This window comes from Scyliorhinus torazame, chromosome 7 (assembly GCF_047496885.1).
Source record: "Scyliorhinus torazame isolate Kashiwa2021f chromosome 7, sScyTor2.1, whole genome shotgun sequence".
Taxonomy (NCBI): domain Eukaryota; kingdom Metazoa; phylum Chordata; class Chondrichthyes; order Carcharhiniformes; family Scyliorhinidae; genus Scyliorhinus; species Scyliorhinus torazame.
In genome coordinates, this window is record NC_092713.1 from 48246816 (window position 1) to 48390994 (window position 144179).

Consider the following 144179-nt stretch of genomic DNA (forward strand, 5'->3'; position numbering starts at 1 on the left):
CTCTCTCTGCAATGATTCGACAAGTCAGGATCGGTACACCTATCTACCCAAGAGAAGGGCCCAATAATACATATTCTAATAGTCGGTAGCTTTCTTACCCGGGTCTGGAGGACCTTGTTGAGTTTTGGAAATTACAGATGTCTCCAGATCGGAGAGGCGCGTTTATTCTGAATGCAGGTGCTCGGTTCTGACCAGATCCAGATTCACTGTTCATGAACCAACGCTGAGAATGTGTTCAGACTGGTTTTAATGCTATTTGAGAAAGTGGGCCGCCAATGTGCTACAATATGTAGGAGGAGGCCCGTGTGAATGGGGGGATTTGGGTTGATGAACCGGAGATTGTTGGTCAATGTCTGGAAGCTCAGCCCTCTCCAGAGAGGGAACAGCCTGCAGTTTGGGAGAATAAAAATATCCTTGTACAACCTTCGAGGCAGACCAGTTATTTTGGTTGAATGTTCGCAAAATGTGGAATTAATCGGAAGTCGCGTTCAATTCACTGGGGCTAAACGGGACCTGTATATTTTTGCTTTTGCTCCGATTAACTTTAGGGTCACGGAGTTAATAATTGTAACTTTGTCCAGCTGCAATCTGGAAATATAAAATGAGTTTTAAAACTCTAGGCGCTGAGATTTCATAAGAACACGAGAGAAGGAGCAGAAATCGCCATTCGATCCCTGGAAGTCTTATAGTTCTGTCAATCTTTCAATCCATTTTCCTCGTCCTGTTTGTATCCAGTATTTCACCATATTTTAGTTTCTGTAGGATTCCCGACATGTTTGTCAAAATCTGACTGAAAGTCCAAATAAATGGAAACACTCTTCACCCGAGCTCCTCAAAGGGAGTTTGTCCCAATTTACTGACCGACGTTGACATTAACTGGACAGACTAGTTCTCTGTGTTACCCACACCGAAATGTTAAGCTGAAGTGAATGAATTAAAATGATTAAAAAGCCATCTCCCTTGTAGTTGGTAATTGTCATTCTTCATGAAATTCTTTTTATAGAAAAACAAGGTATAGACATTTTGCAGAGAAATTTGTGTCTTTCAGTAATTGACAGAATAAGAAATTAACGTTTCGGGACATCACAGCGTTTAACCACATGGGTGTTTCTGAAATGTGATGGTTTTTGGTTTGCACAGATACCTGGCAACTCAAATGCGCACAGTAAGATCCCACCCCGACAAATGAGCTAAATGATTAGTCGTTCTGATTGTAATACAAGTGTCTGATAGGTTGTTGGAAACCCCTTCTTCAAATCGGGACTTGTTTAAGCGTCTTAAACCAAAGACAGCGCCCCTGCCGCAGTCCCTTGCTCACTGTGTGAAGAGTGGGGCTTGGACCTTTTTAACCGTTTGCAAAGCCAGATTGCGCCGACCTGCCCTCTTTTAGACCTGGTCGCTTTGGCATATGGTACCATATCTGCACACAGCTACAGGAGATCCGGGCCGCCGAAGGAAACAGTAGCTTCTTAATTAGTGAGTCAGCACGTTTCAAATGGTGGGAGAGATCGGTTCCAAATGAATGGGTGACATTATCCCACAAGGAACCTGGTATCTGAATGGAAGAATATTCTGGTCATAGCTGACAGGGTGCCTGCATTCCCAAGCTCATTCACCGATCGAATAAGGATAATAACCTTGATATTTTTAAAATCTGCGACAAAATAATTAAATTATCTTGAGCGGCTGAAAAACAAGCTACAACTTCCAGTGTATGAATGATAATTATAGACAATTCTGAATGGACTGTTAATTCTGAATGGACTCTGTTCCATATAAAGGAATACCTGGGACCAGACAGGCGAACTAACCAGGTTTCGGGTGAACTGCTAGCTGATTCAGAAGGGTCTGGTCTGTGTTGAAGATGGATGGGGCATGTGTGTGCCTGGATTCTGCACTGCAGGGTTTGGTGGACCTATGTACACTGGTAAAAACCAAGGTTTGGATGAAAGAATGATGGTTTTAGATGAGCCGATGTTGATTCTGGACAATGAAGTGATTGTGGTTTATGATTATTTGAGTTCAGTATGGGAAGCAGTCTCGAATCGGTCTGTACTGAGTGGGATTGTGTGTGTGTGTGTGTGTGTGGAGAAGGGGGGGGGAGTCTAGATATCAAACCTTGGGGCTGTCAATCGATACGCCCTTGGTTTCTGAGCTTTGGGAAAAATGAATTGAACTGCATATCCACACAAGAAATGAGTTAAGGATTGATATCGATATTATTCGGGTTATTGGTGACTTCGATCCTGTGCGTGGGGATTTTGGATTCTGGATAGTGTGCAAAGATTGTCCCAAATCTGGACAGACGACTAATTCCAGTGTTCTCTCGATAAACGGAAGACCAAGTTTTGGAGCAAAACAATTCGCCCTCTGATTGGAGCATTGTCCGAATAAAAACCTCTTCATCTTCTGGATTCTCACTCCTTGTTCTGAATTCCTGTTGCCATTCCCGTGCGGGCTGTTGGGTGATAGTCTGAGCATTCTGTGTACGTATGGCTATTTTTGGTTTTGCGTCGAGGAAAGGTTCTTCACGAAATGATTAGCCGGCCTCTGGGGCAATGGGAATCCGGATTTTTCTGGATAGCTGCCTACGTTGTGTGTGAGTGCAGGGGTACTTACCCGGAAGAGGCTTGGTGTGGGGGACTTGAAGAGGTTTACATTTTAGGCTCTGGGTTGAAGAAGTTCCAGGTGCTGTGGGGATGTTGCCCGGTTTCACTCTATCGCAGGGAAAGATTTGTTAGGTTTCGGTGAGTTGGGGTGGGAGAGGGTGTGTGTGGGGGTGGGGGGGGGGGGGGGGTGGATTCAGGGTGACCAGGTTCTGGGCAGGTGTGGAAACTGCCAGAAAGCCGGCTTCCATCATGTGATCCAATGAGTGGAACCTGACACCGAGCAGGGGGGAGGGAAAGGGTTCACGATCAGCAGCTCAGGGATGGAGAGAATCAGAGTCACCAAGTCCCAGACTGACCTCCCATCCCCGTCTAGCCCCCCACCATAAAAATCCACTTTCTCATTCCTTGCCACGATGTGCGGGAGTGCTGATTATCTCGGGCGGGATGCGCTGAATGCTTGAGTCGGTAAGTGAGCAGTGTTCACCCCGCTTGACCATGTCCCACTCCATGTTGACCAGCTCCTTTTTTTTTTCATTTTACCCTCGCTCTCTCATTAGCCCCAAACATCATCGATTCATCTATTCGGAGTGTTTCAAAACACACGTTTAAAACCGGGACTGTCGATGCTGGCTGGATCAGCCGAGGAAGTACCTGGTGCTAGAATTGGAGCCAGGGAATTGGAATAAGAATTGAGTTCGGTTGGAGTGGAGTTAAATGAATTGTAATGCACGTTGGATATACTATTGCAATGCTTCAAGTCCCACCTCGGTACAGCTTGCATCTTGTTTAGCCATTGCATCCTCAGCCACAGAGAACAGCGCCAACTTGTTACACTTACCATTTCAATCATTCTCTAAACAATGCCTGGCCCACCTTAACCGAGCACTGATTATTACATCTCTATTTCAAAGTAGTTGGATTGGGGTTTTTTTGTGAGGGGGGGGGGGGGGGGGGGGGCGGGGGGTTGAATTTGGTCTTGGTACAAATTGTCCCGGAAACGTATCAATATCACATTTACTCCTTCAAATTAAATTAGCCCGGACGAAGTAAGCGCAAACTAACTGAAACCCAAGCTGTCGACGGCTGGAGGTGCCCGATTACCAGGGGTTGTGTTTGTGTCTGCTGCAGACAGAGACAATCTTTCTCTCCACTTACACACTCAATCTCTCCCAGTCTCCCTCACACTCACATACTTCGTTCGAAACGGGTTGAACTGGGGGGTCTGTGGGAGAGAGGGGGGAAATAAGCCACTGCGTCCACTTGGGACAATTGCTGCCCACCTTTTGCAGGAGAAATCGAGGCGACCGGCAAGGTGGTGGGAGGAAGCGGGGGGGGGGGGGGGGGGGGTCGTCTATCAGCTTTCAGTGTCAACCTTGTTGGGGGAAATCCCTCTGAGTTACTTCTGGGTGTTTTCGTCCTTCCATGTGGTGGGTGTTATTGCCGAAATCGCGCGTTTGGGACTGATGTGTATCTTGGTGTTCCTCATTGAAAGGAGAGCGCTCTGGTGGTTCGAGCAGGACGGAGAGGCTGCTCCAGGAAGTGGAGACTTTGGGGCAAAGGAGCCTCCAGCCGGCAGCATGTTACAGAGAGCGGGGGCTGCCGCTTCCCCAGGAACACCAAATCCCAAATGAGCATGGAATCTGCCCCCTGAGAGCTGCCCCGGGAGATTTCACCCCCTCGCCGCTGAAACCGATCAAGAAATGTCCGACTCGATGTCAATTTCAACCCGAAACAACATCAGCATGCGTTGCAAGAGGCGAGGAGTTGTAGCAGCGCGCAGGAGAAGTGCCTGCAGCCGGCCCACAGCGCAAGCAGCTCGGTTTGGGAGGCAGGCAGCGGGCGGTAAGTTTAACCATCCGGCCACTGTGCATTATTCTGATCTAGAAACATCTGTCTTTATTGCGTGCCCGCGCCTTTGGCCCACATATTTATGCATTATCACGCAGAGATCTGCTTCATGGACAGTCTCTTTGGAATGCATGTGAAGTGAGACTGACTCTTTCCAAAAGTGACTATTCAGGGATATCAGCGCCGATCTAATGGGTGCTCCGGGGGGTTGCTGGCACTTTGCGGTCAGTAGTGGGCGACAAACTGTCTCTGTCACTCAAAGTGAAGGTCTGGACGGGGCTCAGACAGGACCCCATGGAATGTCATTCCCCACATCATTCTGGTAACAACTTGCGCTCAATTCTCCATGGATGGGTGCCATTAGTTTGATCGTAGCTTCAATAATGGCTAATGTGCATTTGAGTGTGTGTATGTTTCATCATCTGCAATTGTCCTTTTAATGCACTGTTTCCCTTTTGACCTGGGGGCGGCCCGCTAAAGGGACAGTGCTACGCTTTTAGGGGCATGGGAGAAAGTGCCCACTTTCTGGGCCATCTGTCAGAGAGCTGGGTGACGTTGGTCAGAGATACTCGCTGGTGCAAATTTGTTCATCCGCTCTCTTCCACATGTGTTCTCTTAAGTAATAAAACTGTACTGATGATCACTTCACCCTAGCAAGACTTTTTTTTAAAATCGGGGTCCTTTTTGACTTTGTATTGAAGCTGCCGCCCCGCTAATTGTGTGTTTGGGTTGGGTGCATCCCTGCCTCCTCCCCCCGTAACATACGTGTGGAGCACCATTAACGCCAGGGGCATGAGAAAGGTCTCTCATGCGTGAGAGAGTGCATGTTAAATGGTCTGGTGGGCAGAGGGCTGCATTTATTCTGAAGGCCAGCGTTCCAGGTATACTTTGTGAATCTGAAGGACAACGTCAATTGTGTGGAGTTAGATACAAGAACACAGATACACAGGGAGAACTCAGTTTGTACATCTCTAATAATATATATAGTGGGCACATTTCTAGGCAAGCTGAGGAAATCGGAAGATGAGAATGAGAGCATTTGGTTCTGTACATTGAGTCATCTGCGTAACAGCAAATTCTATAGGTGCATGAGGTGTTCTGAAGCAATGCGCTGATGTCTGATGTATTAGTTGGAGAGCAGGCCGGTGTTTCTTGCCTAAACATACGCTCTGTCAGTCTTTTGTGCTGCATAACACTGAAATAAATGTTAAAATTAAAACAATAAAAGACAAAATATAAGTGGTGGGGAGGCGGTAGCATTGTCACTGGGCCAGTGATCCAGAATAATGCTCTGGGGACCCAGGTTAAAATCCCGCCATGGCAGATGGTGAAATTTGAATTCAATAATAAGCTGGAATAAAAATCTAATGATTGCCATGAAACCATTGTCATTGTTGTTTAAAAAAAACTGTGTCACTAATATCCTTTAGGGAAGGAAATCTGTCATCCTTACCTGGTCTGGCCGACATGTGACTCCAGACCCACAACAATGTGATTGACTCTTAACTGCCCCTTGAAAGGGCAATTAGGGATGGGCAATAAATGCTGGCACAGCCAGCAACACAAATCTATACATGAAGTAAAATTATATTGTCAAGAATGTGATTGTGTTCAACAAACGATTCAAATGAAAAATTGATCATTGTATTTTCTGTCAGAACAATTAATCAGACATTAGGTCCCATGAATTGAGAACTTTCCAGCCTGCCATGAGGTATGACGAAGGCATGGCTGCAATGTTATTTGTACAACAAGTGTTGGGTGTACAGATTATGTGGTAACAAAAAATGTAACTCACATTCCATTGCATCAATAATGGATTGAACATTTAATTTGAGATGAAACATGAAAACAGATGTTGAATATGAATGCTCATCAAACAGGTAGCAACATGGAAAAGGCTGTTCATTGTTCTAATTGTTGTATAAAGTGTACATATCTTTCACAATTTCCTTCTGACGCAACACTCAACCCAATGCTTTTAATTTCCTCATAACACGCGACTGCTGAGTGCCTCAATCTGTTCCACAAGTTAAAAGCATTAACACATTGCTTCAAATTGAATGTTTCTAAGATTGTGGGGCAGTGCTTTTGTTGCTAACAAACCGTTATAAAGATTTCCTCGAACCACAGGTTGTCAAGGATGACAATTTGCAACCTGTCCCCCCTCCTGTCACAGTGATTCGGAGTTCTACATATTGTAGTGTACAACTAGAAATGTTCTCCTGCAGAACACCCATCTTGCAATTTTGAGAAAAGTCTTTATCTGATTCTCACAATTTCCTCCATCTTTGGATACACTAACCTGCCTGACCTCACTGTCCCCACTGAGCACACCATCCCCCCCCCCCCCCCCGCCTTTCCCCCAACACACCCCGTTTTAAAAGAAGTCGCTTATTGCCTGTGTTCTATTTTGGAATCGAGAGATTACTTGTGAGGAGCGCATTTTAGATCTTCACAGCTGACACCAACAATTGTATTCGTATTACTCCTGACCAGTACCAGTAAATATCAAACATGTGAACATCCTATCACAGTCAGCCTGGCCGTTTTCGGATGCTGGGATAAATGGCTGGGATGAAGTTTACAGTGACTCAATTGTGAAGGAACAGAAAATAACAGCTTGATTCATAATACTACTCTGTCCCTGGGCTGTGTTAGCGTGTCCTTAATCGCCGCCAACAACGGAGCTGCACATATATATATTCAGTTTGGAAGATATAGACTATTATGTGCTACCCTTGAGAAACTGTCTTTCTTAACATGAGTAAATTGGAGACACAAGACTTGTCTTCATTGTGCAATAGTATCACAAGGAGGCCCTTGAGTAGCTCTGCCTCTCCGTACGGACCGACAACCTTGAACTTAACCTCATACAGTATTCAGGTAGCATCTATTCAGAACAAAAGCTATTCTAATCACAATACTTTTCACATTTCATTTCACTGTAGATTACCGAGTATGTTAACAGGGATGAGGGGCATATCGATAAATTGGGCGCATTTTCATTAGAATTTAGAAAGGTTGAAGGCGGGGAGAGGGGGTGGGAGGACCTGCCTGAGGTCCTGACAGGATTGTGACGCATTCTGATACGATAAATAGTGTCATTTCCACTGGTCAATGAAGTACAAAGAGAGAACACGGACAAGTAGACGATCACAGAAGGAATTAAAAAGAAGCTTAAGCAAATATCCTTTGCAGGGCATCTTAGAATATATAGTTTCTAAGAGTTCTTAAACTGAGAGTTCAATAGTTCCATGACATAAAGAACAGGGTGGCGGAGTAATATTAGACTGGAGTGAAAGCATTGGCTCAACGTGATGGTCGAATAGCCTGTCCCGCTATGATTTATATCTTGCATCACACACACAGCAAATACTCTGCAGGCATGATGATGCAAAATAATAAAAGGGAATTTTAAAAAAGGGGGAAGAAGGCTATTATTTCACTTTGGGGTCTTCTCATATGGTGCCAGAAATGCAAACGCTTTAAATTAACCTAGGGCGTTTAAATGTAGCGACAATTATCTGCAATACAACACAAACAGAACACACTGGACAACCCCAGCAGGTCTGGCAGCATCTGTGGAGAAAGGAGCTAATGTTTCGAGTCTGGCTGACTTTTTGTCAAAGCCTCTTTGCAATACACAACCCTGCTGAGGCAGGGGGATAAAACACCGGCACGGAGACCGGCTAGCCCTTTTTTAAAGTTTGCTTTTCCCCCAGTAAATCAGAATTAGACAAATCGTAATATTAATCCAAACCCAACTCTTAAATCCAAGAATTTCACAAAAACAAAAAAATAATTTCATCTGCACTCCTCAATGAGCGGGGCCGAGAGCAGATTGCCAAGGTCCCAGGTTCAGTCCCTGCCTGGTGCTGAGGTTGTTCATTTGAGCCCAGGCTGAGTGGTACAGAGGCTTCAACCGACCTCCAGCGCCCCTGAACCATGTTGGGCGAGAATTGGTCATGGGGTCTGCAGCCCCCTCCAATATACTGGAAACGTGCATGTGGATTTTTGGCTGGGCTGGAGTTTTCCTCCTTCTGTCTTGAATAGCAATTCTGACCCCCGGCGTACGAGTCATGTCCACTCGGTTCACAACATTGACGAGATGCGCCGAAAAAGACGCAGTATTGGTGACCTTGAATGAAGAGTCTCCAGAGCAAAGGACCACTGCGCCATTCACCGAGAGTCTGCACCATTCACAAGTCCGCTGTCAGCCTCGAGAGTTTAACAGAGACAAATCTACACCTCCACGGTCCGGTCAAGTTGAAGCAGATCACAGCTAATCGCGAGAATGCTTAGTCATGGTGGGCAATTTGTAGAAGCATCTCCCCAGTTTGACAGCATCTATTCCAGGCGGTGACGCCCCAGCAGCACCTTTTTTGTGGGGGGGGGGGGGGGAGAACATTCAAGTTATTACAGCTAGAGCAACAGAAAGAAAAAAGATTCAAATTTTAAGGGTCCCAGGTTTGATTCCCGGCTTGGGTCACTGTGCGGAGCCTGCACGTTCGCCCCGTGTCTGCGTGGGTTTCCCTCCGGGTGCTCCGGTTTCCTCCCACAAGTCCCGAAAGACAAGCATGTTAGGTAATTTGGACATTCTGAATTTTCCCTCGGTGTACCCGAACAGGCGCCAGGGTGTGGCGACTGGGGGATTTTCACAGTAACTTCATTTCAGTGTTAATGTAAGCCTACTTGTGACAATAATAAAAGATTATTATCATTGATCAATCAGATTATTTAAACTAGAGAGGATGGAATCCCAGGAGTAGGATCAGATAGGCTAAATTCAGATCAGGAAAATGGAAGTAGAGCATTAGCTAGCTTTGTAGAAGATGTAGTGATAGGTTTGGAATTACAGGAGAAGCAAGGATTAAAAAGGTTCCAGCAAGGGAAAACGGTGGGATTGAACTGTTTATACGTCAATGCAAGGAGTATTACAAACAAGGTAGATGAGTTAAGGGCACAGGTAGACTGCACCCTGGAGCTGTGAAGCAACAGTGCTAACCACATGGCAGCAGGATCATAGAATCATAGAATCCCAACAGTGCAGAAGCAGGCCATTTGGCCCTTTGTGTCTGCACCGACCCTCTGAAAGAGGGATATCCTCATAATCACACCTAGGGGCAATTTTGCTTTGCCAGTCCATCTAATCTACACATCCTTGGACTGTGGGAGGAAACTGGAGCACCCAGAGGAAACACATGCAGACATGGGAAGAATGCGCAAACTCTACATAGGCAGTTACCCAAGGTCGGAATCAAACCTGGGTGTCTGGCACTGTAAGGCAGCAATGCTAACCACTGTGCCACCATGCCGCCCATAATGTTGTTTCTATAACGGAAACCTAGCTATAGGAGCAGCAAAATTGGCAGCTCAATATCCCTGGATACCGAGTTTTCAGGCAGCACAGAGTGGGAGATAAAGAAGGAGGGGAAGTAGCTAATGGTTAAAGAATCAATTCCAGTTGTGAGAAGGGATGATATACTAAATGGGTCAACAAATGAGGCTCTATGGGTTGATCTTAGAAATAAGAAAGGGGCAGTGACACTACTGGGAGTAATCCACAGCCACCCACATAGTGAAAGGGAGATATAAGATTAAATATGTAGGCAAATATCTGCCTGTAAGAACAAGAGGGCAATAATAGTAGAAGACATTAACTATCCCAATATCAAGTTGGATTCAAATAATATGAGGGGAACTGAAGGAGAAAAATTTGTGCATTGTGACCAAGAAATATTTTTCAACCAATTAGTGACAAGCCAAAGTCAACAAGAGGAGCTGCAATGCTAGATCTAGTCTTGGGGGAACGAAAAGGGCAAGTGGGTGAAGTGAAAGTTGGTGACCATATCAGGGATAGTGATCACAATTCAGTTAGATTCAGTATTACGATGGAAAAGGACAAAGATAAAGCTGGAGTAAAAAAATTGACTTTTGAGCTTTGACAAAGGGTCATCTGGATTTGAAACGTTAGCTCTTTTCGCTCCCTACAGATGCTGCCAGACCTGCTGAGATTTTCCAGCATTTTCTTTTTGGTAAAAATTTTGAACTGGGGGAAAGCAAATTTAACCGAAATTAGAAGGAATTTGGTTTAGGTGAAATGGCCAGCACTGCTAGAGGATAAATCAGTGGAAAACCAGTGGAAAAAGCAAGAATTTAAATGCACAAAGCAGACATGTCCCCTCCGAAAATAAGAACATAAGAACTAGGAACAGGAGTAGGCCATCTGGCCCCTCGAGCCTGCTCCGCCATTTAATGAGATCATGGCTGATCTTTGTGGACTCAGCTCCACAATAAGAGTGGCCCTGCCAAATCTAGACTCCTCTGGTTGTTTAGAAGAATATAGGGGAAGATCAAACAAAGAACTAAGCACTGCAGATAGCCTAGATGAGTATAGGAAGTGCGGCGATGAAGTCAAGCGGGAAATCAAAGAGAGGGCATGAAAAAGATTAGCAAGTGAAGTTAAAGAAACCCCCGAAGATGTTTTACTAATATATTAATGGTAAAAGGTTAGTTAAGGAAAAAGTGTGTTAGTGAGGCCACACCTGGAGTATTGTGTTCAGTTTTGGTCTCCTTACTTGAGAAAGGACATAAGAACATAAGAACCAGGAGTAGGCCATCTGGCCCCTTGAGCCTGCTCCACCATTCAATGAGATCATGGCTGATCTTTTGTGGACTCAGCTCCACTTTCCGGCCCGAACACCATAACCCTTAATCCCTTTATTCTTCAAAAAACTATCTATCTTTATCTTAAAAACATTTAATGAATGAGCCTCTACTGCTTCACTGGGCAAGGAATTCCATAGATTCACAACCCTTTGGGTGAAGAAGTTCCTCCTAAACTCAGTCCTAAATCTACTTCCCCTTATTTTGAGGCTATGCCCCCTAGTTCTGCTTTCACCCGCCAGTGGAAACAACCTGCCCGCATCTATCCTATCTATTCCCTGCATAATCTTATTTGTTTCTATAAGATCCCCCCTCATCCTTCTAAATTCCAACGAGTACAGTCCCAGTCTACTCAATCTCTCCTCGTAATCCAACCCCTTCAACTCTGGGATTAACCTAGTGAATCTCCTCTGCACACCCGCCAGTGCCAGTACTCCAGGACGTACTGGCACTGGCGGGTGTGCAGAGGAGATTCACTAGGTTAATCCCAGACCTGAAGGAGTTGGATTACGAGGAGAGGTTGAGTAGACTGAGACTGTACTCGTTGGAATTTAGAAGGATGAGGGGGGATCTTATAGAAACATATAAAATTATGAAGGGAATATATAGGATAGATGCAGGCAGGTGGTTTCCACTGGCAGGTGAAAGCAGAACTAGGGGGCATAGCCTCAAAATAAGGGGAAATAGATTTAGGACTGAGTTTAGGAGGAACTTCTTCATCCAAAGGGATGTGAATTCATAGAATTTACAGTGCAGAAGTAGGCCATTTGGCCCATCGAGTCTGCACCGGCTCTTGGAAAGAGCACCCTACCCAAGGTCCACACCTCCACCCTATCCCCATAACCCAGTAACCCCACCCAACACTAAGTGCAATTTTGGACACTATGGGCAATTTATCATGACCAATCCACCTAACCTGCACATCTTTGGACTGTGGGAGGAAACCGGAGCACCTGGAGGAATCCCACAAACACACGGGGAGAATGTGCAGACTCCGCACAGACAGTGACCCAAGCCAGGAATTAAACCTGGGACCCTGGAGCTGTGAAGCAATTGTGCTATCCACAATGCTACCGTGCTGCCCTATCTATGGAATTCCTTGCCCAGTGAAGCAGTAGAGGCTCCTTCATTAAATGTTTTTAAGATAAAGATAGATAGTTTTTTGGAGAATAAAGGGATTAAGGGTTATGGTGTTCGGGCCGTAAAATGGAGCTGAGTCCACAAAAGATCAGCAATGATCTCATTGAATGGTGGAGCAGGCATGAGGGGCCAGATGGCCTACTCCTGCTCCTAGTTCTTATGTTCTTATCAGAGATGAAGAAGAGAACTTGTGTGTAGATGTAGAGGCTGTGGGAAGGGTTTTAAATGAATATTTTGTCTCCGTGTTTACAAAGGAAATGGATGTTGCAGATATAGTAGTGCAGGAGGAACACTGAGATATTGGATGGGATAATCATAAAGAGAGAGAAAGTACTCGATGGGTTGAAATCCTTGAAAGTTGATAAGTCACCAGGGCCAGATGGATCGTTTCCGGGGCCAATGAAGGAGGTAGGGACGAGATAGCAAATTCTCTGAGGATGATTTTCCAACACTGACTAGGTACAGGGGAGGTACCGGAGGACTGAAGAAATGCTAACGTGGTTCTACTGTTTAAAAAGGGATCGAAGGAAATGGCACACAATTATAGGCCAGTTAGTCTTGGTGGTGGGCAAATTAGTAGAATTAATCCTGAGAGATAGGATTAACTGTCACATAGAAAGGCATAGACTAGTCAGGGATAGTCAGCATGGATTTGTTAAAGGAAGGTCTTGCCTCACAAATTTGATTGAATTCTTTGAGGAAGTGACAAGAAGGGTTGGTGAAGGTCGTGCAGCGGATGTTGTGCACGCAAGGCGTTTGACAAAGTACCACATGACAGATTGGTCAAGAAAGTGAAAACCCGTGGGCTACAGGGATAAAATGTTGCCTTAGTATCAGGAAACAAAGGGTAATGGTTGATGGCTGTCCTTGCAATTGGAAAGTTGTTACATGTGGTGTTCCACAAGGCTCGGTGTTGGGACCCTTACAGTTGGTGTTATATATTAATGATTTGGACTTGCACGTGGGGAGCACGGTTGGGATATTTGCAGACAACACAAAGATTTTCCAAGTGGTGGACAGTGTAGAGGATAGTTATAATCTCCAAAATGATATAGATGGGTTGGTGGAGTGCGTGGTAAAGTGGCAGATGAAATTTAACATAGAAGTGCTCTTCAGAGGGTCGGTGCAGACTCGATGGGCCAAACGGCCTCCTTCTGCACTGTTGTGATTTTATGATTCTAATTGGTAAGGTTGAATACATAATGTGCACACAGCAATGTCTCTCACAATCAGCAGTGTGATAGTGACTAGACAATTAATGACCCAGATGTTGTGGTAGTAGCAATGACGGAGAGGCAGCAATCATGACTCCTTTGAAACTAACAACAATTTGGGGAAAGCAATATTGCAGATGGTAGAAATCTGAAATAAAAACAGAAAATGCTGGATAAACTCAGCAGGTCTGGCAGCATCTGTGGAGAGGGAAAACAGAGTTAATGTTTCAAGTCGCAATGACCCCTCTACAGAACAACTTCGGGAGTTTGTACATGCACAGTTAGACATGAGAATCCAGAAATTGCTGTCAGGAATTCAGAGGGCAGCACGGTGGCGCAGTGGTTAGCATTCCGGCCTCACGGCGCCGAGGTCCCAGGTTCGATCCCGGTTCTGGGTCACTATCCGTGTGGAGTTTGCACATTCTCCCCATGTTTGCGTGGGTTTCGCCCCCACAACTCAAAGATGTGCAGGCGAGGTGGATTGGCCACGGTAAATTGCCCCTTAATTGGAAAAAATGAATTGGGTACACTAAATTTATATATTAATAAAAAGGAATTCTGTGCATCTCCTGGGGGTGGAAGTGGGGGGTGGTACATTAGGTAGAATGCCCTTTCAGAGAGCAGTGCAGACTCAATAGGCCTAATGGCCTCCTTTCTGCACTGTAAAGAGTAAGTTATTCTAATTTCATACTGAACAGTCTCACTGTGCCTGAAATATGATTTATATTTGTGGAATGTAAATTTTCCTGCTTTGATAAACATCACAATTTAATATTTTATAAATTTCCTTTAAGATATTTCAGCTTCTATCTTTATCCAATGTATATGTTTAGTCATTTAGTTTGTTCTCACACATTATGATTAGAAGTGTAACATTCAGAGCATTTTAGTTCCTGATTTTCTGTCCATAAGACTACTTCAAGGTGATTTGGCTGCTTATTCTGTTGCCTGGAGATGCCCTTGATTAGGTGCTAGACTCAAACTGGTGTTGGTAAAACTAATATCTATGCTACAGCTCACCTAGGTCTTCATAGACAACTTTAATCATGGTCAGCAGTATTACTGCTACTCCTGGGGCAATATGTTTTAATGATGTTTCATAGAATTTACAGTGCAGAAGGAGGCCATTCGGCCCATCGAGTCTGCACCGGCTCTTGGAAAGAGCACCTACCCAAGGTCAACACCTCCCCCCTATCCCCATAACCCAGTAACCCCACCCAACACTAAGGACAATTTTGGACACTAAGGACAATTTGTCATGACCAATCCACCCAACCAGCACATCTTTGGACTGTGGGAGGAAACCGGAGCACCCGGAGGAAACCCACGCACACACGGGGAGGATGTGCAGACTCCGCACAGACAGTGATCCAAGCCGGAATCGAACCTGGGACCCTGGAGCTGTGAAGCAATTGTGCTATCCACAATGCTACCGTGCTGCCCACATGTTGATTTGAGGAATAAAGTTTGACCAGGATACCAGAGATAATTCAACCCCTCCACGACCCACCCTTCTCTTCTTCAAAATAGTGCCTTTAGATCTGTTATGCCAGCTGAGAGAGCTGACAGAGCCTTGGTGTAATGTCGCATTGTAAAGAACACATAAACAAATAGGGAAAGTTTTGCCACTAATAGTTGCAAACAACATGGCGGATTCTCCGACCCGCCGCACCCGTGTTTTGGTGTGGCGCACCCCCGCCAGCAGCCCTGGGCAATGGGGTTTCCCCATTGTGGATACCCCCATGCCATCGGGGAATCCGCGGGCTGAGAGCGCTGCCAGTGAAACGGAGGATCCCGCCGACGGAGAATCCAGCCCCATATCTTTTCATATAATTTATAATTGCCTCCACAACAATTTTGCTTAACTGTTATTGCCCGGCCAGCTGACGAGGCAGAGACTGGGAGAAGCATGAGGGGAGGGAGGGAGGAATGGAAAAAGCATTAGGTATTTCAGCGTGTAAGCTTTGTATTGCACAGAATCTTCTATCTGCCTTGCCTTCTTGTTGTCTGAAATCTGTTCCATTTATGTTGTACAGCGTCATTATCAACAATCACCAACTGGTATTTATACAAGTGCATTTAACATAGTAACGGATCAGATAAACAATTCTCTACATGCAGTCTTATGCTCCCACAGTTGTTAAAAGGTCTGCATCATGACTTTCATTTCGGCTGGCTTCCATCTAGGCCAGGATTATAAAAAGGTATTGCTGACCTGCGCAGATTAGCTTAGCCCTCAAACTCCCCATGGCAAGAAAATTGATTGCCACTGCTGGCTAACATTGACTATAACAACAATTTATCTGGCAGGCTGAGTTCTTTACTCTTGCTGGTGCAGAGAATAAAACTTCTTTGATGGTGCCGCATGCAACTACTTGAACACACAATCTGGGATCACACTTCAGTGTAGTACTAAGTGAATCTTGCATTGTTGGGGGTGTTGTTTTTTGCGATAAGACACAAAACCAGGATCCTAACAGATCCTGAGGTTCTATTCGAAGAACAGTAGAGTATTCACATGTGCAAGTCAACTTTTCTCTTCAAGCAACACCACCAAAACAGATTGACTGATGATTTGTTTTCTTGCTCATTGTGGGTCGTGGCTATGTAAAAATTGACTGCCGTGCTTGCTGACATAACATCAATTAATGCATTTCATAAATGATCCGATGGCTGCAAAATGATGCGAAGATACTATATAAATGCACTTTCAATTTTCCTTCTTTCTAGCTGACTAATGTATAGGAGAATTACTTCATTTGGGGCTGCTACTTGTATCTGTCTGTTGCACCAACATTGGATTAAATACTTGGTCAGAATATCCTCAATAAATGAAAGGTTTTAAAATACTGTGGATAGTGAATAGAATATAATCTAATCCCAATGGTGCAGAAGGAGGCTATTCGGCCCATCAAATCTGCATGGATCTTCCGAAAGAGGACTTTACCTAGGTCCACTCCTCCAGCCACCCCGCCCTATCCCGTAACCCCGCAACTTAACCTGCACATCCCTTGGAACTAAGGGGCAATTTAGCATGGCAAATCCACCTAACCTGCCATCATTGGACTGTGGGAGGAAAGCAGAGCACCCGGAGGAAACCCACGCAGACACGAGGAGAACATGCAAACTCCACACAGTCACCGAAGGTCGGAATTTAACTCAGGTCCCTGGTGCTGTGAGCCAGCAGTGCTAACCACTGTGCCACCATGCCGCCCAACACTATACACGGAATATTGATCAGGGATTTCCTTGAAGATGCTCCCACTCTGCTGCTGACATAACTGCTGGAGGTGGGGTGGAAACCTCATTAATGTGTACAAATTTGTTTTTTAGCGAAGTTATGGTGGCAACAGAGGAGATTGGCAACCATTGTGCATTATTTGAGGCACCTTGGGCTGGATTCTCCATTGGCGTGGTGCTCCGTTTCGCCGGCAGTGCACTCACACCTGTGGATTTCCTGACGGCGTGGGGATGCGCACAATGGGAAATCCCATTGACCGGCTGGTGGGGTGGAGTATCCCGGAGGTGCACCGCACCAGAAAGTGGGTGCAGCGGGATGGATCTTCAAAGCACATTTGTGTGTTTGAAATTTTTTTCATATTCTGAATTAAAGTTACGAGTTATCCGTGAAAAGAAACTTGTTTTCACTGCAGCTATTCCATTTCTTTAAATATTAAAAAAAGCATAGACATTGCATGTGCAAGTAGGTTATTGCTTTGGACTATAAACCTGGAGCTAAAGGATACTGGTTTAAAATGAGCAGACCTAAATTGTGAGACTAAAGATTATAAAAAAAGCTTTTAACCAATCTGTGGATATCATGAGCAAACAATAAATAATAGTTGAAGCACATCGATTAACTGTTTTATTATTGGAGTAAGATAAATCTGGTTGGAAATGTAACCAGAGGACATAGAGATAGATGCACTGAGATGCAGGATACAGTGGTTCCTGTGATTCTGGTGGTTGTGTTGTTTATTGGTTGGTCTGTGGAAATCTTGGGATGAATGAAGTATCTACAGCATGAATAAAAAATACAATAGTGCTGATGCTAGAAATCTGAAACACAAATAGAAAACACAGGAAACATTCAGTAGCTCAGACAGCATCCGGAGAGAACAGATAAGACATTTTGGGTACGGATTCTTCCTTGGTGTTGAAAGATTTTGCAGGATCAACAGTAAAAATGGGACAGAATCATGGGGAGGGGGAAAACACACCCATTTACTTGCCCAGGCAAATAAATATCTGTGAGGAACATAGTGGAGAACAGCAGATGGTTAAATGGAAAAAGTAACATTGCCATAGGTTTTGTTTGATTTGAAGAGAAAATTGTTCGAAGTAACTAGCACAGATTTCAAATTGGACGCTGTTTGACAAACCCCCAGATTTCTTTGAGGATCTTACAGGCATTGCCAATGAAGGGAATGTAGGATACATGGTCTTGGGCCAAAAGCCCTTTGACAAGGTACCAGATGGAAAAATATTAGAGGTGAAATGGTTATGGAGCTAGAAGAAGATAGTGAACCAGATTAAAAACCGGGTAGGAGTTAAATGGTAGGAGTTAACGGGATTTTCTTGAGTGGCGGGTTGTGAATAGAGGTGTCTTGAAGGGTTCAGTTCTAAGTTACCTCTGTGTATCAAAGGTTCAGATATGGGCTTGGAAAAGGTGGTGTTGAAATTTGGAGATGATACCAAAACAGGAAGTGCAGTTAATTTTTGAGAAAATTAAGAGAAGTTGCAAAGGAATATTGAATAATATGGCTAAAAAGTGGAAGGTGCATTTCAGTATCATTCAGAGTGAAGTGATGTATTTTATATTCTGGAGTAAAATTGTTGCCGAAAAAGAGCATAGGATTTTGGGGGTACGGATTCAGAAAATATATAGACAGCTCTGCAGATGGATAATGCTATAAAGAAAAAACACCAGCACATTCAAGCTCCCCTCCATGCCACACACCATCCTGACCTGCCAACGATACTGCCGTCCCATCAATGTTGTAGGACCAAAACCCTGGAACACGCTTTCCAATAGCACTGTAGATGTACCTACATCAAGTGGCCTGCAGAAGTTTAAGAAGATGGCTCGACCACCATCTTCTCAAGGGGAATTAGAGATGGATAACAATTGCTGACGTCACATCCGTTATATAATTTTTTAAAAATCTAGGTTTTATATCAAGAATAGAATACAAAAGTCAAGAGACGTTGCTGAACCAATCTTAATGTTTCCGTAATCTGTGCAGTATTGAACTCAGGCTATAAGGAGTATATTGAAGTTGAAACACAGGTTCATTTTCATGACACCTAGTATGAGGAAATTAAAACATGAAGGAAGACTTTATTGGACCTTGTCTATAAACCTCGGACACACCAGCGAGCCAATGTGCACTATTTTCATACCAACAAAATTGGTAAGAAGTTATGTCCCAACTTAACCACTGCTCACCTCGTATTCTTACCTAGAATGTAAAAATGATGAAAAGTGAAAATTATACTATTCCACTGAGACCCTTGGTGTCTTGGATTCTGAGCTATGAGTCTTCACATTACAAGAAGGAAGATAAAAGGGAGATGTTCATAATTCACCTTCGAAAATAACTAAAAACAGCAACTAAAACTCAGGCTTATCAAATAAGGAAACCGGTTAAATACTTCTCCACAGGAAGAGAAGCCTTGCTCACTTTTCAGCTCCTCTTAGTGGCTGGTGACAGAGCAAAGAGAGAGATAGGGAACCTGAAGGTGAGTTGCTTAGCTTCTCATCGGTCACCACAGAATTGCAAGAAGTCACTAATTTTCAGAATTCTTAGATAAGTTGGGACTGTTATTTTTCTATCAAATATATAGTAAGTTAACATAAGAAACACTGTACCTCCTTCACAACCGATTAGTAGAAAATTTGTGTTGGCATTAATACTGGCACTCTGCAGGAGTTCAGAATTGAGAATGTGGTCAACCAGTTTGCTCCCCAGCCTCTTCCATTCCAGTGCTAACAGGCACAAAGTGTACGGGAGCATTTTAAGTTGATTTATCTTTTGAGTTTCTACCATTTTCCTGGTAATAAAGTCTGTAAACCCTGCTGGATTAAAAACATATGTCATTCTGTCAGATTTCAGGCATCACACTTTTTCAGACATACAAATTTTCCGTCACACGTTCAAGAGAGAGACTGTTTCCCGATGATTTCATAAAATAACATAAAATGCCCTTTAATTAACCTCAGCATCTTCTGATCTACACCAATGGGACTTGTTTTAAATGGACAGGTTGGGTAACACACAGCAGCAGAATAATACATTGTGCATTTCATGATATAATATTGTCCTTTTTTAAATGCACAATAACATTATGCAGTTGAAGTTGTATTGTAGGAAAGGCCAACTAATCTTTTGGCCCATACATTTGATGCATGTCTTGTATAGTTCAATGGACTGGACTGAATTTGATCCTTTAATTTCTTTCTCGTATTGATACCAAACCATTATCCATTTAGTATTGTGAATTTTCCATTCCTTCTCTGAATCTTTCAGCTAAGTATATATTTGTTTTTCAAAGTGGCAATTTATTTCACCGGTTAATTTTTACATTTATATATTAGGTCTGCTGATCTATAAAACCTGTTTTCTTTCTGATTCAGATCATATACCTATTCATTCATTCATTTCATTTTGATTTTAAGAGCTTCTGAGCTGGACTTAACATATTTGCGAACAAAGCTAGGAATATAATGGAAAGGGAATGTATGAATAAAATATTTTAGTTTGTTTTAAGAGTTTAGTTTCCCTTTTCATGTTTTTATTAAAGCTATGGAAAGTTCATCTGGGGAGAATGCACATCTAATTCAGCTATGATTTTATAAGAACTTTGTAAACGTAAAAAGAATGAAGTTGAATGCCTGGTTTGATTAATTCAAATTCATAAATAAAGACATGGTTACATTCATAAAAGTCAAGGTAAAATCCTGGGTTGCTCATTACTGTAAGACCAAAAACAATCATGGCTGCACCCTTCCTTGGCAACTGCTGGGGAAGGTCTTCTATACACTCATAATGTAAACACATTTATAAAGGAAGAGTTTACAGTCTCTTTCACCTAGCATAGAACCATAGAATTCCTTCTGTGCAGAAGGAGGCCATTCGGCCCATCGAGTCTGCACCAACACTCTGAAAGAGCACCCTTCCTATGCCCACTCCCCCACCCTATTCCTGCAACCCCATCTAACCTGCACATCTTTGGACACTAAGTGGCAATTTAGCATGGCCAATCCACCTAACCTGCCCATCTTTGGACTGTGGGAGGAAGCCGGAGCACCCGGAGGAAACCCACGCAGAAATGGGGAGAATGTATCCACAAAGTCAGCCAAGGCCGGAATTGACCCCGGGGCCCCGGCACTGTGAGGCAACAGTGCTAACCACTGTGCCACCGTGCCGCCCTATCTAAAAGTAATTTTGTCTGTATGCTAAATGAGGCACTTGAGCAAGGAGAACTTTTCAAAAGCCAGTTGTGTATTATTTTACTGTTGAAGCAACCCCTTCTTGACAATTAAACTTGAAAGCGAAGGTTCGCAAATCTCAAAAAGGCAGACCGTCCCTTTGATAGCGAATAAAAATAGCTGAGGCTGTGCTCAAACTGGAATGAGCTCTCTGGGTTCAGACAACATTGATAAATCTCTTGATCCTTTGCGATCCATCGTGTGATCTGAACTCCTTGTGTGATATGAGGCACTCTTAGGCATCCACTATTCTCTGTCCAATGCTTAATATAAATGTTTAGGCCTGGAACAAGTTCTCAAACATTTTTATTTGATTGCAATGTTACAACTGTAGGTCCCTGTTCTTACCCCGGTGTTGATAGTGTCGTCTCTCACTCCAACTATAGAATTGGCCAGCTGATGCCTCATGGTTCATTAGTGTGGTGTGGGAGAAAGTCTTCCAAGAGATGATCGGAGCAGAGGTAAGCACCTGCAGCTCCCCTTAGAAACATTGAAAATAATGTCCTTCATACAGAAACAGTTTTCAAGGATACATTTATAGAACACTGGGTTTGGATACCTTCAGGACCTGGGTATGAATCCATCTAAAACTTACAGCGGCTGTCTCTACTATAATGGTCTAAAATGAACTTTTTGGCATTTGGAGCCTGAGTTTTTTAGTCAGCGTGAACTCATAGCAAAACTGCTCATAACTTGGCAGCAATAGACATGAAATTAATAGTCTTGCTTTGACAAGTCACAACATTTCTTGTGTGAGAAATGGGAATATCAGACTGACTGTATTAAGAGGCAGTCTTCAGCTGTGATTAAGGTATGTTGTTGGGACTGAGTCCAGGGATTGATACTTTGTGTGTACCCCTGGTAAGCCTGACACAAAAGCACCTGATATTGATTTGATATAGTTTTGAGCACAGGATGTAGAATGAAGATTATTACTGTACTGTAAAGGAGCAATAGTTTTAAATTGTAACAAGTAACTTCCAAATGTTCAAAGTACTTTTGTTTTCATACGCCAAGATGTAAGCAGAGCAGTACATTAAATTGTTACTCTGACAGGCCTGACACTAGAAAGAGCAGGAATGAAAGATTCTTAGAGTAAAGAAGTCCACACCTAACTATAAATGAATAAGAAAGGGATGCATGCATTTAAATGATGACACATCGCAGAAACAACTCAAAGCATTCCCCACACAATGAATTACTTTGAAGTGACCTTTCCTTTGTAGGTAAACATGCCAGCCATTTAGCATACAAGTTCTCACAAACACTAATGAGATGAATGTATTCCATTTCTGGTGACTGTTGTTCAGGAGATTAATATTGGCTGAGGTACTGAGGAGTTTCCTGCTCCTCTTCAAATATGGAATCTCTAATGCCCATATAAACTGCTGAGAGCATGCAGAAGGAGCCTCGGTTTAATACTTTATTCAAATAATGGCACTTCCTCAGTACAGCATTCGAGTTTCAGTCCTGATTAAATGCTTGGGTCCCAGAGTGGAGCTCAGTCATCTGACATGAAAAGGTCATCAGATTGACATTTTTCTACATTAGATGTTGTTCTCTTGTGTTTATATAATGAGGTTATCCGTTCCGTGGGTTATTCTGTAAGATTTCCACCCTGCGCTTTACTGACTATTACTCGTGTTCTTTTCAGGTCAGATTTACATTTTAGATAAAATGGAGGGAAGGGGTATCTGTACCAAAATTGGAATGAATCCAAATAATCTTCACTAATTTACCCTTACTCATGTATAAATGTTGACACTGGGTTGAACGGCAATTTATAAGCTATGAGGGGAAACTTTGTCTGTTCATGATTTGTTGTGAAATCCGAAATGTTCATTATGCCAAAGTTTATGATTTCAATTGGAGTCGAGAGGAAACTTAATCCAATGTCTGTTGCTGGTCTTTTTATAAAGAATGATGTATATTAGATGTTTTAAATAGTTGTGTATACTTAGGTGAAGCTGGGAAATGTCACTGCTGAGGAATGGAACATTTCCTCTCTTTCTCAAACTCCCAGAGTCAGGCATAGCATGAATTTGATGCAACTTGGGGCTCTCCTTTCACTGCTTCAACCTAATCAGGGTACATTTCTGACTTAGTGCTGCTCGTGAGAAGTCAGGTACCATTCATTAATGGTCAGAAAGCCATGTGCAATTGCATCAGATTTGCTTCCCTTGTTGCCATCCACTGTTGCTGTGATAGTTTCATTTCATTGTCAATCAGGACGTCCAGGTATCTTTCATTTTCCCTGTGCTTTATTGTCTTTCCATTTAGGTAATAACCCCTTCGTGACTTTTGTTCCTCTCAATTTGGCGGCACGTAGCACAGTGGTTAGCGCTGTTGCTTCACAGCAACCAGGGTCCCAGGTTCGATTCCCGGCTTGGGTCACTGTCTGTGCAGAGTCTGCACGTTCTCCCCATGTCTGCGTGGGTTTCCTCAGGGTGCTCCGGTTTCCTCCCACAAGTCCCAAAAGACGTGCTGTTAGATAATTTGGACATTCTGAATTCTCCCTCCGTGTACCCGAACAGACGCCGTAATGTGGCGACTTGGGGCTTTTCACGGTAACTTCATTGCAGTGTTAATGTACGTCTACTTGTGACAATAAAGATGATTATATTATAAGTACTTAACCTTTCGCTAGCTCGAGTTTCATCTGTCAGCTGTTGCCCATTTCCCAGGTACATTTAAATGCTCTTGAAACTCATTTTCCTCAACTTTTGGAGTCTACCACTCTTCAGTAGCTTTGTATCATTTGGTAATTTAACCATTTATGAACTCCAGACAATTTATGAAGATATTATGTAAAAGAAGCCCCAACACAGATCTTCCAGGCTCTCACTGTTAACATTTTCTGCGACTGATGATAATCCCTGTACCACTTTGTCAACCAATTATGTATTCATTCGAAAATAGTCCTACTGGCTCATACTTTCTTTACCCTCAGTAGCAGCTTTGCCAGAGGATCAGGATCAAAGGCCTCATTGAAATATAAGTACACTACATTCAATGCCTTACCCAATCAAACTCCTATGTCAATCCCTCAAAGAAATCCAGCGAGTTACATTCCCTTCATGAATCCATATTGATTATTGCTTTTAAAGAGGTTCGATTTACATATGGATGTTCCATGATCTTATCTTGAGTAAGGGTCTCCATAACTTAACTCACACGAGGTGTCAAATTCATTGGTCTGCAGTTTCCTGGGTCATCTTTGATACTTTTTTTTAATAAATAGGAGTAACATCTGTCTTCCCTTCATCCCAAGGCACCTTGCCAGTACTCAATGCTTTCTGGAAGATTTGTGCCAAGTTCCTGCAATTTCCTTCCTTATTTCCTTAGGGATCCTCGGATGCATTTTATTTGGCCCCTGAGGGTTATTTAACTTGCATTTGAACAGCTGTTTGGCAACCAATTGTTTTTCCTATTGAGGTGTGCTTAACCAAACTGCTGTCAGTCTCGGTGCACCCACGTTTTCCTAGACCACCATCTCATCTTCATTTTTCGGAAGATAGGATGACCTTTCCAATGGGCGCACCAACGTTCTTGGGGGGGGGAGGAGAGTCTTGTATTTATTTCATTCCTTTCACAATTTCAGGGGGCAGTTAAGAGTCAACCCATTCCTGTGGCCTGGAATCACATATTGACCAAACCGAGTAAGGATTGCAGATTTCCTTCCCTAAAAGATGTTTGTGAATTCTTTTGGTTTTCACAACAATCTGGTAGTCACATTACTGATACTAGATTATTACCCTTGGCCACATAGGATTATGTTATTGGACTAGCAATCCAGAGGCCATTATCAGGGGATATGAGGTCAAATGCCCCCACTGCAGCTAAAGACTCAAAATTAAATTAATTAGATAAAATCTGCAATCAGATGTCAGCATCAACAACCATGAAACTACCAGATTATCGTAAAACTCTTTTGGGGAAGGAAATTTGCTTGCTTGGTGTAGCCTTGTTCCATGTGATTCTAGACTTTTGCTTTTAAATGCCCCCTGGAATGGTCCAGCAATCCCCTCAGTTGTGTTCAAAAAGGCAGCCCATTTTCTCAGGGATTTTAGGTTCGGACTAAAATATGCTGGCCTTACTAGCGACATCTGCATGTGTGAATGAATCATTTTCATAAATTGCATTCATGCACATCTAGATCCGCGGTTGAAAATAATATTTTAAACAGAATGGAAAATGAGGAGTAGCCCTAATAGTGAAGGATGGCATACTGACAGTAGTGAGAAAGGATCTTGGCTCAGAAGATCACAAAGTAGAATCATAGAAATAACAAAAGCCAGAAAACACCACTGTACACTGGTGGTACTAATTTATAGTCCCCCCCCCCCACAGTAATTAGGTAATTAGACAGAGCATTAGGCGAGGCATGATGGAGCTTGTAGCAAAGATAGTGTAATAATTGTGAGGTGTGTTAATCTTCATAGAGACTGGACAAATGAAACTGGCAAAGATAATACAAGAGATGCCTTTGTAGAACACTTTCTTGGAGCAATGCTTACTGAAAACAACACCAAATAAAGCTATTTTAGGTTGAGTATTGTGCAATAAGTAAGTTTTAATTAGTAATCGCAGATAAAAGATCCTCTGGGAAAAAGTGATCATGATGCAATTGAATTCAAAGTTAAGTTTGAAAGCACCGTACTCCAGTGCCAAACAAAAATGTTCAACTTCAAGAAGCACAATTTCAGTGGGAGAAAGCTGGCTAAGGTTAAATTAGATAGATAGGCTAAAATATATAGTGGGAAATTAACAATGGGGATAGTGTAAAGAAACAATTCCAAGTGTACAACAAACATATATTCCATTGAAAAACAAAACCTCCGTGGGAAAGATCCATCCATGGCCGACAAAAGAAGTTAAAGATAGTGTTAGGTCACATGAAAGGGCTTATAATGTTGCAAAGATTAGGAATACGCCTAAGATTTTAGTAATCAACAAAGTGTGAACAAAATGCTGATACAAAGGGAAAAAGAGATCATGAGAACAAACTAGCCAGGGATATAAAAACAGAATATAAGGGTTTTAGAAGTATTAAAAAAGGAGATTTGTTATAGTATGTTGGTCGCTTGGAAGTAGAGACAGAAGAAATTATTATGGGGAATGAGGAAATTGCAGAAATGTTGATGGACAACCATCCCCCACCTTTACATTCACTCCCTCCACCACAGGTGCACAGCAGTGTGTACCCTATACAAGATGCAGTGCAGCAACTTCTCAAACTGCCTTTGACAGAACCATTCAGATTGAATAGTGGATCAAGCTCGATGGGCAGCATGGGTATTCTATTTAAAGCAGGCATTTGCTTATTTATTTTAAATGAGATCATGTCCCACTAAAGTTACAGTCAGAAGAATAATATATGAATGCATTAAATGTTTGTCCACTGGTGTTGAGAACAGTAATTTCTTAATTATGGTGGGTGCGATCTACTGGCCACGTTACACCCAAATAGGACGCGATGCGGCCGTTGGATGCTGGAGAATCTCTCCCCCCCCCCCCCCCCCCCCGGCCTTCCCATCAGCTTTTGTGCCTCGCAAGATCTAACTAGATCTTGCAAGACGTCGAGATCTGGATCCTTTCCATTGGCCATCCTGGTAGTGCCACCCAGGTGCAAGCCTGGCACTTCCAGGGTGCCCATGTGTCACTGCCAGGCTGGCAGGGGCATTTCCAGACTGCTAGGCTGACAGTGCCAAGGTGCTGAGCTGGCATCCTGCCCTCAGCAGGGATCAGGCCCGGGGTTGCCCTGCCTGCATGTTGTGGGTTCAGGGGGCCAAAGGACCCTCCAACAATTGAGTTGGAGTATTGGGGGGGGGGGGTTGCGGAGGTCAGGAAATTGTATCAAGGGGTCTTGAGATCAGGATGCCATTTAAAAATGGCATCCCGATCTCATCCTGCACTGAGGGGCTCCACTGGCTGGAGCCGCTCAGTGCAGGAAATGAGGCTAAGTGCGGCCTCGGCGGGGAATTCCCTGCTGGAACACTAAAGCAAGGCAGAGTGCCGTTAGATAGCAAGATTGTTCCCAGTGCTTGACCCCACTAATCTCGCCCAGAGTAGCACTCTATTTCTTTTGATTAGATCGCACCCACTATGTTCAGCAGAGAGTAGGAATTTATTTTTGTCAAATCTCGCAATTTCTTTCGATATAACTCTTGCTTACTTGCATGTCTATCATGGAGCCAAGGAATGAAGATCTCTAAGTGGACATCTTTCAAATATTACTCAATCTTTATTAACAAATTTGTGCATTTAAAAAAAAAGGTAGATAATTAAGTCCTTGGTTGAATTGATAACTTCCTTTCAGAATGTTTGGTTTGCGTTCGACAGCTAACACTAAAATCCAGCATGAGCAATAACTCCCTCGTCCTCCTCAGAAGTCCGCTAATACTTATTCTAAACACCTCTGGACCCACTTCCCTTTGGAATGTCTTTGAAGTTTAAACTTTCCCTCCCTTGCTGGCCTCCCCTGTAAGCCTCCTTTGTGGATCTAAGCCATAAAGCCAGGCATTTTTCAGGATTACTGCAGCTTGCTGAGTCTCTTGGCTACACTTCTAATTGGTGGTTAGATTGTCAAAATGCTTCCATTTGCCACAAACATTGACTAAATTGAGGTTCTGTAATGGCCCATCCCGTTAGAAAAGCCTGAAATGTTGATCCAGGAATAAACTGTTGGCATTGAGATAAAACCAGAAATGGTGCAAGTGCCATGGAATTCAATCGTCATTCTTCTTATTAATTATTCGTTCAATTAATTGCTGAACTGTTTTGGAAAAGCATAGGCTGAAGATTAGTGATACTGTATGTGTGAATCCTGATTTATCCATCCCCACCAAAGAAATCATTCCATGAGGTATGAAGTATGTTTGGATTTTCAACCTCCAGCCGCACCCCTCCCAGTCAAATTTGTTTGACCGCACTATAAAAATTGTTTAACTGTGGACATTACAGTTCAGTGGTAAATGTTCTGTCCTCTGCATTTAGTCCTGTTTATACTTCAGCAAAGGTTTTATACAGGACCCATAGCTGTAACATTGTTGCAATGTCAATTGTTCCAATATGGAGTACAGCAACTTTAAGTTTTAAAAAAAAGTTTACATTAACCAGCATCAATGGATGGTACAAGGGAATTGTTACTTGACTTATTCAACAGTTGCTAGTCGGCCCAATGACTTGTACTTATACAGAAGCTATTGTTTTACGTTTAAATGTGGTGCTAAAGTTTACTGCATTCTCTGTTAACTAAACTTTGGTTCAAAATTAAAAGGCTCCTGATGGGACATAGCATAAAGAAGAAAATGTTTGCTATTCCCCTTCATCTGGCAGTGAGTCAAACAGTTGACATTTAGACATTGAGGGGGAAAAAAACAAAATTACTCCCTCCTCAAACCTGAGTGGATTTCAATGTATCTGGAAACTGCTTTATATTAGAAAGTACTGGCATACTGCCATGGGAAATCAGAAGTGTTTATGAATAAATGGCAACCTCTGTAAATATTTTCACAACTGATATGCAGATGCACATTATCGTACTGGTTTAAATTCTCTATTGACTAATGTATCAACAGAACACAAATACACAAAGAATGAATCAAAGGCCTCATTGAATCAAAGGCCTCATACTTTAAGCTGTGGTTGACCTGTGGATCTGTGGCATGCTTGGAGATGAGATTCCCCAATGCAATGTCACGCTTCAACAACATACCTCAGAAACATTGAAAGGATAATGGCCTTGGTTGAGTTACCGGCATCTTGTGATGAGTTTTGAGATAGAGCTACAAATAATGAATATTGTCAATCTGTAATTTGCAAATAAATAAATATAATTGCATTTTTATTTCTTTACCTTGCTTCTTCCCTGTCCTGAATACTACAGGCTGTCATAGTGCTCAATTCTCAAGAGCAACAAGCTGTTACTGATTTCTGAATCCAATCCTTGTTCGGAAGATTGGAATTGGAACTTCAATTGAAAACTCCAGCAGCAGTGTTGGAAAGGTTTATGCATCAATGCTCTTTCTGCACAGAAGAATACACAAACTTAGCTGTAAAATTACATCAAAAATAATTGTGGAAAAATACTATCTTGTAAATTAGATGGACAGTGATGGAGAGAATATGGTGGAAGGACCTCAGAGCAGGTCGATTTGGGGAAGTCAGCATGTTTCAGGAGGCCATGGTGAGACGTTGAGGCACAAATCAGAGGTTTCAGACTGAATTTGGTGTGACCTAGTAGCACATCAGGTGGGTTTCACTGAAATTATCAGGGGAATTTTTAAATCTAAGTTCTTTGAGAAGGTGACTGAACAGGTAGACGAGGGTAGAGCAGTTGATGTGGTGTATATGGATTTCAGCAAAGCGTTTGATAAGGTTCCCCACGGTAGGCTATTGCAAAAAATACGGAGGCTGGGGATTGAGGGTGATTTAGAGATGTGGATCAGAAATTGGCTAGCTGAAAGAAGACAGAGGGTGGTGGTTGATGGGAAATGTTCAGAATGGAGTACAGTCACAAGTGGAGTACCACAAGGATCTGTTCTGGGGCCGTTGCTGTTTGTCATTTTTATCAATGACCTAGAGGAAGGCGCAGAAGGGTGGGTGAGTAAATTTGCAGACGATACTAAAGTCGGTGGTGTTGTCGATAGTGTGGAAGGATGTAGCAGATTACAGAGGGATATAGATAAGCTGCAGAGCTGGGCCGAGAGGTGGCAAATGGAGTTTAATGTAGAGAAGTGTGAGGTGATTCACTTTGGAAGGAATAACAGGAATGCGGAATATTTGGCTAATGGTAAAGTTCTTGAAAGTGTGGATGAGCAGAGGGATCTAGGTGTCCATGTACATAGATCCCTGAAAGTTGCCACCCAGGTTGATAGGGTTGTGAAGAAGGCCTATGGAGTGTTGGCCTTTATTGGTAGAGGGATTGAGTTCCGGAGTCGGGAGGTCATGTCGCAGCTGTACAGAACTCTGGTACGGCCGCATTTGGAGTATTGCGTACAGTTCTGGTCACCGCATTATAGGAAGGACGTGGAGGCTTTGGAGCGGGTGCAGAGGAGATTTACCAGGATGTTGCCTGGTATGGAGGGAAAATCTTATGAGGAAAGGCTGATGGACTTGAGGTTGTTTTCGTTGGAGAGAAGAAGGTTAAGAGGAGACTTAATAGAGGCATACAAAATGATCAGGGGGTTGGATAGGGTGGACAGTGAGAGCCTTCTCCCGCGGATGGATATGGCTGGCACGAGGGGACATAACTTTAAACTGAGGGGTAATAGATATAGGACAGAGGTCAGAGGTAGGTTCTTTACGCAAAGAGTAGTGAGGCCGTGGAATGCCCTACCTGCTACAGTGGTGAACTCGCCAACATTGAGGGCATTTAAAAGTTTATTGGATAAACATATGGATGATAATGGCATAGTGTAGGTTGGATGGCTTTTGTTTCGGTGCAACATCGTGGGCCGAAGGGCCTGTACTGCGCTGTATTGTTCTATGTTCTATGTTCTAAAAGATTCCTATGGACCAGTTTGTCACCCACAGTTAGTTGTAACCTTTTATTGTTATAAGAAACATAGTTAAGGGAGGTGGCTGGTTTTAGGGCACTTATCTACTAGCTCTCTGCAATATAGTGAGGTCAGGGGCGACATTCTCCGACCCCCCGCCGGGTCGGAGAATCGCCGGGGGCTGGCGTGAATCCCGCCCCCGCCGGTTGCCGAAGTCTCCGGCACCGGATATTCGGCGGGGGCGGGAATCGCGCCGCGCCGGTTGGCGGGCCCCCTCGCTCGATTCTCCGGCCCAGATGGGCCGAAGTCCATCCGATAAACTGCCTGTCCTGCCGGCGTAAATTAAATCACCTACCTTACCGGCGGGACAAGGCGGCGTGGGCGGGCTCCGGGGTCCTGGGGGGGGCGCGGGGCGATCTGACCCCAGGGGGTGCCCCCACGGTGGCCTGGCCCGCGATCGGGGCCCACCGATCCGCGGGCGGGCCTGTGCCGTGGGGGCACTCTTTCCCTTCCGCCTCCGCCACGGTCTCCACCATGGCGGAGGTGGAAGAGACTCCCTCCACTGCGCATGTGCGGGAAACTGTCAGCGGCCACTGACGCTCCCGCGCATGCGCCGCCCGGAGATGTCATTTCCCCGCCAGCTGGCGGGGCGGAAATTCCTCCGGCGTCGGCCAAGCCCCTCAATGTTGGGGCTCGGCCCCCAAAGATACGGAGCTTTCCGCACCTTTGGGGCGGCGCGATGCCCGTCTGATTGGCGCCGTTTTGGGCGCCAGTCGGCGGACATCAAGCCGTTTCCGGAGAAGTTCGCTCCGGTTGTCGGCTCATAGAGGATCGGTGTGAATTCCTGGTCTTAGTTGACATCTGGTGGTTTCACCAAGAGGAATCTATGGCAATCGGCTCAGTAGGTTTACTATGATACTCCTTCCAATACAAATAGTAACTAAAGCATTGTGGCTCCCTGATGCCTAAGTGGATAAATGCTTCATGAGTCATACAAGCCAACAGTTTTCTGATTTTAACTGAGATGGTGTCAAGGCACTGCAATTGGCTTCAGTGCACTCAAGCTGTTTAGCACAGGGCTAAATCGCTGGCTTTGAAAGCAGACCAAGGCAGGCCAGCAGCACGGTTCAATTCCCGTAACAGCCTCCCCAAACAGGCGCCGGAATGTGGCGACTAGGGGCTTTTCGCAGTAACTTCATTTGAAGCCTACTTGTGACAATAAGCGATTTTCATTTAATTTTCAAGCAACAGAATGAAAAAGGAGGCGAAAATGATTAGATAACTTCTTCTGGAAAATGTGATGTCACATCACCAGATAATATTTACCATAGTTACTCGAAAAATGACTACTTTGGGCAAGGGGTGAGTGGGCTGTCAACCTATAGAGTCAATTACAGCACAAAAGGGGGGCGTCCGGCCCATTATGTCCATGCTGATTCCCCACAGAGTAACCCAGTCCACCTCATTCCCCTGCTTGCCCCCCCCCCCCCCCCCAGCCCAAGTTTATTTCCTTCAAATGTTCATCCAATTTTCTTTTGAAATCATCAATTGTTTCTGCTTTATTCAGCCTTGCGAGCAGTAAGTTCTAGGTGTGTCAAACAATATGGCAACCCTACTTTCAGGAGAGACGAAGAGAAAGGGAGGTGGCCCATTGAGATATCACATATTGGATACAGAGTGCACCAGAAGAGAAGTTATGGGTTGACAGTCGCGTTGTGCTACCATGAGGAAGTACTGGCAGAACCGGCATGACTGCCCAAAGATCCATGGTACTGCTGTTGAGCTGTATAGGTAACCTTCCAGTCATGGCGAAATTTCAAACCAGAGGGTGTTCTATTTTACAAGGCAGTTGTTTCTCAATGTGCATCAGCTTCCCTTAATTGGAAAAGCCTATTTAAGTTCTTGGCCTCATGTTCATTATAATGTGGTAGGAAAGTGTCCTCTTTTATCTCAAATGATACTCAGCAAAGTCACTGGTGGAAGAGAGAGATCACCAAAATAAAATGGAAATACACTTTATATATGATGAGAAATGGTTAAATTGTGGCCAGTTCTAACCATTTGACTGCTTGCTTGATGATTGGCAGTGTGCCTTCTTTTGCTGCGGCCCCTTATGCAGTGCAAATATTTTAAAAACTATATCATACAAATAGGTCCGCCAATATACTAACCTTTATACAGAAAACATGAGTGCGCAAACTCTTAATATATACACAGTTCTAGTAAAATTAATGACAAAATATCATCGTTACCAACATTACTCACTAATTAAGAACAATTGGCTCTCGGTTAAAGGATACCTGATCCACATTTTGGAATTCTATGCTTGGATCAGAACAATGGTGTAAATAACTTCCTGTTCACTATTTATCCCAACAAATTTTAGATTAAAAAATCTTGATATAAGCATATAATTTTTCGTAATTCTGTTCATACCTAGTACATAAACTATCACCAAATTAATGCCTAATTTCACCTCTAGGTTACAGCAAGTGGTAGAAATATAATCAGCATTCTGTCGCATGTTGATTGATTTTTTGCTTCATGCTGTTTTGGTTAAATCAGTAAATCAATTATTCAATCCAAGCAGAAGATTTTTTAATGCAGCAGTACATTAATATCTGGACAAGTCAAAGTTAAATTTCAGAACTGTTCCAGAATAATGTGGCACCAAGTAGATTATTTCATATCCATGTTTATATGATGAAGGCTGAACTGAACAAGGAAATTTGAAGGAATGGTTGTGCTCATGTACATATCCTAGTGACCGGAGGCTGAACAGATTTGACATAGCTCTAGAAAGAGGTTGGACCGGATTCTTCCACCCTGCCCACTGCAAATCACCACGGGCGCAAACACTGGAGAAGTCCATTGACCTCAGGCGGGATTCCCCAGTCGCCGGACGGGCGCGGTCGGAGAATCCCGTCCAAGTTATCTTTTCAGTCCCTTCGCTAGGTGTGAAGACATAAGTAAATTGTGAAAGGCCATTTAATCTTGTTATGTTCTGTGTTGTTGATGTGGTAAAGATGCACACAGAACATCTAATTCTTTAACTAGTAAGATAGTTTATTAACAAAATGAACATGTGGAAAGGTAACTAACAAACTATAATACAAACGGTAACAAAATGTGAATTCTCCTGGAGCTACTTCTAATGCGACTGTCCTCTAGTACGACTTACTACCAATTGCCTGATCTTTGGAGTCATATGGTGGATCTCTGTCCCCACCGGTTGGTCAGAGGTCGTATATCTAATTATATACATTACTATGCATATACATATTGTTCTGGGCCAGGTTTTAGAAAACTCCAAAGTATATCATGGAGTTCACCTGACCTATAACTGTTTATTGATTTTGGTTACAATGAGCACAAGAGCCTGCCTTTCAGGTATTATTCAACAGAGTTCTTCGGTGCTTTTAATCAAAAAAAGCAAGCTTTATTCTACGAATTTAGTTATATTTGTATAATACATACAGTAAGAATTTTTATCAACTACAATCATAAAGACCACACACAGCTGCAGTAATCTATGTATAACCCTTACTGAAATCCCCCTTAACTGTTCCAATTCAATGACAAAATCCAAGTAAAACCAGAATACCTTTTAAAAGGTGGGGCCAGCACACAGCATTCTTACTAGTATAAGACTTATTAGTGATACTCTGTTTCGCTTTTCAATGGAATTCAAGTTTGAATTCCTTCCAGAAAGCAATTATCTATTTTAAGTTACCAAGTTAAGTGAGGAAACAGCTTTTGAAATGAAGATAAACACTTCTTTCAACCTGTGCGGCTCAAACCCAGTCCAAACTCAAAGCAAAAGTAAAACTCACAGCCACAGCTCAGCTCCACCCACACTGAAGTCATGGGATAAGACAAAAACATTTCTTAAAGGGACACTCACATGACAATATCACCACAAGTCCATCAACCCGAGTAATTCTGCGGCCCATGTGTAATATCCCACATCTTGGACCTAATTATTCTCGAAAGAATGTTTTTTTGCGACTTGGTCCCTGACTCAACCAAAACTGCAGATATATAATGGCACAACTACATTATTCAACTGATCCACTGTCCTCTAGACTGTAATTCCATTTTAATAAAAAAGCAAAAAACTGAGGATGCTGGAAATCTGAAATAAAATCAGAAAAACACAGCAGGTCTGGCAGCATCTGTGGAGAGAGGAGTTAACATTTTGAGTCCGTATGAGCTCTGAAGAAGTGTTAACTCTGTTTCACTCTCCACTGATGCTGATAGACCTGCTAAGTTTGTCCAGCATTTTCTGTTGGAATTCTGTACTGTTTTAGCAGGACAAGAGCTATTAAGACCTGGGGAGTATTTCATCATTTTAGTCCATCACCGTCTATTTTAAGAATGATAATTTCCAGGAGAATCCTGCCTCTAGTGAACAGCGTGCCGCTGAAAAACACGCAGCTGGGGGATAGAGAATCCCGCCCTTAATTTTCAGGCTCTGAAGAAAAGTCTTGTGGACGTTAGCTCTGGGCAGGATTCTCCGTCAGTTCACGTCAATGGGAATTGGAGGTTTGGCTGAGCGACAAATTCTCCGTCCTCAGCGTTAGGGGAGCGGACTCACAACGGAGAATCCCAGCCTCTGTTTCTCTCTCCGCAGATGCTGCCGGACCTGCTGGAGGTTTCCCAACATTATCTGTTTTTATTTCAGATTTGCAGCATCCGCAGTAGTTTTCTGATATATTCTAGTTGCCTGTCTATTTTTATAACTCTCTATCCCACTCCCACTCTCATCTCAGCCTCCCAGACTGTGCCAATGAAGCCCATCAGGGTTTGAGGAATAGCATCTCACCTTTTGATGAGGCACTTTATAGAATTCTGGACTTAACATTGATTTTAATAACTTCATGTCATAACCAGTGTGCCTGTACTTTCAGACAGAAGTCACAGACCTTCCTCTCTCAGTCTTTCCTCCCCACCCCCTTTTCCTACCTCTGTGCTAATTTGAAAACTGTTAACCTTTTCATTTTCAAGTCCAAATGAAATGTTAACAATCTGAAATGTTAGCAACTCTACACAGACTTTGTCAGAATTTCTAAGTGCTCCCAGCATGTTTTGCCTTTATTCCACAGTATTTTTTCTTTATTTCTGGGCATTTTATATGTTAACTTTACTCAGGTATAGAAACAGACCATTTGCAATGTTAATGCTTGCAGATTGACAGAATAGAGGCATTTCATTTCTCTAATGCTGAATTATTGAAGACTTTGAAAGCACAGTATAAGATAATGCATCGGCACCAATAAGCTCTTAATGCCTAAGATTATCCTCAAATAAGAGGTCTCGGCCTCAGGTCAGTGACAGCCGTCTCCAAGTTTAGAAGGATCTGAGCACATAATTTTAGCTGACATTTCGGTGCAGTTACTGAGAGAACCCTGCACTTTTGGAGGTGTTATTTTTGGATGAGAATTAAAGCCAAGATCCATTTGTCCTCTCAGATGGTCATAGAGATTCTATGACATTGTTTCTGAAGAATAAAGTCGGACACTTTTTGTGTAACCAACATCAATAAAATGGTTAATGGTCATTTATCTCATTGCCATTTGTGGGACGTTGCTATACACAGGTCCAGTGCCATGTTTTCCTCATGTTTCCAAAAGTACTTCATTGACCAGGGTGGACCTCAGTGAAAGGTGGTGCATAGATGTAACTTATTTCCTTCTTTGTTCCATGTGAGGGCTGACTTCAAAATAACAGCCATGCATTAAAATAATTTGCACCTTACAAGTAACAATACAGGGTGTTCATATCTGCAGATATGATGCAGATCAGAATTCCATTGAAACATTAGAAATTTGCATCACCCACATACATTGAGCAGCATATTCCCTCCCCCCAACCCCCCCACCCTTCCACGGAAACTGAGTTGGTTCACTCCATGCCAGGTCGCCCCACAGCAAAGCATGCTGTGTGCGGGCTAAATTGGTGCAATGTGGACCTTCTGCCCCTCGCTGGGGAAGAGGTCCCGCCCAAATGAGCTGCTGGTCAATCCGATTGGCCAATAGCTCCAGCAGTCCTGGCAGTGCCAAGAGAACATTAGTGGGCACTGCTCGAACTGCAAGAAGGCCCAAGAAGAAGGCCCAAGGATTCCCAGAACAGAGGCTATATCTGGATTATTGTGTGGTGGGGTTGGGGACAGGGTGGGGCAGGTGCAGATGGATAGTTTCAAGAGGGGGTGTGGTGTGCTGGGGTTTACAGACAAGGGCAGTGGGAAGTAAGGGGAGTACTATTTTCGGGAGGTTGCCACCATTGTACAAAGGTCACCCCCTGAAGATAGTGCTCTATCTTCCTTCCTGCCCACTCTTGCCTGACTGCCCATGCCAACTATATTTTGGGGGTGAGCCTGGTTTTGTTTGTACCTGCCCAATTTAACCCGCCATCCTCACTGAAAACACATCTGGCGGGCATGTAAAATCCAGCCCATTACCTTGTTGTGAGGATCGACAGTAATGCTTTTTTATTCACTTACCATACTTTCAAAAATATACTCTGAAATAGGGTTTTTGGACCTCTGTGAATTGATTCTATCCTTTTGCATTTTATTGGTTTATTTTTGCATTTTATTGGTTTATTTTGGCATATTTTTGCATTAAAATATGGCGAGCTGTTCAAAAGTCCATTGACATTGGCTGCTGGCAGGAGGGAGTGAAAGCGTTCCACTCAGTACCTCATTGGGTTTTGCTGCCTCACGAAACCATAAATAAACATGACTAAACGCAAAATACCACAGCTACCAGAAACCTGAAATAAAAACAGAGTGCCGGAAACACTCAACAGGTTTGTCAACATTTGTGGAGAGGAAAACAGAGTCAGCATTTTGTGTCAAATATGACTCTTCAGCACAGAAGTATCTCTCCACAGACACTATCAGACCTGATCAGCACTTCCATCAATTTCTGTTTGTATTTTATATTAAATAAATCTGACCATTAATTTTAACATGCATACATTCTGATGGGATGGCATGGCATTTTCTTTTAACGGATGAAGGCAAACACGGCGGGTATCTCATGATCTTTGTTCTGCTGCACATGGCAATAATACAAGGGCATTTTTTTTATTTTGCAGCTCCTTATATGGGACTTACGAGAGTACGGGTTTCAGATTCTAGCTCCTAATGGAAAGCACTGTTTCAGAAAGAAGAACCATTAAAAGGAAACTCGCATGGCAGTATTACTGTAAATAGCGTCCTCACAACTTACATCATTTGTGTCTCTCTATATTTTGATGACCTGATTCAGGTTGTTGTTCATTCATCATGTTTGAACTGAAATTAAGTTCAACCTGATGGGTGGTCTATCCTCATAAGTTAACATTTTAATTTGAGGAATTATTGTTTTCATGTTTCTAGAGAACGTGGAGAAGGGTAGGAGGGAAAATGAAAAACGTTGTCAAAAAATAAAGAGCCTGTATCACGGGTCACTATGACACGTGTGTTCAGCAGTTTTTAGATGTATTGAGAAGAATCTGCTGGCAAAGGTACAGCAACTCTAATGATCATGTCATTATTAATGCATAAATTGTTTGGCAATTTGCGGCTGAGTAAGTGAATGGCTGTGAATTATAGATTGCCACAAGTTACGAGGTGATTTGTGCTTTCTGCCATTACAGCCTTGCAAAAAACGACAGCTTGTCCTCAACTTGAAATGAAATGAAAATCACTTCTTGTCACAAGTAGGCTTCAAATGAAATTAGTGTGAAAAGCCCCTAGTCGCTGCCTATGTATGCACATGAATTACCAGTTAAATTCACTGCAAAAAGTTAGATCTGGCACCTTACATGAGATTAGTGTTTTTGCAATGCCACGCGTTTTCGCCAGACTAAAAAGGGATCACTAGAATCTATGGACAAGCACTAAATTACTGTTAAAAGATTCGTAAATGGAAGATTTTTCTTATCATCACTTTCCTTTCCCCTCTCCCTGAATCCCATCTTTCTTTTGGATAGTCAGAGGCTTTTTCCCAGGGTAGAGGTGTCAATTACTAGGGGGCATAGGTTTAAGGTGCGAGGGGCAATGTTTAGAGGAGATGTACAAGGCAAGCTTTTTTAAACAGAGGGTAGTGGGTGCCTGGAACTTGCTGCCGGAGGAGGTGGTGGAAGCAGGGACAATAGTGACATTTAAGGGGCATCTTGACAAATACTTGAATAGGATGGGAATAGAGGGATACGGACCCAGGAAGTGTAGAAGATTTTAGTTTAGACAGGCAACATGGTCAGCACGGGCTTGGAGGGCCGAAGGGCCTGTTCCTGTGCTGTACTTTTCTTTGTTCTTTTCCTTCCCATTATTTATTTTTCTATATCATTTGGCTCTAATTGGGTTCTTCCCTTTCACTGTCGTTCCTTTGTTGCCTGTGCAATCCTAAAATTTTAGTTAAGGAAATGGATTTATTGGCTCCATCATTCACCGAGGTCCCAGAAGCCCTTGCCATGCCACAAACGCTTGCACACCCACCCCCAAAAATATCAAGCTAAATAGTAAGGAAACCAGTCCAACTAATGGGATGTGGTGCACGATGCCCCACCACATCAGCAAATTCTGAATGAGTATTTGAGATGCTTTGCACGGACCACACGTGAGTTTGGTCCTAATCATATCGGGCAAACATGGCATGTCTGGTAGTTCACATGCTCAGTACTTAGGTGAGAAGGTATTGAGTTGATTAGTTAAGAACTGGGTCAGAGACTGTGTTATACTGTTTACTCTTTTCTTTAAGAAATACAGGGACATATGTCAGAAGAGACTGACAATTTAAACTTTGGGCTTCCAATTCTTCTGACCCATAGCTACAAAGTTTGAATGCTACCACTAAATTAACTGCTTTAACATTATCAAAAGGAGCATCGGGGCATAATGCAATTCCAATAGCAGGGGTCATTTTTCACTGGCAGAAATTGCAGATGACACTGGACCCTTCAAACCACTCTGTGTGAAGAAATGGTCAAGAGATTGCAATCAAAATGATCTAACAAAAGAACCAGTGTCTCATAATGGCAATTCATTCATGTCATACGCTATTACACATTACAACAGGCCATCAACTAATAGCTGTGTCCTGGTTTGTTCCACTCAACCTTATTTTGAGCCCACTTTTATTTATGCCAAGTAATACTGTAGTTAACAAATGGGTGGGAATTGTTAAAATATGACCATTATGAACCATATTTTGTGGGAATGAGTAACTTGGTCAAACTTTTTGGAATATTACACTATTCAGAATGTCATGGAGAGCTCCGACAACAGAGAAGGATTTCAACCAGTGAGAGGCATTTTTAGTAACCAATGTGGTCGAATGCGGCATGCATTAGTCACAGCCAAAGAGGTCCTGGTGGGTTTCAGATACAAAGATAAGCAAAACAATTAAGTAATGTGCCAAAGGCTATATCTAGAACAGTCTTCTGCTGAACCTCAAAAGGATTCCACAAAACAAAATAATAGAACAGACTGGAAAAAGACAGTGGACCCAAGTCTGACCCAGACGGGGGAAATGATTCATAAGTTTCTTGTTAAATGGTGATTGAGTCATTTGATACAATATGGGCTTATTAAAAACATGAAATGGGAATATGTTCCAAAAGATCATATGAAATCAGAAATCAGAAAATGATCAATTAAAAATTGGCGATAGAAAGATAAGCATAATGATATTTACTTGAAAACTGGCTTTCTTTCTCATTAAAGGTGGAAAGTAACTCATTTTTGCAGAATAGTCGAAGAGTTGAATTTCCCATGCCTGGTCAAACAAGCTTTCCTGTCATCCAACATACTTTCTTACTTGTGAAATAAGTGTGTCATGTGGATGTATACTCAACTCTGTTTTTAAATACATTCCCTGCTACCCACTATTGTTTAAGATTCTTGGCATTTCCTGTGCTTTTTAGGTACCGATTAGCTTTGTATTGTGCATATCCCAAGTACCCTTTTCTATTCTCATAAGCAACTGTGCATGGTTAACACAATACTTCATAGAATGTACTTAGAATGTTTGTTTGGGTGTACACAGTAGGTTTTTAAAAAAAAACTTGTAAATCTACATGAAATGAAAATGAAATGAAAATCACTTATTGTCACAAGTAGGCTTCAAATGAAGTTACTGTGAAAAGCCCCTAGTCACCACATTCCAGCGCCTGTTCGGGGAGGCTGGTATGGGAATTGAACCGTGCTGCTGGCTTGCCTTGGTCTGCTTTCAAAGCCAGCTCTTTAGCCCTGTGCTAAACAGCCCCAAACAGTTTTGTATGTGAACATGGTGGATGATTGAAAACCCAGATAGACAAATCGGTTTTGCACAATTACATAAATTGATATAGAACACATGAGAGCCACAAAGGTATTTATTTCAAGATTTAAAATACATTAAACCTATTTACCTGTTACACAGCACCATTCTTCAGGAAGAGCATTTTCTGAACTGCGTTGCCTATGTCTCCATTCACTTTAATGTACAGTTGGTTGGATAGAAAGAGTTTTATTTAATACCACATTTCCCATCTTAAGATCTTCCCAAAATGCTTCAATCAATTGCATTTGAAGAGTAATGACTGGCGATTTGTAGATAATTGCAGCAGCCAATTTTCACAGAGCACATGAGTAAGTGACCTATCTTTTTATTAAAACAGTAAAAAATATATACAAGGCCAAACTGTACAAACACTAATTTTGTGTTGGAGAAACAGGGTACCCTACCCTCAGTACCAATGTATGGGGATTGGGGGGTCGATACTCTGATTATTAAAACAGTTCACAACACATTTCTACAAACAACAAATGGTACAGGCACTAAATTTTGCGCTGGAGAGACCAGATACCCTCGCCTCTGTACCAACAGAAGGGAAAATAAGTGTGTGTGTGTTTGGGGGGTGGGCGGGGGGGGGGGGGGGGGGAGGAGGGTGGTGGGGAGGGAGGGAGATGGGGCGTTGGTGGAGGAGGGCCCAATAGGGCACTGCCTGAACTATCTATGGAGGCAGAAAAACAAAAGAACCTTCAATTATGATGTACCAGATTCTAGGAATCCCCAGAGGGGGTGAGGGGCGACACAGTGTCAGGCATGAGTGAGCCCTGCACCACTGCAGAGAGCCTCATGTGCACCCTCCGCCCCCGACACTGGGTGGCTGACAGCCTTCGGACAGTCACCCTCCGGGCCCGAATCCTCCACCACACTGAGTGCGGCGGGCGACACGGGCCCACCAACCAACTCAGGAGCTGCCTTGATCCCGCCCCGGGATCATCGACAGACGGGATCTCCTCAGGCTCCTCCCTGGGCCCCATTCCAGCGGGAGGTGGTGGTGCAGATAAGAACCTGAGTGCCAATTACAGGTCATTGTGACATTTAATTATTGGATTTCACAATTGCCAATTTGCAATTGCAATTGAAATTTTTGCAAAAGAAAAATGATGACGAGCATTTCTCTGGTGGTTAACTTTGTGTACAATGCTACACTTTCATTTCAATTGACTGAAATTGAATTTAATCTAGACTAATTAGCTGAAGATCTCCTTTCATTGTAAGAGTCCTAATTGAAATAACTTTAGAGCAGCCTGAACCAGTTTTAATGGGTTCAAATTCACACCACAAAACTGCTGCAACCTTCAAGCAAAAAAGAGACATGCATGTAATATAGGGTTCACCGCGACCACTACATGCCTCAAAGTGCTTTACAGCCAATTAAGTACTTTTTAAGTGTAGCCATTGTTATAATGTAAGAAATGAGTCTTTAATTCATTCATGGGATGTGGACGTCCCAGGCTGAACCAACATGTATTGCCCATTCCTAATTGCCCTTGAGAAGATGGTGGTGAACTGCCTACTTGAACCGCTGTAGCCCATGTACACAGCAAGCTCCCATAGACAGCAAAATGCTGATGACCGGATAATTTGTTTTATTTTAATGACAAATTCAGCAGTAAACTGTGATTTCTGCTCCTATAAACCTTAAAGATGAGCGGTGTAGGGTTAGGCACAAGAAAATTCACACTTGAGATGCTTACCTATAGTTGAGGTTAAGCTATATTATTGATACACAACGAAGGGAACATTATTCTACACTTGGATTATTCACAACTCAGTGGTACTTGATCGTCCAAATTAGAAAGATGTTCCATTCCTGAGAACTGACATCCTTCATTTCATGAGCAAAACATAAGTTTAAATAACGTTTTTAGAAGGAACATTGGGCCACAGAAAGCCTATTAAAATAATGATCTGAGTTTCATTTACATAGTGTACAGCAGGACCCTGAAGGCAGCCTCGTGATAGTGTTGCTGTTCCTTGTTTATTCCTGCTGGAGACAGTGCCCTAAGTGACAGACTTGATTGTATTATAGTCCAATCATTTCAACAATGAAAGGAACTAAACCTCTTGTAATTTTTTATTTATGTGCAAAGCAAAACAAAACCAATAGTTACAATTTAAACAAATGTGTAAGGCTTGACAGGTCTGTACCAGTGAGTTAGGAGTTCATTCTTGGACATGGAATGAACTCCCTCTGCCTATTTCATCTTGTGTTTATACCATGTTAGATGTAGTCCAGATATGAAATAAAATTGTCCTCAGCGCATCAAAAAGTAAAATAAAGAACTTGAATTTAGACAGAATCTTTCACAACCTCAGGATGTGCTAAACTATGCCACAATCAGTTAAGTATTTTTTTAAATGTGGTCACAGTTGTAACTTAGGAAACACAACAACTAATTTTCACATTGTAAGATCCCATAAATAGTCATGCCCCAGAACATCTGGTCTCAGGATTGTCGGGGACTGGATGTACCCCCATTACAGGCCCCTTCAGAAGCCTCGAGCCAATTCTCCATGGGAAATTTCCTGGGATGTTTGAACGTTCGACTGGCAACTCCCCTGCTTCCTGGGACCCTCCCTTGAACGGTTCCAACTTATCTTACCTGGATAGTTACCCAGGAAATGCGAGATAGAAAAATTTGAGTCTCATTCCTGGACAACTAGGCAACTGGTCCTCCAATCACTCACACTGACCTCTGTGAATCTCTACCCCCCCAAAACAAACCTCACCACCAGATTATCCCCAACCCGATTGACTTAATCTCACCAATTGACTCCCTCCCAATCTGACCTGACCCTACCTCCCTACCCACCTACCTCTCTACTTAGACAGATTGAGAGTTAATCAGGAAGGGAATCAAGGGTTATGGGGATAAGACGGGAAAGTGAAGATGAGATTACAATGTCAGATCAGTCATGATCTCATTGAATGGTGGAACAGACTCGATGAGCCAAAAGGCCTACTTTTGCTCCTATGTCTTATGATCTTACTAGTCACCCTACCCAACTGACACCCTAACCCCTTAACTGCTTACCTCAGTCACCCCAGCTACTTACCTCAGCCACTCACGTATACACTGATGCACTAACACACTGAAAAGCTATCTAAATGTCCCGGCTGTTCAGTGTGTAAATAAACATACACCAGAATATGGCAGCTGGTGCTGTAAAAAGGGGGCGTGGCTTATCCTCCCCTGACAATTCAGAGCTACAAAAATTTCAGGTACGCTCCCCGCATTTCCGGAGAAGCCGGGATTGGAAGTCCCAACCAAAAATGCAGATCTCTGGCATTCAACAAAAGTGTAGCAGCGGCGTGACAATCTAGCAACGAAGATTTGGACCTATCTATTTTAGTCATGCTGGTTGAGGGATAAAATATTATGTTTAAAAAAGGGCACCTCAAACAGTGCACCACTCCTTCAGTATGACAGTAGATTGTCAGCTTGGATTCGCACAGCAGCCTGTAGGATCTGCCTGTAAGCGATTCCCAAACCATCGTCCGAAGACTGTTAGGTAACGACTTCTCCATGCAAAAGACATTTATTTTCTAAAACTCATTTGTAACTTAGTCACTTCAATTTAAAAAAGAAGTTATGCATTTTGAGCATATTTTAAAATATATATTCAAAGCGATTTGGATCAATTAAACAGGCTAATGAGTGACAAGTAGAACATAAAATGAACAAATATCAGATTATGGATTTCTGGAATGGAAATTCGGAGAAAAGCGATGACCACCAGCACAGATGGAACTATATCGCTCTTATTAAATCTTCAGCACACTAAGGGTTTTCACTACTAGCTCAGTTGGCTGGATGGCTGGTTCGTGATGTGGGGTAACTATCTGTGCGGAGTCTACACGTTCTCCCCATGTCTGCGTGGGTTTCCTCCGGGTGCTCCGGTTTCCTCCCAAAAGTTCCGAAAGACATGCTTGTTCGGTGAATTGGACATTCTGAATTCTCCTGCTGTGTGCCTGAACAGGTGCCGTAGTGTGGCGACTAGGGGATTTTCACAGTAACTTCATTGCAGTGTTAATGTATGCTGGTACATCTTCTGTGCACTCTATCTAAAGCTTTGACATGCTACTTAAATTGTGGTGTCCAAGATTGCCAGATGAGATGGGGTTTCTAAAGCTATAGTGTAGCTACTTTTGCACTTTCTGCCACTGTTTATAAAGCCAAGAATTCTGCATGCTACATTGGTGTTTCGAGTAATGTTATCATGAGTAAACATCATTCTTCCATTTAATGGCTGCTTACATTGTATGCATGGAGCATTCTGTCATGTAATGATTGCTGTACATCATGCATGAAACATTCATTTTCAAATGCCTGAAAAAATTGAATGAATAATAGAAGAGGAAGCGTAGAGAAATTGGATAGGGTAAAAATAGATGAAGAGGAGGTACTTAAAAGGTTGGCAGTGCTCCCAAGTAGAAGTCACCGGGTTTGGATGGGATGCATCCTAGGTTACTGAGGGAGATAAGATTGAAGCTTGCAAAGGCTCTGACCACAACTTTCCAATTGTTTTTAGGCGTGGAGTGGGGCCAGATAACGTAAGGATTGTAAATGTTACATCCCTGTTCAAAAGAGATGAGAGGGCTCAACCCATTATCCACAAATCAGTCACCTGAATGTTCATAGAATCTCTACAGTGCTGAAGGCAGCCATTCGGCCTATCGAGTCTGCACCGACCCTCTGAAAGAGCACCCCACCATGCCCGCTCCGCTGCACTGTTCCCGTAACCCCACCTAACCTGCACATCCCTGGACACTAAGGGGTAATTTATTAGCATGGCTGATCCACCTAACCTGCACACCTTTGGACTGTGGGAGGAAACCAGAGCACCCGGAGGAAACCCGCACAGACAGGGGAGAACGTGCAAACTCCACACTGTCACCCCAGGCTGGTATTGAACCCGGGTCCCTGGTGCTATGAGGCAGCAGTGCTAACCACTGTGCCACCGTGCCGCTCCATTGTGGATGAGCTTTTAAAGACAATAATGCAAGATGAAATTAGTGGCATGTGTAAAGGAAAAATGGTTCACTGTGGGCCAGGTTTTCCAGTCAACAATGAACAAATGGTGCCAGCTGTTCGTTACGAGTTTCCTTGCCCATGGGCATTTAGTGAGATTTTGCATTGGAAGTCCCTATCCGCTAATTATCCAAAGAACAGTAAGTCCTTTACATTACATCTGGAACCTGTGTGAACAGCACAGTAACAGACTGAACAATCCTTTGTACAGAATCTGAACTAGGAAGTGCAACTTAGAACAGAAAATTCAGTGTCAAATCATATACAAAAAGTGAGATAAAGAGAGGGAAAGAAAGATCAAATTAAGAGAGAAAAACAAAATAATTTAATTTTTGTAAGAAATGGGTGTTTATTACTGCAGTGATGTCAGAGAGTGGGTGGAGCTGGGCTGTCTGTCAGCTTTTTACTTTCATTTTAGGCTGTTTGCTGCAGGATGTGTTTTAGTTTCGTTTTCAGAGCTGGATAGCTGCAGCCACAGCCAGAAGGTGTATTAGAGTCTTTCTCTGTAACCTAAAGATTGTAAATCGATCCTGGTGATTTAAAACTAATAACAGTAGTGACTTTAACCTGATGGGCTTCTGGTAGAAGGTGTTTTAAGTCTTATGGATGTTAAAAAGAAAGCTTAAAGGATTACTTAGTGTTGTATTCTTTGGGGTTGTATTTGAATTTATGGTTGCTAAGATGTTCACTGTATGTTTTAAAAGGTTAACTTGAGTCATAGAATAAACATTGTTTTGCTTTAAAAAATACTTTTACATTTCTGCTGTACCTCACCTGTAGAGTGGGCCGTGTTCTCCCCATACCGCAATCTATTAAAAGTTGTGGGTCAGGTGAACTCCATGATACACTTGGGGTTCTCTAAACCCTGGCCCATAACAAATTGGGGGCTCGCCTGGGATAAAAGTCTATCTATTGGATTGGTTTAGTGAACTTAAAGACAGTGAGGGGTGAGCATATTGTGGTTGCTTTTCAGGTGAGGTATTCTAGTTGAAGTAGGGAGTGTGTTGTGGACAATGGCTCTTTCAGAGGCTCTGAAGTTTTTGGGGGTGGAGACGGTCACACGCTGTACCTTACGGACAGAGACTAAAAGCAGACTGTTAGATTTGGCAAAAATTTGCAGTTAACATTACCTGACAAAATGCGAAAAGCTGAGGTAATTATGGTGGTGGCTAAGCATTTAAAGTTGCCTGAGATACAGTTTGACTCATTGGAAATGGCAAAAATTCAGTTACAAATTAAACAAATGGACCATGAGAAATAATTAAAGCAGCTTGAATACGAAAGAGGGAGAGAGGAAAAAGAAAGAGAACGAGAGAGAGAGTGGAAAAAGAGAGAGAAGAAAGGAGAAAAGAAAGAATAGCCCTAGCAGAACAAATAGAAAGAGAAAGGTAGATACAGATCAGGGAAAAAGATAAAGAGAGAGAGTTTGAACTTCAGAAAATGGCCATGAAACATGACAGTCAGTTAAAATTGGCAGACGTAAAGGGAAATGTACAATTGGTTGATAGTGATGAGGATAGTGAGAAAGAGCGTCATAGTCGAAGGCTTGGTGGGGATCTATTTAAATATGTCCAAGCACTGCCAAGGTTTGACGAGAAGGAGGTAGAAGCCTTTTTCATTTCATTTGAGAAGGTGGCTAAACAAATGAAATGGCCACAGGACATGTGGGTACTACTGATTCAAACAAAGCTGGTAGGTAGAGCTAGTGAAGTGTTTGCATCACTACAGGAGGAGGTATCTGGGACGTGTATGAGGAGGTGAAAAAATCCATCTTAGGTGCATGTGAACTAGTGCCTGAAGCCTACAGACAAAGGTTTAGAAATTTAAGGAAAGAATTTGGTCAAACATACATGGAGTTTGAAAGGATCAAACAGAGTAATTTTGATAGGTGGATAAGGGCTTTGAAAATAGACCAAACGTATGAAGCTCTCAGAGAAATTATACTTTTGGAGGAGTTTAAAAATTCAATTCCTGATGTAGTGAGAACACATGTGGAAGAGCAGAGAGTTAAAACTGCAGGATTAGCAGCAGAAATGGCAGATGATTATGAATTAGTTCATAAATCAAAGCTCGGTCTCCGACATCAGTTTCAGCCTGTGGGGGACAGAAACTGGGGACATGAGAAATACTCAAGTGGTAAAGGTAAAGGTGATCTGATGGGAGATAATAAGGAGAGTGTACCTCAGAATAAAAGAGAAATCCAGGAGGGTGGAAAATAAATGAAAAGTTTCAAATGTTTTCACTGCAATAAACTAGGCCATGTAAAGTCACAGTGTTGGTGGTTGAAGAAAAGCACTGGGAAGGCTGATGTGGTAAAACAGGATAAGACAGTGGGGTTTGTTAAAGTGGTAAAGGAAAGCCCAAGTGAAGCGAAGGAGGTGGAAAAGATTGTACAACCTGATCAAGAGGTGATTGATAAGAAGGTGCCAGAGCTCTTTAAAGAATTTACTTGTGTGGGTAAAGTTTACTCATGTGTATCAGGAGGAGCAGGTAAAGAAGTCACAATTTTAAGAGATACGGGAGCTAGTCAATCTTTAATGGTAAGAGATGAGGAGTTATGTCGTTTGGGAAAAATATTGCCAGAAAAGGTGGTCATATGTGGAATTCAGGGTGAGAGGAGTAGTGTTCCATTATATAAGGTAAGGTTTGAAAGTCCAGTGAACAGTAGTGAAGTGGTAGTAGGAGTAATAGGGAAACTATCTTGTCCAGGAATACAGTTTATCTTGGGTAATGAAATAGCTGGATCACGGGTGGGAGTGATGCCAGTGGAAAATCAGACAACTGAAGTGTTGAAGGACGAATATCCTGGGATTTTTCCGGATTGTGTAGTAACAAGGTCGCAAAGTCACAGGTTAAGACAAGAGGAGAAATCAAAGAGTGAAGATGACGTTGAAGTGCAATTATCAGAAACGATTTTTGATCAGATGGTTGAAAAAGAACAAGAACAGGTGGAGAATGAGGCAGATATTTTTAGTTCAGGAAAATTGGCGGAGTTACAACAAAAAGATGTAGAAATAAAACAGATGTATCAGAAAGCATACACGGAAGAGGAATCTGCGTGTATACCAGAGTGTTATTACGGTAAAAGTGATGTCTTGATGAGAAAATGGAGACCTTTACAGATGCAGGCGGATGAAAAGTGGGCAGAAGTTCATCAAGTAGTATTGCCGGTAGGGTATAGAAAGGAGGTGTTGTGAGTTGCACATGAGGTACCAGTGGGAGGTCATTTGGGAATAAGGTAAACTCAAGCTAAAATCCAAAAATACTTTTATTGGCCTGGACTACATAAAGATGTAGTTAAATTTTGTCAATCATGTCACACATGTCAAGTGATAGGGAAACCTCAAGCAGTGATAAAACCAGCACCCTTAATACCCATTCCAGCATTTGAGGAACCCTTTACAAGGGTCCTAATTGATTGCGTTTGACCGGTTCCTAAAACAAAAAGTGGGAATCAATATCTTTTGACGATAATGGATGTGTCTACTAGGTTTCCAGATGCCATTCCAGTACGTAATATTACAGCTAAAAGGATTGTGGAGGAATTACTTAAATTATTTACTAGATATGGACTATCCACAGAAATACAATCGGATCAAGGATCAAATTTTCCCTCAAGGTTACTCAAAGAAGTTATGGATAGTTTAGGAATAAAACAATTTAAATTAATTGTGTACCATCCAGAATCGCAGGGAGCATTAGAAAGGTGGCATCAGACATTAAAGACAATGTTGAGGGCTTATTGTCAAGATTATCCAGAGGATTGGGCTAAAGGAATTCCATTCGTACTGTTTGCAATTAGGGATGCACCTAATGAGTCAACCAAATTCAGTCCTTTTGAACTAATTTTTGGTCATGAGGTAAGAGGACCACTTAAATTGATTAAGGAAAAATTGGTGAGTGAGAAATCGGAAATTACATTATTGGATTACATGTCAAATTTTAGGGAACGATTAAATAGAGCAGGTGAATTGGCTAGACAACATTTAAAAATTGCACAAAATGTGATGAAATGGGTAGCGGACAAGAAATCCAAACTTCATAATTTTGATAGTGGAGATAAAATTTTAGTATTGTTACCAGTGGTAGGAGAACCTTTAAAAGCTAGGTTTTGTGGACCTTATCAGATTGAAAGGAACTTAAGTGTGGTAAAAACGCCAGATAGAGGGAAAACTCACCGAGTGTGTCATGTGAATATGCTGAAAAGGTACTTTGAAAGGGAAGGAGAGAAAAATAAGGTTTTAATGATTCTAACTCCAAGTGACAAATGAAATCCAGATGACTGAATTTGACATACCTCAAATTAAATTGGAAACAAGGATGTTCTTAAAAATTGGGATAAATTGTTGACTTACCTTCCAGAGGAAAAACAAACTGACCTGAAAGTGTTATTGATATCACATGGGCAAGTTTGTAGAGATAAATTGGGAAGTACTAAAATGGCTATACATGATGTAGATGTGGGAAATGCTGTTCCAATCAAACAACATCCGCACAGACTTAACCCTTTAAGAGGTATGCTTAAAAATGGCATAATTGAAGTGGGTTGCAGCCAATGGAGCTCGCCCATAGTGATGGTACCAAAATCAGACGGTACCCAACGGTTGTGTGTGGAGTGTGGAAAGGTTAATGCAGTTACAAGAATGGACTTTTATCCTATCCCACATTTGGAGGATTGCATTGAGAAAGTGGGACAACCAGCTTTTATTTCCGAACGGGATTTACTTAAAGGTTACTGGCAGGTACCTATATCCGAAAGGGCGAAGGAGATTTCAGCTTGTGTGATTCCAGATGGTATATACCAATTCAAAGTTATGCCATTTGGCATGAAAAGCGCCCCAGCCACATTTTAACGGTTAACTAACAAAGTTGTTTCAGGATTACCCAATTGTGAGGTAAACATCGCCGATCTGGTAATTATCAGCCAGACATGGAAATATGTGATGGAGTTATTCGATCGACTTCAGGGGCGAAATTCTCCAGAAACGGCACGATGTCCGCCGACTGGCGCCCAAAACGGCGCAAATCAGTCTGGCATCGCGCCGCCCCAAAGGTGCGGAATGCTCCGCATCTTTGGGGGCCGAGCCCCAACCCTAAGGGGCTAGGTCGGCGCCGGACGAATTTCTGCCCCGCCAGCTGGCGGAAAGGCCTTTGGTGCCCCGCCAGCTGGCGCGGAAATGACATCTCCGGGCGGCGCATGCGCGGGAGCGTTAGCGGCCGCTGACGGCATTCCCGCGCATGCGCATTGGAGGGAGTCTCTTCTGCCTCCACCATGGTGGAGACCGTGGCGGAGGCGGAAGGGAAAGAGTGCCCCAACGGCACAGGCCCGCCCGCGGGCCCCGATCGCAGGCCAGGCCACAGTGGGAGCACCCCCCAGGGCCAGATCGCCCCGCGCCCCCCCCAGGACCCCGGAGCCCGCCTGCGCCGCCTTGTCCCGCCGGTAAGGTAGGTGGTTTAATCTACGCCGGCGGGACAGGCATTTTAGCGGCGGGACTTCGGCCCATCCGAGCCGGAGAATCGCGCGGGGGGAGCCGCCAACTGGCGCGGCGTGATTCCCGCCCCCGCCGAATATCCGGTGCCAGAGACTTCGGCAACCGGCGGGGGCGGGATTCACGCCAGTCCCCGGCGATTCTCCGACCCGGCGGGGGGTCGGAGAATCTCGCCCCTGGAGACGAGTTTGGTGATAAACCTAGCCAAAAGTGAATTTGGAAAAGCCCAAGCCACTTTCCTTGGCCATACAATCGGACAGGGTTGAATGGTCACACAGGATGTGAAACCAACAGTTAATATCCGCTAATTATCCAAAGAACAGTAAGTCCTTTACATTACATCTGGAACCTGTGTGAACAGCACAGTCAACACTTATTTTCCTAACCAAACAGACTGAAAATCCATTGTACAGAATCTGAACTAGGAAGTGCAACTTTGAACAGAAAATTCAGTGTCAAATCATATACAAAAATTGAGATAAAGAGAGGGAAAGAAAGATCAAATTAAGAGAGAAAAACAAAATAATTAAATTTTTGTTTTTTAGATCATGTCATGTGAGAGTACCTTTAAGAAATGGGTGTTTATAAATGGGTGTGTATATAAGTATCTGTAGTGAGAGTACCTTTAAGAAATGGGTGTTTATTACTGCAGTGATGTCAGGGAGTGGGTGGAGCTGGGCTGTTTGTCAGCTTTTTACTTTCGTTTTAGGCTGTTTGCTGCAGGGTGTATTTAAGTTTTGTTTTCAAAGCTGGATAAGGGCATTCAAATGGTCATTGGATAGACATATGGACGATAAGGGAATAGTGTAGATGGGCTTTAGAGTGGTTTCACAGGTCGGCACAACATCGAGGGCCGAAGGGCCTGTACTGCGCTGTAATGTTCTATGTTCTAAAGACTGTAAATCGATCCTGGTGATTTAAAATTAATAACAGTACTGACTTTAACCTGATGGGCTTCTGGTAAAAGGTGTTTTAAGTCTTATGATATTAAAAGGATTACTCAGTGTTGTATTCTTTGTGGGTTGTATTTGAATTAATGGTTGCTAAGATGTTCACTATGTTTTAAAAAGGTTAACGTGAGTTCATAAACATTGTTTTGCATTAAAAAATACTTTTCCATTTCTGCTGTACCACACCTGTAGAGTGGGCCGTGTTCTCCCCATACCACAATCTGTTAAAAGTTGTGGGTCAGGTGAACTCCATGATACACTTTGGGGTTCTCTAAACCCTGGGCCATAACAATCACCAACAGTTAAAATCTGAAGGAATGAACCTCCATACTGTTTATAAAGTTAATTTTCAATGTTGGTGTGGTTTTGCAGAAATTAAGTGTTATCTCATTGTTAAAATCTTACTTGCACTCTAATGGTCAAGTCCACATTTTACTGGTGAGTTAGTGCATTACTGCATTAGTACACTGCCTTTGCACCATATATTCCAGTGCAGAGCCTTTCAATGAGACAGCACAATTGTGCTATTTTATTAGGAGCTGAGCATCTTGGACAGCAACTTCCTGATTTCTGCATTTAATTGCGCATGTGCGGGTGACTGAAGTTGCTGTCTGATTTGCACATTATCATAGAATCATAGAATTTACAGTGCAGAAGGTGGTCATTCGGCCCATCGAGTCTGCACCGGCCCTTGGAAAGAGCACCCTACTTAGCCTACACCTCCACCCTATCCCCGTAACCCAGTAACCCCACACAACTTTCTTTGGACACTAAGGGCAATTTAACATAGTCAATCCACCTAACCTGCACATCTTTGGACTGCGGGAAGAAACCGGAGCACCCGGAGGGAACCCACGCGGACACAGGGAGAAGGTGCAGACTTCGCACAGACAGTGACCCAAGCCGGGAATCGAACCCGTGACCCTGGAGCTGTGAAGCAACAGTGCTAACCACTGTTCTGACCCCAATTAATACCGCAAATCCTGTTTGGCATCACAGTTATTTTTATCACAAAATCCAACCAATTGTGTTGTAATGTACTGGGAAAGGACAATGTTCTCCAGCATGCTGTGAAATCACAAAGAAGGATTCAGTGCAGTAATATTTGTGAGTGTTGAAGAATCAAACCCTGTTGAGTACACCTCATGGCCTAGATCCATTTATTTGGTAGGTGTTTACCATCTCCCAGGTTCTGGGAGAAGCAACAGTGGCCCTGAAAAAAAAGCGTTTGGAGTTTTGGAATAAAACCGACTGTTCTCAAAGTTAGGGACAGAAATAGCCATGCCAGGTATGCTTTCAGGGTCTAAACAGTCAGGCAGTTAAATCCTAACAAATGACAAGAATGTTATACTTGAATCAGGATTTCCAGACACTTCAAATAAAAAAGTCGATTTGTAAATTTTTCTACTGTAGCACATTCAATCATTCGTGCATGAATTCTGTTTAAACAAAACCAGTAGACAACATTGAACAAGTGAATATTTTTCATTAAAGAGGCTGGTGGGTCTGAAATGCGTGGCTGCCTATGACACGCAGCCATGGATTAGAGAAATTTAGGAATGGAAAAAAGTTAATTGAGGAACATGTTGTTCTTGCATAAGGATTTAATTGGTAAATGTTATGCTTGGATCAGAAAACTTGTAAAATAGGACTGAATTAAAATGATTTGATCCTTAAAAGTTGAAGAACCCTAAATGGTTCGAAGAAAATTTCTCAACATGCAGTCCAAAGCAACTTTTGCATCCCATACATTTGTAGCATCAAATATGCTCAGAAATATCAAACTGCTTTCTTAATATACTAACCCATCACATGCACAAGAAGGAGAATTACTAGCAACTAAAATACAATCAGAAGAGAGACTACTCTCTGTTAAACTGGAAGATGCTCCATTTTCCTCCTCGATTTAAAAATAAAATGTATAAAATATCTGCAGTGACTCACATCAAAACCTGCTAATTCCATTTTGGCCCATTGAACTCCTGAAGCACAGTGGACATAATCTTTGTTTCTTCAGCCTTAAAAACACCAATCCAGCCCTCCATCCTACCACTCAGAATGCAGAATTTAATGATATGAAAGTTCAGAAAGCAAAGCTGGAGAAATGTAAACGCCTAGGCCAAATGTAGTGCAAATCAAGGAGAATATTGATGGAAATGGGTGAATTTAGATTCTGTTTCCTCACATGTGTTGGGGTGTATTTATTGTTCTGTACTGTATCTTTTGTAGTGTTATAGACTGTTGTTTGTGATCGATAGATGTACAAGAAGTAGGGATAGATTACATGCTAGGCTCGATTTTCCAAATGTGCAGTCCTGTTGCAAAGCCCCAGCGCTGACATGATTATTCCTGGTCGGTAAGGTTTGGTGTAAGGAGCATGCGTGTCAAATGTATAACATTTATATATAAAAGCGGTAAGGTTGGACAACACCAGGCTACCAATGTGTTAATACTATAGGGCAGGATTGCTGAGTTGCAATGGTGGCCTGAGGTCTGATTGAAATTGGGCCTGGCATGCGGGGAAACATTTCAATGCGACGAGCAGCAGATACTGAAATGAAATGAAATGAAAATGAAAATTAAAATTAAAAATGAAATGAAAATCGCTTATTGTCACAAGTAGGCTTCAAATGAAGTTACTGTGGAAAGCCCCCAGTCGCCACATTCCGGCACCTGTTCGGGGAGGCTGGTATGGAAATTGAACCGTGCTGCTGGCCTGCCTTGGTCTGCTTTCAAAGCCAGCGATTTAGCCCAGTGTGCTAAATCAGCCCCTACTTGCTCCATATTCCCAGGCAGTTCGTGAGAGAAACTAAATATTGGGCCAGTGCATCTCCGGAAGAGGCTGTCAGGTAGGTTTCGAGAAAGAGGGTGGAGAGAGGGGCCATTGGATGGCAGGCAAAATGATTGGCAAGTGGGTGATGGAGTACCGGCAATGTTTTTGGGAAATTTAATTATAATAATTTTTATTAGTGTCTCAAGTAAGCTTACATTAACACTGTTCGGGTACACTGAGGGAGAATTCAGAATGTCCAATTTACCTCGCAAGCACGTCTTTCGGAACTTGTGGGAGGAAACTGGAGCTCCCGGAGGAAACCCACGCAGACACGGGGAGAACGTGCAGACTCCACACAGACAGTGACCCAAGGCGGGAATCAAACCCGTGTCCCTGATGCTGTGAAGCCACAGTGCTAACCACTGTGGTACTGTGCCGCCCCATCGGAGTATGCCTGCGCCTTCTGGCTCCCTATATGTGCAAACAAAAAATTGAAAGATCGTATTGATGGATTTCCTGCTAGGCTGCAATACAGACAGCCGAGCTGTGCTCAGGACAGTTTAATTTCAGATCCTGAAACCGGAGGTGCACCTCCTTTTCTACTTGGGTCCTGCGGCCTGTAATTCAGCCTTTACCAACATGATGCGCAATGCCTTTCTTGCACAGAACATGCCTGAGCACACTGCCTGTCATTTTAAATGCAGAGATACTTGTTTTAAAACTGGAAAATAAGAATGGCCTCAGCAGATTTCTAGGCCAAATTGTTGTCGTGAACTTGAAAGGAAGGATTGATCTTTTGAGTTTTATAGGAGCAGAATTTTATGCTCCGCTCTCCAGGCAGGTCCTGAGGTCGGGGGGGGGGGGGGGGGGGGGGGGCTGTGGGGAGTGTAAAATGACATGTATGGAATTCCCTCTGGGATCCTGGCTGCCTGACCCAGATGCAATTTCACGGTTGGGTGGGAAACTGGTCATTTCACCTATTAAGGCCCTTAAATGGCCTCAGTCTGAAGGCCCCTGCAGCATTGTGCCTGGACGTGTTGGGGAGCGGTCGGTCAATCTGATTGGCTGGCAGCTCTCACGGGCAGGACTTGCTCCCAAGGCAGACTCAAGCGTTGAATGTCAGTGTGCTTCCGAGAGTTGGCGGTCACGTGCTATGTGCTACCCAAAGATTTACTTTAGAAACTTCGGAACAGGAGTAGGACATCCAGCCTCTTGAATGCAAGAGGGACAAAACAATCTTATCTCCTTAAAGGGGCACAAAAACAAAGATCAATAGAAACTTAGAAACATCAAATTAAAGGTGATTAAGGGGCAATAAAGTACCCCAGACCCTGAGGTGCCCACTGGGCATGGATGGCCTTGATGGTGGCATTCGGCACCGCATGCTGCCTCCCCGGAGACTGCTGGCCGCAAATGGAGCTGTGTAAGAGGGGCAGAGAGCCGGTTGGATGACCCCCTTGATTGGGGGGACCTGTTAATGGCAAGTTTCGCCAGGCCCAGGAGGTTCTCCTCCTTCCTTCTCCACACTGGGTACTCATAGATCAGGAGCGTGGGACTGAAGTGCAAACAAAACTTTAATAAAAGGTTTGATAAGAAACTAAAAAGGGGGTGCAGCCTAATTTAACGTAGACGGACTCCACACTGCCGGAAAAGAAGCAGACATTTTGTGAGTGCGTGAACCAGGGCAGGCGATGGATGCATACCACTGCTGCGGCAACACCCTGCACCCCAGGTCCCCAAGATTGAGGGGGAGGACTCCTCCGTAGAGGGACCTCCATTGCCGGACAAGGAGGAGGAGGGTGTGTGTAGCAGCACATACAGGGCAAAAGGGCACGGAGGGCATTTCCACGAGGTGGTTAGGGTTGTGGGGCTCCAGCTCCCGTGGGATGTTTCTGGGCTTGGGGTCAGACTGGAGTCCACAGCACACCTGCACGTCCACAAAATCCCGAGTGCCATTGGGTCCAAGCATGATCGTTTTGAGATCACGGATGGCATTGGTCATGAGCTGGACGCCCACCGCCACTTGGTGTGCCAATTGGCGGGTGTCGTCCAGCCCACTCCTCCACCACCCAGAACGTCCCTGACCCTGGTCACCCCGGCAGCCACAGCCCTCCTCTCCACTAGCCACTCAAAATGGTAACGGGGGAGGTACAGATTCTTGAGTAGAGGCTCCCTAATGACAGCCACTACTCCTGTTGGGCAAGAGCAGCGGCGCGAGGAGACCATGTTCCAGACTTTCTGAAGGTCCTGGGAAAAGATGGGCAGCAACTGCAAGGAGTGACAAAGACGTCTCAGGTTTATAAACAGAAGCTGCACGTCATTGTTCAAGTTATGCACCTGGCGGAAGAAATCCGTCGCCAGGGAACATCATTGATTTGATTTGATTTATTGTCACATGTACCGAAGTACAGTGAAAAGTATTTTTCTGCGGCCGAGGAACGTACACAGTACGTACATAGTAGACACAAGAATAATCAACAGGGAACATTGACAAATGGTACATCGACAACCAGTGATTGGTTACAGTGTGGAACAAGGGGCCAAACAAAGCGAATACATGAGCAAGAGCAGCATAGGGCGTCGCGAATAGTGTTCTTACAGGGAACAGATCAGTCCGAGGGGGAGTGGTTGAGGAGTCTTGTTGCTGTGGGGAAGAACCTGTTCCTATGTCTGGATGTGCGAGTCTTCAGACTTCTGTACCTTCCGCCAGATGGAAGGCTCTGGAAGAAGGCAATGCCTGGGTGGGAGGGGTCTCTGATAATGCTGTCTGCCTTCTTGAGGCAGCGAGAGGCATCGTGGAGGAGGCTCAATGTAGAGGTATCGCTGCAGGGTCTGAAGATTGAAGGTCGCCACCTGTGTGTGAAGGCACACCAGCGCTTGACTGCCCTCCCTAAGCAGGAGATTCAGAACCTCAGCAGCGGCCCAGTTCAGTCTTTTGCCCCAGAAGAAATGTACGAGCATTCTCTGGGATTTTGAGGGGGAGGGGGGGGGGCAAAGTGACCAGCCGGTACCACAATCAGAACTCGACCCATGTAAGACAGCATTCAGAGTCATTTACATGCTTCCGCTGACGTGCAGCATGGACCTCATTCCCTCCGCCAGCAGGGATCGGAGCATCGCGACCGGGTCAGCACCCGGCGACGATCCCGATTTCGCCCCAACGGACGATTTTCCGTCCCATCAGGAATCCGGGCATCCTGGGATGGAGAATCTCGCCCCATATCACAGGGGCCTGAAGTCAAGGAACCTGAACAACCGTCTGCCACATGGGCCCAACCGTATCAATTCTGAAAATAAATAAAACCGTTTCTATGTATAGTTGCGATGTGTTTTCTTCTAAATTGCATCTTGCTGATAAATTGAAGCTCCTCCAACATTTTGGCAATAATTTCGAAATAATGTGAAGTATTTTGTAAATTTTCAGTGAACAGCAACTGAAGCCCACAGGCTCGGTTCAGCGGATTGTAGTTAAATTCAGCTGAACGGCACATTTAGCAGTGTTTCTCGGTAGCTGCAGTGCCAAGAAACATCCCATTATCCAACATCACTTTGCCATTGGAGATTCTCCCACCAAGGCCACACTTAAAGGCTCCTTGCAGATCGAGGTGCCATTTTGTCTGGCAGCCCTGATTTTCACCCCCCAACCTTCAGACCCACCACATTTTTGACCCACCCCGCAGATTTGGGGAGACCCCTGAAAACACCTCCTCACCCTCCCTCTACTTGGAAAGGCCCACCCCTGACAGTGCCAACCTGCCACACTGGCACTGCCAGCGGGCATCCTGGCAGTGCCACCTCAGCACTCTGGTAATGTCAGGGTGCCCAGGTGGCACTACTAGGTTATCCAGCTGAAGGTGCCAAGGTGCCCAGGGAGAGTGCCAGAGTGCCACTACGCCCTGTCTCCAACCACCGGGAGATCTCCAATGGCCTGGGAGACATCCCAAGGAGCCGTTATGACTGGTTCGCATTTGTGTGAAGCAGCACTGAACGGCCAAGGCGCATTGGGTGCCGGGTAAATCCTGTGTCTGGGTATTTAAATAAGCAACTACGCTAATTTAAATATTCAGATCTGGATCTTGCCCAGCGAGGGTGAGATCCAGATCGCACTGGGTGGAGTGACCTGCCTGGTGCCCGGCCTGATTTGGGGCTAGCGCGAGTCATTTGTTGCATCCGGATCTGCGGCGGGCGCTGTGCAGTTGGGTTGCTGAATCGCGCCCCACAGTTCTTTTCAATAGAATTTCACGTGATTTGAATTGTCTTATTCGTTCAGCTATTTTTTCCATGTGCCTGCGTACAATCATAAAACACAAGTGATAATGCTTGATCAATTACTATTATATTTCTCTCCTTCAGCCCAAATTTTCAACAGTTAGAAAGCCTGATGGGCAACAGGTCAGAGATCGCAAAATTGGATAAAAGTGATCATGTACATTTACACATTACAACCCGAGTTTGAGATAACCAAAATGAACTATTCTAATGTCACGTATTGCAGCGGTGGAGGCAACCTGTCATTGGCTGGCGGTGGGATCTTCCAGTCCCGCTGCCGTCAACCAGGTTTTCCCTTTGCTTGCACCCTCCGCCATCAGGGAACCCTTGGGACCAGACAATCCCGCTGGCGGAGGGGCCAATGAACCTGCCCAATTAATTCAGAAGCAAAACTTTGCTGCAACCGCATAAATTGTGTTTCAAATGTTTAAAGGTTTGGATCATACCCCCTTGTCAAATGGAACAAGTTCAGTGCTGTTAGCTGGTCCTCATAGCCTAACAGATGCTGAAAGTTGCTCAAAGTACACAAATCTATTTTTATGAAGGAAGATGAAATTTTAATTGTCCATGCCAATTTACAATTTGATCTCTCGAGTTACAAAGGATCTGAAAGTCTTGACCAATTGTTATTGAAGTGCTGCCCTGATATGGAGCACAGATTGTTTGCGAATTATAGTCTCAAAGTTACTACTTGCAGCTAACGTACAAATGCGCAACAAATTCATTTGGCCGTCCATCATCCACTATTTTAACAGACACATGAGCCCAAGGCTGACATTCAAGTAATGAATAGAGGAATGTCAGAAGAATGTGTTTATTGTTCATGCACTACTGGGTTAAAAATTCGGATGTGCTTGCCAAGGAGAGGTTTATTCCTCACTATTGCAAACAGTAATTTTCAGGCTTGTGTGGTGAAGCAATAACTAAAGCTGCAAGAGCTATGTCCCCTAGAATGAATGAAGAATAAGCATATGCCTGAGATATATTCCTCTTGGAAAATTTTATTTAGTTAACTTTGACACCATTGTAAATTAGGTCTTTTTTTATCATACTATTTTCTGTCTTATGAGAGCTAGTATTTTAAAGTTACATTAATTTTCCAACAAATTCTATGAATACTTACACATGTTTAACAAGATACTAAACATACCCACTAGCCGATAGATAAAAACTGTCTGCGAATCTACTTTAGAAAAAGGAATTACATTGGCGGAGTGCAATTATTTTTTTATTAAGTAGAGTTTTGGCACATGTAGCACACCCTAAGATAGACTCTTTCCCAAATATGGACATGACTGTGTTTACATAATTCCATGTGGTGACTGCGATGCACCCACGTAGGAGAGTCAAAGAAGGAATTCCACAAAAAGCGATTCCAACATAGTGTCGGAATTAAAGAAGATACTACAGAATCTCAACTGGTGAAGTGCAGACTTCATAAAAAGAGACACGAGTAAGAGGGGGAGGGTATGATACAGAAGCATGACGACGACCCAAATCAAATACAGTAACAGCAGACTGTAATCCGAAGGGAAACTGTACAAAATAACACTCATTGCCTAACTTACGTCACATACATATGCACTAAAGAATGGGGTGCCAAACCAAAATGCTAATAGAAAGTTGATGATGGGAAGCCAGCAGTTTCCTCGAAATCCACCAGAAAGCTAAAGTCAACTTGAATCAGTGAGCCGAAACAATCTGCAAGAACCTTCACACGGTACTGAAGGTAGTAAAGTGGAAACCTATTTTCTCCTGTACAAAGTGCATTTGGAATGACCACGTTCATGTGACAGTTGTAAGATTCTGAGTGTTAAGCCAGCTGAAGTGCATGATGTGCTCTTTCCTTGAAAATCAGTTATGGAGACTTGAGTCCTACAATGCACTCAAAGTGCTCAGTGTCTCAATGCGGTCAGCAGGAGCAAAGAGGACTGGGAGCATAAGGTATGCACTAGGTTGATTAGGCACCTGATTTGAATGCAAATGAGGTGGCCACTAATAATATCGTCCATTGCGTCACGGACACCCTTGTAGTGTCAGTACTACCTGAGTAGTACCCGGTGTGCCCTGTGGTTTCCCATTGCACAGTGACCCCCCCCCTCCACCACTGCCTCCTACACCAGGAAAGTGGGCAGTGCGTATGTGACACTCAGTGGACCTTTACTAATTGCCAGCACCTGACATTACAGCGCTGAAACTACCAATGTGCTGTGAGAAAGCTTTATCTGGCAAATAAAGTAAAGATGTATGGTAACTGAACTGGATTTTGCTGCTGGCTGCACAATGAAATCCTAAAAGGAAGAGGAAAGAAAAACTTGCATTTATATAGCACCTTTCATGATCACCAGATGTCTCAAAACACTTTACAGCCAATTAATTAATGTTGAAGTGTAGTCGCCTCTCTGTATTTGAGCCAGCCAATTTACACACGGCATCCACCACAAAAAGCAAAGGAATAGCCAGAGAATGTGTTGCGATGTTGATTTAGGGACAAATCTTGGCTGGGAAGCGAGAGATAATTCCCTTACACTACTTTGAAGTACTGCCATGGATTCTTTTACACCCCTCTCTGCAGGTACATGGGGCCTCAGTTTAATGTCTCATTCGAAAGATGGCACTTCTTTTTAAAAAAATTTTATTCTCCTTTTTCACATTTTCTCCCACATTTACATCCATCAACAATAAACAATAATCAGCAAGATATGTCAGTCCCCATAATAACAACGATCCCATCTACCCACCAACCCCCAAACCTCAACCCGCATGTTTACATAAACAAATGACAAAAAGGAATCAGGGATTACCCGTAGTCACCCTTAATCTTACACAGCTCCCCACCCCCATCCCCCCCCCCCCCCCCACCCCAGGTCTCCAGCTCCTCCCGTCCACTGCCTCTTGTAAAACTCCTCCTCCCAACCTCGGTTCCTTCCCCCCAACTTTCCATCCCGGCTAGACCACTCGGACCCTGTTCTGCCAGGCTCCGGTGGCCGCAGCCCCTCCCCCCACCTCACTCCCGTTCACTGGCCGGCTTAAACCGGCCAGTGTGGAGGCCCCCACCCGGGTCCCTTTCCCACTTGCCCGGCCCTAGGAAAGCCCAAAGATCCCCTTTTAGCACACAAACCCCGCATATCCACCTGCACCCCAAAGAACCCTCATTTCGAGTGAAAGTCCCATCCATTCCCTTGTCCAAATATATACCACATTGGCTCCTTTAGTCTCTACACCCGCGGCAGTGATACAAAAAAGAAGAAAATACAGTCATGAGGTTACATCGGCACATGGCCATTCCTCAATTTGTCAGTTCTGCCACAGTCCTTCTGCTTTCGCAAACTCCTCCGCTGCTTCCGCCATTCCAAAATAAAAGTACCTGAGCTTGTAAGTCACCCTCAGCTTCGCTGGATATACAATGCCGCACCGCACCTTGCTAATGTACAGTGCCCTCTTCACCCAGTTGAAGGCAGCCCGCCTCCTTGCCAGTTCCACTGTAAAGTCCTGGTATACACGTATACCAGCTCCAGCCCACTGCACCACCCGCTTCTGCTTGGCCCAGCTCAGGACCTTCTCCTTCACCCTGTACCTACGGAAGCACAGAGTCACTGCCCTTGGCGGCTCTCTCGCCTTTGGCATAGGCCTCCACGACCGATGATCCCGATCCAGTTCATATCGGGAGGGATCCGCCCCCTCCCCCAATAGTTTTGCCAACATCGCGGCAAAATACTCAGTCGGCTTCGGTCCTTCAACTCCTTCGGGCAGCCCCACAATCCTCAAATTCTGTCGCCTGGATCTGTTTTCCAGGTCTTCCATTTTTCCTCGCAGATCCTTATTAGTATCCAGCACCTTCCACATCTCTTTCCCCATCGAGGCAAGTTGATCACCGTGCTGCAATAACGTCTCCTCCACTTCCTTCAGCGCCTCCCCTTGCTCTTGCACCTCCGCCACTGCGCTCGCCACCTCCGTCCTCACCGGGGAAACCGCCTCCTCCACCAGCACACTCAAAGCCTCCCTGATCTCCTTCCTCACCGTCTCCATGCATTTCGCAATCTGCGCCAACTGCTTTACAAATTCCGCAGCCATCACCTTAGTTATTTCTTCAGCCATAAGCAGTGCGGCCTTCCCTGGTGCTCCAGCCTCCATTTTCCTTGGTGACCCCGCGGTGACCTTTCCACTCCCCGACGGACCGTCAGCTGTTTTTTTTCCGGCCGTTTTCTTGCTCACCCTTGACATTTTTTTTTTGTTCTTTTTTTCCTCCTGTGTCTTCACTGTGCCTCCTCTGTGCCTTCTCCCTGCTTCTGCCGCCTCCGTGGACCCTGGGACCGGGCTCAAAGCCCCGAAAATGCCGTTGCCGAACGGGAGCCCTCCATTGTGCGGCCGCCTCCCGCCCGCCGTCACCGGAAGTCCTAATCGAAAGATGGCACTTCTGACAGTGTAGCACGTCCTCAGTACGGCACTGGAATGTCAGTCTTGATTTCTGTGCTCAAGCCCTGAAGTGGGACTTGAATCTGGAACCTTGTGATTCAGAGGCTAGGGTGTGACCAACTGAGCCACAGCAGACACACTGGGTAGAATTTAATCCGGGTGGCCTGCAGTGCACTCACCAGAAGCCCAGGATCAACAAGAGGCTCAGGCTACAGATGAGTGTGGAGGGATGAGGGTTCTGGGGTTGGTTGCTGACTATGTGAGTTGGATAAAAAAACAGGAGGTGACTCTTAGTAGACTCTTTCCCTTCATGATGCTGGATCCCTCAATCTGGCTTTTCAGGGTTTTGCTTTGCAGGCTCCCTGCATCGCAACTGCAACAGCTGCCGTTGGTTCAATGGAAGTGATAGCAGGAGGCGACATTAATTGATCTCTTAAGGGCCTCAATTGGCATTGGCGAAGAAGTACTAATGATTCCTCAATGACTCCCTCAGACTGATCTGTTCGCTATAAAGACACTATTCACAACGCTATATGCTGATCTTGGTTATGTTGTATTTGCTTTGTTATTTTGTCCTTGTTCCATACTGTAACTAATTATTTATTTGTCAATGTACTGAGTACTTTTTCATATTCACTATAACTATCTACTTTTTTTTGTCTACTATGTATGTACATGTACGTTTCCTTGGCTGCAGAAAAATACTTTTCACTGTACTTCGGTACATGTGACAATAAATAAATCAAATCAAATTAGGTGCAGGACTTGTAAAATTGCCCTGTAACTTAATTTCATTTGATAAGTGTATTTGCAATCTATACTACCTCCCTCTCACCCTCCCTAAACATTTCAGAGTAAGACACTCATTATTCTCCTATTGACTTCCTCAAGTCGACACTGACTGTAGATGTTGAGAAGAATAACATAATGCCAGACCTTAACTTGCTGCATTGAGTTTCAAAAGTATGGTGAAGGTGATTTTTTCCCTTTGTTTTATCCCATGGGGAAGTGACTGCTTTCTAAATGGTGGTTTATCGGCAGTGATGTGGCTGAGATTAGCATCTATTCACAGCCCACTACTGTCATGTGTATGCTGGAGCTCTCAATGAATTGTTGACTTTTATTTGTATTTGTCTCTGTGGTGCTTACCCCTTTGAGCAGAAGAACATGAAAGTGACTGCTGTGAATGTCACTTTTGATTCACTGACAGGAAGAGTGCTTAAAGTTCAGGACTATTTCTGGTGACCACACCCCTTCCTCAAACTCTAGCAAGCCTTGCAGTCTAGTGTTTTTGTGAGACTTAAATATAAAAGCAAATCACTGTGGATGTTGAAATCTGAAACAAAAACAGAAAATACTGGACAATCTCAGCAGGTCTGACAGGATCTGTGGAGAGAGAAGGGAGCTAACGTTTCGAGTCTGGCTTTTGTGAGTCAACAGCCTTACTGCACGATAATTGGGAGGGAGAGAAATACTGGAAACGTCAGCAACAAGAGAATCTCAATCTCATTGGACCTACTTACCCTTTGTCAGAGCCATATCCAGCCGTTACTCTCACCCTGTACCTCAACGTCTGGTACTTAATTTGACAAGTTAGGTCATAGCAACCCGCTGATTGTAGTGTCCTCTGGGAGTTGTGGTCAGTTTGTTGCCCAGTTCCCCAGTCTCTGGGATAGAGAGGTTGCATATCTCAGCCAGAGCACGTGGGGACTCTCCTTCCTGGTTTGGGTGGGGTGGGGGGGGTGCAAGGATGATGATATTTGAGGAGTAAAGTGGCTTAACAGTGGCATCAATGTAAAATATTGTTTTCAAATCTCCCGGAAGACTTTCTTTGGCCACCAGGAGATTGATGCTGATCCCAGGAGGCTCCTGACCATTCCGGGAGGGTTGGCAACCCTACTTCCCAGATACCAATTGAGTCACTTAAGCGGCCAATTAAGGGACTCTTCTTGCTGCCACTGGCATTTTACCAGTGGTAATAGTGGGGAAGGTTGCTGTCTGCCACATGGTGAGATCATCAGGTAAACTCTAATGATCTTCCTTTGGACTTAGAGGGGACGGTGCCCTCCTATTCGGGCATTCTTTTTCTCACAGAGAATGTTCCCTGAAGCAGTGACCAGTCCCATGGCAACAAACACTATGCCCTCACTAACCTTTCCTTCGGCTTGATGTGACCCCTCTGACTGACTGGCTGGCCCCAGTGACCCCAGGCACGAGTTATCTTGTTGGGAGTCTGATGACCTTTCATGGAGTCCTCTCTTTCCAGACACAGTCCTAGCAGCAGCCACTGCTCCCAGTGATGCTAACTGTGCTGCTGTAATGTCTGGGGCTGTGCCAACAGCCCTGACAGCAGCCAATTAGCTGCGTGCCACTGATGAAATACAGCCCTGTGTCCCACAGACCACTGAAGTGGGATCGCCTGCCCCACCCCTCCACCTTTTTGGGCCTAACGGTGGGACCCCACCTCAAGATCAAAATCCAGTCTGACGTTTCATTATTCCCAGACTATATTCTTCTCCCTTTTGTACTACCAAGTTTCTAATTGACCATTTTCCCATGGATGATGTACAAGGGCAGCACGGTAACACAGTGGGTAGCACAGTTGCTTCACAGCTCCAGGGTCCCAGCTTCGAATCACCGGCTTGGGTCACTGAATGTGCAAAGTCTCCCCGTGTCTGTGTGGGTTTTCTCCGGGTGCTCCGGTTTCCTCCCACAGTCCAAAGATGTGCAGGTCAGGTGGATTGGCCATGCTAAATTGCCCTCAGTGTCCAAAAAGGTTGGGTCGGGTTACTGGGTTACGGGGATAGTGTTGAGGCATGGGGATAGGGTGGAGGCGTGGGCTTGGGCAGGGTGCTCTTTCCAAGGGCCGATGCCGACTCGATGCGCTGAATGGCCTCCTTCTGCACTGTAAATTCTATGATTCAATGAAAGCAAAGATGTAGTACCTTTCACAACCTCAGGATGTCCCAAGCACCTTTATGGTAATGCACTCATCCTATAAGACCTCAGTTTTAAAAATGAGAAAATGTATTGCAATTCATTTTCTCTCTCTCGTCTCTCTCTCTCTATTTTCTCCTTCTTATATTGGAAATATATTTTTCAAAGCTACAGGGGCTACTATTCCTATTGAAATTGGGCAGTTTTTTCCTTCTTGAATGCTTTAACTGATTGCAACTTTGCTGTGTTTTTGTAACACTTTATTACATTGCTTTGATTTTGAGAGGCCTCATTTGGGATGAGTGCAAGTCATGTAACTGATAGGCAAGGCAGTGCTCTTGATTTCCAACGCCGAGCATTTTGTGGTTAAGAAAAATGTCTGGATTTTGGAGGTTGCACCAAAGGCCAGCACATGCCTTAGTACATTGACGCATTGGTCGTTCACTGCCCCTTTGCTGCTTGTGCATTTTAAACGCACAGTTTAACACGTGGAGGTCATCCTGCTGATGCACTGCTGTTAGACAACGCTGGGTTCATGTGTCCTTCAGCTAAACTGTCGACAATGAGCCAAATCCTAGATGCAGGATTTCCAGTTGTGAAAAGCAGCACATTGCACCAAAAATGTAAGTTATTATCACTGAATATTACCGCAACCTAAGTAACTACAGGCGGCTCGCAATCTTACAACGTTCACGTTACGACGAATGGCACTTACAATATTTAGAAATTGACACCCTGTTTCGAATTTACAAAGTGGGTTTTGACTTTACGACGCCACCAGCAAACAAGTTCAAATACCCAAATGTGCGCATTGACGTTCTGTTCCACACGTCTCCCTGATTCAAGGTGCTCAGTTACTGCAGTTGCTATTCTGATGCATTTTTACTTGGTGAATCTTTATGTTTCCAAAGTTTTTCTTAACCATTACATTTTATAATAATTTCTTGCTATATTATTTTTTTTCGATTGTGTGCAAAATTCTAGGTTATTTTGCTGAAAATAGGATATCGGGACTTGATTGAGGAACCAATCCCTGACTTATAACATAGTTCTTATGGGAAATTCGATTCTGGCTTACAATGGTCTGGCTCATACGGATTTTCCAGGAACCAATAGTGTTGTAATGCCGAGGACTGCTGGTACAGGAAGCATCTCCTTCAGTCACCTCGGAAATCACCTGGACAAAGGAATCGCACATGCTCATTTTCACCTCACACTTCAGCACCAGGTTCCTTATAGAAGGAGGCCATTTGGCCCATCGAGTCTGCACCGGCTCTTGGAAAGAGCACCCTACCCAAGCCCTTACCTCCACCCTATCCCCATAACCCAGTAACCCCACCCAACACTAAGGGCAATTTTCGACACTAAGGACAATTTATCATGGCCAATCCACATAACCCGCACATCTTTGGACTGTGGGGGGAAAACGGAGCACCCGGAGGAAACCCACGCACACACGGGGAGAGCGTGCCAACTCCGTACAGACAGTGACCCAAGCTGGGAATTGAACCTGGGACCCTGGAGCTGTGAAGCAATTGTGCTAACCACAATGCTACCGTGCTTGCACTGTTTCATGCTGGAAGTATGAGTCTATAACAGGGCATCTGTTCAAGGCAATGTTTGTTTTGTATCTTCACACATACTATTTTCCCCTTTGAGGATTAGTGCAAGGAGTGTTGTAATGATTAGCAGGCTGGTTGTCAACCTGTTGAACCACGTCAAGAATACTGCTTCCGTGACCAACAAGTGCTGGAGTGGGACTTGAACCAGGGGCTCCTGGCTTAGAGGCAAGGGCATCACCTATGGGCCACCAAATTTACTCCTCTAACAACAAGATCTCAGGGTGGGATTCTCTGGCCTCCCCACAGTGTGTTTCTCAGCGGCTGGAGACAGTCTGCTATTGGCTGGCAGTGGACTCACCTGGTCCTGCCACTAACAATGGGATTTCCCATTAATTCCACCCCACGCCACGAGGAAGCCCATGGCAGGGGTGCACCACTGGCAGGGCCGGAAGAACCTGCCGGTGAGAACAGCCGGAATATCTCACACTCTAGGTTTGAAACTGAAACAGGAATGATTGAAAAGAGGGTGAATTATAATCAAATCGCATATAGAAAATGAAATAGGGAGGGAAAGAAAGATTGGAATAGGTATGCAGGAAAGGGACTTAAATGTTTCAATTGTTCTCATTCTGGACTGGGGTGATTGTTATTGCTATGCCTAATCAATCGTTGTCTATTTAGTAGCTAAAAGGGTACTTATGTTGGCGGGATTTAACTAAATGGGAACAAATTCCCATCGTGAGCACGTTTAGCCGTGTGTTTCCCGGCACTCGTAGTGCAGAGAAACACAACGTTATAAAACATCACTCATGTTAGATAGGGAGACTCAGCGGGGAATGCTGGCAGTGCCACCTGGGCACCTTGGCAGTGGCAGGTTGGCAGTGCCAGGATGCCCAGTAGCACCAGCAGTGCCAGGGTACCAGCCTGCCCAAAAGGCATGCAGTTGGGGGCCTCTGATCGCCTGGGAGATCCTCACGAGTGCCGTTCCACCTGGTCCCTGTTTGTGGAGACCAGCACAGAACGGCACTCACCCGAAATCTCTGAGGCGAAGGCGATAGCTCTCACGCTTCGGGACCTCAGGAATCTGCACATTAAACTGAGACTAGTTGTTTTGCTTTAATATGCAGATTTGCAAAAACGTGATCCCGTCCACAATGGGTGGGATTTACATCACAAAGTCTCGCGGGATTGCGTTAGATCTCATGAGGTGCTGTGAGCTGGGTAGATCTCAGGAGCAGGGTCTCCCTGTTTCTATCTGCCACGCTGTGCCGTGGCGGGCTGCTTTTCAGATGCAGTGTGGGCGTAAAATTGGGCCCCGTTATTAATGATGAGTCGTAACTTTCTATTGTGCAAATCCAACAAATTCTTAACAGTGATAGGACGTTACGGTGGCAAAATTGGTTAGCACTGCTGCCTCACAGCGCCAGGGACCCAGGTTCAATTCCAGCCTCGGGTGACTGCCTGTGTGGAGTTCGCACTTTCTCCCTGTGTCTGCATGGGTTTCCTCCGGGTGCTCCGGTTTCCTCCCACAGTCCAAAGATGTGCAGGTTAGTTGGATTGGCCATGCTAAATTGTCCCCCAGTGTACAAAGATGTACAGGTTAGATGGGGTTACAGGGATAGATGCGGGCCTATGTAAGGTGCTCTTTCAGAGGGTCGGCGCAGACTTGATGGGCCAAATGGCCTCCTTCTACACTGTAGAGATTCTATGGTCTATAGACAGAGTGACTGACCAGCAAGCTCTGAGGATTTTGAACCCAGCACGTCTCCTCTTCTCCTGAACCCGCTGGCTAATTTACACATTGATAATGCACCATTATTTTTCCAACATTTTGGCTCAATGTGAAAAGGTAGTGAAACAAAACTCTCATTTACATCGCTGTGCCAATTGAACCATTGTAAGTAGGAGTTAACACATTTGTCTTATTTTATTGCTCTTTACCTCTTTTTCTATTTTTCCTCTCCTCGCTCTTTATTTTTGCTCCTGATTTTCTGTCTCCACGACTGCCTGGTTGTGGTTTTCAGCTGCCACCAGCTGTCTGCCTGCTGAGGTGGAAAACTGCACAGTTTTGTCCTATCTACAAAAAAAGAGGACAAATCTAATTTGGCCAATTACTATCTCATCAGCCTCCTCTAGATCATCAGCAAAGTAATGGATGATGTCGACAGTGCCATCAATCGGCAGTTACACAGCAATAACTGATTCACAGTTTAGGTTCACCAGGACCCCTCAGCTCCTCACCTCATGACAATCTTGGTCCAAACATGGATAAAAGAGTTGAACTCAAGACGAGAGGTGAGAATCAAGGCAGTATTTGACTGCGTGTGACACAATTTAAATCAATGGTTGTGGTGGTTGGTTGCCAATCATCTCAGTTCCAGGACATCACTGCAGGCGTTCCTCAGGGTCATGTCCTAGGCCCAACCATCTTCAGGTGCTTCATCAATGACCTTCCTTCCATCATAAAGTCTGAATTGGGGATGTTCTCTGATGAATGTTCAGTACCATTCGTGTCTCCTCAGATACAAAAGTTATCTATGTCCATCTGCAACATTCAGGCTTGGGCTGATAACACTTGTGCTACCCAATTGCATGGCAATGAGCATCTCCAACAAGAGAAATGTAACCACCTCCTCTTGACATGCAATGGCACTATTAACATCCTGTGGATTACCAGAAATAATCAACTGAACTAGCCATATAAATACTATGGCTTCAGAGCACATCAGAGACTAGGAATTGTGAGATGAGTAACTCACCTCCTGACTCCCCAAAGCCTGTCCACCATCCACAGGACAGAATTCAGGGGTATACTGAAATACCCTCCACATGCCTGGATGAGTGCAGCTCCAAAAACACTCAAGAAGCTCAACGCTATCCAGGACAAAGCATCCACTTGACTGGCACCCCATTCACCCCCTTAAACCGTCACTCCCAGCACCACTGATGTACAGTGACAGCAGTATGCACCACCTATAAGATGCACTGCAGCACGTTACCGAGGCTCCTTCAATAGCACCTTCCCAACTCGTGGCCTCTCCCACCTGCAAGGGCAGGGGCCGCAGACACAACTGAACACCACTACCTGCAAGTTCCCCTCCAAGTCGCACACCATCCTGACTTGGAACTATATCATCATTCCTTCAGTGTCATTGGGTCAAAACTCTGCAACTCCATAACAGCACTGTGGGAGTACCTGCACCAGTTGGACTGCAGCGGTTCAAGAAGGCAGCTCACCATCACCTTCTCAAAGGCAATTAGGGATGGGCAACGAATGCTGGGCTAACCAGCGATGACCACATTCCATGAAAGGGACAAAAAAGGGACAGAACGTGGAAGATCACCAAAGGGCGCCATTGAGAGTCCTTTATTAAATCAGGGCTTCCCGCCAGACGCCAGAGAAAGCAAACAAGACCAGCAAAGTCAGGCATTACCAGAATAGTGCAAGCAGGAGAATGCACTCCTCAATCAGGAGGACCTAATTTAACTGAGACTCCTGCTGAACGTGGGAAAGTTCATAGGCCTGATTCAGTTATGGAATGGAATTTAAGATTGCTAGCGGACTTTACTCTGTAGCTCTGGGTTCTTTAACTACAGCCCTGTTTTTGATGCTTCATATTTTAGTGCGTGATTCACCAAGAGTCAAGTTTCAAACAAGTGCAGTTTCAGAGCTTTTGCAAAGATGTTTTTGGGGCAAAAGCTGAGTTTCTTAAATTGTGATTGATGTTTATAAGCGAGTCTGGTGACTGTTTTCCTCTAACTTCCTAACTTTGGGTGGGATTATCCAGTCCCCCAACCTTGTGTTTCCCAGAGGTGCACCATTCACTGGCGGCGGGATTCTCTGTTCCCGCCGCTTGTCAATGGGATTTCCCATTGAAACCACCTCACTCCGCCGGGAAACCCATTGTTGGGGGTGAGCCGCACTGGAAAAAGTGAATGGCAACGCCGGGAAAATTCCGATCGTTGTCATCGTCGGGAACTAAGGTGAAGGGTAGAAATTAGATATTGTTCCAGATTTCCCTTGAAAAAATGTGAAAAATATTATGAAACTGACCATGTTTTAAGTTTGACATTTAATCTGTAACAGATTATATATATTACATTTGTGTAACTCAGATATATGCTGGCTTGTTATCTGAAGATCTTGCCCCACCTGCTGGAATAAAGTATTAATTCACTTTAGTCGAAGCATTGTGTACCATGATGCAATTTTCATGAAATACGATAAATAAAAGTGGCCAGAATTTTATCTAAATAAATATTATAGTTCACAGAGCTGGCATTGTAATATCACATTGCAAATATATGTCTTTTACTTGGAAACAAAATTAAACATTTTCAAAATGGACAGAGAACAGTAATTTACTGAGCACTCACACAGGGTCTGGAACAGAAGTGGACTATGTATCACATCATTAAGTTCACTTTCTTTTCAGAACTTTCCTTACACACTACTTCACCACATGGAATTTGAGTACCTGGTAACAAAAAGCCTTGTTGTTAAGAACTGTGAATTTATTGCATGTGGAATAATTGGGCCACCCCATTCTATGATGCCAATTGGATCCAGCCAGTTTCCATAAATTAAACCATACCTGATGTCTGTTTTGCATTTCAAGGAGCTGCACACACAATTCAGAACATATGGCATTATTAAGTGAAGTTTCACTGCAATGCCACAAGCCAGCCTGCAATCAACCCCGATAAAATTCCCACAGCGATTAAAATTTGCATCTACCTATAGTTTTGATTTTACTTTAATAAATTAGAGATACTAATTTATTTATCTGTGATGTAGTATAAGTGATATGCACAGTGAACATTGAACCTGGAATCCATGAGCCGCTTCCCTGCCAGTGTGTAGGGAGTGCTCTTGTACAGGTCTCTACCACACATTCACATCTCATCCATTAATGCGACTAAATGAGTGAGACTGTAATTTTGCTGTCTTGTCACGTTGCAGGTGGAACTTGCAGTCTGCCCTTTAAGTGCGACATTAACCCAAGGTCCTGCTCCGGTTGTGCATCAAAGGTCACATGTCAGGATTCAATGAAAAGTATTCACCTGGTTTCCTGACCAGCATGCTTCCTTCATTCACGATCACTAGAAACACGTTTAATCTGAGCCGTCATCTCATTGCTGTTTGTGGGTCCTTACTAAGTGCAAAATGACTATTGGATTTGCCTACACAAGGGTGGCACCGTGGCACAGTGGTTAGCACTGCTGCCTCATGGTGCCGAGGACCGGGGTTTGATCCCGGCCCCAGGTCACTGTCCGTGTGAAGTTTTCATATCCTCCCCGTGTGTCACCCCCACAACCCAAAGAAGTGAGGATAGGTGGATTGGCCAAGTTAAATTGCCCCTTAATTGGAATTTAAAAAAAAAAATTTTAAACAGAAAAAAAGGAAGGATTTGCCTAAACAATGGCAGTAACTGCACTGAAAAATAGTAAAGTGGCTGTGAAGTATTCCAATCCTGAGGAATGTGATACAACGCTATGTGGTTGCAATCTTGCTTTTTAATCTTGGCTATTTTAAAACAAAGCTAAAGGCCACTGATAAGTCAGGCAGACACCTCATTCAGCAGGACCAGCACCAATCACCAACTTTCCTAGTGAATGACAACTAGCAATATGATAATAATAAAAGAGTGACAATTAGTGTGAAACGCTTTGCGGTGGACACTCGTGGTACAGCTACTTGACATAGGGAACAGTTTGATTCCCTTACTTTAGAATTTCCCTTCAGACCAGCCACCTTCTTGTGCGATGGAACTTTCTTTTTCAAATCTTGGTGACGGCATTCACACATTCTGTTCGGATTCTGCCCGCACTTACTTAATTTTTCCGCACTTACTGCAGATTAAACTTTATGCAGGATGAGTGAATCTTGTGGTGTTGTGTCTAAGAATTTTGCGAGGAAGAATGCGCTATTTACATTGCTGCTGAAGCTTTTCGGAATCCATGTTGTCGACCTCAAACGGGCAAATGGTGTAATAGGCAGTCTGTGTGGCTGATACCTCATTCTATGTAGACAGAATTTGCTAATCACAAATATTGTCAAAATACAGCCATCCATGATGCTCATTTGGAGGGACGGTACAGATATGATGGACCAAATGACCTCCTTTGCGTTGTAACAATTCTGTAATTCTGAGTGTATTCACAGACAACACTTCTATTGCAGGGGCTACCGTTGTTCATTAGTGCTTAGCTCTCCAGCTACGCGATGACAATCTGTGGCATTGTCCGAATACCAATTGTGGAATGATCTTGAGCTTATTAGCAATCGAAAAAATTAAAATTTTCAATACCCGGGAAAAGCATGCTAAGGACAATTTTATGGTTTTGTGCTCCCAGTAGCAAAAATCTCCTTGTCAGGAATACAAGTTACCATTCCTGTGAGCTCCTTTTTGTGCCTGTTCCCTCTTTCTGAGCCCATGTTGAGATATGATTCTATGAATGCTGATGGCCCTTCAGTAAACCACCCAAGTGACTCTTTCTCATGGACGAGGTCAGACAGTTAAAGGCCAGCCTTGCCAGGCCTTGCATTGTTGGTGGGAGCACAGCAACAGCTGGCGCATACTGGTATCAGATAATTGCTAAGAGGCGCTGTACAGATCCAGGATATGTGCTGACTGATAGAAGTCTCTTGTGACAATGAAACACCTCATCACTTTCACCATCAATCTCTCCTGATCAAACTGTCCGTGTGGAGTTTGCACATTCTCCCCGTGTCTGCATAGCTCTCACCTCCACAACCCAAAAGATGTGCAGAGTAGTTGGATTGGCCACACCAAATTGCCCCTTAATTGGGTAAAAAAAAGTCTATCCTAATCAGTAATTATCCCTCAAACAACATCAGCAAAAACAGATTATCCAATCAGATTCTTATTGCTGTTTGTGGGATTATACTGTGTGCACAATGACTTCCCATGTTTCCTACATTCCGAACAGTGACTACGGGCGTGATTCAACTAGACAAAAACAGAGTCCATTTCAGGTGGGTTTAGCAGAGTGTGTGCCTAGAAAGATACCACCATTGCCAGGTTTTTTTGGCCTTGGTGTGGAACATTCCGACGAGCTCAGCTGACCAGTGCATGAAGAGTACTCAATGATCGGGGCGCCATTTTTAAAGCCCGCCTGATCTTTAAACCTCCCTCATCGACCCCACCTGGGCCACAGCATCCTACGTACCTTTTATGGGGTCCTCAATTCCCCCACTCACCCCACCTCTTATGCGCAAGGCACCCCGGGCCTGGCACCGGGCAACCTGGCATGCGGGCACCTTGGAACTACCAGCCTGCACCCTGGCAGTGCCACCTTGGCACCCTGGAAGTGCTAGGGTGGCACTGTCAGGGTGCCTGTGTAACAGTGCCAAGGTGCCAGGCAGGCAATGCCAGCAAGAGTGCCAGGGTACCACCATTCTCAGGGCCGACCACCCAGGGGTCTCTAATGGCCTGGGAACTCCCCTCTCCCCCCTGGTGGTGTTATGCCTGGTCTACGTTTGTGTGGACCGGTGCTAAATGGTGACATGGCGAGGTCTCCCGGGCGTGGCTGGAGAATAAGGCGCAGACATATTTGATGAGCTCACTTAAATGTGCTAATCTGGATCTCGCCCAGCAGGGGCGTTTGGAGAATCGCAATCTCGTGAGAGACCTCCCGTCACCAAGCCGTGCTCGACGAGGCTGGTAAATCGTGCCCAACAATTCAGATATATCCATGTAAGGTTGATTTTATCTAAAACTCAACCCATGGGGCGGGATTTTGTACCCCGCGTTGTGAGTTTGCGGTGACGGAAGCAGCCCGCCATTGGCCGGATCATCCAGATCTTCCCACTGTCAATGGGGTTTCCTGTCGCTCGCACTCTCTGCTTCTGCTGTGGGAAACCTGCAGCGGGGGCAGTGTGGGGGACTGGGGCTCGCTGGCAGCGGGACCGAATAACCTCTTTATCCCTGCCTCATCCTAATTCCAAGCATAATATTTCTTTCCATACTGTGTAGATCCAACACTAGCTGAAATGAAATATTATAGGAGTGACAAAATCAGCCACTCCCCTTTTTATATCTGGTGGGAACGGCCAGAAAATCCCGTCCATGATTTTTGGTTTAAAATGTCAGAATTTTTCAAATATATCATTGCATATCTCATGTAAAAGCTGATTGTAGGTTTGCAGGAATCAAACCTCCCGGTTGCCCGGCTCCCGTCCACTTCCCTGCGAACTCTTTACACACTCACTGCAAAAGGTGGCAGGTAGGAAACACTGTCCGGGGAAGCACTGGTTTTGATCAGCTTGTCTGCCGAGACCTGCTTGAACTGATACTCTGCTAATATCACCATTGCGGACCACCCAAATCACAGCGCCCTCTGAGGAGGGACAGCAACCAAACAATTTGCTGCACTGGGACTTGGAACTAAACAGCGCAAACAGTGCGACAATGGAAGACCGGACCTCCCCCAGGGTACACCCATATCTGTCACAAGCCAGGGGCTGCTGCCCAATCAGTGCACTCACCTAGCCAATCCGTGTACAAAATGCTGGTGTGGCCACAAATCAAACATGCAAATAAACCCCTCGAAATTATCCTTTGGTGTGGCAAGGTGGCACAGTGGTTAGCACTGCTGTCTCACAACGCCAATGACCTGTGTTCAATTCTGACCTTGAGTGACTGTGTGGAGTTTGCATTTCCCCCCACTGTCTGCGTGGGTTTCATCCGGGTGCTCCGGTTTACTCCCACAGTCCAAAGATGAGCAAGTTGGGCGGATTGGCCATGCTAAATTGTTACTTAGTGTCCAAAACATTAGATTGGGTTACGGGGATAGGACGGGGTGTGGGCCTAGGTAGGGTGCTCTTTCAGAGGGTCGGTGTAGACTCTTCTGCACTGTAGGGATTCTATGATGATTATTGGTGTAAAGGTCGACCTTGATGGGAACATATGGGGCGAAATTCTCCCGAAACGGCGCGATGTCCGCCGACTGGCGCCCAAAACGGCGCCAATCAGATGGGCATCGCGCCGCCCCAAAGGTGTGGAATGCTCCGCATCTTTGGGGGCGAGCCCCAACATTGAGGGGCTAGGCCGACGCTGGAGGAATTTCCGCCCCGCCAGCTGGCGGAAACGGCCTTTGTTGCCCCGCCAGCTGGCGCGGAAATGACATCTCGGGGCGGCGCATGCGCGGGAGCGTCAGCGGCCGCTGACAGTTTCCCACGCATGCGCAGTGGAGGGAGTCTCTTCTGCCTCCGCCATGGTGGAGACCGTGGCGGAGGCGGAAGGGAAAGAGTGCCCCCACGGCACAGGCCCGCCCGCGGATCGGTGGGCCCCGATTGCGGGCCAGGCCACCGTGGGGGCACCCCCCGGGGCCAGATCGCCCCGCGCCCCCCCCCCCCCCAGGACCCCGGAGCCCGCCCGCGCCGCCATGTCCCACCGGTAAGGTAGGTGATTTAATTTACGCCGGCGGGACAGGCAATTTATCGGCGGGACTTTGGCCCGTCCGGGCCGCAGAATCGAGCGGGCGGGGGGGGGGGGGGGGGCGCCAACCGGCGCGGGGCAATTCCCGCCCCCGCCGAATATCCGGTGCCGGAGATTTCGGCAACCGGTGGGGGCGGGATTCACACCAGCCCCCGGCGATTCTCCGACCCGGCGGGGGGTCGGAGAATGTCGCCCATGGTTCCCAAATGGATGTAATGTGCTTTGGGGGGGGGGGCAAGATTATTTAATTAATTAATTCTAGTTTGTACTTTCCCACTCTTCCCCCCCCTCTTCCCCTGGCCCCCACCTTCTCTATCAGAAGGTGAGGATCAGTGAAGAGCAGCGGGAATGCCTGATCTTTGGATGTCGGGAGAAAACGTAAGCAGCCAGGAGTGGCAAACCTGACTGATTTTCCTGCGGCTTAGCTGAACAGGGCTGAGCTCAGCTAAATTAGCAGAGATCCTAAAAGAATCCAGGATCCTCAGGCCTATGTGTTTACCTGAAATGGTGCCTTTCCCTCAAGGTCCCCCACATCACGGCATATTTTAATTTTACCTCTGACCAAGTGTGACTTTTTTGATTATTGCCCTGTGAAGTGCGGGATGATTTACAAGTTAAAGGTGCTGAATAAATGCCAAATTGCTGCTGTTTTATTTTGGCATGAAGTCCAAGAAAAGAATCAAGTCTTTCCTTATTTATACTTATTTCCCCCCCCCTTTGATCATTGTTGAGATTTTCCAGAATCAGTAAACAGTCAGTGGTGAAGTGAAATGATAAATTATTGAATAATAATGTTCAGTGTTCAAACTTGATCTTCAGTTAAAAAAAAGCTAAACCTGCTTTAATTTAATGTCTGCGTTACCTTACGTCAGTGGAAAGTCAACGGTGCTCATAAAGCTGTATTTAAATAAAACTAATTATTCTCTATTTAAGCTAGTGCGTGCTTAGAGAGGGTAAGTAGCAAATTGGATTTTAGGTAAGAACTGGAGTCGTGGTAACAAAATAATTGACAGACTCAAGCAAAGTGATGGGAATGGGGAAACACATCCCCAGGGGGTATGGGAGTTGGGGGGGGGGGGCGCAGGGGGGTTGATGGGGTGGAGATATGTCACTTTTAGAGGCAGGTAGTACAGACAGATCAGTGAGAGAAAAAGAACAATGAGAAAAAAAACAATCTGAAAGAGGACACCAAGCTGGCTGTTCAAGGGCAGGGCATTAAATGGAACAGCAGTAATTGTTGGAATGAATTGCAGTTTGCAAAACATTAGTGTATTTTTTAATTATGCAATCTTGCATTGCTTTGGTCACTCTCTTCATCACCCACCTCCCAACCCCGACTCCTGAACGTTCAAGATTAGTGCGCTGTCATTAGCTATTAACTGTCCCACCCACTAAATGTCAATTCTCCATTTGTGACCCCCCCCTAGACTGTGAACATTGGAGGTTATGCAATTTTAACTATAATTTTAACAGGAATCACTGGATAGTATTCACTGCCGTTACCATTGTAACGTAAATGCAGGCTGAAATTCCAGTGGGGCAAACCCAAAGTCTAAGATCTCAGTGGTTCAAGTTATTTAGTGTTACCTTCTATTCCGAAGAACTCTTCATCCTGACCTTAGATACAAGCAAGCGCCTGATTGATGCATGAACGCTTGCCCAGTGATTTCTCAAACAATTTCATTCCGCCTCCCTTGTCCAACCTGTTCTTCTTCAATATTTGTTACTGTTGAGGTTTCATTGCTGAATGAATGGTTTAATGGGCTTTGAGTCAGCCATCTGCAAAATTGCCTGTTTTTCTTCAGTTTATGGAGCCTCCTAATCCCCCGGTAATCCTAATCCAAGCATATTGTTTCTTTCCGTACTGCAAAGATCCAACACCAGTTGAAATGAAATGATAGAGAAGTGATCAAAAGCAGTCGCTCCCCCCCCTTTTTATATGTAGCGGTGTTTGATTTAGCAATCGTTACCTGGGTAGACTGGATTACTTTAGGCCCAGGGCCCATTCTTTGTGTGTTTTTAAGTGTTACATTTAAAGAAGGGACTGGCAGCGTTGCTCAGTGATTTGATAACTAGCTGTTACACGGACCTTTGCCTGAACCCATTTAAATGATCATCTGTCTGCTCCAGTTTAATAACCTTTGCTTTGTTTATAAGTGATGTTAAACCTTGTTTTAGTTACTTGTCATCATATAATCTGACACCTCATCTATCTGTACTGGAGATTAGTGCTCATAAAGTAATAAACCGTGCTCATCGGTTATCCACTGTATGAACATAAGGCACGGTTTAATGGTTCTGCGGACCTCACTCATTCTTATGGACGATGGTGTCTTGAGCAGCTTTTTTTTTCAACTTAAATTTTATCCATTTTAGACGGGTGCAAGCAAGTGTGCGGAGGTGTCAATCTGATAGATTCAGGACGTCTGGCTGATTTATCCTTAAAGCCCCTGAGAAGATGGAAGGTAGGACATTTATCTAGAAAATTTTTTTTTTTTTAAATCCCAACTCTTTGGGGCTAATAATTTGTAATAATGTGCTGTACAATCCTGAATGTTTCAAATCTCTTGTACTGTCCACCTTCCCCCTCCCCTGGAGATGAGTGATTCACAATCTATTGCATTTCGAGTAGCTGCTGTAGACTTTAAACTATCAGCCTTGGGCACTTTCACGCATGAACCGGCCTTGTGCCTAACTACTGTGCAGTAAGAAATTGGTTACCTGGCACTTTCAGACAGATTGTGAATCTCCTCTGATGAAAGTGCTTAATGCAGCGAATATGTCAGTACGATAATACAGCCCAAACCTACTGTAAAATTCCAAAGGATTTTGTTTGTTGCTGATGGTTTGCTTTGAAGGGGAGGTCGGCTGAGTTTCTTTGATGCGTTTCCAAACCTTCTTGAATTTGGCCTTTAGAAATAAACCTCACTGTGTCAAAGTCCTGAAAACTGTCATATGAGAGCAAAGGAGAAATGTTTCTATCTGATTTTGTCTTTGAAATGTTATTTGTTATGGCTCTTGTCTTGAAGGCTACTTACTGGACCCTGGCCATCTTTCTGGCCCTGATTGTCAGTACAATTGCTTCATCCCAAGAGGAGACCTGGTTTCCAGTAAATAACCCACAATCCAGAGAGACGCTAGCACAGGAGAAGAAAGTTCCCTTCAAGAGAATTTCAATGGAGGGCCAAGGACTTTTGGAGAGTCAAGAACCCCTGGAGCATAAGACCGATGAGAACAGGGAACTGCCAACACAATCTGTCTGGGGTGCTGCCTATTGTAAGTATAGAATATATCATAAAACAATAATGAATGAATATTTGATCAAATGGAAGTAGGTTTAGCTTGAAAAAACAACTTTAATTTATTTAATTTTCTCTGAAGGGAAAGCATTTTCAAGGCTAAGGGCTGTGATGGTTTATCATGGACTCTGGGCATGGTATTTGATTACAGATAGACTCTGGTATCTGCTTAACACTTGTTATTAATACTACAGCTAAACAGTTTACAGAGGAGGCATATTGCTCATAGATGTGTTATTCCAACTTCTCTCTCAAGAATCGAACACCGACTAATGTCAGTAGTACATCATACCCTCCTGTTAACCCTTTAAACTATAATGGGGAAAAGGTAGAGGGGTTGAATAGCTCTTATAGAGAGCTAGAATGGACATAACGTGCTGAATGACCTTCTGTAACCATTCTATGATTGTATGATGATTTTTGAACCTCTTTCATTACAGGCAGCATGGTAGCACAATGGTTAGTACTATTGCTTCACAGCTCCAGGGTCCCAGGTTCGATTCCGGCTTGGATCACTGCCTGTGCGGAGTCTGCACATTCTCCCCGTGTCTGCATGGGTTTCCTCTGGGTGCTCCGGTTTCCTCCCACAGTCCAAAGACGTGCAGATTAGGGGGATTGGCCATGCTAAGTTGCCCTTAGTGTTCAAAAAGGTTAGGTGGCCTTATTGGGTTATGGGGATAGGATGGGGTAAGGTGCTCTTTCCAAGGGCCAGTGTAGACTCGCTGGGCCGAATGGCCTCCTCCTGCACTGTAAATTCTATACCATTTCCTCGAAGAAAAGACAATCAACTTGAACTCAAACTATCATCGGCACATCTCTGTAATTACCTGCTGGACGATGCACAAAAATTGATTTGACTTCTGGCTAACTTTCCTTTATATGTAGAAGATGCTTTCCCTTCACTGGTCATAGCCTTTTCCTCTGCCAGATAGATTGTCTTGAATTGAGAACCAACCATCTGAAGAATCATGAGGGCGAACATTTACTCAGCAAGGTGGCGTATCAAGTACTCCTATACAGAGGTCAAAAGATATATTTTAGGGCTCTTAAAGATAGTTTTAAGGGCTATCTTTTGATTTTCAGGGGCACCTTTTTAGTCACCAACTTCTTTGCAGGGTGACGTAGGTGATGATTTGGTATTCACTTTCGCCGTCAACGAGAATGCAGGTGCAAAATCTCATGAGAATCGGGAAACTCAATTCTCTCCAGCGAGATCATGTCTCCCATTTTTCCCTTCCCTCGCCGATGACGTAACAAAGTTCCTGCCCAGAAAGAATGGGTACCTCATTTAAATACATTTACAGCTGAGGTGATCCCACCAGGGGTGTCAGGGTACGTTTCGCCCCCGGTGGGAAATGGACTTTCCTGGGCAGTGCCCTGACACTGCCCCATGGCACAGTTGGTAGTGTCAACCTATGCCAGGGCATTGCCAGGGTGTGTCCAGGGGGCAGCCCCATGGAATGGGCTCCCCTTACGTGTGTTGGGAAGGGCTGATGCCTGTGAGGGGGGAAGAGTGTCCCCAAGATTGCAGTTGTGGTGGAGAGGGGGGGATTGCTCCTGAGATTGCAGTAGTGGGGAGAGCCCCGATGCTTGAGAAGGGAGGGGGTGGGGCCCGATGTCAGCATTGGGGGTGGGGGTGGGGGAGGTGTCCCGATGTTGGCGTTTGCAGAGGGAGGGTGAGCCACCATGCTTGGGTTATGGTGGGAGTTCCTGATGCTTGTGAAGGGAGTCAGCTGTAACTGTGGGGGTTGGGAGTGTGTGCTGGGAGACATTTACTTTCTGTGCTGATCAGGGGCCCTTTTTTCCCCCAAAAATATACTTTATTTATAAAAGCTATCATAAACATTACAGAACATTTCGAATTGTCTTGACTGTACATTTCCATCAGAGTTACACATTCCCTTGACTTTCTTCCATTCAATTTTGATAACCTTACACACATATCGCTCTTTACGTTACAATTCCTTCTTAAACATTTACATTGTCATGTTTCTTTTATACATTGGAGTGTTAATGACCCAGACCGAGGGGGGTTTACACTGTTACCCGCCCCTCGGTGTACATTTGCTGGTAAGATCTTACATAGTGGTCTTTCCCCATTGCGCCTTGGCGGGAGCTACCCCGAGCTTGAGTGCGTCCCTCAGCACGTAGTCCTGGACCTTGGAATGTGCCAGTCTGCAACACTCGGTCGAGGACAGCTCTTTGCACTGGAAGATCAGCAAGTTTCGGGCAGACCAAAGAGCGTCTTTCACCGAGTTGATGACCTTCCAGCAGCAGTTGATGTTTGTCTCGGTGTGTGTCCCTGGAAACAGTCCATAGAGCACAGAGTCCTGTGTCACAGAGCTGCTCGGGATGAACCTTGACAAATACCACTGCATCTCTCTCCAGACCTTCTTTGCAAAGGCACATTCCACAAGGAGTTGGCTGACCGTCTTATTTCCCCCACAGCCACACCGAGGGCAGCGTGCAACGGCGCTGAGCCTTTGGGTGTACATGAAGACTCTGATGGGGAGGGCCCTTCTCACCACCAGCCAAGCCAGGACTTGGTGCTTGTTTGTAAGTTCTGGTGAGACGTTCTGCCAGATGACTCTGACAGTCTGCTCAGGGAACCGTCCAACGTCCTCCACAATCTGCTTTTCCCTGAGGGCCCTTTAATGATGGAACCCCGATCTCTGTGGAGACGGCCTTGCTGGCTCTATCAGGCCTCACCCTGTCAGACTGATGGCATAAACCCCACCAGCTCTTTTTTTCTTTGTGCCTGAGAGAGATTTGCCCTCTCAGCAAGAGAGAAATTCAAAAGAGCCTCCTTCAGCTCTGAGTCCAAAACAAAACTAAAACCTGGAAACAGTCTCACAGAGGCATGAACATTCCAGAACGGCCGCCACCAATCAGCATACAGTCCGACAAATTAATAGTTAATTGGCTGACAGCCGAGTGCATCAAGATGAGTCATCACCAATGTCAGCACATCCTGCTGGACTCCTTTTTAAAAAAAATTAAAGGTGACGTCCATCTTAAAGGCATTGGTCCTATTAATTGTGCAGGTACAAAAATTATAAAAGCCAAAACAAAAGCTAATAAAGGAAATAAACAGGGTTTCAACAGACGATCTTTACAAGATCTACAAGCTGGTGTGCAATCAGAGTCTGGCACTCTGAAAAAATATGGGAAAATTCTGCCCGCTGTAACATTACTGGCTTGGGTCACTGTCTTTGCGGAGTCTGCACGTTCTCCCCGCGTCTGCGTGGGTTTTCACCGGGTGCTCCGGTTTCTGATGTGTTGGGTATGCCGGGTCTGCAAGGACTGCGTTTACTGCAGCAGTGAGAGAGACAGGCTTCCAACACTTGAAGAAATGCAACTCGATTTTATTGAACTCTTAACTATCATACATACTTTAACTGTGGGTTGACACTATGCTGACTTGACTGGAGACCTGAGGCTAACCTGACCAGACTATCTTACTACCACATGGTGCATGTTCTAGTTGCAGCTCATGGGCTCTGACTGTCTGAGGCTGGATCCCAAGAGAGTGGGAAAACTAGTGTCCTCTGGCTTTATAGTAGTCGTGTCCTGTCTGGTGATTGGCTGCTGTGTTCTGTGTGTTCACTGGTCATCCTGTGTGTCAATTACTGCCTGTCTGTGCACCATCATATACCTGTGAGTATATTATGACAGTTTCCTCCCACAAGTCCCGAAAGACATGCTGTTAGGTGAATTGGATAGTCTAAATTCTCCCTCTGTGTACCCAAACAGGCACCGGGGCTGTTTAGCACAGGGCTAAATCGCTGGCTTTGAAAGCAGACCAAGGTAGGCCAGCAGCACGGTTCAATTCCCATACCAGCCTCCCCAAACAGGCGCCAGAATGTGGCGACTCGGGGCTTTTCACAGTAACTTCATTTGAAGCCTACTTGTGACAGTAAGCGATTTTCATTTCATTCATTTATGTGACCGCGAGGGGATTTTCACAGTGACATCATTGCAGTGTTAATGTAAGGCTACTTGTGACAATAGAGATTATTATTATTATTACATATATGTTGAATTTTTTTCAAGGTTTCCTTCATGTTAGTGTGACACTAGGAAGCTTGAAGAAACAAAGGGGCGTTAGTGGGTCTGTCCAGAGATCTCTGAAGGCGGAAGGGCAGGTTAATTGGGTGCTGAAAAAGGCACAGGGGATACTTGCCTTCATCAATCGAGATATAGATTACAAAAGCAGGGAGATCATGTTGGAGTTGTATAGAACTTGGGTGAGGCCACAGTTGGAGTACTGTGTGCAGTTCTGGTCACATTATAGGAAGGATGTGATTGCACTGGAGGGGGTGCAGAGGTGATTCACCAGGATGTTGCCTGGGATGAAACACTTGAGAGGTTGGATAGGCTTGGGCTGTTTCCGTTGGAGCAGAGAAGACTGAGGGGCGACCTGATTGAGGTGAACAAAATTATGAGGGTGGATTGGGTGTAGCTGTTCCCCTGAATTGAAGGGTCAGTCACGAGGAACACAAGTTTACGGTGAGGGACAGGAGGTTTAGAGGGGGGGGGGGTGAGAGGAAAAACTTTTTTACCCAGGGGGTGGTGATGGGTGTGGAATGCACTGCCTGGGAGGGTGGTTCGAGGCGGGTTGCCTCATATCCTTTAAAAATGCCTGGATGAGGACTTTGCACATCATAACACTCAAGGCTATGGGCCAAGTGCTAGTGAATGTGATTAGGTAAGTAGGCCAGCTGTTTTTCACGTGTCAGTGTAGACTCAATGGGCCGAAGGGCCTCTTCTGCTCTGTGGGATTCTGTAGACTAGAAAGCACAAATACCAAATGAAAATAGCAGCTCATCCAACATTGAGCCAAGGATTACTCAGGTCAAATCGTATGTTAACCATGATGCTAGATTTAAAAACTTATTTTGCAAAATAACACCTTTATTTGACAACACATAGATTGTGAAACAGTTGTTCAAAACCAGTACAGAGAAAATAATGTGAGGTGGGTAACTGCAGTTTTGTTTGAAATTAAAGTTTTCATTAATACCAAAAGTATCAAATACTTATCCAGTGAGACTATTATTAAACCTTTTACTCCTCATGAAAATTCAAGTTGTTCACAATAATGGCACAATTTTTTCCAAGATAAAAAGAAACTTGAGCTTTTGTCTGTCAATCATTTTTTCAGCATCCATCATTACATCTCTTCTTGTTCCTCAACTTCCATGTCATTTTTAAATTCATGTTTTAGAACATAAGGACTAGGAGCAGGAGTAGGCCATTTGGACCTTTGAGTCTGCTCTGCCATTCAATGAGAATCATGGCTGATCTTTTGTGGACTCAGCTCCACTTTCCAGCCCGAACACCCCTTAATCCCTTTATTCTTCAAAAAACTATCTATCTTTATCTTGAAAACATTTAATGAAGGAGCCTCAACTGCTTCACTGGGCAGGGAATTCCATAGATTCCATGAAGAAGTTCCTCCTAAGCTCAGTCCTAAATCTACTTCCCCTTATTTTGAGGCTATGCCCCCTAGTTTTCCTTTTTGTTTACCTTCTGTTACCATCAGAATTGTGGACCAATAGAATCTTATAAAATCAGAAAAGTGATCTCAGCATTTCAGATTGTCAGGCAGTTAATGACAGTAACAAATCCGCACTAACCACAGAACATGACCGTGACCGTGATCAGTATGCCTACAGTGCAGAAGGAGACCATTCGGCCCATCGAGTCCACACCAATCCTTTGAAAGTGCATCCTACCTAGACCCACTTCCCGCCCTTTACTCATAACCCACCTAACCTTTGGACACTAGGGGGCAATTTAACATGGCCAATCCACCTAACTTGTACATCTTTGGACTGTGGAAGGAAACTGGAGCACCCAGAGCAAATCCACGCAGACACGGGGAAAATGCGCAAACTCCGCACAGCCACCCAAGGTTGGAATTGAACCTGGGCCCCTGGCGCTGTGAGGAAGCAATGCCAACCACTGTGCCACCATGCCGCCATTTTAGTGAAGCATGTACATCATGCTTCACTAAAAAAAAGGAAAGGGTCACTGCCCATGGACTACTATTGCCTGCTTTATTATCATCACCTAAATGCGATTCCCCACCCACCAGCACCATCAATTGGTATTGAAATGTGACGGCCCTCCTCTCCACTGGTTGCTGCCCTTGTTCTCGATACTGTCTGCTCCTCCATGACTCCTCCTGGTCTTGTTTCTGGTTTTCCAGCCGCCTCTGTTCTTTTGTTTGTTTTTTCTCCCAGGGCTCAAGCCAGTCCCGGAGCGTGTTGAAAGTTCCAATTGATCGTCTTGGATAATTGATCCAGCTCTGTCGGTGATGTATTCCCTATCTCTTGCCTTTGCTGCTCCTTCAATCGCAGCTTCATCTCTGGAGGAGCAGTAAAAGTGGGAATGAGGGAATCTGCCATGAGATGAGCTGGAGCAGCAGCATGGGAGAGCCAGGGCCTGTGCATCTAGCCCTAACCCTAATATGGTCAGCCTCGATTGGTCAGGCGATTTTAAAACATTGCTGACTGTTCACAATCTTACCTCTGCCTTCAAGTTATTCAGACATGATATCCTACAATATAGTCTGGAGTGGACCCAATGCTCGATGCCAATGAGGAGAGGAGGGATACCCTCTTCCTTAGGTTGGGCTGCAGACTCAAGCCCACCCTCTTGAGCAGCGCCTGAGGGGGAGGTGGCTTAAATCCGTGCAAATCACAGTTTTCCATGGACCCGAAGGCGCGGAGCACGAACTTCACTACCGCCGCCAGTGGGGGGCTGGAGCATGGCATTGTACTTGGTGCCGAGCAACTTTTGCATTACCCGCTATTCTCCACCAATCGAAATTCTAGCTGCTGGAGACGGGAGGTTGAGAATTCAGTCCATTCTTACCATAGGATTCTTTGGTCCTGTACATAGCGTATACTGGGTGAATGGGCATTGAAAATCCACGGGTTGGCATGGGGGTTATAAGGAGCCAAGGGGTAGGTGGTGGCCATGAGTTAGTATGGAAGTTTTTTGAAGTTACCTTTCAAAAGGTTCCTGAATCCAGATTATGGTTCTCAACGAGTCTGAGATCGGTGAACTTTGAGTCATGGAGAAGCTGGCCCGACTCCATCAACATTGCAGGAGGCTAGGAAATGTCTACAACTGCTAGGAGCTGGTTGGGTCAGGAGTGCAGAGTGTGGCCTTGCTATTCGCACCCTTATCCCATGCCAGTGAAAATTGGGGATGCTGGGAAGGGGGCCGAGAGTCCCAGGATCTGGTCCTGCCCACCATTTTTAAATTGCTCTGGAGACCTTCCAAATCTGCTGCAAATTTGGACCCTTCTCCCTGTTTCTCTCTCCACAAATATACCAGCCCTCCTGAGTATTTCCGACATTTTCTATTTTTATTTTTTATGTACGTGACCCTGGTGAGACCACATTTGGAGTATTGTGTAGAGTTCTGGTCACCTCATTATAGGAAGGATGTGGAAGCATTGGAAAGGGTGCAAAGGAGATTTACCAGGATGCTGCCTGGTTTGCAGGATAGGTCTTATGAGGAAAGGTTGAGGGAGCTAGGGCTTTTCTCTTTGGAGCGGAGGAGGGTGAGAGGTGACTTAACAGAGGTTTATAAGATGATGAGGGGGATAGATAGAGTGGACGTTCAGAGACTATTTCATCGGGTGGATGTAGCTGTTACAAGGGGGCATAACTATAAGATTCAGGGTGGGAGATATCGGAGGGATGTCCGAGGTAGGTTCTTTACTCAGTGAGTGGTTAGGCTGTGGAATGGACTGCCTGCTGTGATCGTGGAGTTGGACACGTTAGGAACTTTCAAGCGGTTATTGGATAGGCACATGGAGCACACCAGAATGACAGGGAGTGGGATAGCTTGATCTTGGTTTCGAACAAGGCTCTGCACAACATCGAGGGCCGAAGGGCCTGTTCTGTGCTGTACTGTTCTATGTTCTATGTTCCAGCATCTGCAATATTTAACTTTTGTACAATTCTGTGTTAATTATTGTTACAAAGCAGCTGAATCATCTGATCAAACTTAGCTATGTAAGGAATACCCATGCTGCAAATGAAGAGAAGCCAAAGTTCTGTACTAATTTAATATTCCACCTTCCACAGATGAGAATGTAACTTCAGTTCGTCCTGAAGAGCTTGCGGAGGATCTGCGAAGCCGCTATGAGCGATCCCCAGGAAGTTCACATCAAGGCGGAAAACCATCAAATGGCTCACGCAGAAATAGGCAGAGAGGCAGGAAAGCCAGAAGGGGTAATCAAGGATGTCATATCAACAGCTTGAAGGTCAAAGTTGGAGACCTGGGGCTTGGGTATAAATCAGATGAGATCGTACTTTTCAAATACTGCAGTGGAAACTGTCCACGCTCCCGGTCAAACTACGACCTAACATTGTCTAAACTGCTAAAAAAAAATGGGATCCTTTCTGGTAGTAACGCGAAGGTGATCAGCCACCCATGCTGCAGACCAAGCAAATATGAAGATGTAACCTTTCTGGATGTGCAAAACCAGTGGCAGAGAGTCAAAAGGCTCTCTGCAGCTGAATGCATGTGTGTGGGATGATGGACTACGTCACAAGGAACTATTCAATTACTTTGAGGAACAATGTACCAGGCAAGGTACCAAGGCTGTACAACACTCTCTTTTGGAGATCACAAGCTGGTGCTTAACATTTGAGCACTAGGAGGATATGGGGGGGGGGGGGGGGGGGGGGGGGCCTGTACTTCAATTTGTGTGAGTCAGAGGGGTAACTGATTTGAATCAGTTGGATCATGAACCAGACTTAGTTCTGGTCTGTGCTGCTCCTTTGTTGAAAGTTGCAAATCAACCAAAAGGAATCTGCTATTGAACCTGTTTTTTGGTCGAAAGATAAACAGTGACTTCAGGCTTTTAACAGTTCAGGAGTACATGACATCCCTCAGGTTAAAATACTGCCAAGAGTTCACCATGTTGGAAAGAGAGAAACGGACCTGACTTTGTTCTGTTCAGTGGAATACAATAAGTTTTATATTGTGTGGACTTATTATGAACAAAAAACAACAACTTTCTGCTAAGCATTTTTGTTGGAAGACGACATGGAACTTTTCAAAAATAAACATATCACTGTACAGCTTTCCAAAAGGAATATGCAAAGTTACACTAAAGATACGTGGAGGTTGTAAAGCATTCTGTAAAAGAAATGATGCGGAATTATCCTCAAGGAAAGCATATTTTTATAACAAAAATCTTATAGTCAAAAACATTCGCTTCTTCAACAAGTAATCCCGAGAAATGGAATCGAAGATGTGGCATTCAATTTTATTTGCAAAGACTAATGACTTTGGCTAAATAAATACTCAATATTTATTATAATGGGATGCATTGGGTTTTGAAAATGGAGAAAGCATGATTACCTCTATGAAACTGTGATGAACTCTCAAAAGGAAGATTCTGCAGGGCTCTCAAAATTCGTACTGAGGCAAAACACGTGAGATCGTAAAGCAAAAAATGAGGAGTTCACAGTAAGGAATGTATGGCATTATCCCAGAGGAACAGAGAATGTTTCAGAACAGTGGTTCCCTCCTCCCAATCCTCAATCTTTACCTTGTAGTTTGAATCTATTCCTTGTGTACTCATCTGTACCCAGTAATATTCCTTTTAACAAGAGTGAAAGTTTATGCATGTATGCACATGTGTTTATACACCATGCAACATTTACCAAAGCTCCCTGGTTATTTAGTTTCTTTGCTCCTCTCCCACTTATTTAAGAGGTAGGAAGCCTGGCTAATTCTCCAAAAGTATCCAAAGACCTCACTGTGCAGATGCAAAACTAGGATTTTTCTTGATCCAAGATCCAAGGAATAGAGAATGGTCCGTTCAGGCTCACGTTTATACAGGGATCATTAGGAAAACTGCATATGGCACTGAACTCTGTAACATTGCATGTCATGCGTTGTCTGGAGAGATGCATCTTAATGCAGTTCATTCATTGATTTATTCTAATATTTGTCCGACATTATATTAACTGTATAGCTGCCATTCATTGCAATGATGATGTATCTTGTCAAAGATAACAATGGCAATCATCTTACATGGCAATATCAGATAACTGAAAACAAGCATTCCTTGAGATCAGGATCATTTCCCTCCGAGTTACATTGTTGTGTGAGTAGATGGAAACTTCAAAGATTTTTATTTGGAAGGGAGGAAAGTAGAGCTAGTCTCTGCATCAAATTAAAACATCTGGTAAAATACTTAAGAAAGTATTGTTATAAAATATTATTACAATGACTAGTTTTCTGGTACTGTGTAGTGGATTACTGAAAGACTTAAATCTGCCATCTGCCCGCCTCTCTCATCACAATTGCAGGTAACAACGTACTTGTAATTTTTCAAACAATAATAATTTTGCCAGATTCCTTCTGACAGTTTGTCAAATTTGCTTTCAAGTAAGATTGGAGAATGTTAGCTTGTATGAAAAGTGAAATGATTTCTATACCTAGGGGGTTTAAACCAATTTTATTAATGGCTAAGGTACATTTAGTTGGCAGTAGAGCTTCTAACCTAGTATAATTCTTGTTTCATTCACCATATGAGTGGTTGGTATCCATGCATGAACAGAGCCTGTATGTTTATGGACAACCAGAAAGCTGTGATATAACAAGCCAAGACACTATTCTGCTATACCGTACACTGCTCACCCTTAATTGTTTGGTAGACCTCACCACAGTTCTCACCACACCACTTTTTTTCTGGTTTTCTCCAAAGTGACCACCAGTGGCCTATTTTGAACATCTACAGTTTAGCTGATGTCCGCTTACCACAATATCTAGGGGCATTTTGGCCTCAGAGCCTTCCTTTGTCTTATATTTAGGACGTGCTGAACATTCAGCATATTTGGGCGGGACGGGCAGTTGAAGGAACTGTAAACATACTCACAATCAATTGACATTGAGCTTAAACTAAGTCCAAGGAGTTTCATAATTATGCCTCACTTTATTTATTGGTTCAGTCTACCCTATTACTCCCTATCTTCTTGTTCTCTGTTCTTTTGACCTTGGATTACACATCTCCCCTTGACCTATGCTGCAGTCACACAATCTCGCTCCAATTCTATTTAAAGTTACATTGTAACCTGCTGGAATTTTGCAATGTGACCCTTGAAACCACCAGTTGATGTGATTGTTCTAACCTCGCTGTTACAAACCATGACAGTACGATGAAATTCAAGTAGCTATCATACTATATGCTGGGGTTGTGGATTACCATTCTTTTATATTTTTAATTTTTAATTTTTCCAATTAAAGGGCAATTTAGCATGGCCAATCCACCTACCCTGCACACCTTTGGGTTGTGGGGGTGAGACCCCCACGCAGACACGGGGCGAATGTGCAGACACCACACGGACAGTGACCAGGGGCCGGGATCAAATGCGGGTCCTCAGCGAGGCAGCAGTGCTAACCACTGCGCTACCATGCTGCCCAGTGGATGACCAATCTTACAGTAAAGCTTCTTGAGAATGTATCATTTTAACAAATGGGCTTAGGAAGATTATTTTTCTCATTGTGTTAATACTGATGTTTTTTTTTTAGATGACCACTTTGGAGAGACAGTACTGTTAGTTTACTGAAGCTTTACTTTATGATCAAAGTTCTTAACTCAAAGGCTGCAGGTTTGATTGGCTCACATCCAAGGAAGTTGCTTTTCAAAAAGAGCAAAGTCCCAGTTTAACAATAGCAACCTATTTTTAATTGGTAGCATTTCTTGCGCATGCACCGGGCAGACTACAAGGTGGCTATTACATTTAGTTCTTTCACCCATAGGCCTGGAACACAGTACAATCTCCTCCTTACGATGAAATGAACTAGTCTGAGTGTAGTTCCCAGTGGATATTACACAGATCACCCAACTGCTCTAACATCTAATTCTTTAACTGGTCTTACTTTTGCAGAATGGTTGATGTGGGAAAATCTTTTTCTCTATAGTTGAGCTGAAATAGGGACAAACAACTGTCAGCAGCCCATTAGGAGTTCTAAAGAGCATCAAACCTGTACTTAATGTGCTAATATCAACATTGGGAACAAACACGAAAATCATTCATTTTTAAAAATTAATTTGTCCTTTTACCTTCTTTCGGATAGACTTGCTGCTCATTGAGGAAAATATTGCCAGGATGGCTTCAATCCAAGAGTTTCATACTTGCTGAAATCATGTGAGAGTCAGATAGTACTCTCTTATATTCATCCACTTACCAGTCTTCAGTGCCTTTTTCTCCACACCAGAAATCACTATTGCTGGTCAATAGGAAAAAACCTTTGATTCTTAATTCATTCTGTTAACTTGTGAAGCTTTCTCCTTATTGGATTCATTTTCACTCACTGAAAATAAATCTTTGGAATAGCCATGTGCAATCCAGATCCAAAAATAAACATACTCACTTCACATCTAGTGCAGAAAATTGCAATCGTCAATCTTTTGAATAATCCATTTCAAGAATCCAAATTGAGTTGATTACACATTATCTCTTATAAGGGGATGAGAGACACTGGGAAGGTTTCCTCTTTTTTTTCTATTTGTAACAAAATCTTAAATGCGTTTAGTAAGAGCTGGTTTATCAGCTGAAGCTTAGAGCCTCTGCAGCTGACAATGGTGCAACATTTTTAATTGGCAGCAGAAGGGCGGGAGTTACTGGCCAACCCCCCAGTGTATTTTCCAGTGGCGGGATTCTTCCAGTCCCATTGATGTCTACAGCGTTTTGTATGGCTCGCCCATCCCGCCACCAGGGAACCCGTCGCGGAAGGTCACCTTTGACGGGACCAGAAGATCCTGCAGTTGGGAAGGGCCAGGAAATCCACCCTTCAACATGCACAAGGCAGACCACCAAGTGGCTATTAGGGAAAAGCAGCCTATGGTCATCTGGGACTATGGCGACTTTACCTTATTACATTTAGCCTTTTCACCTCTAGGCTTGGAATACAGTACAATATCCTTCTTTATTCAATCATGTGATGCTCACGGTGAATTAGTCTGAGCCTTGTTTCCAGTGGTTATCACCCAACTGCTCCAATATCCCATTCTTTAAACATTCATCCTTTACAGCATGGCTGACGTGGGAAATAAATCTCAAAGGTTGAGCTGAAGTACGGACAAATAATTGGCAGAAGCCTATCAGGACATGACTACTAATGGTGGGATGATTACCTTCGAGTATAGAACCCTTGATATGTTGAACAAAATAAATGGTCCCTATAAATACCTTGCTAGCGTACATCATTAATTTTCAAATTGCTTTCTATGTAAGTCTCACCTTAGTTGCAGGTTACCTCATCTAAGAAAAATGGAAACTGTTTTTAGATGAAACTTTTATGCAGCCTGAGAATGGGAAAATAAATTCTTGCATTTATATCATGTCTAATGTCCAATGGAAACATCTGTGTGTCACATGTAATGAAGTAGAATACAGTGCAGACATATGTGTAAGGTTCCGTAATCGTCAATCCGATAAAGATTACATGATGCTCCCGACAGAGAATATCAAATTCTTTGAGCTATACTAGTGATTTTTCTTCCCTCCTTTAAGTAATGGATCCCTCTAAATATATGCTCGTAAAACTACAAATATAAAATGAGGAAGATCAAAACAAAGGCAGACAATCTTACTTTCTCCCGGTACTATACTGGTATTTGTTTATTTGATGAAAGCACAATATAACTGTCCTCCTCTTCAGAAAAAAAACCTTTCTGGGAGGGTTATCCCAGAATTAGATCCAAATGTCATGTTCGGTCTGCGGGAAAACTTTATAGTCCTCCGTGGCTCCGTATTATCTTAACGATATCAGTTGAGAAAATAAATGTTGCAAAGCAAGTTTCTCTGAAAAGCTTCAACAACAAAGTCCCTTCAGTAATTCTTGGCCTTGAGCATTTCTGCTTTTTAAAGAAGTCAATGCAGCTGTAACAGAGACAGTGGAATTGTTATTCATTTACAAATTAAAACATATTGCAGCCTGAATGGATTAAAGGAAAATTACAAAGGTCCAAAGACTGGCATGGAACTCTGTAATCTGACCACGCATTAAGGCAGCTTGATCAATGCTTTCAGTTTACACAGGATGTGACATTGATGGGGAAAACTCTTGATCTCAAAATGAGTGTTGGATTCTAGTTCAGTTGGTAGTGAAGGAAATCAAATTTCTTCTAATTTGCAACACCTGTTGGGTGTGGCATTTAACATTGGTTGCACAAAATGGAGGTTGTGGAAAGACTGTCTGTTATACACCCCTAACCAAATGTCCTTTTTGTTATGTCACGAGAAAGGGAAATCAGGCAGGAAGTGTATAACATGGGCCAGTTTGCTACTGTAATTCTTGCACCGCTGAATTTCACTCCTTATGATTTTAACACCACATCTGTTTATCCCATGAGTATGATTTGTATCACTGTTCAGAGACATGACATTTACTAAAGGGAATTCTTATTTATTGATCTGTTTGGGAAATATATGACCATATTTCTATTAGTTTATCCATTTGATTTCTCTCCCTCTCCACACACCCTCACCCTGCCCATTGTGGCCAGACAACCATTTCAATGCCTCTACCAGTAATAGTAACTGTGTGGGATGGTGTACAAAAGGAGATTGGGTGTCTCAGTTTCAAATGTAACTCTCTATCACACACACGCTTTTCTATGAGAAACACCTTATCTCTTCTTGACACCTTTCCCTGATGGACAAATTGGGACTTCAAATTGTGTACATGATTGAGTGAGAACCTTATCCGACCACAACAATAAACTCCATCATCAGACAGTTACAAAATCTATTCAATAGTCATCCCTGCACCATTGATGGAGGTGATCACATGATGCTAAACACTGATATAAGACTTGTGTTTGCACATTAGTGCAGTTCAAGACTCTGTTGGGCAAAACAGTCTTTTAGCATATTTCTGCCACAATATATTTTCCCGTGCCTGATTTTGATCTTTGGTCATGGGGACAAGATGTGTGCAGATGAAACAGGTTAAATATAGAATCCAACACTGAAGCACTGAGATCATCTCTAAATTGCGAAGACTTTCAAATAGCTATCTGCTCACAAGCAACAGAAGAGGATTTTTTGTTTTTAAAAAATTCCATTGAAGTGAACAGTTTATGAAAAAAACATTGAGGCAAAATTCCACCAACCAATTCGCTCACATGAGCACATGGTTCTAACAGATGTTTTGAGCGCAAGCCAGCCATGTTGGATGCTATGCATCTCTATGCATTAAAGAAACTTATGAGGCAAAATATTTATTATAGTTAAGTTATTTATTTATTTTTTATCAACCTCATCCTTTACAGATATAAGATCCTATTTATTTGAAGTGAAATATGGGGCCATGTCTCTGACAGCTTTTTTATATTGTAATTTAATCTCAACCATACAGAATGTCAACACAAAACCTCTGTAAAACAAAAAGCTTTTCCAATGCAGTATTTTAAGATATTTTAAATAAATTTTGTGATACTATGAGAGTTTGTTTGTTCTCATTATTTCTTTCAAGTGAGCTGAAATTGAAAAGTTCAGATCCAATTAATCACGTCAGCCAAAATAAACCTCTGGAGAGCCCTTGACTTGAACAATCAGGTGGCCTAGATGGAATCCAATCCATGGCGATGGCGTAAAAGTCTTCTTTATCTGCCAGCTGTACGATAAATAAATCTTAATTTTCAGGTGCAGAAATGATGGGCTGAATGGCCTTCTTCGGCACCGTAACAATTCTGTGATTCAGTGGCTGTAAATCTGATAATTCAGAATAATTTTTCACACTCGAGACCAAAAGTGTTTGCGTAGACAATAGCAATACAATAATTGTGTCTATGAAGGTAGGTTTGAGACACATTGGCCTGTATTTTTGCTCCCGGGTCAGGGGTGCAGAGTTGTGGGGCTGGATTCTCCGTTGGCGGGATGCTCCATTTTGCCGGCAGCCTGGTGGTTCCCCGACGATGTGGGGCTGCCCCACAATGGGAAACCCCATTGACCGGCGGGCGTAACGGAGCATCCCACTGGCAGGTGAAACACAAATGTGGCGCGGTGGGATGAAGAATCCAGCCCGTGATGTTTCAGGGCTCCACAACACGACCCGGGACAAAGAGGCCAGAAGTTGAGATTTTGGGTCCACGTGAGTAGGCTGGATTTGAAAGTAGGCCCACCAGCCCCGGAACGAATGTGGGGGCTGCCAGGTGCAGAGTCAAGCTGGTCAATGGCCTTCCTCTGTGGATAAAATTGAAAATAAATCCCTCCACATTCACCCCTCACATCCCCACACTCCTCCTATGCTCTATCCATGCCAATTCCTGATATCTTATGCCCCACCCACCGCCATGGACCTGTAAGCCACTCTCATGCCTCCGTACCAACCCTATGTTCCCTCATAATCTCCTGTCACCCCATGCCCCTCTACTCACCCCCACAGTCCTTCATGCTCCCTATGTCACCTGCACATCCCTGATCCTTTATAGCTCCATGGTAACTTAGTGCCAACCCATGTCCCACAGCCACTGTCCCTTATCTTTAACCCTCCACGCCAACTCATCTGGTATCCACTATGGGGGGAAACTTCACAAGCTATTCTGACATAAAATAGTTTTCTATTGCTGTCTTTGCTATTTAAAAAAATCTCACAAATTGGTTTAAAAACATTGAAATTATTTCAACATTTCGCTTATGAAAACAAACATTTATTTTCTATAGCCACTTGGAGTTGTCAATCAAACTGCTCACTTATCAGGCCCCGCACTACAATAATGTTAGGTTGTAAACCTGGTCACGTAACACAAAACCTATAATGATAATCCACAGGTTTATGCCAACAGAGTGAAATAGCCAGCACTTTTTTAAATGCCTCACTTTTTAAAATTTAAAGCCCAACGGAGTTAAATCCATTGATAGCTTCGATAGTTCCAATGATTTCTGACATCACTTTGACAGTTTGATAGTTCCTTAACAGCTTAGACAGTTTTTTGACAGCTTTGATCGCTCCAATGAGTTTATGTACTTTTTAATGCACATTTATGTCTACTTTTAACATTCCCAAAGGGCATCTGACCTCTCCAAAAGGGTACCTTACCTCCACGAAAGGGTACCTGACATCTCCCAAAGGTGTCATGAGATCATATCCAAAGGGGTAATTTACCTCTCCAAAATGGCACCGTTGCTTTCCCAATGAATCAAATTCAGGCCTGTACTTACGAGGACTAATCTGCATACTCAAATTGCAAGCACCTACCTCACCACGATCACAGATGAATGGAGGCAGCTGTTGGTGTGCAAATTGACAGGTGCTGCCCTGCTTATGTCTGTCTATGAATAAATGGTATTGTCTTAATAGTGATTGGAACATCCTGAGATGTAAGAAAGAACTTGTATAGCAACCTATGACTTCTATGGACAGCTGCATCCCGGAGTCAAGGATCTGTTATTTAGAATCTACCCCATCTCTCCCCCCCACCTGGTGAAAATGGCAAAGGCCAGGTTTGGTGGCAGGCTGTCTGGATTCAAGCCTCTGCTGGTATTTTTGCACAGACAGCCCCTCCATTTAAAAATAAAATCAGGCTATTGTGAAGCAATGCAGAGGGAGCTTTCCCCTGCGTAGAGATTTTTACTTGGACACGTGCCAAATGCTAACACAGACAGCAGGATACCACAATTCAATGAATGATCAGTTAATCCATTTTTCTTCAAAGGGAATCACAATATATTTATATTCATCTGAACAGGCAGCATCAGGGTTTTTGATCTCATCTGAATGGGACTTTGCCTTCAGAAGTGTGACCTTCCCTCACTACTGCACTAAAGGGTCAATCTTGCCAATTTGCTCAGATGGTAGAGTGTCAGTTAATTCTGCAAGTTTCTCATTCACAGTCAAGAACATTATCAACAGAGCCAAGCTGACACGGGGCAGTAGTGGAGAATATTCCATTGTCAATACCAGTACTTCTCACCTCAATGGGACAGAGAAGAAAAATGATTTGCTGTAGGTGTCTGTAAAATTAAGTTTACCATAAAGACGAAAATGTTGGGCTGGATTCTCCGTTCTTGTGTCTAAGTGCTGAAGCCAACAGAGGATCCATGGAGTTCCACGTCACAAAAATCGGCGCCACACCCGCACTGATTCCGCTACCGGTGAGGGCTCGCACCAGCACCACATGAAACACCCGCGGAACACGCGGAAAGCGGTGGGAGAATCGGCAGGTCCGTGCCGGACACGCTCAGGGCTGACAAGCTGCAGCTGCGCGTATGCTTACACCCCCCACACTCGCACCAATCTCACCCGGGAAGATGGCGCCGGTTGTGCTGGACTGCATACCCGACCACCCCGACCCCACAGCACACCTCCTGACCACCCCCCACTACTCCCCCAGCCCTGGCAGAAGCCCCCCGACCAGCGGCACAGCTGCCGGCAAAGTATGGCGTGCTGGACACTGTCCGTATGCCCCCTCCCTCCGCAGCTGCCCTGCCAGGCTAACGATTGTTGAGACCACACGTGGCCCGCACCATCGGGAACTCGGCCCATCGGGGGTGTAGCATCGCGGGTGGGCCCGATAATGATATGCAAACGCGGTTGCGACTGCACGTGTCGTGCGTTGCGATGATGCCGATTTGGAGGTGCGGAGCAACGTGACCCGGTATCAAATCAGCGCCTGCCGTGATTTCGGCGCAGGACCTATTATCCGCCTGATCGCCATTCCCGATTTTGCCATCGATCAACCTGACTGGGAAATGGCGGGTTGGCTATATTGGCTTCTCTTCTTACATGTCTTTGATACCGTAGAACCATAGAATCCCTACAGTGCAGAAGGAGGCCTTTGAGTCATCGAGTCTGCACCGACCCTCTGAAAGAGCACCCTACCTAGGCCCACTCCCCCACCCTATTCCTGTAACCCCACCTAACCTGCACATCTTTGGACATAAGGGGTAATTTAGCATGGCCAATCCACCTAAACTGCACATCTTTGGATTGTGGGAGGAAACCGGAGAGCCCGGAGGATACCCCTGAGACAGTCACCCAAAGCCGTAATTGAATCCTGGTCCTTGGCATTGTGAGGCAGTAGTAACCAATTTGCTGCCCCTAAGTTCTTACATTCTTACATTCCTGCAATTTAATGCAGTGAAGTCAAATTGTGCAGCCTTTTTGTTCCATTCTGAAGCAATTCTTTCGACATAAAAGCTATTATCTATCTGCACTTGTGGGCGGCACGGTAGCAAAATGGTTAGCACTGTAGCTTCACAGCTCCCGGGTCCGAGGTTGGATTCCAGGCTTGGGTCACTGTCTGTGGGGAGTCTGCACATTCTCCCCGTGTCTGCGTGTGTTTCCTCCGAGTGCTCCGGTTTCCACCCGAAAGACGTGCTGTTAGGTAATTTGGGCATTCTGAATTCTCCCTCAGTGTACCCGAAGAGGCACCAGAATGTGGTGACTCGGGGCTTTTCACTGCCGTGTTCATTGCAGTGTTAATGTAAGCCTACTTGTGACAATCAAAATTATTATTTTTTTAAATTAAAAATTAATTGTAGCAATCATGGGTTCCCGGCCCTCTGCTGATTCAGGTGCTCGATAGGGGATGGCATGCAAAACAAGTAGGGACATGAGTTTCTGCTGCCCTTACCTTAACATTTATGCATGCAGGCCCTGTTTACGCAGCTCTTGAATGGCCAGTGCTCCAGGGGCGGACAAAGGAAACACTTCAAAGACTCGATGAAACTCCCCTTGCATTGCCATTAAAGACTGGGAGGATCTTATAAATAATCATTCAAAATGAACTATTTCCATCCTTGTCCATCAAGCTGTCTCATGCTTCATGATGAGGCACAGCGGTGGCAAAGAAGGAAAGAAAAAGGAAGCAAGCTCTACACTCCGGATCTCAATAGCTCCTGGGAAATCCTGTTGCAGGTGCCCAAAGATCTATGGGTTGGGAATTGGCCTGTTCAATCACATGGTGATCCATGGAAGAAACCCTCGACCCCTGAATTGATGATAGGGGCAGCACGGTCAGGTGGCACAGTAAATAGCACTGCTGCCTCAGAGCGCCAGGGACCCGAGTTCGATTCTGGCCTTCGGTGACTGGCTGAGAGGGGTATAAAGGGGTTTTGGAGCAGGGGGAGTGGGTTGGTGATGCAGTTGTTATGTTGGTTGAGTTTTGGGGAGGAAGAAGGGGGCTTTTTCTGGGTATAAACTGAATGTTGGCAAAGTGGGATCTTCCGGTGAACACTCAGGGGCGAAGTGCGAACTTGGGAACCCTGCCATTTATGGTGGCTAGTGATAGATTTTGGTATCTAGGCATTCAGGTGATGCATGACTGGGCTGCTACGCACAAGTGGAACTTGACAGGTCTGGTTAGGGGGGGTTAGCAGGGGATAAAAAGATGGGACACCCTCGGCTGGATTCTCCCAAAACGAGGCTAAGTGTTGATGCCGTTGTGAAAACCGTGGAATTTCCCGGCGGCATCATCAGGCCCCCAGGTGGAGCTATTCAAAGGGCCACTATGGGCTTGCGCGGGCACAGCGTGCCACGCGCGACGGACCGGCCGCCGATTCGCCAGTTCCGTCATTGACACGAGTCCACGGCTGGAGTTAAATATCTCCCCCCACACACAGCGTCGCAGGCAAGATGGCGGCGTGGAGAACAGCGCTGCGATTTAGGGACAGGGAACTAGACACCCTCCTGGACGCCGTGAAGGAGAGGAGGCTAGTGTTGTACCCTGGGCCGCACCGCAGGACCGCAGGCGCCATCATTCGCCTGGGCAGAGGTGGGCAAGACAGTCAGCGCCGTCGGGGTGGTGGCCCGGACTGCAGACCAGTGCAGAAAGAAGCTGCATGACCTTCTCATGGCAGCCAGGGTGAGTACCCAGCACTGTACCCCCAGGCACCAACCCCCCTACCCCCCGCACACATGTGACCAGCTCCCCCCCCCCCGCCCTCCCCTCCCCCACTCCTGCTGTACTCTCTGGGAACCACCAAGGCTTAGTGTTGGGGCTCGTAAGGCCAGAAGATTAGACACCAGCTAAGTTGGCACAGGTACAGGGCACAGTTTAGTTATAGGGGCTAGGGCACAGACTGTATATACCTCTTCACATTAAAGACATATTCACACCGTTCATCGCCGCTTTTATGCTCTGTCAGATAGTTCTGATGGGTGTCTGATGGGTATGGGGATGGGGTGGTCAGTGATGGCCACTGTGGGTGAGGGGTGGTGCATGAGTGAGGCCTGTCCCCAGCTATTCGACCGGGCCATGTGATGGACTGGCCAGCCCGCATGCAGTGGTCATCCCGGTTGGAGGTGCTGCTGTGAGTCAGACATTGTCTAACGATATGGAGCATGGAGCTCATCGCAGAGCGGGCTGTCATCATCCTCCATCCCATGGACCATACCCGCTGTCACTGCCAACCCAGTGCCCCCAGCTCATTGTGCCGCAGGTATATATAGCAGAGGGGAGTGTGCATGTGGGTGGTTCAGTGGTGTGGGAGGTGAGGGTGGTCGGTGGTATGGGAGGCGAGGGTGTCTGGTGGTGAGGGGGTGTGGTATTGTGGTGCTGTGCGCCTGCTGAGCAATCCCCCCCCCCCCTTCCCCGGCCCCACTAGTTGGTGAAGCGTGTGTCCAATGAAACGCCCCGTTCTCGCTGGCCTTCCCGGTATCGTTGTGCGGCCTCCCGTGCCTGGCCAGCCCCCAATGTCCCGCTCATTGTCCCCTTCCCCCTCATCCTCCTCGTCTGGAGAGGCCTGCCCTTGCTCCTCGTCCTCCTCCAGCACTTCGCCCCTCTACTGGGCCATATTGTGGAGGCTGCTGCAGACCACAACGATGCGGCTGACCCTCCTTGCCTCGTACTGGAGGGCCTCTCCAGAGCCATCCAGGCACCTGAAGTGCATCTTCAGGATCCCGAAGCACCTGTCCACCACATCCCTGGTCGCAAATGGGCATCATTGTAGTGGGTCACCGCGTCGCTCTGTGGCCTCTGTATACGCGTCATCAGCCCAGCAACCAGCCCCACAGCCAGGGGGAGGGGTTCCTTGAACATGCCGGGGACCACAGATTGGGCCAACACGAACGAGTCATGCATACTGCCTGGGTATCGGGCGCAGGCGTGCAGGATCCTCATCTGGTGGTCACAGACCACCTGAACATTCATGGAGTGGTACTCCTTTTGACTAGTGAACAGTGGCCTGTTATCTGCAGGTGTCCGTAGGGCGACATGCACCCCATTACCCCCTGGTCCCGGGGCATCCTGCCAATGACAGCGAACCCCACTGCCCGGCCATCCTGGTGGGCGTAGTCCACAGGAAACTGTATGTATCAGTCCGCAAGGGCATATAGGGCATCAGTGACGGCACGGAAGCACCTATGCGGCGAAGTCTGGGAGATGCCGGACAAGTCATCACTCGGCTAATGGAAAAACCCCGTCACATAAAAGCTCAGGGCGACCGTCACCTTGACGGTCACCGGGAGCAGGTGTCCTTCCCCCACTCCCACGCGGTGTCAGGTGTGCCATCATGTGGCAGATGTGTCCAAGATGTCTCCTGGCTCATCCACAGCTTCCTCCTGCATGCCCAGTCCGGGAGTTCCTCAAAGGACATGTGCCGCCGGTGAACGCGGGGCCTCATCCTTGGCACCAACACCACCTCCTCCTCCCCCTCCTCGTCTTCTTCCTCCTCCTCCACCTTGGCCTGTCAGGCAGGCGGCCCTCAAGACTGAGCAGCTGCCACCTGCCCGTATGTGGCCCGCTCCTCTGCTGCAGCCTCTGCCTCCTCTCTGAGCCGCCTGCGCTGAAGCTGCCACAGGGCTGCAGGCAGGTCAGCGGCCCCCGCCATGGCGACCAACATCACTGGTTGTTTCCCAAACATTATGATCTGCAGGGAGTGAGGGGAGAAAACGTTACCATGACGCATGGACCCGTGCAAAACCAGGTGCCATGGGCTACATGGTGGCCCCGGTTGGCATCGCGTGCCCCAGTCACGCATGTCTCCCATGCCCACCCCGCTCCTGGCGCCCGTCCATGCTGCCACGGCCACCGTTTCATGGCACAGCCCTCACTGGGGATTGCCGTCGGTGTGGCCCTGGGTGATTCCCCGATGGGTGCTGGCGGGTGAGTGGGGTGGCTGGGGAGGGGGGGGCGGCACCCACCCATACGGCTGTTAGCCCTGCGTTCATCCAGGAGCCGGGGTGGGTGGCCAATAAGGTGACCTCCGTAATGGCGCTCGTTGCGTGGCACCGCCCTGTCATGGCGGGTGCTCCCTGACTGCTCGGACCATCCCCACCCCTCCTCTCCCCTCCCCTGGCCCTGGCAGGCGCCCCCCCCCCTCTCCCCCACCCCGCAGAGAGCACGGCTGGTGTCCATTTCGGGAGCCCGCGGCTCCCCCACGCCAGCTCTGACCTCCTCCCGCAGTCGCCTCAGCCATGACGGCGGCTTCACAAATGTTTATAGGTGGTTAGAACCACGCCATCGAGACTTTGGCCTATCCGGGCCGCAGAATCACTGAGGCCCCAGAGAATTGGTCGTCAGGACACTTGAAGCGATTCTCCAGGCCGCGCAGCGGGCGCCCCGATTTCGTTGAGTTGGGGGGTCCGGAGGATTCAAAATCGGCGTAAAACCAGCGTCAAGCCCGATTTCGGCATCGTAGCAGATTCTCCGGCCGATCGCGTTTCGCGATTCCGGCGCAATGTCTCGGAGAATCCAGCCTCCTGAATTTCATAATGGCAGGGCGGGTACAGGTGGGAAAGATGAATGTGTTGCCAATGATCTTGTCTATTTTTCAATCCTTCCTAATTTTCCTTCCCAAGGCTTTTTTCCGGAGGGTGAATGAACTGGTCTCAGAGTTTGTTTGGGCAGGTAAGACACCAAGGGTTAGCAGGGCTTTGATCCAGAGAAGGAGGCAGGAGGAGGGGCTTGTGCTCCCAAATCTGCTGCATTATTTAGCAGTGAATGCTGAGAAGGTGAGACCGTAGTGGAGGGAAGATGGGTTGGGCTAGGTCTGGCTGGAGGAGGACTCTTGTAGGGGGATGAATTTGAGGGTCTTGGCGACGGCCCCGTTGCCGTTTTCCCCGGGCAAGTATATGACCAGCCTGTCATGATATGCAGACATGCACATAATGAGATACAGACAGGCAGCTAATGAACACAGAGAACAAGACATGACCAATCAGCAGGCAGAACACTTGGGGGCGGTTTCCCACTATAAAAGGCAAAAGGCACTCATACTCCTCCTCTTTCCACTGGGGACATCTACAGAGTGAGTCAGGGTGTATATATCACACAACACCTCCAGCACGTGGCTAAGAGCTAGTCTGGTTCAGTCAGACAGAGTAATCACACTAGGTTAGCAGAGAGTCGAACTCATAGAGAACTGTGCTAACTGTGTGACAGGTTCAATAAATCATATTGAACTAACTTCAAGGTCTGGAGTATTTGTCCGACCTGTCAACGCTTCCAGCCAGCACAGACCAAGGAGACGCTTCAGCAGCACAAAATCGTGACCACCCGTGGTCCAAGGTGGGCATCGACCTCTTTCACGCCAATGGTCGTGATTATGTGTTAATCATTGATTATTTTTCCAACTACCCAGAAGTCATGAAGCTCTCGGACCTCACATCCAAGAACGTCATCAAGGCCTGTAAGGAGACGTTCTCTAGGCATGGCATTCCACTCACTGTCATGAGTGACAATGGTCCTTGCTTCAGCAGCCAAGAGTGGTCAAGATTTGCCCAGCTATATCAGTTTCATCACGTCACTTCCAGCCCACATTACCCGCCGTCCAACGGGAAGGTTGAGAAAGGGGTGCACATAGTGAAGCAACTCATCTGCACGGCCGTGGATTCTGCTTCTGACGTCAACTTAGCGCTGCTTGCATACAGGGCAACCCCTCTGTCTACCGGCATATCACCGGCTCAATTCCTGATGAACAGGGACCTGCGGACGACTCTTCCAGCCATACACTTGCCTTACCTGGATCACCTCCTGGTTCTGCAGAAGGTGCAGAAACTCAGGGACTGGCAAAAGCAGGGCTATGACGCTCATGCCACCGATTTGCCTGTGCTATCCCCGGCGGCTGCTGTTCGGATCAAGCTACCTGATGGAGGCTGGTCAGCTCCAGCTGTTGTTACACAGGCTGCTCCTCGATTGTATGTTGTGCATATGGCTGATGGCTCTGTTGTGCGGCGAAACAGACGGGCACTGCGCACAGTTGCCCGCCCGCAACCACATTCTTTGTTGTTTCCATCTGTTATTGTGCCACCTCCTGATACCTCAAACCACGAGGCCACCAGTCAGGCTTCACTCCCGCCCATCAAGGCGCCGTCGTCCCCACCACCACCTCTCCGACAGTCAACAAGAATCAGACGCAAGCCCCAGAGACTGGACTTATGAACATTTGTTTTGTTTGCTATGTTCTGTTTTCGCACATTTGACACCTGTTTTCACATGTACATATGTTCCCATCTGCCATAGTATGTAAATAAGTGAGTTTTTCAGCCTACACATGTAAATACTTTCACATATGCTACAGAAAAACATTTCAAAAGGGGAGATGTCATGATATGCAGACATGCACATAATGAGATACGGACAGGCAGCTAATGAACACAGAGAACAGGACATAACCAATCAGCAGGCTGAACACTTGGGGGGTGGTTTCCCACTATAAAAGGCACGAGGCACTCACACTCTACAGAGTGAGTCAGGGTATATATCACATAACACCTCCAGCACGTGGCTAAGAGCTAGTCTGGTTCAGTCAGACAGAGTAATCACACTTAGGTTAGCAGAGTCGAACTCAAAGAGAACTGTGCTAACTGTGTGACAGGGTCAATAAACCAGATTGAACTAACTTCAAGGTCTGGAGTATCTTTCAGTTAAAGCTGCATCCTGTTGCAGCCCGTGTTATCTCAGTGTGCTTGACACGACACAGCCCAGCGGTGGAGTCTTCAGTTAAGATTTGGAATCAGTTGAGGAGGCACTTCAAATTAGGGCATATGCCTGTATTGACCCCATTATGTGGGAACCATAGTTTTGCACTGTGGGGTATGGATGGGAAGTATGAGAGGTGGCGAGAGGAAGGGATAGAGTGGTTAAGAGGCCTGTTTGTAGGTGGTACGTTTTCAGGGCTGGAGGAAGTGTGAGAGAGAGATTTGAGTTACTGAGCGGAAGTAACTTCAGGTGCTGGCAGGTGAGGGACTTTACGTGGACGAAACTGCCCTCATTTCCTCAATTGTAGGAGTATACGGTGCTAGAGAAGTTGCTGATCCTGGACGAGTGAGGGAAAGGGAGGATTGGGGATATCTATGGTTGGTTGGGAGAGAAGGGGATGGCCGTAGTGGAAGGGATCAAGCGGAGATGGGAGGAAGAGTTAGGAATCAAAATGGGGTGGGGAATCTGGAGTGAAATACTGTATCAAATCAACGCAACCTCCAAGTGCGAGGATGAGCGTTATACACTTTAAGGTGGTACATATCACTTGGACCCGAGCTCTTTCCGGGAATAGAAAATGTGTGTGAGAAGTTGAATTGGGGAGGGGGGTCGATGAACCATGTTCATGTGTTTTGGGTAGCTTTCGGGAGGTAGTGTTTCAGAGCTTGCTGGGGGTGGTGGGGGTCAAGATGATGCTGGGCCCTATGGTGGAGATCTTTGGAGTAAAGAGGCGCTGGGGCGCTGGAGGGGAAGGGGGCGATGCCATCGCCTTTGCCTCTCTGATTGCCTGGGAACGGGTAATATTGAACTCGAGGTCAGCAGCGCCGCCGGGGGGGGGGGGGGGGGGGGCGGGGGGGACATGGCTTGGTTGGGGAACATGTACAAATTTCTCAGGCTGGAGAAGATAAAGTTCACCCTTCGGGGGTTGGAGGAGGGGTATGACGTGCGATGGAGGCCGTTTTTGTCCATGTTTGAGGAATCTTTTGTCATGTTGGGAGGAGGGACAACGGGTGGTTTGGGGATTAAAAGGTAGAAAAAATGAATAAACTGTATGTACTGTTTATTTTGTGCAATGTTAATGTGTTTGTGTGTGCTTGGAATCAAATTTATTGTTTTTAAACTGGACAAATATGCAGGACCATATGATCACAGGAAAGAATGTTCTACATGGAGCAGCCGGAGGGTGATGTACGCCTTACAATGCTTGAGCTCTTATGGCCTACATTCTACTTGTGCTACACCAAAAAGGCATCTGTTTCCCAATAGCTGTCTGTGCTGTTCACAATTTTATGGGTCAGAGATAATTCCTTGGGGTGGCCATGACTGGTTGTCCACTGCCTCGTTTCAGCTAGTTGGGCCCAGACAGCGTGTGCAGCCTGAGCATCCCCGTGAAATTCTCAACTCACTCCGTCAATGAGCTCTTCAGCTACATCAACTGGTCTTAACCCGGGATTGGACAGGAGCACGATTTTGCCCTCTCCCCACCCTGGTGAAACTGGAGCAGTGTTGGAAAAATGGCATAGCCAGTGTCGGTATTTCCCTGTCTGCCTCTGTTCACACCCCTGGTGGGGCCAGAAAATTCAGTCCTGAATGTTTCAATATGGATGCTGTTTCCCCTGTTTCATTCGTACAATGGTTTAAGGACGATTGGTTCTTTAGGATCTTCTAGCACTAGATACCCTGAATAGTGAACCCTGTATTCTCTTAATACATCATCAGATGTGTGAGCAGCCCCGCCCCTGAACTATGTTAAAAAGCAGATCTCGTTTATACCGAGAATTCAGGGAACAGCACTCCAAAAGCCCCAGCTCCACTGCCACATCGAAGATGTCAAATCATTGAACCTAATTGTAACTCTCCCCCATTCACTCATGATAGATACATATGGAGAAAAGCCGTGACAGGCAATGTTGGCAAAAGATTATCTTAAAAGCTGCAGAGGATTTTACAGCACTTTAACTGCTCAAAACTAATCCTACCATGGAAAGTTAAATTAAATAACAATCTTATTTTATTGGGAGTGCATTACAAATTCCGCCACAATCTCGGTTAGGTCATCTCAAACCATCTGAAGTTCTCGTCTGGAACGTTTGGCTTGATGCAACCTCCTCCACCCCACCGTGTGCCCCCCACTCCCCCTTCTCCACCCGCACTCCTCCCCACACAAACAGACACATAGACACACACACACACACACACAGATTGCACCACAGGCTGTAAACTCACTTCAACCCAAATATTATTGTTTTTTAAATCTGGAAGGAATTTATAGAAGTCTCTGTTCATGCTGCCAATGCAAATACAGTCACTCGTTAACATGAGATATTTTGTGTCTGAAATATTATTTAACTTTGTTGCTCTTGTAAAACCAGATCAAATAAGTAGTTAGCAGGTGTTAATGCGAAGCAGAGGAATCGTGAACAATGATCCATTTTAAAACGAACAGCGCTATTGGTGAAGATATGTATTGCCATTCTACTCTATCAAGTGGAAGGATGTGACTTCATGGTTGTCATTGTGGTGTTGGGTGCTCTGAGGTACAGATGAACCAACACGGTTGCGATTGGTACAACGCAGTTTTATTCCAACTTGTTATTTACAGATCTGTCTTGGTACTCAGCATGTGGTGACTGTGTGAGTATCTTGTTAATCAGGTCCTGTCCTTGTCCTGTCTCCAGATGGACTGTCCACCAGGTGTCGTGTTTCTTGTCTTATACTGTGTCTGCCCTTGTCTGTGATTGGCTGTCGTGTTATGTGTGCTAATTGGTCTGTTGGTCTGTCTATCATGATGTGTGTGTTTGAATATCATGACAGTCATTAGCTTAGTTCTCCATCTCTAATGTAATATTAGAAAGGTTTTGTGCATTCACGATACTTGATTTAAAAGCCATGCAATCAGGACGGTTGATTGCCCTCTGAGATTGGGATTGAGAGTAATATACCTTAAAGAGCAGAGTTTAGCACCCACTGGATTAACAATGTAAAACATGGGATGTAACAGGATTTGGGCAAAAGATTTAAGGAATAGCTTTTAGTGCTTTGAAAGTCAGGTACTGAATGTTGGAAAGTTTGTAAAGATTCGGTTTACTTTGGAATTAGAAGTCACAAGTTCACCTGATAGTCTTGCGAGATGATGCAAAAGAAGTAACACAAGCATAAGAATTCAGTGGAAAAAACCAAATCCTTGACTCAGAATTGAGCGACTATTTTAAAATAGTATATCCATGAACACTGATCTTACACCCATGATTCTTATACCCTTTAACCGCTTATGTTAACAGTTGAAGTAAGTTGTGTCACCTGTTGTAGATTTCTAGGATATATGTGATGCACTATCAATTACGACAAGATGAGAGAAGAATGTAATTGAGGCTTTATTACACAGAGATGTGTGGCCTCCTACAGTTGCTTACAAAATGGCTGCTGTTCGGAGATCACACACATTTATACTCCGCCTCCTGGGCGGAGCCAGCTGGCAGGTATCTGTCGTGTTGGGTGCTCTGCTACATAGACGAACCAACATGGTTGCGGATGGTACAACTCAGTTTTATTACTAACAATATTAACATCTGTAAACTGGTTACTGTGGTTCGTTCATTACCCTCTAACCTGTGGACCTAGCCCTAACACTATCTTGGAGAAGCACTCAGCACATGGTGAATGTCTGAGTGGCTTGCTGTGAGCTCTGTGCCCTGAGCTGTCTCCTGCTGGAATGAGCGGTAAGTGTCGTGTTCCCCGTTTTATAGTGTGTATGTTCTTGCCTGTGATTGGCTGTGATGTTGTGTGTGTATTGATTGGTCCGTTGATCTGTCCATCAGTGTGTATGTATGTTTGCACCATGATGTTTATCTGAATATCATGACATCCCCCTTTTTTTTACAAGAATATGTGCCTATGTGGTAATAAATATAGATGTGTACTGAGTGCAGCTGAATGTGTGTGTGTGCAATATCTCCAACATGTACATGAGGCTAAACTATATACATAGGAAGGTGTCAGGTGCAACATAGCAACGAGGTTGTACCATAAACAAAACAAGTGTAAACATCAAGCATCAAAACAAACTCCTGTAACGACAAAAAGTGAAATATATTAACATTGTGGCAGAATACGTTAGTGAGTCCAATGTTCAAACAGGCTCATATGTCCAGCCTAGTAGGTGGGCGACGAATTTGGGTTGATCGTTAGGGTGGCACACCATTCATCACCCGGATTGACACTGTTCACTGGCATCGGCTGGTGGGTCCTGCTTGGAGACATCCGGTTCCTGTCAATGACCGCAACGCGGAAGGCTTCCCGGTCGTCTGTATCACCGGTCTGTATATCGTCCGGGTATGACTCGGAGTACGGAGGCGGAATGGTCCGCACGTCCCTGAGAGGCTGTCGGAATTAGGGAGCGTTGGTAGGTTGCGCTGCTCAACAGCAGGCAGCGTAGTGGCCCATCTTGCCACAGCGGAGGCATTGTCGTTTCTTTGCCGGACATTGCCGCTTTAAATGTGTGGATCCGCAGTTGCCGCACGTCGTGACGTCATGGCGTTTGTTGCGCTATCGCGCATGCGCAGTTCGGTCCTGTGTAGAGCGCGCCTGCGTGTCACGTCCTTCTGCGTCGACGTCTCTTTTGGCACGTACAAGCACGGGAGGCCGCGGAAAGTGCGCGAAATGGCCGCCCTTGTCCGGGCCGCGGGCCGGGAGGATCTCGATCGCCTGGACCCGCTCGGCCTCGTGGGACCCCTGGCTTGCTGATTCGGCCGCGTAGGACCCCTGCCATGCCGAATCGGCCGCCTGGAATTGGGAGTAGCGGCTGGTCGCGTTTTCATGGAGGACGCAGGCTTCGATGGCGGTGGCTAGGGTGAGGCTTTTAATTTTGAGGAGCTGCTGGCGTAGGGTGCCTGAGGTGACCCCAAAAACAATCTGGTCCCTAATCATGGAATCGGAGGTGGCCTCGTAACCGCAGGACTGCGCGAGGATACGGAGGTGTGTTGGGAAAGATTGAAAGGGCTCATCCTTACCCTGCAGGCACTGCTGGAAGAGGTACCTCTTGAAGCTCTCATTTACCTCGACGCTGAAGTGCTGCTCGAGTTTAAGAAGGACCGTCTTGTACTTCGTCTTGTCCTCACCTTCCGCGAACACCAGGGAGTTGTAGATGTGGATGGCGTGTTGCCCTGCCGTGGAGAGGAGGAGGGCGATTTCCTGGTGTCCGAAGCATTCTCCCTTTCTGTGGCTTCTAGGAAGAACTGGAAGCGCTGTTTAAACAGCTTCCAGTTGACACTGAGGTTACCAGTGATTTGGAGCGGCTGCGGCGGGCTGATGGTGTCCATGGTGCAGGATGGCGGATTCCTTAAGATGCGTAGGTAGGTCTCACAGTTACTGGGTTCCAATCCTGGTACTATGTCGTGTTGGGTGCTCTGCTACATAGATGAACCAACATGGTTGCGGATGGTACAACTCAGTTTTATTACTAACAATATTAACATCTGTAAACTGGTTACTGTGGTTCGTTCATTACCCTCTAACCTGTGGACCTAGCCCTAACACTATCTTGGAGAAGCACTCAGCACATGGTGAATGTCTGAGTTGTTTGCTGTGAGCTCTGTGCCCTGAGCTGTCTCCTGCTGGAATGAGCGGGAAGTGTCGTGTTCCCCATTTTATAGTGTGTATGTTCTTGCCTGTGATTGGCTGTGATATTGTGTGTGTATTGATCTGTCCATCAGTGTGTATGTATATTTGCACCATGATGTTTATCTGAATATCATGACAGGATGTACCCCCGTACCTGTAGTACAGGGGCCTTACCGTAATACCCATCTATACAATATAATACAACAGTGGTGACGACCATAATATGCATGCCATCTCACCACATGAGTCTGAGCAGCAATTCACATATTTATTGAGTATTCAGCAACACTTATCTCTTCTTCAGGTATATGGACTAATGGTTAATTGAAGGCTCAGGAGGGAAGATACGTCTACCATGTCACTCCCAGTATAACCTCTATTGCTTATTTTGAGAAAGCCATGTGAAGATTGTCGAATCTGTTGACATGATAAAGTTGGTTACAGAGTGCATCCATCATCAAGTCTAATGCAGGCCTAATCACCACATATATCTAAAATTGAGCAAACTGCTAATGCAGTTATTTGCTAACGGGAATTACATAGATAGGATGAATGACTCATAAACAGGCCACTTGTCCGAATCAGTGGGGTAGTGGTGCTGTCACTGGATGAGTAATCCAGAGGCCCAGGCTAATACTCTGGGGACATGGGTTCAAATCCTACCACAGCAGCTGGTGGATTTTAAACTCAATCAATAATACTGGAATTGAAATCTCAGGAGTGGCGGCCACGGCAAGTATCATTGATTGTTGTACAAACCCATCTGGGTTCACTGATGTCCTTCAGGGAAGGAAATCTGCCATTCTTGTCTGGTCTGGTCTACATGTGATTCCAGTCACTGCTAAGGTGCCCGGGTGGCACTGCAAAGCTGGTAGGAACAGCACCAGGGTTCCATGGTGGCACTGCCCAGGGTCAGGGCCTGAAGGGGACAGTGCCCATGAAAGTAGGGTGGAGGGGGCTATGAAGGGTGGAGGTGCATAGTGGGTATGAAACTCCCCAGAGCCCAAAAGAATGATGAAGGACGAGATCCACTGGCCACATCATTCACTTGCTTGAACGCGACGTGCTCATTGGATCATGAGAGAGGCAACAATCAGGATCCACACCGGTCGTCAAATGGTTTGCGATCTAACTGGCTCGCTCCCGTTGGCAAAATTAGGATCCCGCTGTGTCCAGGCAAGAAACCAATAATCAGGAATTAAAGCCAATCTCCACATCATTAACGGGAACGGCCCCCTACCTAATGGTCTCTTGTGATCTAACCGCCTCCCCAGCAAACTGTCATGTGGACGCCGATTAGTGCATCTTTTTAAAAACGTGAAGCGGGTGGAGTCGCTGCTGTGGGGATCCGAGGAGGTGAGTAACCATCTTTGAAGTCAGCATTCAGCCTGGGGCACTGGGGTGGCTGGCACGGGAGCAGGGGGGACCACAGGGTGGGATGGACTCTGTCGGTGGGGTGGACCGCCATTGGGAGGGGGGGTGGGGATGTCGCCCCTGGGAGGGGGAGTGAGTACCCCAGTACCCATGAGGCCGCAATGTCACCCCTGATTGTCTGTACCCATAACATGGTCAAATCCGGCAATTGCATATCTGTCCCACCAACAACCCATGGCTCCCACTGACCGTGGCGGCTTCCGGGCTCATTGAAGGCCATTGCTAATAGGGTTTGGATTCTCTGCACCCCGACGCTGAAATAGCGTCCGGTGCTGGGGCGGAGAATCTACTTCCGCACACGTGTGGACATAGTCCCAAAAACGGAGAATCCAGCCCAGGGAATTGGCAGTTGTAGTAATGTGAGCACTTCACAGTCCCCATTGGATTCCCAAGGGTACACATACCATGTCGCAGGTGAGAGTTAATAATAATATTTTTATTGTCACAAGTCGGCTTATATTAACACTGCAATGAAGTTACTGTGAAAAGCCCCGAGTCGCCACATTCCAGCGCCTGTTCGGGTACATGGGGAAGAATTCAGAATGTCCAAATTACCTAACAGCACGTCTTTCGGGACTTGTCGGAGGAAACCGGAGTACCCAGAGGAAACCCACGCAGACACGGGGAGAACGTGCAGACTCCACACAGACAGTGACCCAAGCAGGGAATCGAATTTGGGATCCTGGCGTTGTGAAGCAACAGTGCTAACTGCTGTGCTACCTTTCAGTTACTGCTTCGCATCCCAACCAGACTGTGAGGCGACACTCTGCCTGAACACCGGAGGCTTCAACACCACAGGGGCAGAAGGCAACATCTAAACACCAAGAGCGGGGCCTCAGCACTGGGGACATGCCCGCAACCAGAGGGTGGGTGTGTGCACCAAGGAGGGAATCAACACCCAGTACAGGTAGCGTTACCAGGGGGTGGGTACAGGTTTGGGTGCCCAGCGGCTCTTGTTGCAGTCGGTGGGGCGTGTGCAGGGTGTGTTGGACGGCACCTTGAAGGATGGCAGTGGGTGGGAAGGGGGAACCATGGGGGACCAGAGGGTACCGGGCTGGAGGCCATCCCTCCTTGACTATCCCTCACCCTCGTCAATTCCTTACAGATATTACATGGGATGGATGATCCCTTGGACCGCACAGTGCTGGCGGCAGGCCAGGTGGCCACACACCGGAGCAGGCAGGACCCAGACAGAGAGGCCGGCAACGACTCAAGGTGTACAGGTGTCTCTGGTCGTTCGAACAGATGACGGACAGTGTGGGTCGCAGGAGGCTCCGCTTCAACAAGAGTACGGTGTGGCACCTGTGCCATGCCTTTGCAGACTTTGCACCACGTGGAGGAGGAGGATACCTGCTCCCGGTGGCCGTCAAGGTCATTGCAGCCCTGAACCTTTCTACCTCAGGTTCATTCCATGGCTCAAGCGGGGATTTGTGCGGAATATCTCAACCAGCAGCTCACAAGTGCGTCTGTGAAGTCATGGATGCCCTGTTTGCCCGGTAAGCTAACTATATATTATTTGACCTGGATCAAGCCCGGGCAGCAGGATTTTCCTCCATCGCTGGCATGCGCCAGGTCCAGTGGGTAATAAATGCTGCACATGTCGCCTTGTGCGCACAGGGGCATCAGGGAGTACCCTACATCAACAGGAAAGGGTTTCACTTCCTGAACATCCAACTTGTGTGTGACCACCACCTCATGATCATGCACTTGTGCGCACATTTCCCTGGAAGTGTGCATGACAGCTACATCCTGGGACACTCGGAGATCCTCGGCATCTTGGAGGATGAGGGGTACCCGCTTAGGACCTAGCTAATGACGGCAAGATGGAGGCCGGTGACCAATGCGGAGTCCCAGTATAGTTAGGCCCATGAGGCCATCTGGGCTGTCATTAAGCGGTGCACTGCAGTTCACCCCCCAGAGTGTCCATCGCTTTGTGGTGGTCTGCTGCGCCCTCGACAACCTGGCACAGCAGCGGGTCGGCGTGCTGGAAGTGGAGGAGGAGGAAAATGCGGCCTCATCATAGGAGCAGGACGAGGAGGAACTAAACCAGGAGGGGCTGGAGGACAAGCTCGGGGAGGGCCCACAGGACCAGTCGGAGGATGGAGAACACGCGATAGCGGTGAGGGTCCGTCATGCCCGGAGGGAGGGCATCACCTTCGCGTACTTCACATAGGACATGACTGAGTCCTTTACCCAACCATCCCACAACATCCGTTTCCCCATCCCCCACCTGGCCCACCACGCCTTTTCTTCCCCACAATCGCCCTGTCCCACCATCCCAGGGTCTGAGTTACATTACTCCAGGGTGATGGGCCTGTGTCAGCACTGTCAGTGGGTCCATGTCGACAGCAGGAGGGTAGCGATAACCCGCTGAATTTCCCGACTGCATCAGCTCCGGGTTGGCCTGGTCCAGAGGCTCAGCATCTGATTGGGACCCAGCTGGGTCCTGGTATCCAGCAGAACTCCGACTGCTGTCTCTCCTGGATGTTCCTGCCTTCACCATTTGTGCATCAGCAACTGTGTAGTGATCACCAGAATGTACCCCAGAAGCCTGTCCACTACCTTTGCCCAGCGAGGTGTATGTCACTGCGCTGGTGGAGGGTGGATATGATAGCTGTGCCTCGACTATTATGATGGCATCCTCAGAGCTTTCCTCCGAGGAGGCATGGAGATGGGCCCACCCTGGATGGGCCAGCACCCTGGATGGGGTGGGACCGCGCCATCGGATGGAGGTCCTGTGGGAGAATGGACATGTGGTCAGTGGGGGGCAGGACCAACATGCTGGAATGTACAACTCACATTTGACTGATCCTGTGGGCGGGGGCCGGTGGATTGGCGCAGGCCATTCTCGACGACGGTGACTGATCTGTCCCCGGTTACCCCCACAATGCCCAGGGCCCGTTCCCCGTAGGGGTTGAGGAATCTGATGTCCAGCAGCCCGTTGCCCACCTGTGCCCTCTCCCGTCTGTTATGGACCAGCTTTTCCTGCGGCGGTTCATGAGGGCATCGTGGGCCGCATGCATCATGCAGCGGGAGGGAGGAGGGGGGGGGGGTCGTATGGGGGGAAGTGGGGGGGGAGGGTGAGCCCAACTGCTGGGCATGGGTGGGGTGGGATGTGGCATGGTGCTGGACAGGGGCAGTGTCAGGCGCATGGTTGTTAGGGGGGGTTACAGGCGGGTCCGATGCCGGGGGCCAATATCAACTCACCCATGCGGCCGGTGGAGATCATTTAGCTTTTTGTGGCACTGGTTGGTGGTCCTCCGGGTCACACTTCCTGCCCTGATGGCTGCTACCACTTCCTCCCAGGCAGCCCTGGCTGTCCTTTGGCTGGCCCCCCGAGCTCCTCGGAGGAACAGGGTATCCCGTTGTGACTCCATCACATCTAGCAGTCGGGACAGGTCTGCGTCCCTGAATCATGGAGGTAGTCTCCTTGGTGACATGGCTGCATGCTGTGTGGAATTATCTTTGTGGGATCGATTGAAGCGCAGCTCCCCTCATTAGCAGGGGGGCTGGCGGGCACGGTCCCGGCGTGTCAACCGGCGGGACAGTCAGTTGCGGTGTGAAGCCCGTGGGGCCTCGTTAAGTGGACCAATTAATGTTTGATACTGGTGACAGCCTCGCCGGGTCGACTGTCGGGGATCTCGTGGCAGTTCCCGCTCACTACCACACTTAGAAACCTTTCTCTTAAATTGCACCCTAAGCGTGGTTAGGTAGCAGTGGGGAACCCCCGACAGAGCCGGCAGGAAACTCCCAGAAAATTCCGTCACAAATGAACTTAGGGTGGGATTTACCGACTGTTCACGCCAGCGGAAAATCCGGTCCCACGTGGGCGCATGAGTTTCCCGGCGACGAGGGGTGCTGTCACCAAGAAATCCCATTGACAACGGCGGGGTCAATAGATTCTGCTAGCCCCTTAACCGTCAGTGGATTGATCTGGGAGTGGCACCAACTTTGCTATCGTAGTACACCTCCGATTCAGTCCCAGCGTCAGCACACCTCCGATTCAGTCCCAGCGTCAGCACACCTCCGATTCAGTCCCAGCGTCAGCACACCTCCGATTCAGTCCCAGCGTCAGCACACCTCCGATTCAGTCCCAGCGTCAGCACACCTCCGATTCAGTCCCAGCGTCAGCACACCTCCGATTCAGTCCCAGCGTCAGCACACCTCCGATTCAGTCCCAGCGTCAGCACACTTCCGATTCAGTCCCAGCGTCAGCACACCTCCGATTCAGTCCCAGCGTCAGCACACCTCCGATTCAGACCCAGCGCAGCACACCTCCGATTCAGTCCCAGCGTCAGCACACCTCCGATTCAGTCCCAGCGTCAGCACACCTCCGATTCAGTCCCAGCGGCAGCACACCTCCGATTCAGTCCCAGCGGCAGCACACCTCCGATTCAGTCCCAGCGTCAGCACACCTCCGATTCAGTCCCAGCGTCAGCACACCTCCGATTCAGTCCCAGCGTCAGCACACCTCCGATTCAGTCCCAGCGGCAGCACACCTCCGATTCAGTCCCAGCGTCAGCACACCTCCGATTCAGTCCCAGCGGCAGCACACCTCCGATTCAGTCCCAGCGGCAGCACACCTCCGATTCAGTCCCAGCGTCAGCACACCTCCGATTCAGTCCCAGCGGCAGCACACCTCCGATTCAGTCCCAGCGTCAGCACACCTCCGATTCAGTCCCAGCGTCAGTACACCTCCGATTCAGTCCCAGCGCCAGCACACCTCCGATTCAGTCCCAGCGTCAGCACACCTCCGATTCAGTCCCAGCGTCAGCACACCTCCGATTCAGTCCCAGCGCAGCACACCTCCGATTCAGTCCCAGCGTCAGCACACCTCCGATTCAGTCCCAGCGTCAGCACACCTCCGATTCAGTCCCAGCGGCAGCACACCTCCGATTCAGTCCCAGCGGCAGCACACCTCCGATTCAGTCCCAGCGTCAGCACACCTCCGATTCAGTCCCAGCGTCAGCACACCTCCGATTCAGTCCCAGCGGCAGCACACCTCCGATTCAGTCCCAGCGTCAGCACACCTCCGATTCAGTCCCAGCGTCAGCACACCTCCGATTCAGTCCCAGCGCCAGCACACCTCCGATTCAGTCCCAGCGTCAGCACACCTCCGATTCAGTCCCAGCGTCAGCACACCTCCGATTCAGTCCCAGCGTCAGCACACCTCCGATTCAGTCCCAGCGTCAGCACACCTCCGATTCAGTCCCAGCGTCAGCACACCTCCGATTCAGTCCCAGCGGCAGCACACCTCCGATTCAGTCCCAGCGTCAGCACACCTCCGATTCAGTCCCAGCGTCAGCACACCTCCGATTCAGTCCCAGCGTCAGCACACCTCCGATTCAGACCCAGCGCAGCACACCTCCGATTCAGTCCCAGCGTCAGCACACCTCCGATTCAGTCCCAGCGTCAGCACTTGGGGCTGGATTCGCCAATTTTGAGGCGATGTCCGGAACATGTATCTAGTCTTACGACCAAAAAGTCGGCAGCGCCCCCGCACCGATGCTCCGCCCAGTGGGGAGGCTAGCAGCCACACCACGTAAAGCTCCCGGCTTTACCTGCAGATATGGACGGAGAATTGTCGGGTCCGTGGCAGCACATGCCTATGGCGGCGACCTGCAGCGGTCGCGCCATATAACATGGCGCCGGCCGCGTGCGGTCCCGGCCTGCCAGATAATGACCCCTGTAGCACCCCTCGGCACCCACGGACCACCCCCCCACCAGTCCCCCCAGCCCCCGTCGAAGCTACCTCGGCCAGTGGAACGGCTTCCCCCCACCCTTGACTGAGGCGGCGCTGGACACAGTCCGCAGCCGCCACGTGAGGTCCCCGAAAACTCTGAGTACACGTGCCCCACGCCGCTGGAAGTCATCCCATCGGGGGCGGAGCATCGGGTGAGGGCCTCAGGTGACATCCTGAGGCCGTCTCAACAGCTTGCCGTGTACTCAGCGATTTTGCCATTTTTGAGGGGGTGGAGCATCTGAAAAACCGCCCAGCTGCTGATTTCGGAGTAAAGGCGGATTCTCCGGCCAATCGCCAAACGCGAATTCGGCATCGGCAATCCAGCACTTAGTTTCTGCTGTGGAGAATTCCGCCGATTACCTCTGATGATGTGGAATCCGTATGGGTAGACCTGAGAAACACTAAGGGCCAATAATGTTAGTAGGGATTGTTTTGGGATCTCCAAACTGTAGTGCCGATGTTGGGAGTGGCATTAAATGGGAAATTAGAGGCGCATGCGATAAAGGAACATTTGAAATTATGGGTGACTTTCATCTGCAAATCAAATTAGTCACAATACTGTAGAGTAGGAATTCCTGGAGAGTATACGGGATGGTTTTCTGGACCAATGCATTGAGGAACCAATTAGAGAACAAGCCATCCTAGACTGGATATTGTATAATGAGAAAGGAATAATTGGCCATCTAGTTGCCCGAGACCCCTTTGGAAGTGAGCAACCATAATATGGTAGAATTTTTCATTCAGATGGAGAACGAAGCAGCTGATTCTGAGACTAGGTTCCTGAATCTTAATAAAGGAAACTACGATGGTATGAGGTGCAAGTTGGCTATGATGGATTGGGAAACATTATTTCAAGGGATGACGGTGGATAAGCAATGGCAAACATCCATAGACCAGATGGGTGAACTGCAACAATTGTCTGGCACAAAAGTAAAATGGGAAAGGTGGCCAAACCATGGCATACAGAGGAAATTTGAGATAGTATTAGCTGTAAGAAAAAGGCATACAAATTGGCCGGGAAACCCAACAGACCTGAGGATTGGGAGCAGTTGAGAATTCAGCAAAATAGGACCAAGGAATTGATTAAGAAGGGGAAACTAGAGGGCTAGAGTAAGCTTGCAAGGACCATAAAAATTGACTGTAAAAGTTTATATTAGTACATGAAGAGAAAAAGATTGGCGAAGACAAATGTAGGCCCCTTACAATCAGAAACAGGGGAATTTATAATAGGGAACAAAGAAATGGCTGACCAACTAAATACACTCTTTGATTCTGTCTCCACAAAGTAGGACACAAATAATATCCCAGAAATGTTGGGAACACAGGATTTAGTGAGAGGGAGGGACTGAAGGAGATCAATATTAGTAGAGAAATGGTGTTGGGTAAATTGATGGGATTGAAGGCTGATAAATGCCCAGTGCCTGATAATCTACATCCCAGATTACTTAAGGAAATGTCCCTGGAAATAGTGGATGCATTGATGGTCATCTTGCAAGATTCTGTAGACGCTGGGACAGTTCCCATAAATTGCTAATTTACCTCACTATTTAAAATGGGAAGAAAAGGGAAAACAGGGAATTATAGACCAGTCAGCCTGATGTTGGTAGTGGGTAAAATTCTAGAGACCGTTATAAAACATTTTAGAGCAGAGCTTTTGGAAAACAGTGATAGAATCGGATGGATTTATGGATTTATGAAAGACAAATCATACACAACAAATCTATTGGAATTATTTGAGGAGGTAACCTGCAGAGTTGATGGTGGGAAGCCAGTGGATGTGGGTTTATTTGGACTTTCAGAAGGCTATCGATAAAGTCCCACGTAAGAGATTAGCGTGTAAAATCAAAGTGCATGGGCTTAGGGACAGTGTACTGAGATGGATAGAAAACTGGTTGGCAGACAGGAAACAAAGAGTAGGAATAAATGGGTATTTTGCCGAATGGCAGGCAGTGACTAGTGGGGTACCACAGGGATTGGTGCTAGGACCCCAGGTATTCACTATATATATTCATGATTTAGATGAGGGAACTAAATGTAATATCTCCAAATTTGCAGATGACACAAAACTGGGTGGGAGGGTGAGCTGTGAGGAGGATGCAGCGATGCTTTAGTGTGATTTGGACAGGCTGAGTGAGTGTATGGCAGATGCAGTATAATGTGGATAAATGTGAGGTATTCCACTTTAGTAGCAAAAACAGGAAGGCAGGTTATTATCTGAATAGCTATAAACAAGAGGGGAATGTGGAATGAAACCTGGGTGTCCTTGTACACCAGTCGCTGAAGGTAAGCATGCAGTTGCAGCCGGCAGTAAAGAAGGCAAATGGTATGTTGGCCTTCACAGCGCTAGGAACAATTATACAGGAATTTGGTGAGAGCACAACTGGAATATTGTGTGCAGTTTGGGTTTCCTTATCTGAGGAAGGATGTCTTTGCTGTAGAGGAAGTGCAGAGAAGGTTTACTAGATTGATTCCTGGGAAGGTGGGACAGGCATATGAGGAGAAATTGAGTCGGTTCGGATTATAGTCACTGGAGTTCAGAAGAATGAGTTGGGAGCTCATAGAAACCTATAACATTTAACAGGACTAGATAGGGCAGATGCAGGAAGGATGTTCCTGATTGTGGGGGTATCCAGAAACATAGATTCATAGAATTTACAGTGCAGAAGGCGGCCATTTGGCCCATCGAGGTTGCACCGGCTCTTGGAAAGAGCACCCTACCCAACCGCACACCTCCATCCTATCCCCATAACCCAGTAACCCCACCCAACACTAATGGCACTTTTGGACACTAAGGGCAATTTAGCATGGCCAATCCACCTAACCTGCACATCTTTGGACTGTGGGAGGAAACCGGAGCACCCGGAGGAAACCCACACACGGGGAGAACGTGCAGACTCCGCACAGACAGTGACCCAAGCTGAAAATCGAACCTGGGACCCTGAAGCTGTGAAGCAATTGTGCTAATCACTATGCTACCGTGCTGCCCACTATGCTACCGTGCTGCCCAGTGGTCATAGTCTCAGGATAAGGGGTAAACCTTTTAGAGCTGAGATGAGGTGAAATATCTTCACCCAGAGAGTGGTAAGTCTGTATAATTTGTGACCACAGGAATCAGTTGAGGCCAAAGCCTGTATGTTTATGAGAAGGAGTTAGATATAGCTCTTGGGGCTAAAGGGGTCAAAAGATAGAAGGGGAAAGTGGGAACAGGTTACTGAGTTGAATGATCTGCCATGATCATATTGAATGGCGGAACAGGCTCAACAGACCGAATGGCCCACTCCTGCTGCTATTTTCTATATTTTTATGTGACAGGATTCATTAATGACCTCGAGTGAAGGCACACCGAGGTAGCAGCGATCACTTTGCGATTGAATTTTACAATCAGTTGGAAAGGGAGAAAAGTTGCATTTTAAACTTAAATAGGGGCAACTATGTGGGTGTGAAGGCTGAGCTAGCTGAAGTAAACTGGGATACTCGCTTAGAGGAATTATCAATAGAGAAGCTATGGCAGACATTTGAGGGGATATTTCAGAAATCTCAGAATAAGTACATTCCTACAATTTAAAAAAAGTTAAAGAGGAGGGCGCACCATTTGTGGCTAACTAAAGAAATTAAGGAAAACATCAAACTTAAGGAAGAAGCAAAGCTGAGTGGCAGGTCAGATGATTGGCCAGAATGTAAAGAACAGCAGGGAATTACTAAAATGTTAATATGGAGAAAGAAATTAGAGTATGAGAGGGAGATAACTAGAAATGTAAAGGCGGATAGTTTCTCCAGGTATTTAAAAAGGAAAAATGTAATGTGTGTGTTGGTCTTCCAGAGAGTGATGATGGAGAGTTAATAGTTGATAATAAGGAAATGGTGGATGAAATATGATGAAAATATGATGTGAGAAAAATCTTATCACACAGCGAGTGGTTTGGGTTTGGAATGCACTGTCTGGAAGTGTGGTGGATGTAGGTTCAATCGAGGCATTCAAGAGGACATTGGATGATCATTTAAATCGAAACAATGTGCAGAGGGACAGGGGAAAGGCAAGGGAATGACACATTTAATGCTCAGTTGGAGAGCTGGTGCTGACAATGGGCAAAATGGCCTCCTTCTGTTCTGTAACAATTCTGTGATTCTGTGAACAGATATTTTCACTATAGTTTTCACTATAGAGGAAACGAAAACTTTGCAGTAATAGTTGTAAATCAAGAAGCAGATAGAGAAGGGGAAATTGTTGAACTTAAAATCACTAGGGAAGCTCTACTGAGCAAACTGATGGAACTGCGGGCTGATAAATTTCAGAAAATAAAGGTAGTTTTAATGAAATTAGATATGTATTTGTAAACATTTGGAATAAGGTATAGGTTTAAGTGGATTTAATTTAATGTTTCTGTGCCTGGAAGTGTAAAACCTACAGTTAGATCCATGCTGGACAAAGGTGCTTGTACGTGTGGGCGTTCAAACTGTGCTTCAATTGTGCTTAGACAGGGCTAGAGCGTGAAGAATAAAGAGGTAGCTGGATGTTGCTTACCGACGGGGACCATGTAAGATAAAGTAGCTTTTGAGTTTTAGTTCAGCTAATTTGATTCCAGTTGGAGATAGGTAGTTAGAGAGAAGGCATCCCTCACAGCTCTGCTAGAAGCAGTTGGTTTAGAAAGCTCGTGATGGAACATCTCTCTCAGCTTTGTTGGAAGAAAAAACATACCATGGAATATTGGTTAAGAAAACAAATACAGAGATCTGAAGAGCAGTTAGTTAAGGAAAGTAGAGAAATGAAGAGAAATTTCCAAGATATCTGAGGTTAAAAATAGTAGAACAGAGAACTGTTCAATAAAGACAGACAAAGCTGAGAAAAAAGCTGAGACACCAGAAAGATATCTGAAGTGATTTTCAGATATGTGAGATTTTACTACAGCCTGTGGAATGTGAATTCAAATAACTATGGAAGTCAGTGGCTGGATCTCTGAGTTTGTGTAAAAGCAGTTTAGTCAAAGGGAACCTGAAAAGAGAGGTGGAAAACCTGGCACTGGTATTCTTGTCAAAAGTGGAGCAGAAATCTTGTTTGACAGTACTGTTGGAAAACCTGGAATGGATTCGTAATGCAAACTGCTAATGGAAAGCATTGTTTTGAAAAAAGATTTGAAAGCGTGTTTCTTTTTGGAATGGTGTTTGGAAACTCTCATGTGACAATCATCTGGTGCATTCTGAGAAAAATCCATAGACATTCACTTGTAGTTCAGAGTGGAGAGTGTACTTGACCACAGCCACCCTGTGTGTTTAAAGGGACGTTGTGTTACTGAGACCATTGGAGTTTAAAGCTGTATTTTTCAAACCTTTTTGCCAGTAATCCATTTTTACCAACCGGCAATCCTTCGGGACCCACGCCGGCCGACCTTCGCGATCCAGGCCGGCCAACCTTCTCAAACCACGCTGGCCGACCTTCGCAAACCGTGCTGACCGACCTTCGCTACCCACGCCGGCCGACATTCGCGACCCACTATTTTCAGGTCTACAGGTCACTGAAAGGGGCAACACAGGTGGAGAAGGTAGTCAAGAAGGCATATTCATTGGCCGGGGCATTGAGTATAAGAATTGGCAAGTCATGTTGCAGCTGTATAGAACCTTAGTTAGGCCACACTTGGAGTAGAGTGTTCAATTCTGGTCGGCACACTACCAGAAGGATGTGGAGGCTTCAGAGAGGGTGCAGAAGAGATTTACCAGAATGTTGCCTGGTATGGAGGGCATTAGCTATGAGGAGCGGTTGAATAAACTCGGTTTGTTCTCACTGGAACGAAGCGGCGACCTGAGGTCTACAAAATTATGAGGGGGATAGACAGAGTGGATAGTCAGAGGCTTTTCCCCGGGGTAGAGGGGTCAATTACTAGGGGGCATAGGTTTAAGGTGAGAGGGGCAAGGTTTAGAGTAGATGTACGAGGCAAGTTTTTTACACAGAGGGTAGTGGGTGCCTGGAAGTCGCTACCGGAGGAGGTGGTGGAAGTAGGGACGATAGTGACATTTAAGGGGCATCTTGACAAATACATGAATAGGATGGGAATAGAGGTATACGGACCCAGGAAGTGTAGAAGATTGTAGTTTAGTCAGGCAGCATGGTCGGCACGGGCTTGGAGGGCTGAAGAGCCTGTTCCTGTGCTGTACATTTCTTTGTTCTTTGTTCTTTGTTCTCTTACCTTTAATGCGAGAGGTGAGCCTGGGTTTATATTCTATAGTCGAGAATAGCGAAGAATGAGAAATTTCCTCATTGAAATAGGCATTATTAGCGAGGACGGTGTCGAGGGTGGTAGGATCCAGGGTCAAACCGGGCTGGGGGCTCGCAATATTTGGGGTGGCAGAGGAGCCGGGAGTGCAGGAGGCGAAAGAGGCCGGAATTCTGGCCTTTGCGTCCCTGGTAGCCCGGCGAAGGATTCTCCTTCAGTGGAAAGATACGAGGCCCCCAAGCGTGGAATCCTGGATCAGCGATATGGCAGGGTTCATTAAATTGGAGAGGGCGAAATTCGCCTTGAGAGGGTCGGTACAAGGGTTCTTTAGGCGGTGGCAACCGTTCTTAGACTTTCTGGCAGAACGATAGACACTGGTCAATGGCAGCAGCAGCTCGGGGGGTGGGGGGGGTTTACTTTATTTTTGTTTATGTTATTTACACTGGAAGGGTCTGAGGGGGTGTATAGACCTGTTGTCTTAAGTCGGGGTGTTAATGTTAATTTATTATTTAGGTACAGGGGGGAGGGGTTTGGGGGGTTGCTTTTTTAGGTTGCGTTTTGTACTTAACCCTGTTGGGTTCTTTTTTCTTTCTCATTTTGTTATTGATATTTTATGAAAACCTTTCATAAAAATTATTTAAAAAAAATAAATAGGCATTATTCGCTCAGGACTCTATAGAGCAGTATTTTTCAAACTTTTTTTCCGGGGACCCATTTTTACCAACCGGCCAACCTTCGGGACCCAACCCGGCCGACCTTCGCAACCCACACCGGCCGACCTTCGCAGCCCACGCCGGTCGACCTTCGTGACCCACGCCGGCTGACCTGCGGGACCTACCATTTTCTCTTGCCTTGTTTATTGCTGCCAAAAATGGAAGAAATGGTTTTGGGTCCCTTTGGCCCCAATGGTCCCTTTGTCCCTTTGGTCCCTTTGGCCCCCTGAACGTGAAAAAATAAAGGCTGCGACCATGTAAAAAAAAATGCGGCCCCACTGCGCATGCACACCGATGATCAGGCACGCATGAGCAGTGCGGCCAAATTTTTAAAATCTGTTCTTGGCCATTTTGAAGGCCGCTCGCAGCCGGCATTATTAAAAGCTGGCTGCTGCAGCTATTGCGCGTGGTTTTGCGCGATCGGGAGCGCCGCGACGGATGGCTCCGCGATCCTCCCGACACCTGCCCGCGACCCACCTGCGGGTTGCACCCCCGAGTTTGACAATGCCTGCTATAGAGCAGATGCAGAATGTAAGTTTTCCTCAGATGGGTGGTTTACAGCCTGGGGATATAATCTGCAAATTACAATGCAACGATTTTAGACATAGATGAGGAGGAATTACATAACTCAAAGTATTGTGAATCTTTTAATCTCTAAAATCCACGAACAAAGCGAGTTCTGCAGGCTCAGCCATTGAGCATATTCAAGACAGATGCAGGAAGACTGAAATGAATTTAAAAAAAATCTTCTCCTGGGTGTCAGGAGGAGGCGGTGTTTCTCTCTGGGCTCTGGGCATGCGCACTGATGAGCGGGCACGCATGAGCAGCGCACCCGCATTTCTAAAGCTGGTCGCGGCTGTCATTTCAGCCGGCATTTTAAAAAGCCAGCTTCTGGGGCCGCTGCTCCTGAATTCCTGCGGTCGGGAACGCCACGATGGATGGCTCTGCGACTTTCCCGACACCCGCCCGCGTGTCCGGACCCCCACTTTGAAAAGCCTGGTTTAAGGTATATTTGGGAATCTGTGTTAATCTTAAAATCTGTGTGTATTCGTTAAAATAAGGGTGGAGTACAGGTATTGTATTATAATCCAATTTTTCTATGTTTAATATTTTTTTTCTTGTTGTTAAAACTAATTGATGATCCTGTGACTCTGTTCCTCCATGTTTTATTAAAAAATAAGTAAACGTTATTGAGCCATGGTTCCCTTCTGTGATCTTCCCGCCCAGTTATAACATTAATCGACATTGTAACACAAGTTTCCTGGTTCTGATAGATCCTTCTAGAGTCTTAAAAGAGGTGGCTAATCAAGTAATAGATGAGTTGGTGTTAATTTTCCAAAATTCCCTAGATTTTGGCAAGGTTCCATGAGACTAAAAAGTAACAAATATAACCTCTCTATTCATAGAATCCCTACAGTGCAGCAGGGGGACATTTGGTCCACCGGGTCTGCATTGACCTTTTGAAAGAGCAGCCCACCTAGGCCAATACCCCACCCTATCACCGTAATCCCACCTAGGGGCAAGTTAGCGGGGCCAAACCACCTAACCTGCACATCTTTGGACTATGAGAGGAAACCGGAGCACCCCGCGGAAACCCACGGAGAATGTGCAAACTCCACACAGTCACCTGTAGTCGGACTGTCTGAAGGGAAGGAGGCAGAAAACAGAAAAATATAGGCCAAATAGCTTGATGTCAGTCATGGGGAAAGTGCTGGAATCGATCTTAAGAAGGTTATAGCAGGGCACTTAAAGAAACTCAAGGCAATTGGGAAAAGTCAGCATGGTTTTGTGAAAGAGAAATCACGTTCAACTAATTTATTGGAGTTCTTTGAAGGATTAATATGCGCAGTGTATATAGGGGAGCCTGTGGATGTGCTGTATTTGGATTTTTAGAACGCATTTGATCAGGTTCCCACATCAAAGATTATTGCGAAAAATAAAAGTTCACGGTGTGGGGGTAACATATTAGCATGGATAAAAGATTGGCTGGTTGACAGAAAACAGACAAGATGCATAAATGGGTCTTTGTCTGATTGGCAGGACGTGCCGAGTGGAGTCCCGCAGGGGTTAGTGCTGGGGCCTCATCATTTTACAATTTTCATCAATAACTTAAATGAGGGGACTGAAGGCACGGTAGTGAAATTTGCAGATGACACAAAGATAAGGAGGAAACTATGTTGCGAAGAAGACATAAGGAAATTGCAGACAGATATAGATGGGTTGAGTGAGTGGGTAAAAATCTGGCAGACGGAGTATAAAGTGGGAAAACGTGAAGTTGCTAATTTCGACAGGAAGAAGATAAAAAACAGAGTTTTACTTAAACGGAGAACGGCTGCAGAATTCTGGGGTGCGGAGGGATCTAGGGTCTGAATCTTTTGTCGTTGGTCGTGAAACGTGTCAGCCAGGAATTACTGACCATCCAGTGTGAAACGGACTCTGTGAAAGGCTGAGAGCTGTCAGGGAGGGCAGGACAAGCGCAGGCACCAAGAAAAGGCGGGGTGCAAGCGGATGCTTCTTTTTCAAAAATATTTCCAATTAAAGGACAATTTAGCGTGGCCAATCCACCTACCCTGTACATCTTTGGGTTGTGGGGGGTGAGACCTACGCAGAGACAGGGAGAATGTGCAAGCTCCACACGGACATTGATGCAGTGCCAGGGTCGAACCTTGGTCCTCGACGCACGCGCTGGTACTTCTAATGTGCTCCCTCAGTGGGACAGCTGATGCGGTGCTGTCTCTGGGAGCTGCTGCTGACCCGGGAAAGATAAATCGCGACGGAAAAACTATGCAAAGATTGTGTAGGCAGCACATTCAGACTCACACCTCAGTCTCCAGAGACCTTTTAAAGTTTTATTTGAGCCCTGACAGTTCATCCCACCCTGGATCGACGTTGAAGCTAAAACGAAAAGGCTGCCTCTCCAATTCGCCCGCTTGCCAGCCGTAAAAGCAGATCGGACACACAAAATTGCATTCACTTGGCCCCCTCATGGACTAAATTGCTGTTTGATTGTCAGTGAGCGCGCTTCTGATTTTGTGGACGCCCATCAACTGAAATATCGTGCAAGTGAGTGGTGATGGCGGGATGTGGGCCTGACGTTATTTTGCATAATTACATGCACTTCCAGGCTGGGCACACGCCCATCAGAGCTATGTTGAATACTGGCCTAGGTATTCCAGTGCATGAGTCACAAAATGTCAACATACAGGTACAGCAAGTCATCCAGAAGGCCTATGGAATGCTCTACTTTATTGTGAAAGGAATTGAATATAAAAGTAAGGATGTTATGCTTCAGTTATACAGGGCCTTGATGAGACCACATCTCAATACTGTGTGCAGTTTTGCTCTCTTTATTTAAAGAAGGACATAAATGTGCTGGAAATGCTTCAATGGAGGCTTACCAGATACCTGGAATGAGCGGTTGTCTTATGAGGAAAGGCTAAACATGCTGGGCTTGAATCCACAGGCCTCAAGAAGAGCGAGGGTTGACTTGACTGAAATATGTGAGATCCTGAATGGCATTGACCAGATAGATGTGAAATACATGTTTCCTTCCTTTTGTGGGTGAGTCCAGAACCAAGGGGCACTGTTTTAAAATTTGGGGTCGCCCTTTTAGGACAGAGGTGAGGAGGATTTTTCTCTCAGGGGGTTGTACGACTGTGGAACTGTTTGCCTCAAAATGCAGCGGAGGCCGGGTTGTTGAATATTTTTAAGGCTGAGCTAGATAGATTCTTGGGCAAAGGAGTCAAATGTTATCGGGGGTAGATGGTAAAATGGAGTTCGGAACACAAAAGATCAGCCGTGATGTTATTGAACAACAGAGCAAGCTCGAGGGGCCGAACTGCCTATTTCTGTTTCAATTTTGTATGTTCGTATGTTCATTATCTGGGTGGTTCCATGTTTCCAAAAGGAAAACAGAGTGCACACATTCTGGTTTCAGAGGCTGTGTTTGAATATGAAAAGACTGGAGCAGTGTGACAGTGTGGCCAGTATCTTTATCAATATTAAACACATTTAGCATCTCCAGATCAAAGCTGCAAAATTCATGAGAGGTGTTTATAATGGGTTATAGTTTGTTGAAGGTTATTTTCATAAATATACAGGATTTAGTTCCACTGGATACTGGGATTTTACAAATTCTTTTGGTTCTCCGAATAACTTCCATACCAAGCATTTGGATGAAGGACAACATGTTCGAAACGCCAATAAATTTTCATTTATTTTTACAGCTTTATACAAACTAACTGTCAATGTAATTGTCCCAGATGATTTTCTCACTCATGCTACCATAAGTCCTTCATTTCCTTCATCTCTTCAATGGAGACTAGACTGCTATTTGGGGCTGAATTTTACCACAGGCTTCAGGACCCCCAATGTCGGTGCCAAGTGGGGGTCCCAAGACAAAAATTGCCGGCAGCTGGACCAACTCAACGATTTTCCCAGAGGTAGCCGTGCAATTGGTCACCTCCGTCCAATCAAGAATGACAGGTGGTCTGTCGATACTGTCGGTCTAACCACAAGGGCTGACAGCTCTGAGGCTTCCGTAGGCCCACTGGCAAATGGGGGCATATTAAGGAGATCACGAAGCAACTACAAATAACATTTTAAAAAATATATAAATTTAGTGTACCCAATTCATTTTTTCCAATTAAGGGGCAATTTAGCATGGCCAATCCACCTACCCTGCACATCTTTGGGTGGTGGGGGCGAAACCCATGCAGACACAGGGGGAATGTGCAAACTCCACACGGACAATGACCCAGAGCCGGGATCGAACCTGGGCGCCGTGAGACAGCAATGCTAACCACTGGGCCACCTTGCTGCCCTAACTACAAATAAAATCTTGAGGAGAGCCAAGCAGGCAGGCCCCTTCAATTGAAGGGACTACCTTTCCTCCCGGCGACCCCCCTTTTTTTTAGAGCCTCCAGCTTCCAACTTTAATGAACCTGCCCGGGTTGGCGCAGGGAGGTTGCCTCCATGAAACTGGGTGGCCTCTTTGTGCAGCAGAGGACTGTCCCGCCTGCCACCAGCATTGTGTAGCGGCCCTGAGAAGTCGCCCCTAACAGGGTGCAGAACTATATATATCGGCTGCCCGCCAACCTGCCTCCCGACCTCCAAGACCAGCATCAGGGGTCGGTAAAATTCAGCCCCAAGTATTTTTGAATGGACCTTGCACCGTTCCATAAACACCCTGCCGTTTTCGCATTGTTTCACAAATAATCATGTCATTCCTGAACAGTTAATGACAGCACAAAGTATTTTCCCTTTCCTTGACCATTGAATGTCAGTGCTTTATACCTCCCTGCGTTAATCTGATTCTGTTTGCTCTTACATCAGTCTGAAGTATTTCTAAATCTTTCAACTCTTTTTACCCATTATGGCCATTTTGTCAGTTAATGGAACCAGCAAACACATTTGACTTCATGTGTCCAGAAAATATCCCTCTGCATTTTTAAATCCCCTCCCATGGCTTCTTGTGAACCATGCAAGGGGAATTCCATGGTGCTGTTGTATTGTTAGAATAGCGCAGAATTAATGGCTGTCCCTTTCACCTGGTGGTGACCCCGTCCCAAATCCCAGGGCTAAAGGGTCACATAGATAAATAATTTGGCGTCATTGTTGCAACAAGGGGAAAAGCAGCTGATGGGAGAAGAAAACGTTTTCACACAATGAGTGGTCTGGTTCTGGAATGCACTACAGGCCGGTTCAACTTTGACTCCCTTATGAATCAATAATCTATCTACTTCTGGCTGGAAAATATTCAATGACCCTGCCTCCACTACTCTCTGGAGAAGAGAGTCCCAAAGATTCAAGACACTCTGACAGAATTTTTTTTCCCTCATCTGCATATTAAATGGGAGACATCTTATTTTTAAACTGTGTCCCCTAGTTATATTCTCTCACTCAGAAAAAAACATCCTTTCAGCATTCATGCTGTCAAATCCCATCAGGTTCTGAGTTTGGTTTTTTACTGGGACGGGAATTAAACCTAGGCTTGATTGCTGGAGTTTGAGTACTTCTGGGCCAATCGGGGCTGGGTGGGGGCATCCTAGAGGATTCTTAGGACAGCTTAGGCATGACCCTAACCAGATGTGCCCCCAAACTCCTGGCTGTGGGAGAAGTACCAGGTATGGGCGGTAAGGTGGCACAGTGGTTATCACTGCTGCCTCACAGCTCCAGGGACCCGGTTCAATTCCGGCCTCGGGTGACTGTGTGTGTGGAGTTTGCAGTTTCTTTTTTGTTTATAAATTTAGAGTACCCAAATATTTTTTCCAATTAAGGGGCTATTTAGTGTGGCCAATCCACCTACCCTGCACATCTTTGGGTTGTGGGGGTGAAACCCACGCAGGCACGGGGAGAATGTGCACACTCCACATGGACAGTGACCCAGGGCCAGGATTTGAACCCGGGTCCTCAGAGGTTTAGGCAGCAGTGCTAACCACTGTGCAACCCTGCCACCCAAGTTTGCACTTTCTCCCCGTGTCTGTGTGGGTTTTCTCCGGGTCCTCCGGTTTCCTCCTACAGTTCAAAGATGTGCAGGTTTGATGGATTGGCCAGGCTAAATTGCCTAATTCTGTCCAAAATATTAGGTGGGGTTACTGGGTTGCGGGGTAGGGTGGAGGCGTGGGCTCTTTCCAAGGGCCAGTGCAGACCCGATGGGCCGAATACTCTCTTTCTGCACTGTAAATTCTATGTGGAATATCAACCTTCCCTTGTGCCAGCTCAGATGTTGCCATTTTTACTGTGCATCGGGTAGAAACCTAACAACTTTGGGCTCTGTCCTGTTTCTCGCACTTCCTTGCTGGAATTACTCCAGCATTTGACCATTTCTGGGCTTTTGTCTTTCCAAACATTTCTTCTTCTGGCAAAACGCATTCACTAATTTCCACAGTTTTCAGACATTCTTTTCAAAGAAAATAGAAGAAATAACCACTGCTATTGGTGATGCATTAGAGTGGAATGGACTCAGATCAAAGAGACAATCTTATCAACACTTTCCTGAGCATTTACTAGATTCCAGCTATATCACTGCACTCCACCTTACCCACCTCCGCTTATCAAACTGCATTAAATCTCCTTTCTCCATCTATGCAGAGATTCAATGCTCCCTCAGCTGGCATTTATTTACATTACACAGATGTTACATCATATGTTTTTTTGCCTGTGTGTGCTATTGGTGAGTGGGGACATTCGAGATCATGATCCTGAATTGCTGGAGGACTATGGACAGTCTCGATGGGTTAACAGGTCCATCCCTGCCTGCCATTCTCATGCATAATAATTCCTCATGCACACGACAACGAGGGGCACAATCCGAGATTGCTAAATTGAAACAGTACAACTTTTTGTCTTACCTCAAATTGATATCTTCTGTGCCTGGTTTTGCACATTCTCCCCAGTTCTGTTACTCCAGCTGGAGAAGGTTGCATTTGTGCTAAATGTCCATGCGGAGATTGCACCGCCCATGTTTCCATTTGCCTGGGGGAGAATAGATGAGAGTAAGTGCCCATCCTATAACCTGCTATCGGTTGAGGGAATGTCTGGTGAGAAAGTGGATAGCCCTTTTTTTCAGATGTGTGATTGTTTTTAAGCAAAGAAATTCTTGATAAAGTGTAAACTCGTAAAGCCTCTTTCAAGTTAAGTATGTTGTGTTTCCAATTCTGAAGATTGGCTGCCGATTACTCACCATTGAAAATCAAATGTTTATGATCCTTGATCCTAGTGACTGTTTCACAGGCAACAGGAGGGGGAAACACATTAACAAAGAATTGATTCATGGCGTGATCTGGATTACAGTTTACATAAATAACTATGGATCACAAATGACTATGATCAGGAATAACAGACTAAGATTATCCCTGATATCAATCTTTAGACCTTTAAAAAAGTAAACTCTGACAGTTCAAAAGAGCTATGTGCGCAGGTGTTCAAACATTTTGCATTACGTTATTGATGAGCATCACTAAACTGCTGAAGACATGAGGGCTCTTCCATTCATTTTGCTTTGCAAGTGTATTCAGCTTTAAGGTGACAGAATCCTTTTGTTCAGTCTCAATGGACTATTTCTTAAGCACATTAAAAATTAAAATCTATGGTAGAGCACAGAAAACCTTCCTTACATAAGCCCTTTGGTGAGGTTGCTGCCTTTTCTCATCTGAGGACTGATTGTTATGGGCCAGGGTTTAGAAAACTCCAATGTGTATCATGGAGTTCACCTGACCTACAACTGTTTATAGATTTTGGTTAGGGGAGCATAAGGGCCTGCCTTTCAGGTGTTATTCAACAGAGGCCTTCAGCACTTTTTATCAAAAACAAGCTTTATTCTACATTTTTATAAACACACACAGTAAGCATTTTTATCATCTACAAACATAAATACCCCACACAGGTACAGTAATCTATGTATCACACTTAATAAATTCCCCCCTTTAACTGTTCCAATTTAATAACAAGATCTTATAAACCAGAAACCCCCTTTTCAAAGGGGTGGCCCAGCACACAGCTCTCAAGACCTGGTATGGATTCTCTTGTTTCCTTTCCAAAACAGCAGGTTTGAATTCCTTCCAGAAAGCAATTATTTCTTTTAAGTTATTAAGCAGTCTGGAAACAGCGTTTAAACTGAAGACAGAGAGACACTTCTTTTGAACCCGTGCAGAACAAACCAGTTCAAACTGAAAGCGAAAGTAAAACCAACCCTAATCCCAGATCCACAGCCCAGCTCCACCCACACAATGACATCACTGAAGCCATGTGATAAGACGGAAACATTTCTTAAAGGGACACTTCCATGACATGATTCCGATCCATTCTGTATGAGTGCAGAGCTTCTTCTGTAACAGGCAGGGAGGAGATGTTGGGAGGACAGGGGGCTAATACTAAAGGGAAGCAGCAGAGCCATTGCAGAACTTGAACAGAAGAAAGAGGAGTATTGCTATGTATAGGTATGCTTAATATCATGCACGAAATCAGCTAGGATGGGTCCTAGCCGGGGGGGGGGGGAATCGAGTTGCTGCTAGCTATGGTCAAGGGGGAGCTGGAGCGAGTGGGGGGGGGGGGGGGGGGCGAGAGGGGGGTATGCTGCCATGGGGAACGGGCCGGGTGTAGGGTGCGGGCGCGTGGCTGGCCGAGGAGGGGTCATGACTAGTCAGCGGGGGAGGGGGGTGGTAGCCCCCTGATCCGGCTGATAACCTGGAATGTAAGGGGACTGAATGGGCCGGTTAAGCAGGCCCGCGTGTTCACGCACCTGAAGGGGCTCAAGGTGGATGTGGTTATGCTCCAGGAGATACACCTGAAGATGGCAGACCAGGTAAGATTGAGGAAAGGGTGGGTAGGTCAGGTGTTTCACTCGGGGCTGGATGCCAAAAATCGAGGGGTGGCGATCTTGGTGGGAAAGAAGGTGTCATTCGAGGCATTGAGCATTGTGGCAGATAATGGCGGTAGGTACGTAATGGTAAGTGGTAAGTTGCAGGGAGAGAGGGTGGTATTGGTCTATTTGTATGCCCCGAATTGGGACGATGAGGGTTTTATGCGGCGTATGTTGGGTCGGATCCCAGACTTGGAAGTGGGGGGCCTGATAATGGGGGGAGACTTTAACACGGTGCTGGATCAGGCACTGGATCGCTCCAGGTCTAGGACGAGTAGGAAGCCGGCGGTGGCTAGATTGCTGAGCGGGTTAATGGACCAGATTGGAGGGGTGGACCCTTGGAGATTTGCAAGGCCGGGAGCTAGGGAATTTTCATTCTTCTCACGTGTCCATAAGGCTTATTCCCGAATCGACTTTCTCATTTTGAGTAGGGCGCTGATAGCGAGAGTAGAGGATACTGAGTATTCGGCAATAGCCATTTCAGACCACGCCCCGCATTGGCTGGAGGGATGCTTTTCTAATTGGAGGGCTGTGACCAGTGGTGTTCCACAGGGACCAGTGCTGGGACCTTTGCTCTTTGTAGTATATATAAATGATTTGGAGGAAAATGTAACTGGTCTGATTAGTAAGTTTACAGACGACACAAAGGTTGGTGGAATTGCGGATAGCGATGAGGACTGTCTGAGGATACAGCAGGATTTAGATTGTCTGGAGACTTGGGCGGAGAGATGGCAGATGGAGTTTAATCCGGACAAATGTGAGGTAATGCATTTTGGAAGGTCTAATGCAGGTAGGGAATATACAGTGAATGGTAGAACCCTCAAGAGTATTGAAAGTCAAAGAGATCTAGGAGTACAGGTCCACAGGTCATTGAAAGGGGCAACACAGGTGGAGAAGGTAGTCAAGAAGGCATACGGCATGCTTGCCTTCATTGGCCGGGGCATTGAGTATAAGAATTGGCAAGTCATGTTGTAGCTGTATAGAACCTTAGTTAGGCCACACTTGGAGTATAGTGTTCAATTCTGGTCGCCACACTACCAGAAGGATGTGGAGGCTTTAGAGAGGGTGCAGAAGAGATTTACCAGAATGTTGCCTGGTATGGAGGGCATAAGCTATGAGGAGCGATTGAATAAACTCGGTTTGTTCTCACTGGAACGAAGGAGGTTGAGGGGCGACCTGATAGAGGTATACAAAATTATGAGGGGCATAGACAGAGTGGATAGTCAGAGGCTTTTCCCCAGGGTAGAGGGGTCAATTACTAGGGGGCATAGGTTTAAGGTGAGAGGGGCAAGGTTTAGAGTAGATGTACGAGGCAAGTTTTTTACGCAGAGGGTAGTGGGTGCCTGGAACTCGCTACCGGAGGAGGTAGTGGAAGCAGGGACGATAGGGACATTTAAGGGTCATCTTGACAAATATATGAATAGGATGGGAATAGAAGGATACGGACCCAGGAAGTGTAAATGATTGTAATTTAGTCGGGCAGCATGGTCGGCACGGGCTTGGAGGGCCGAAGGGCCTGTTCCTGTGCTGTACATTTCTTTGTTCTTTGACTTGGAGATGAGGGAGGAGAGGGACCAGCGAGCGGGTCCGAGGAAGTATAGAGAGGTACTCGGAGACCAACGACAACGGGGAGGTCCGAGTGGGGATGGTATGGGAGGCGCTGAAGGCGGTGGTGAGGGGAGAGCTGATCTCCATTAGGGCCCACAGGGAGCGGAGGGAGCGGGGGGGAGAGGGAGAGGCTGGTGGGGGCGATGGTGAGAGTAGACAGGAGGTATGCGGAGGTGCCCGAGGAAGGATTGTTGAGGAAGAGGCGCAGCCTCCAGGCCGAATTCGACCTGGTGACCACCAGGAAGGCGGAGGTGCAGTGGAGGAAGGCCCAGGGGGCGATTTACGAGTATGGGGAAAAGGCAAGCCGGATGCTGGCGCATCAGCTTCGGAAGCGGGACGCAGCTAGGGAGATCGGGGGAGTTAAGGACAGGGGAGGGAGTGTGGTGCGGAGTGGGTTGGCATCAATGGGGTCTTCAGGGACTTTTACGAGGAATTGTACCGATCCGAGCCCCCACGGGAGGAGGGAGGGATGGGACGCTTCCTGGACCAATTGAGTTTTCCAAAGGTGGAAGAGGGACTGGTGGCGGGATTGGGGGCCCCGATTGGGCTGGAGGAGCTGACCAAAGGGATAGGAAGCATGCAGGCGGGGAAGGCACCGGGGTCGGACGGTTTCCTGGGCGAATTCTCTCAAAAATATATGGACCTGTTGGGCCCATTGCTAGTCAGGACCTTCAATGAGGCAAAGGAGGGGGGGGCTTTGCCCCCAACGATGTCCCGGGCACTGATCTCCTTGATCCTGAAGCGGGACAAGGATCCCCTGCAGGGTGGGTCTTACAGACCGATTTCCTTGCTAAATGTAGATGCCAACGTGCTGGCGAAGGTCTTAGCCACGAGGATTGAGGATTGTGTGCCGCAGATCATCCATGAAGACCAGACGGGGTTTGTGAAGGGGAGGCAGTTGAACGCGAATGTGCGGAGGCTTTTGAACGTTATCATGATGCCGGCGAGGGAGGGGGAGGCGGAGATAGTGGTGGCAATGGACGCTGAGAAAGCCTTCGATAGGGTAGAGTGGGGGTACCTGTGAGAGGTGCTGAAGAGGTTCGGGTTTGGGGAGGGGTTTGTCAGGTGGGTTAGACTGTTGTATGAGGTCCCGATGGCGAGTGTGGCCACAAACAGGAGGAGGTCCGAATACATTCGGTTGCACTGAGGGACGGGGCAGGGGTCCCCCCTGTCCCCCCTGCTCTTTGCACTGGCGATTGAACCCTGGCTATGGCACTGAGGGAGTCAAGGAACTGGAGGGGGTTGGTGCGGGGTGGGGAGGAGCATAGGGTGTCGCTTTATGCGGACGACCTGCTGCTGTATGTGGCGGACCCGGTGGGAGGAATGCCGGAGGTAATGAGGATCCTTAGGGAATTCGGGGACTTTTCGGGGTACAAGCTCAACATGGGGAAGAGCGAGCTGTTCGTGGTTCACCCAGGGGACCAGGAGAGGGGGATTGGCGAGCTCCCACTAAAAAGGGCGGAGAGGAGCTTCAGGTATTTAGGGGTCCAGGTGGCCAGGAGCTGGGGGGCCCTGCGTACGCTTAATTTTACAACGCTGGTGGAGCAAATGGAGGAGGAGTTCAAGAGGAGGGACTCGTTGCCGCTGTCCTTGGCGGGTTGGGTGCAGTCAATCAAAATGACAGTGCTCCCAATGTTTTTGTTCCTGTTCCAGTGCCTCCCCGTGTTTATTCCGAAGGCGTTTTTTAGGCGGGTTAACAGGAGTATAATGGGGTTTGTGTGGGCGCGAGGGACTCCAAGGGTGAGAAGGGTGTTCCTGGAGGGGAGTAGAGATAGGGGGGGACTGGCACTGCCCAATCTCTGTGGGTACTACTGGGCCGCCAATGCGACAATGGTGCGCAAGTGGGTGATGGAGGGGGAGGGGTCTGCATGGAAGAGGCTGGAGACGGTGTCTTGTGTGGGTACGAATCTGGGGGCACTGGCAACGGCGCTGCTGCTCCCTCCAAGGAGGTATACCACGAGCCCGGTGGTGGCGGCTGCCCTCAAAATATAGGGGCAGTGGAGGTGGCATGGGGGGGGGAGTTGGGGCCTTGGCATGGACCCCAATACGGGGGAACCACCGGTTTGCCCCAGGGAGAACAGGTGGAGGGTTTTCGGGGTGGGATACAGGGCAGGGATACGAAGGTTGGGGGACGTGTTTATGGACGGGAAGTTCGCGAGCCTGGGTGAGCTGGAGGAGAATTACGGGCTCCCCCCCGGGGAACACCTTCAGGTACTTACAGGTAAGGGCGTTTGCCAGACGGCAGGTGGTGGAATTCCCATGGCTACTGCCACACACAGTACAGGACAGGGTGCTCTCGGGGGGGTGGGTGGGAGTGGGGAAGATCTCGGAAACTTACCAGGTGATGCAGGAGGAGGAGGAGGCCTCAGTGGTGGAGGTGAAAGGTAAGTGGGAGGAGGAGTTGGGATAGGAGATTGAGGACGGGACGTGGGCAGATGCCCTAGGGAGGGTGAACTCTTCCTCATCGTGTGCGAGGCTCAGCCTCATACAGTTTAAGGTGCTGCACAGGGCACACATGACCGGGACAAGGATGAGCTGTTTTCTTGGGGGTGAGGCCAGGTGTGTTAGGTGCTCAGGGAGCCCAGCAAATCACACCCATATGTTCTGGGCATGCCCAGCGCTGGAGGAATTTTGGAAGGGCATAGTGAGGACGGTGTCGAGGGTGGTAGGATCCAGGGTCAAACCGGGCTGGGGGCTCGCAATATTTGGGGTGGCAGAGGAGCCGGGAGTGCAGGAGGCGAAAGAGGCCGGTATTCTGGCCTTTGCGTCCCTGGTAGCCCGGCGAAGGATTATTTTTCAGTGGAAGGATACGAGGCCCCCAAGCGTGGAATCCAGGATCAGCGATATGGCGGGGTTCATTAAATTGGAGAGGGTGAAATTCGCCTTGAGAGGGTTGGTACAAGGGTTCTTTAGGCGGTGGCAACCGTTCATAGACTTCCTGGCAGAACGGTAGACATTGGTCAGCAGCAGCAGCAGCTCGGGGGGGGGGGGGGGGGGGGGGGGGGCAGGTTTACTTTATTTTTGTTTTTGTTATTTACATTGGAGGGTCTGAGGGGGTGTATATACCTGTTGTGCTAAGTCGGGGTATTAATGTTAATTTATTATTTATGTACAGGGGGGAGAGGGGTATGGAGGGTTGCTTTTAGAACATAGAAAAATGCAGCACAGAACAGGCCCTTCGGCCCACGATGTTGTGCCGATCCTTTGACCTAGATTAATCATAGATTATCATTGAATTTACAGTGCAGAAGGAGGCCATTCGGCCCATTGAGTCTGCACCGGCTCTTGGAACGAACACCCTACCCAAGGTCAACGCCTTCACCCAACACTAAGGGCAATTTGGACACTAAGGGCAATTTACCATGGCCAATCCACCTAACCTGCACATCTTTGGACTGTGGGAGGAAACCGGAGCACCCGGAGGAAACCCACGCACACACGGGGAGGATGTGCAGACTCCGCACAGACAGTGACCCAAGCCGGAATCGAACCTGGGACCCTGGAGCTGTGAAGCAATTGTGCTATCCACAATGCTACCGTGCTGCCCTTAAAAACAAATTAATCTAAACTATATCATTCTACCGTAATCCATGTACCTATCCAACAGCTGCTTGAAGGTCCCTAATGTTTCCGACTCAACTACTTCCACAGGCAGTGCATTCCATGCCCCCACTACTCTCTGGGTAAAGAACCTACCTCTGACATCCCCCCTATATCTTCCACCATTCACCTTAAATTTATGTCCCCTTGTAATGCTTTGTTCCACCTGGGGGAAAAGTCTCTGACTGTCTACTCTATCTGTTCCCCTGATCATCTTATAAACCTCTATCAAGTCGCCCCTCATCCTTCTCCGTTCTAATGAGAAAAGGCCTAGCACCCTCAACCTTTCCTCGTAAGACCTACTCTCCATTCCAGGCAACATCCTGGTAAATCTCCTTTGCACCTTTTCCAAAGCTTCCACATCCTTCCTAAAATGAGGCGACCAGAACTGTACACAGTACTCCAAATGTGGCCTTACCAAAGTTTTGTACAGCTGCATCATCACCTCACAGCTCTTAAATTCAATCCCTCTGTTAATGAACGCTAGCACACCATAGGCCTTCTTCACAGCTCTATCCACTTGAGTGGCAACTTTCAAAGATGTATGAACATAGACCCCAAGATCTCTCTGCTTCTCCACATTGCCAAGAACTCTACTGTTAACTCTGTATTCCGCATTCATATTTGTCCTTCCAAAATGGACAACCTCACACTTTTCAGGGTTAAACTCCATCTGCCACTTCTCAGCCCAGCTCTGCATCCTATCTATGTCTCTTTGCAGCCGACAACAGCCCTCCTCACTATCCACAACTCCACCAATCTTCATATCGTCTGCAAATTTACTGACCCACCCTTCAACCTTCTCATCCAAGTCATTAATGAAAATCACATACAGCAGAGGACCCAGAACTGATCCCTGCGGTACGCCACTGGTAACTGGGATCCAGGATGAATATTTGCCATCCACCACCACTCTCTGACTTCTATCGGTTAGCCAGTTCGTTATCCAACTGGCCAAATTTCCCACTATCCCATGCCTCCTTACTTTCTGCATAAGCCTACCATGGGGAACCTTATCAAATGCCTTACTAAAATCCATGTACACTACATCCACTGCTTTACCTTCATCCACATGCTTGGTCACCTCCTCAAAGAATTCAATAAGAGTTGTAAGGCAAGACCTACCCCTCACAAATCCGTGCTGACTATCCCTAATCAAGCAGTGTCTTTCCAGATGCTCAGAAATCCTATCCTTCAGTACCCTTTCCATGACTTTGCCTACCACCGAAGTAAGACTAACTGGCCTGTAATTCCCAGGGTTATCCCTTGTCACTTTTTTGAACAGGGGCACGACATTCGCCACTCTCCAATCCCCTGGTACCACCCCTGCTGACAGTGAGGACGAAAAGATCATTGCCAACGGCTCTGCAATTTCATCTCTTGCTTCCCATAGAATCCTTGGATATATCCTGTCAGGCCCGGGGGACTTGTCTATCCTCAAGTTTTTCAAAATGCCCAACACATCTTCCTTCCTAACAAGTATTTCCTCGAGCTTACCAGTCTGTTTCACACTGTCCTCTCCAACAATATGGCCCCTCTCATTTGTAAATACAGCACAAAAGTACTCGTTCAAGACCTCTCCTATCTCTTCAGACTCAATACACAATCTCCCGCTACTGTCCTTGATCGGACCTACCCTCGTTCTAGTCATTCTCATATTTCTCACATATGTGTAAAAGGCCTTGGGGTTTTCCTTGATCCTACCCGCCAAAGATTGGTCATGCCCTCTCTTAGCTCTCCTAATCCCTTTCTTCAGTTCTCTCCTGGCTATCTTGTATCCCTCCAGCGCCCTGTCTGAGCCTTGTTTCCTCAGCCTTAAATAAGTCTTCTTTTTCCTCTTAACAAGACATTCAACCTCTTTTGTCAACCATGGTTCCCTCACTCGACCATCTCTTCCCTGCCTGACAGGGACATACATATCAAGGACACGTAGTACCTGTTCCTTGAACAAGTTCCACATTTCACTTGTGTCCTTCCCTGACAGCCTATGTTCCCAACTTATGCACTTCAATTCTTGTCTGACAACATCGTATTTACCCTTTGTCCAATTGTAAACCTTGCCCTGTTGCACGCACCTATCCCTCTCCATTACTCAAGTGAAAGTCACAGAATTGTGGTCACTATCTCCAAAATGCTCCCCCACTAACAAATCTATCACTTGCCCTGGTTCATTACCAAGGACCAAATCCAATATTGCCTCCCCTCTGGTCGGACAATCTACATACTGTGTTAGAAAAGCTTCCTGGACACACTGCACAAACATCACCCCATCCAAACTATTTGATCTGAAGAGTTTCCACTCAATGTTTGGGAAGTTGAAGTCACCCATGACTACTACCCTGTGACTTCTGCACCTTTCCAAAATCTGTTTCCCAATCTGTTCCTCCACATCTCTGCTACTATTGGGGGGGCCTATAGAAAACTCCTAACAAGGTGACTGCTCCTTCCCTATTTCTGACTTCAACCCATACTACCTCAGTAGGCAGATACTCCTCGAAATGCCTTTCTGCAGCTGTTATAATATCTCTTATTAACAATGCCACCCCCCCACCTCTTTTACCACCCTCCCTAATCTTATTGAAACATCTATAACCAGGGACCTCCAACACTCATTTCTGCCCCTCTTCTATCCAAGTTTCCGTGATGGCCACCACATCGTAGTCCCAAGTACCAATCCCTGCCTTAAGTTCACCCACCTTATTCCTGATGCTTCTTGCGTTGAAGTATACACACTTGAACCCATCTCCGTGCCTGCAAGTACTCTCCTTTGTCAGTGTTCCCTTCCCCACTGCCTCACTACACGCTTTGGCGTCCTGAATATCGGCTACCTTAGTTGCTGGACTACAAATCCGGTTCCCATTCCCCTGCCAAATTAGTTTAAACCCTCCCGAAGAGTACTAGACAACCTCCCTCCCAGGATATTGGTGCCCCTCTGGTTCAGATGCAACCCGTCCTGCATGTACAGGTCCCACCTTCCCCAGAATGTGCACCAAT

At 46.0% G+C, this 144179-nt stretch overlaps 1 protein-coding gene across 1 annotated transcript; it reads left to right on the plus strand.

Annotated features, from left to right (window-relative positions):
• Window positions 1–4128: 4128 nt before the first annotated feature.
• Window positions 4129–89641, plus strand: LOC140427278 (uncharacterized). The gene is made up of 4 exons (XM_072512858.1): window positions 4129–4451; window positions 80064–80152; window positions 80717–80963; window positions 89095–89641. Exons 1-4 carry the CDS (start codon window positions 4310–4312, stop codon window positions 89547–89549), a joined length of 933 nt encoding a protein of 310 aa, XP_072368959.1. The 5' UTR covers window positions 4129–4309; the 3' UTR covers window positions 89550–89641.
• The last annotated feature ends 54538 nt before the right edge of the window (window positions 89642–144179 follow it).

Excerpts from the sequence above, each read along its gene's own strand:
- LOC140427278 (XM_072512858.1), top strand. The coding sequence starts at position 4,310 with ATGTCCGACTCGATGTCAATTTCAACCCGAAACAACATCAGCATGCGT. Across the intron at positions 4,452-80,063 it reads TGGGAGGCAGGCAGCGGGCG|ACGGGTGCAAGCAAGTGTGC; the intron begins GTAAGTTTAACC and ends TATCCATTTTAG. Across the intron at positions 80,964-89,094 it reads TGTCTGGGGTGCTGCCTATT|ATGAGAATGTAACTTCAGTT; the intron begins GTAAGTATAGAA and ends CACCTTCCACAG.